Source organism: Myxocyprinus asiaticus, chromosome 30, assembly GCF_019703515.2.
Source record: "Myxocyprinus asiaticus isolate MX2 ecotype Aquarium Trade chromosome 30, UBuf_Myxa_2, whole genome shotgun sequence".
In the NCBI taxonomy this organism is placed as follows: domain Eukaryota; kingdom Metazoa; phylum Chordata; class Actinopteri; order Cypriniformes; family Catostomidae; genus Myxocyprinus; species Myxocyprinus asiaticus.
In genome coordinates, this window is record NC_059373.1 from 10929401 (window position 1) to 11046036 (window position 116636).

Sequence of the window (116636 nt, forward strand, 5' to 3'; positions counted from 1 at the left end):
GGACACTTTGCCCTTCCAGTCGCATGCTGAACCCACATCAGTCACTGAAGATCGCGCGATGTTCGCTTTCTTTATTGCAGACGTGGAATTCAGATAGACAGATGTTTGAATTTTACATAAAATAACCAGAAAACTTTGAAAGGTTTATGTGCTGCTTAATACAGTGCCTGTTGTGTGTACAAGAAGAAAGTCAAATAAAAGCCTGTATTATGTTAATACCAATTACGGAGTCAGTATTTTTTTAATCATTTTTATTTTTTCTTATGAAGAAACATGATGTTACTGTGACAAGCATAATATAGCATGATATAAACATGATGTACTGTTATAAAAACACTGGAGGTGTCAAAATAAACACCATGGTAATGACATACTACCGCATTTCTGCCATAGACTGACATAGCAGAAGTAGTTTGTGAAGCATGCAATTGCGAAACAGCCCATGAAACATGTGTATCCGTTGTCACGTTGTGAGTCTGGCCAATCGTGAATAAGCAGTGTCGTCATCAGAGCGTGTCCTCTGGAGCAACTACAGCGGCTGCGTCAGCCAGCTGCTCTCGAATCGCTCTCGCGATACTTTGATGGTATTCGTAACGGTGGTGCAGGTTCAAGGTTGTGTCTCGTTTCGAAGGATGCGTGCTAGGTAGGACGCGTCCTTTGAAGGCTGCAGTATACCGAGCGTCCTCCTTTAAACAAGCCTCGGTTAAACGAGACGGCCTTCATAGGACAAACGGAAACGGACGTAACATGGTTGCTAGAAAGCACGCCACTCTTTAACAAGCGCGTGCGCTTCGAGTGACAAGGGAAGAAAGTCCCTCTGGAAGGGAATGTATGAGGTAAATTTTAGGAGAGTTATAAAGATGTAAAGAGAAAAGAAAATAGATTTTACAGGTGTACTTTTAGTCTAATACTTTATTTTAATTATATATTAATATAATAATACATATTATATACTCTGTACCCATCTACTGAGGTACTTCAACTCTAACATTCCTTGCATTAGAACATCATATTTACGGGCAAATTGGCATTATTTTTATTTTTTTGAGACATTTCCGTTGAAGCAAAGAATTGTGGGTTGTGAGTGCCCACGAAGGATACACCTCATGCATCCTCCGAATTCCCGTGAAAGAAGGTCGCATTCGAAGGCTGCTTTCGAAGTGTCCTACTCGCTTTTATGAAACGAGACAGCCTCGTTGACATATGCGGCCGAGAAATGCGACCTCCGGAGGACGCAGCCTTCCAAATGAGACACAGCCCAAGTCTGACAAAATTTCTAACCAACATGCACTGCTTCAAGTCTAGCGCCAATCGGTCTGCGCAGCGCTGTATGAAGTTGAACACACCTAATGTTCCGACTTGCTCTGATGTCATGCTGAGGTATGCCAAAAAACTTGCTCTCCCCCGACTGCGCTGACTAAAGACACGATAGAAAACGACTTGCTGACGACATGGCTTAATGCTCATTGGCTTAAACGACTGTGATGCTTCGTTCTCTTCTAAAATGATAGATTTTTTTAGTTGTAATATCATGTTTTCTGTGTATAAATTATATGTGAATATTCCTAACACTCTAACAGTGCGATCTCTCTATGGGATATGCAATTTGTATTATATTTCTGAAATATCTAAAATACGTCTTTTTTTTCTCCCCAATTTGGAATGCCCAATTCCCAATGCGCTCTAAGTCCTCGTGGTGGCGTAGTGACTCGCCTCAATCCGGGTGGCGGAGGACTAATCTCAGTTGCCTCTGCGTCTGAGACCGTCAATCCGCGCATCTTATCAAGTGGCTTGTTGAGCACGTTACCACGGAGACCTAACGCATGTGGAGGCTTCACACTATTCTCCGCAGCATCCACGCACAACTCACCACGTGCCCCACTGAGGGCGAGAACCACATTATGGTGACCACGAGGAGGTTACCCCATGTGACTCTACCCTCCATAGCAACTGGGCCAATTGGTTGCTTAGGAAGCCTGACTGGAAAATATGCGTCTTTATTAAACTAAAAATGGATGGAAAGACACGTTTTATTGGCGAAATTAAATAGCAGGTACATTGAGTGTCTTTTTCATCATATTTATTTTAATTTTAAAGCAACAGAATTTAAATTATATCCACTTTATCAGCAAGAGCACATGAATGTGAATCCTGCTATATCTGCCTTTGATCTCGAAGGTGTCTGATCCACTGCGAGATGTGAGAATTGTCCGACATGACAGCTCTTATTTCACTCCTCCCCTGACTGCAGCCGTCTACTCTCGTCTACTTTCATGGCGTGGTGTTTGGCATCTCGAACAAGCCTGTTGTTAGAGGAGCAGGAGCGTGTCACATACATCATTAATCAAGGCCTGACAGCAGCTGAAATATCTTTGTGCCACTGAAGCACTGTATTGGAGCTTCAGTCGTTTTGGGAAAAAACGTCATCTGTGACAGCTTCATTTGTCTGAAAATCACTAAATAATTTACTCTCAGACATTATTTTTTACTTTTAAACAAAACACAGTAGCTTCTTATCTCATATATGAAGCCTTTGAGCATTCACTTGGTTATTACATATTTATTTATAAACACTTTAGTTAAAAAAAAAAGACGAAAATGACATAATAGCGTTGATAATACATTTTATTGCTAGTTGTGCTTCATTTTTTGTCCACCAATTGGCAGTAAATTGAACCATGTACAGAAGCTTTGAGTATGAACCCAATTTCAGAACGTTTGTAATGAAAGCCCTATTGCTTCAGAAAGCTTCATTTTCCCATCATCACTCCATGGATACCGGATTATGACTGAGAGATGCAGCTCAGCAGACTTGCGACTGAGATAAAATCCATCTCCTTTTTTAATTTTAGTAAGACAAACATTAAAATGCTAGTCTACATCCTCTCTCTGAGGTCAGTTTTATTCTAAGAACGTATTGTTCTTGTTAGAAAAGGCTAAGGAAGGGGCCTGGGTAGCTGACTACCACCCCTGGAGTCGTGAGTTGGAATCCAGGGTGTGCTGAGTGACTCCAGCCAGGTCTCCTAAGCAACCAAATTGGCCCGGTTGCTAGGGACGGTAGAGTCACATGGGGTAACCTCCTCATGGTCGTGATTAGTGGTTCTCGCTCTCAATGGGGTGCGTGGTAAGTTGTATGTGGATCACGGAAAGTAGCATGAGCCTCCACATGCGGAGTCTCCGCATTGTCATGCACAACGAGCCACGTGATAAGATGCGCGGATTGACTGTCTCAGAAGCGGAGGCAACTGAGACTTGTCCTCCATCACCCGGATTGAGGTGAGTAACTGCGCCACCAAGAGGACCTACTAAGTAGTGGGAATTGGGCGTTCCAATTTGGGAGAAAAGGGGATTTAAAAAAAAAAGAAAAACAAAAGGCTAAGGAAGAACTGCACTATGCTTCCATATCAAAATATGGTTTAACTGTATATTTAATTTTGTAATTTTTAACCTCAGGACAGATCAATGTAGGTCAATAAACCTAATATAAAATAAAATGTGGAAAGTTTCCTGAAAATCTCCAGAGAAACAAAAGAGGAAAATGTTTTCTGTTCGGTTCTGCTTTGACAAGTTCCCCCATGTTAATGAGTTTTTGGAAAATCCCTACAATCCAATTTATTTTCCAATGATCTCTTCCTGCCAAGACTTTCACTCAGTTCAAGAGCCAAAAATTCAACCTTTTCCAAAGTATCTGTCTAGATGGACATACGTATTTCGGTGAACATAATTAATTGATATCTAAACATAATAAAAAAATAAATTTGGTAAAATCCTTTTTTCTCTCTCTCTCTAATATTCCCTGGTCTCCCTAGCACCCTTGCAACAACCTAGGGGTCCTGGAACCCCAGTTTGAAAACCCCTGTTATATGTAATATAAGATCATGCTATAATTGGCAGAAAGTGTTTGTTGGTTGTACATCTTTTCTCACTAATTGTTTATATTAATTTGAAAGGAAAGAATGGTATGAATGTGTGAGTGTGTGCACGCACACAACAATAATGCACAGAAGGTGTTTGCATTAACAGTGCTATAAAGATTGAGACAAGACAATGTAACAAACACAATCCCTTCTCCAATCTTGTCTTTCCATGTATCTCTTTACACTTTGTTATCCAAAGCAACCCTGTACTAATCTGTTTATCCAGGTCTCAATACTGCAACAATAAGCAGGTGCAAATACGATCAATACGATTAGTTTTGAGAAAAAGCATCATTGAAACAGACTGGCCCAGGCTCTTATAAATCTGTGAACATTATATACTCAGATATTCAAAATCCACAACAGATGCTGTCCACACACAGTAAGCAAACGTGTCAGCCCATAGCTTTCTTCAGTGTTCATATACTCAGATATTTGTAATAATATTCACTGTTTGGAACATACATTGTTACAGAATGTTATCTGTGTGCATTCAGAGTAGCTTACAATAATGTGTGTAAAAACTGACTGTTTAACACACATAGATGCTTGCATGCTCTGTGACGTCAACCATGACCATTATCACTAATCTGGTGGGGTGACTTCTCAAATGTTAAGTCGGATATCATCAGCATTCAAAAGTTAAAATGTGACCTTTGATCTCTGAAAAAGCAAAATATGAGATTTGTTAAAAATAAAAAAAGCAGACAGGTGTCTTTTGTTACAATTATGTAACCACTGAAGCAATAACTAAATGTATGAATAATAAAAAAAAATGACTAATGAAATATTAGATACAAGAGTTGTTAGTACAAATATTCAATGTTTTGATGGGAGTATTTTTGGAGTAATTTGTAGGACACATTTTTATCATGATTATTTATTGTCACATACATTGCTTTGTGAAATAATTGTGCTCTGTAACATTTGTTAATGCAAGGCATATTTTAGAAAACACTATGTGTATTCATGATATAGTATAACATTAATGATATGGTTAATACAGTAATTATCATCTTAAAGTGTCCATTACTAAAGATCAGCATTAGGTTTGGTCTAAACTGTTGGGCAGTGGTGGCTCAGTGGTTAAGGCTCTGGGTTACTGATCAGATGTTCAAGCCCCAATACTGCCAAGATGCCACTGTTGGGCCCTTGAGCAAGGCCCTTGACCCTGTCTGCTCCAGGGGCACTGTATCATGGCTGACCCTGCACTCTGACCCCAGCTTAGCTGGGATATGTGGGGAAAAAAAGAATTTCACTGTATATGTGCAAATGTGTGATAAATATAATTATAAAAAAGAATTATAAACTAGTGGGATGATGTTGATATAGTCATTTGGATCTTTTGTTTTTTTTAACTACACCAATGACAAATTGTCAGAAAGTGACCTGTAATATAATATAATATAATACACACACTCATAAAAGTATTTTTAAGATTTATGCATTAAATATAATTACAAATTTCTATCAAGTAATCTTTAACAAAATATATTTTTTTAATACATATTTTAAGTTTGATTGAGATCATTTTGTTAAAAATTAAACTATTGAATATGATGAGTTTAAGAAATTGAAATAAATCCAATTTGGAATGCCCAATTCCCACTACTTAGTAGGTCCTTGTGGTGGTGTGGTTACCTCAATCCGGGTGGTGGAGAACACCACCTCTGAGATAGTCAATCCAAACATCTTATCACGTGGCTCGTTGTGCATGACACCACGGAGACTCACAGCATGTGGAAGCTCATGCTACTCTCCGCGATCCACGCACAACTTGATCGCCCCATTGAGATCAAGAACCACTAATTGCGACCACAAGGAGGTTACCCCATGTGACTCTACCCTCCCTAGCAAGCGGGCCAATTTGGTTGCTTAGGAGACCTGGCTGGACTCACTCAGCACACCTTGAATTTGAACTCGTGACTCCAGGGATGATAGTCAGCGTCAATACTCGCTGAGCTACCCAGGCCATAAAAGCATTAAGAGTTATGCTTTTAAATTTCACAGCAAATTTCTACTAAAATAAATTGAATACTCTTAAAATATAAAAAAAAATTTTTTATTTAATTTTGTTAAAGATTAAACAATTCAGTATGATGAAAATTTGTTTTAAGATTGAAATCATAAAAAATAAGCAGTTAATAAGCTAATATATTATATAATACTTCTATTCTAAAGCAAACAAAAATTCTAGTCAACATTAAATCAGTTACCTTTTAAGCTTTAACCTCATTTGTTTACATTAGCTCATAGTGCTCATCTTATCAACAGTAAAGCATTCTGTGTGATCAGTAAGAGAGAATCAGAAGAGAGTAATAAAAGAATAAAGTGAGTATAAACAGAAATGACAGTGAGGGGGTAGAGGTGAACACGAGGAGAGAGATGCAGGTATAAAACCTGCAGTTTGACTGAGCGTCAAAGAGCACACACACATCTAGAGACAGGAGAGAACAAGAGAAGAGGACAGGAGGAGGAAATAATAGAAGGGGGAAAAGGAAGATCCTTAAAAGGTAAGAAACTCATTTTTCATTTTACCAGACATTAAGCAGCACATAATGTGAAATAATATATTTTAATTTAATTTTAAATAAATTTTTTTTTTTTTTTTTTTTACATGGTTTTATCTAAATTTAATGAAAGTAAAAGATGTTGAAATAGAAATCCTAAATGCTGGAAATTATTTGATAATATCAAAGTCTTTCTAGCAAGTCAGTCCACTGGTGGCCATTGCAGCTCCTATCTACACTACCGGTCAAAAGTTTTGAAACACACTCATTCTTTATTATAATTTTTTCTTCACATTTTAGAATAATAGTAAAGTCATTAAAACTATGGAATAACATAAATGGAACTATGGGAATTATGTTGTGACTAAACAAAATCCAAAATAAATGAAAACTGTGTTATATTTTAGCATCTTCAGAGTAGTCACCCTTTGCCTAGAATTTGCAGACATGTACTCTTGACATTTTCTCAACCAGCTTCTTGAGGTATCACCCTGAGATGCTTTTTAAACAGTATTGAAGGAGTTCCCATCTATGTTGGGCACTTATTGGCTGCTTTTCTTTATTATTTGGTCAAGTATACATTTCAGTCAAGTGTTTCAAAACGTTTGACCAGTAGTGTACGTGAATGGAGAAAGGCCAAAATCTCAAAAATGATTGGTCAAGATTACGATCAAAGAACATATTTAAAATCAGCAATAAAATCTGACAATACTGGAATTATAAATTGTGATTCTTTACCTCATATTACACTAAAAAAAAAAAACTTCAATGCGCATGCAGGTTCTAGAGTTGATTGACAGGCAATGTCTGTATCTAAAAGGTGATTGGCTCTTTTAACTGTTCAGAACTGGCAGAACTTCCTTTCTATATCTGTTGACCGTTGGGCGCTTAGGGCTTCTTAGTTGAGCATTCCAGTTTCTCCCATTCATTTTAATAGAAGTGGCATGTCTCTGCTAAGTAATCTCTGATAGTACTCAATACTGCAATAATTCACATGGACAGAGGGTATGGATGCTTTTATGTCGGTTATAGCAAAAGTTGTATCATCAGAAATTCTGGTTTGCAAATGAAGCAGTGGTTCTTTGAAGAACTGTGCACACCTTTTGCACTGGTAAATATTAAGAGACAATATATACAATGCTGTTTTGAATGTATTTTCTTTCTGTGTATATTACAAATTTGTTTACATGCAATTAAGTAACTTCAATCTTAAATTTCAAAGTATTAAGAATAAATATGTAACCTCCATTTTTTTCTGCCTAGTCATGCAGACAACAAAGATGAGTTTTTTGGCTGTGTTTTGTGTGGTTAGTATCCTCCAGGCCTGCCATGGGGTTTCCAGCAGTGGAGAATGCTACTTCAATGCAAAAGGTAAACTGGATGAATCGTCGGTTTGGAAGAACACTGATCGCACCTTTAAAAGAGAATAGTAGACACCAAGGCTCAATGACAGTAAAAATCATGGTCTTTATTTAAAAAAAGAATTTGGCCATCATTACAAGATACAGACAGTAACAAAGTGATTACACATCATTGTGGGCTCTTACCAGTTAAAACTGTGTGTTCACCCCTTTAATCATTATACTATTAAGTGTTACATTTCTCTCCCATTTACTGTGTTCATAATACATATTTAGATCCGCACGGCTTTCTGAACCTTTCGAATGTGGCAGTGACTGCTTTGAACTAATGGAAAAAAAATCTCCAACCTTTCTTCCCTGGGTAGAATATGGCTCTTTAAAGAAAACAAAACAGGTCACCATTCCGAGTTAATGAAGAAACCATGACTTGGTCTCCTCTGCTCAAAGGGCGGGGGATCACACCCAAATAAAGAATACATATATTAGGGGGGTGGGATCACACCCAAATAAAGAATACATATAAAAAAAAAAAAAAAAAAAATTCAAGCAAATTCTTTTAATAATAAAAAACAAACAAAAAAAAACAATGATCCTCCCGGCATGGTTGAGCATACAGTTACAGACCACATGATGTGGATTTGGTCCCAAAACCTGTAACGCCAACAGGCAGCAAAAACTTGTGCAGAATGATAAGAGTGAAGAGGTAGAAGAGAATAGCAGGGGAAGCATCGGGCACCAACAAAAACAGCAAAATATCCTGGGTCATATCAACAGGAAACTTTGATGGTAAAAAAGCCAAGCAAGACATTTCCAAGCTGGTTTTTATGGCACAAAATTGCATGCATCAAGTTAAAAATGAGAAATAATTACTGAATAATGGTTGGGAATGTTTTGGCTGTAATAGACGTGTGCAAAATCATAAGTAAACCACAAACATAGAAGCTCTGATAATGAAAGCCATCTCAGAACTGACATACAATTTGACACTTTTGGAACACCATAATTGATTGCTGCCAAAATCACTTGGGATTTTCTGAGATGAGCAGTGAAGCTTAACAAATGCTCCAAAAAAATGATAAAAGTACTTTTGAAAACATCAAGAGGCACCGCATTTTTGCTGGTTGGCTTGGCGAGCCCTACCTCAATACAAGAGAACAGGGTTTCAGAAAATAGATGAATCGAGGGTGCAGAGGGAAAGAAACCAAATGAGATGAGGGTGTCAAGAGGGTGTTCTGGTCCAGGTCCTTAGAAACTGTTGAGCTCGCTCAAGGTCTGGTCCAAAGTGGCATGGATCTTGATGTTCTCCTCTTTAGCATCTCTCAGTTTCTCTGCAAGAAGAAAATAATTCCCAGAAGGATACCAAAATTGAAAATCTTATTGAAAATCATTTATCACTATATATGGTTCAAGGTTCTTCTATGGCACATTTGTTACATCATTTTATTTTTTTACATTTTTCAGCCTGAAGGACTGCAGGTAATTTAACAGTGCTTTGAGACTATTTGTGATATTAAATCAGTATGTAAAGCTACCACTGCAAATAAAGCATCAGCATAAGTTCAGGTTTACACTTATAAATACTACTTCTGAAACCTTCACGGCTCAGAATTTTCTTTTATTGTTGAAGACATTGTAGATACTGAATTCATCGGAAGTATTTTGGGTTTATATCCAGCAGGGTTAAAATTTTGCACAAAAGAAATTTGTTTTAGTCCAACTGAAATCAAACTGGCACATCAGATTTTGTTTTTCCCACAGCACAGAAGTAAAAAAACCAAGAGATAAACCAATTTTGGGGATTGAGAGCCTTTTATTTTGCTTATGGCATGTGGCCATCTATAAAGGGTTTGAAAAGTTGAGGATTTTTCTTTTTTTTGCAAGTAACTTTTGACAAGATCACTAGATAAGAACCATAATTAGATAACTGTTGAAAAATTAAGTGAATTCAGCGGTAAAATTTCACAACCGGGTTCTATTTGCTAACATCAGTTAACATGAACGGACAAAAAAGCAATACTTATACATCGTTTATTAATCTTGTTTAATGTTAATTTCAACAACAAAAAAAAAGAAAAAAAATTGTTAACATTAGTTAATGCACTATGAACCAACATGAACTAACAACTGTATTTTTATTAACATTAACAAAGATGTTAATATGTTTATTGTTTGTTCATGATACCTAATGCATTAACTAATGTTAACGAATGGAACCTTATGGTAAAGTATTATTGATTAAGCACAGAAACGGTCCTCACAGCTGTTCAGCCATCTTGGCCAGCCTAAATACATCAGACATGGCTTCCATTTCGAGACTGGAATTCATGCTAAACCAATCTGAATGTAATTCAGACAGTAAGAATCAATGTTTCTGGCCAAAAGTGCTGGCAGCAGCCTGGCCCCCTGCTAACTTTATTCCATAATAAACCTTATATCCCAGCCCAACCACTGTGATCAACTACATCTGCTTATCCAGCTTCCCTCAGCTTCACACAAAGGAAGACTTCCTGTCACATGAAAAGGGATTTCCCTATTCTCATTTTTCACTTAAGGAATAGACTCCAAACGACTATCAGAAAGGTTGATAGTGAAATGTGACCACCAAATACCACTATAAGTGTAACTGTGCAAGCATTTTTTAACAGCATACATCCTTTATGAATTCACTTCAATAACTAGTAAAATAGCAAGTTGGGCTGAGCTGTCTTGTATTTAGTGTTGCAATTTTATTGTTTACATTTGTGTGAATTCTTTTTAGCTGTTCAGGGTTAGTCTTAAGGAGTAGGTTACTTTCATTGAGTGTTTATATATACAAAACAAACAAATAGCTATGAAAATCAACTATCAAAATCCTAACACAAAAAAAGATTTTTTTTTTTTTTTTAAATATTTATATATATATTCTCTTTTTATTATTAATATTGGGGTTTTTAAAAAATGTTTCAGCTTTTCAAAATATGCTGACAGGACGGCGCTAAAGGTGTTTAAATGCAAAGCAAAATGGGTTTAACAGGCAAAAATCTAAGCGTGTTGATCTAGTTTTGCTTGTGTTAATGACCTTTCCTCAATAGAAAACACTGTGTTTACATGTGTAAGATGTTTATATGGCTTAAAGGGATAGTTCTATAAAAAATGAAAATTCTCTCATCCCCTCCTACATGTTTATGACTTTCTTCTACAGAACACAAATTATGATTTTTAGATGAATATTTCAGCTCTGTATGTCCATACAATGCAAGTGAATGGGTACTACAATTTTGATGCTCCCAAAAGCACAAAAAGGCATCATAAAAGTAATCCATATGACTACAGTTTTTTAATGCATATCTTCAGTAGCTATATGATAGGTGTGGGTGAGAAACAGATCAATATTTAAATCCTTTTATGCTCGAAATTCTTCTGCCTGCCCAGTAGGGGGCGATATGCATAAAGAATGTGAATAACCAAAAACACAAGAAGAATGTGAAAGTGATCTATTTCTCAACCACACCTATCATATCGCTTTTGAAGACATTGATTTAACCACTGGAGTCTTATGGATTACTTTTATGTTGACTTGTGATTTTTTGGAGCTTCAAAATTTTGGCACCCATTTACTTGCATTGTGAGGACCAAAAGTGCTGAGAAATTCTTTTTAAAATCTTCATTTGAGTTCAAAAGAAGAAAGTCATTCACATCTGGGATGGCATAAGTGTGTAAATGAGAGAATTTTCATTTTTGGGTGAACTAACACTTTAAGCAGCATAATAGGTGTAAGATTGTGCAGTTTACGTACACATTTTGTCAAAACGTTTTTTCCAAGTTGTTTTAAATGGTGGCCAAATGTAAATGTAAAACTGAAAATCAATAAATGAAAATTCTTGCAAGGAACTTGCAAAATCTATTACTTATGTCCGTGAGCTTTGATAATTGATTTGTTTTTTTTGGGGGGCATTTTTTCATTCTGAACCCAGTGTTAACTCGTTTAATTCCTTACGATAAGACTAAAAAAATTACTTGGGAGCCATTGGATCCTTAACGGAAACATTAAGGAGCCAAATGGCTGTTTTTAGTCACCAAATCATATAATTGCTCGATTTAGATTGTTGTTCAGAAACTAGATAGAAAAAAGAAGAAAAGACAGCTGATAACCCAGTAATCAGAGGTTTAATAAACAGTATATATAGTTTAGAAGACATGCAAGTTTGCATTCCCTTTTTGTCTCAATGTTCACACCCCTTTCATAATTTATACAAATACACTGTTCAGCCACAACATTAAAACCACCTGCCTAATATTGTGTAGGTCCCCCTCATGCCGCCAAAACAGCGCCAACCTGCATCTCAGAATAGCATTCTGAGAAACTATTCTTCTCATCACAATTGTACAGAGCGGTTATCTGAGTTACAGTAGACTTTGTCCGTTCGAACCAGTCTGGCCATTCTCCGTTGATCTCTCTCATCAACAAGGCATTTCCATCCACAGAACTGCTGCTCACTGGATGTTTTTTGTTTTTGGCACCATTCGGAGTAAACTCTAAAGACTGTTGTGTGTGAAAATCCCAGGAGATCAGCAGATACAGAAATACTCAAACCAGCCCATCTGGCACAAACAATCATCCATGCGATTATCTAATCAGCCAATCGTGTGGCAGCACTGCAGTGCATAAAATCATGCAGATACGGGTCAGGAGCTTCAGTTAATGTTCACATTAACCATCAGAATGGGGAAAAAAAAAGTGATCTCAGTGATTTGGACCGTGGAATGATTGTTGGTGCCAGACGGGCTGGTTTGAGTATTTCTGTAACTGCTGATCTCCTGGGATTTTCACACAAAACAGTATCTAGAATTTACTCAGAATGGTGCCAAAAACAAAAAACTTTCTGTGGATGGAAATGCCTTGTTGATGAGAGAGGTCAACAGAGAATGGCCAGACTGGTTCGAACTGACAAAGTCTACGGTAACTCAGATAACCGCTCTGTACAATTGTGGTGAGAAGAATAGTTTCTCAGAATGCTATTCTGAGATGCAGGTTGGCACTGTTTTGGTGGCACGAGGGGGACCTACACAATATTAAGCAGGTGGTTTTAATGTTGTGGCTGATTGGTGTATAAGAGACAAACATTTTGTTTTTATTTAGTACTGCCCTTCAAAGTCCATATAAGCTTATATATATATATATATATATATATATATTGTGAGCTCACTAACGGATGATTCGCTGAGAAAGAGACTGATTCAAACTGCTAACCTGAGCTCCTGAGTTCACACCCTCCATGCTTTTCGGTGATTCATGAAAAAGACCCGGTTCAAAAGAGTAATTTGGTCAAGACTCTCTCACGCTGGGTTTGTTGTTGCGTGCAGCGAACTCATCACAACAGAACAGGTGAAAAGCGGCTCGAGACACACTGGTGGTGCACACTCTAAAGATGTATTCAATTAAACACAAGATGATATCTGACGAAACCGCATATGAACGCACACAACTCGACAGTCGCCAGTGACGACTAGATTTCAAATTATTGTCGCAATCAATTATTTTTGGTCGCATTTGCGACCATTTAAGCTGTAGTCTGGAGCCCTGCAATGGCTACTTTATTTACATTTTCCTATTAAACATTAGATATTAGGAACATCTGAGATAAATTGTATGTAAATGTTTTGGCTCCCAACTATATTACGTTAGTAGAAAAAGAGACTAGCACAATTTCAAAAGAGAGCAGAGCTTTTTTTTCTTCTCTTAAATAAACATGGTACAAGGCATCAAAAATACAGCAAAGAGATGAGCAAAGAAAGGGACAAACAACAAACAATGACAATATATCTCTGAATACAGTCAAATCCAGATGAAAATAAGGATAAGGTTGAAGCTGATATTGAATTAGAACAACAATTCAGAGAAAACAGAAATAGAACATGTAGGCTAATAGAGTAACAGACAAAAAAACATGAAAAGGGAAGTGTACACAGAGGATCGGAGGAGAAATAAGCAACAAATATGGACAGAAGTTGGAGGTTGAAGTAGTATTTCTTGGTCACAGTCAGCAACAGAATAGTCCAGAAACGCTTTATCTGTGAACAGACATCAATGATAAACGCCTCATAACAATTTTCTTTTAATATTTATAATTTAATTTTTATCCCCATTTCTCCCAATTTGGAATGCCCAATTCCCACTACTTTAGTAGGTCCTGGTGGTGGCGCGGTTACTCACCTCAATCTGGGTGGCAGAGGACAAATCTCAGTTGCCTCCGCTTCTGAGACCATCAATCCCTGCATCTTATCACGTGGCTCGTTGTGCATGACACCGCGGAGACTCAAAGCATGTGGAGGCTCATGCTACTCTACGCGAGACACGCACAACTTACCACGTGCCCCATTGAGAGCGAGAACCACTAACCGTGAACACAAGGAGGTTACCCCATGTGACTCTACCCTCCCTAGCAACTGGGCCAATTTGGTTGCTTAGGAGACCTGGCTGGAGTCACTCAGCACACTCTGGACTCCAGGGGTGGTAGTCAGCGTCAATACTCGCTGAGCTACCCAGGCCCCTCGTAACATTTTCCGCCACTTCAGAATAATTTGTTAAACAACCACACAAAAAAAAAAAAAAAGAAACAAAAAAAGTTAAGATATTAATAAATGCCACAGCTCCAAAGTGAACAAGCTCCTAATAAATATTTTAGGTTAAAATCCTTAGTGTTATGTAAATTAGTCATGTGATGGTATTCGGTTATACGGTATATCACGGTAAACAACATGCACTATATTGTTATCATGGGCACTTCAAAATACCGCAAATATTTCTAGATAACCTTTAGGCCATTTTTTTTTCTTCTGATTACACAGTAGTTTTTCCCCCCATCAATGAATCAAGATTCAAAACACTGCGGTACAAATGACACATGCACACTCTGATGTTATCAAACCAGCGTGGAAGAGAAACACGGCTAAAGGAGGAATGCTGCTGACACTTTATCTGCATTCTAATAGGGTTAAGTTGGTAGAGTGGAAGTATTTTGGGTTCCATAAAAATGCAGAGGGGGATTGTTGGTTGGAGATGGTTTCAATTTGTGTAAAACATGTGGGAGAAAAGCGGCAGCGAAACTGCCGTGGACAACATGTCCGCTCATCCGGAGGACAATCGTTGCGTTCAATTCATCAAGATAAAGGCAAGTTGTGACAGTTCTGCTCGTTTTTCCAAGCGGTTTTTCCAAACTGAGAGACAACACTCTAAGAGACAACTAGCTAAGTGAGAACTAAGTGAACTGTTGTTGCCATTTGCAGATAATGAGTAGCTTGTGGCCAGAGAGTAGTTTGCTAAAACTCTGCTAGCTACACAGTAATGTTTGCATCTCGTAGTAACAACTAAAATACAATTGGAATCAGATAATACTAAGTCCTGTAATTAATAATGACAATGTGGCACAATGATGATTTCAATATTAATTTCAAGTTGGAACACCATGCAATCATACGTTACCATACAGTGAAAGTGAACTTGTGGTTATTAAAGTTGTAGCTAGCACCTAGATATATATTAGCAACTGGCTTGCTATCCAGAAAATAAAATGCATACTATTGTTGCAGCCTAGTAGTTGGCTCGATAAAATTAGTCTAGCCTTACTTTAACATTAGTGGTGTGACGATTCACTTAGCTCACGAGACGAGATGATACACGATACTGGGTTCACGAGAACGAGACAAGACGATATTTTAACACTATATACACTACCGGTCAAAAGTTTTGAAACACACTCATTCTTTATTATAATTTTTTTCTTCACATTTTAGAATAACAGTAAAGTCATCAAAACTATGGAATAACTTAAATGGAACTATGGGAATTATGTTGTGACTAAATAAAATCCAAGATAAATCAAAACTGTGTTATATTTTAGCATCTTCATAGTAGTCACCCTTTGCCTAGAATTTGCAGACATGTACTCTTGACATTTTCTCAACCAACTTCTTGAGGTATCACCCTGAGATGCTTTTTAAACAGTATTGAAGGAGTTCCCATCTATGTTGGGCACTTATTGGCTGCTTTTCTTTATTATTTGGTCCAAGTCATCCATTTCAAAAACTTTTTTTATTAAATACATTTTAGTTTTATAATGAAATAAACTAATATGGTGGCACAATTATATTTTTGTCTACAAAACTAATTTCAATCATTTAAGCATACGCCTTCAGATCAAAAGATTTTTAAGATCATGAGAAACATTTCAGTCATGTGTTTCAAAACTTTTGACCGGTAGTGTATATGACTGGAAAGTCTTTTATTCGACTGAAAGTCACAAAATGCAAAACAATGCAGTGCATTTTGAAATGTTTTAACTAATCATCTTGTAATGAATGTCACTTCAGTTCTACTTTGAGTATGAATTATCATATGCCGTTAAAGACAGAACAATATGCAAGCACTGTAAAAGGTTTTGCCACAAACTCAACTGACTGGTTGGCTTCTCTCCTGTATGATTTGAGTCTCGTCAGACTTGGTTGATTTTAGTTGAGAGCTGTGGTGGTTCTGTAGGTGTCTTTGCATAGTGCTTGTGTTAGCCAGGGTGTACGGCACTATTTTCTTACAGTGCTTACATATTGGCTGTCTCTCGTTTGGAAGGCTGCATCCTCCGGAGGTCGCATACGTCATCGAGGCCGTCTCGTTTCATTTTTTTTATTTTTTATTGGGAATGCAAAAAAGGTTAACAATTGTATAAATGTAAGTGCATATACATAAAAGGCATTGACAATAAATAAAAAAATATGAATAAGACAAAAAAAAAAAAAATGAAACGAGACGGCCTCGATGACGTATGCGACCACCATAACCATTGTTTTTAACATGCGCGTTAAGTTGAAGTTCAGTTTTGAAGACGCTGCATTGTTTTCCATTTAGCTGTGCTCTGTCTAGCTGTTTGAAACACTCGCCTGCTGTATATGCGTTGCTTCAGTGCATTGAGTCCACTGCCACAAGCCTGGTGTGTGTGTGTCTCCCCAAGTGTTCGCTCCTGTGGTGAAAGCCGCGATGCTCCGTATTGTTGTTGCTGTGGTGATTCATGAAGCGTTCAACTCAGAGTTGGAATTTCCACCTTTAAACTGGGGAAAGTGCAACGGAATGGCACTTTATGTTGGACTTCTAACTTGGAAACTCGTACGGAAATCTTCAACTCCCGTTTCGTCGAAATGCAGGTGTGTGTTACGTCACACAAACATTTCCGCACCCAGAGCAGGGAGGTTTACAGTCAGTGACAAACATTCACATATTAAATAATATCCATTAATGAGTCAAAGTTCTTATATTAAATGATAATAAAACACATTTAGCAAACGTTTTGCAGAGACAGGTGTTCAAAACACAGTTAATTACACTCTTTTGATTATCGTAACGACAGCACTGCAGCGTCGCATATCAGTTTGGCTGCTAATCAACGTAACCCTCAAAATCACAAAGTAATCAATCTCAAAATAAAAAATAAGCTCCCTCTTTGACACGTTTGTGTTTAGTTGTCAGGTAATTGTCACTGAATTTCGAATTAAGTGAAAAGTCACGTCATACTTGATCACTATCATTCATCGTTTTCATGATCGATCATTGCTGCCACGTCCGAGTACCCGAGCCCATTCCTAGTCTGTACTGATCTGTAATGATCAGTGGCCCCGTGGCAGAATGACCATTTAAATATTAAGACATCAACTTAAATGTTAAATTTGGCTATGCATCTATGGTGTTGATGGTAGTTTTTTTTAAACGTTCAGGGTTCTTTTCAAAGTTCCTTGTTATCTGTTAAAGGCCAGTTTGGTTTTGAAAATGTCATTAAACTTTTTATTAAGAGAAAAACAATAGAAGTTAGTTTATCATTCAACCCGTTTTTGAAATGTAATTCAATACCGTGATAAAATCTTCATGACAAAATTATCATGACATGAAAATTTTATACCGTCACATGCCTAATGTAGATGCAAGCCTTAAAAAGAGCATATCACTGATTTCTCTGATACGTCGTTCCAGAATTGTTCTTCAAAAGCTTCCCAGTCCACCCAGACCATTTATTGAAACTAGGCTGTAAAAATGGGTCACTCAGAACACATAACCGTCAAAACACCCAGCACATTAACAAATGACTACCCACTTTTACATAGCAACATCTTGAGTATTCAGCAGCACCTTAGCAGGGACGCTGTTCATTTCAGTAAGAGAGTGAGGGCGAAAATGGTGTCCCTCAAGTACAACATTTGGTTAAAAGTTTAAACTTTGACAAATAATGACAAATAAGCTTGACAAATAAATGCTACGTAGAATATGTCCACTTAAACATGAACCAGTTTTTTATGTTTTTAGTATAATAGTTCCTTCAATATCTTATTGTGTGTTAATATCTTAACTACAAGTTAGAATCATACTGTAGTACTAAAGTCAAGACCTGTCACCATTCATGCAAACTCTCCAAGCATTAGTGCTCCAACTGTGCTCAAGTCAACAATTAACTCTTTGCAGCATAGTAAAAGTATACGATCTGAGGTTATGGAGCTCAAGGTTAGCTAACCAACTGGGTCACGAGACTCAAAATCAAACCACTGCCGCAAGACTCAGTCACCCTAGCAACAGAAGAACCCACAGAGAGCAAAATTTCACACACATACACAGGCCTATATTTACATAGAGGTCATGTCGTTGAGGGCATGATCCAGCTCTTCACTAATGGCCTTATATTTGAGTTTCTGTGCATAAAGCTCATCTGTTCACACACAAAGACAAAGAGCAAAGAGGAAGGAAAAACAGAAGTATGAAGGAAAGATAAATGCAATTGCATGAAAATAGGAAACAAGGCACATAAGATTATGACTGTTAAAGAGGACAGGAAAAGAACAATGTGATAATGCTATAAATACAGTATGAACAGTATGAAAGAAATGAAAACAGAAGATCATATAGTAGCGAATGGAAGGAAAGGTGGCAAAGAGCCATAATCGTACCTTCCAAATCATCAATGGTTTTCTCCAGTTTGGCCACAGACCTCTCAGAAAACTCAGCACGGGTCTCAGCCTAGCAAAGGAGGGCAAATTCATATGGTCAAACTGATAGTTCAGTGCAAGCACACAGAATCTTTAACATGCTCGAATAAAAGCCATACAAAGACAAATCCAATTTGATGAAAAGACTGGTCTACATTAGCATTTTTTTTATGTGCATAGAAACTTAGGCTGTCAATGTATCCAAATTAATAATCATGGTTATTTTAGCACATCTTCAAAATGTACAATTGTCATTTCCTTGATGCAAGTAAAACAAAGTATGCAACATTTTGTCATAACCTATTGTTGCTTTTAAACTTGTTGCAATGCATGTTATGTTTTGGTCATGAGCGAATCAATGATGTGTAAAATATCGGTTTTACTGATTAATCAGTGCCAAAGTTGTTTTTTCAAACTACTGTTATCTGCAAAACTCTATGGCGAAAGCTACTGATACTTGGTTTTTTCAGCATTTTGTCATTTCAAAATAAGAGTCCCCGGTGTGTTTCGGGCTTGTTTATACTTAAAAGTCCCACATTATGCACCTGATCTTAATTAATTTTTGGTTGTTTGGGGGATTTTGGTTAAACAAATTGCATCTGAGATTTAATTCATTTAGGACTCTGTCTGTGCCTGTCATAGTAAGGAAAGAATGATTTGACGTTCTATAAATAAATGTAAAAACTATTGGCCGATTAATTCCCAGTTATCGACCTTTCCCACCACCTTAGTTATCGTATCCGAAAAATCTGTCGACCTCTTGTGTAAAGTCATCAACTCAGACCATATTTCAGAGCTATGGCAGAGAGGAAGATTTTCAGTGAAAAATGGCTTACAGTTTATGCATCAATAAAGCTATCATATAGCTTCAGAAGACCGTATGTACTACTTTTATGGTGGTTTTTTTTTTTTGCCCTTTTTGGAGCTTGACTGATGTAATCACTATACTGTTGTTTCATGGAAAAGAGCAGTGTAAAGATTCTTTAAAAGTCCTCCTTTTGTGTTCCAAAATAACAGCACACAGTTTTGGAAGTAGATAATGACAGTGAGTAAATGATGCCAGAATTTTCATTTTTCACCAAACAGTTTTAAAAGTAAATGCAAGTAAACATTAACTTTGGCATCCCTAAAAGAGACCAAATCTTCCATGTAACCTCATCTCACCTCCTTCAGCTTATCAGTGAGGATCTTGATTTCTTCCTCATACTTATCCTCCTTCTGGGAGTACTGTGGGGGAAAAAGAAGGACATTTAGTTGGTGGGGGCAGGGGTGGAGTTCTTACCAATCAACATGCACACACACACACACCCACCCACACCCCATCAGTTTGGCAGACTTCAAAGATACAACGAGTTTCATGTCACTTCAACATCTAAATTTTCAACAGCTCTTTTAGGGCGAAAAGTAGTGCAGCTGTCTATGCTTTGACATCATGTGGCATGTTTTTATTCTCCAGAAGTTTCCATGTTGGCTGGCTGAGCCCTGGCCTGCTGCTGTTGTGCAAGGTTTGTGACACGATGGCTGAGAGTGCTGATGTAAGCTGCCAGGGCTTGAAACAGATCAGGACATGTGTGCTGGAATGCAGCAGCAACATCAACAAAACAGAGGAAAAATATTCATACTTGAAAAATTCAAAAGGAAAAACTTGTTTGAGCAACAAGTATTGAGTATTGACCAATAAGTGTACATAAGGCTACACTGATCCAAGATTTCGTAATGTCTCATGTAGAAATGACTGGTTGGCACCATCAATAGTCGTCAATCCATCGTTTTGCTTGCCGTTATAGATATAGCTCTGCTGGGGGCATGCTAGATTGGTCAAAATGTTTGACTTTTATGCTGTGCACTGTGTTTGAAAACACTGCCGCTTATGCAAACCATATTATCCAGCAATCCACAGATGTCACAACTAATAGTTTTCCACTCATAGTACTCTACATAAAATTCCATAGAACTACACCACACAACATGCTGCCAAATCTCATGCAAATAAACTGCTGTTCTTCTCACCAGCTCATCTCATGCAACACAGCATTCGATAGCTTCACTTCTGCTTCATTAACCAAATGGCATCCAGGGGTTTAACTGGCTGTGCTTGATTCTATAGCGAACCAAGATGGTGCGACACATTCTCTTTCATTATGCAAAAGTCCTTCGGGCATATTGAATAACATCTAAAGTCTAGATGGATAAGTGGGAAAAAAAGGGGGGTCTGCGGCCAGTTACGGCTTTTTCCTGATTTAATGGTCTCCGTTGTAATGTGGTCCGACACGTGGCCTTTTGCTGTGCGTGATGACATATGGTACACAGATCAAAAGGCCACTTGTAAATGAGGATGCTCACGTTATGCTCGCATGACTAGTTAGATCACTGCTTTGATAATTAGGGAGTCAATACTTGATTGGTTGGTGACATTTGTGGAATTTAATCAGATATCCTTGTTCCTTTGAGGGGGGTGGGGGGTGGGGAGAAAGAAAGAAGCGAGACACTGCAACCAGTCAGAAATCGTGCAGAAAGAGACACGCACACCCTACCTTCTCAGCCTGGGCCTCCAAACTCTTAAGATTGTTGGTAACATTTTTCAGCTCCTCCTCCAGCTCGGCGCATTTGCTATATACAGAGCAACCAGTTTGATTTTGGAGGAAGCAGAATTGAAAGGAGCACAGGGCAAAGAAAAGATGTGAAGACAGGCCAGCAGCAGTGGTAGAGTAATAGAGATGATGTTAAATGCATGAATGGAAGAAAAGAGGCCTTAAAAAGGAGCTCAAAGGACAGCATCTGTATGCTGTCGATTACCACAGAAAATAAATTTCGATTCACCTCAGTCTGTAAAAACACAAAATGTGTGTAAAGAAATGCACTTACACCATAGACTTTAACTGTAAGCATGCAAGGGTGCCTAGACACTAGAGAACATTCTAAAGGAGCATTTGATGGATAGACTGGGTAAAAATATCGATTTTTATGATTCTTAAATCCCAATATCGATCTTTTACTCTTTGTGGCAACCCTCCACAAATTGAGTAAATCCCTTGCAAATGCAAACAAATTTCGCACTGTATAAGTTAAAATATCAGTGACTAGCCACTGGCTGGTAAACTTTCAGATTTTACTCACCAGTGATTTAGTAGTAAATGTTTGATTTGACTCGTTCTGTGTGTCCAGAGATGAGATCCACACAATCCATATGTCATTGAATAAAGTCTCTATTAATACCATTTCTGTTCTTTACAGTCAGTTGTTGATTAAAAACAATAAAAAAATGAAATCTTTACTTCTTATCACACATAGCACAGATGCACTAAAAAAACGTATACTCTTGCGTGCGCTCACTGGCTGTTGCCTATAGTCTTAAAGAGACAGTACAGATTTAGCATGTGTTCTACATATCAATGTAAATACTTGTAAATAACACAAATTATGCATTTAAACAAACATGTAACAAATATACTAATCCAATATGAAATTAAGACATTTGTTGATGGATACACCGAATATGAAAATGCTAAAATTTGACCAACATGAAAAACTAATGAAAATATAATTTGTAAAATTAATACGGAATAGTATCTAGAAGGGTTACCTAGAAGGTTAGAAGGTCCCTTTATAATTAACAGCATTAGCTGAGAATTTATTTCATATGAAAGCAAAATATACTGTATTTTCCAGAAATAAAGTTGCACCTGACTATAAGTCACGTTGTTGAGAGAAAAAAAACAAAAAAAACACACATAAGTCGCATGTATGTGTATAGGTCACACTGACAGAGGTTAAATACGGCAGGCATTAGGACACGGGAGCAGCCGTCCAATTTCCCTTCACCGGTTCAGATGACAATCGTGCTCCGTGAAGATTACAGTTCCTCAGAATCTACACATTATTTCATGGTGTTTTGGGGCTTATTTTAAACGGGAGATTTGCTTTAAGTAGTCGTGTGTAGTGGTCGACCGATATATTGACCACTTTTAATTATCGACGTCGGCCGATAAATTTTCCTGTTTGGCCGATTTGTTGCTTGATGGTGCTGAAAAATCGCCTGCTTGCGTGTGACTGAGACAATGTAAACAACCAGTCACGATTCGTTTAGTTGTTACGTGCCATCGTGTTACTACAATAACAGACTGGTGAGCTCATTATGTTAAAATGCTCACCTGTGTCATTCTCCCTCTCTCTCCTCAACAGTTGAACTTATAACTTTGAACTGTCTTGTCTAATGATAAAAATGCAAATAGCAATAAAACTAATATCATATATCGTCTGCAAATAAGCGTATATCTCATTTAAAGATGTAATAAACAAGCCTCACAAAACTTGAGCAGATCCAGCATCCTGTTGAGCGCTTATTTACCTCTAAAGCACGTATTCTATCAGCCTCTCCTCAGCAGTCCCCTGTAACTTTTAACTTTCTTTTCTAATGATAAAAGGCAAATATCAATAAAACGTCTATTATATACTATCTGCAAATATGCAGATATGTCATTTAAACAGATGCAATTCACAAACCTCACAAAAATCCAGCATTTCTTCCCGTCAAGCGCTCATCTAATATCTTCCTCTGAAGCGCGTATTCTATAACCCAGAATCAAAAACCTCAGGATCAGCATCAAAACTAAAATATTGTGCCTGTTGTATTCTATTCATTCATTAATGTTAGCATCTGTGGATATTAATTATCCGGTTCACTGACTGAATGTTTTTACTACGAGTGAGATGAAACATCATTTTGCAGGCATGTGAGGAGTTGCGTTTGACAGCGGTCTAGAGTTTGTTAGAACAATAATGTTATGATGGACAAAACATTTAAACTGGTGGTATACTTTGTAAAGACAAAATATTCTGAATTGGCAACAATAAAATGCTTCTACCAACTCTAACCGTTTTCATCTGTTTTGGTGCGCGTGTTTGACCAGCCGGCATAGGTTACATATAAATTATGTATACAGTATAAGTCGCTTTGGACTACAAGTCGCAGGACCTTTCAGATGATGAAAAAAAAAAAACGCGACTTACATTCTGGAAAATACGGTACCCATAAGAATAGATGTCAAATAATATCAAAATTGGTTTTGGTTTAAATTAAGAATGAATACAGCAAACTGGATTGCAACAACTGGATCAGCCTGTCCGAAATTCTCATTGGTCATCGGATGCCTTCGTTAAAGTGCGCTGCAGCAAAAATTTACATTTCCTCAATCTTTGATCACTTAGTGGAGAGTCACTTTCACAAACCCGTATGATTTTACCTCTACATCCTACATCTAGTGTGTAGGTTCTAAACGCCAATGCATTTTTTCTTTTTAACAAAGTGGGGTGGGTCACAATTTTTTATCTGCTTAAATCGACAACATATCATGAATGCTGTTGATAGAGCTCTACTTGCTTTAACATGGAATATTCCTTTAATAGATTCTGTTTGTGCTTTCATCAAAATGTACAAGTTTAATTTACAACAGTTTAATGTAGTGTATTTTTGTGTTGTTGCCGTCCCATGCCACAAATGCTTCCTGTTTAACTTATTCCTTGTGTGCAATGGGCAATATCTAGACATGAGATGGTGTTTAACAGTAACGTGTGGTGGTTTTTAATGCAAAGGAAGCAAAACTGTTTGTGATTCTGAAAGTAAAATTTGTCCTTTGCACATTTTTGTGAAACATGAACGCTGTTTGAAGCTTGATTGAAGCTTGTTACATGTGCATGCATATCATGCCATTCTCTTTTTCCATAAAATAACTTTCTATAATGCTTTCTGAAAGGTTAGCAAGTAAACTCATGCGGTTTCTGAAAGAATGATACCTGGATGTGGATAGATAGATGAGTGCAAGGAAGGCGGAAAGATGGAGGAATAAGACAGATGGGTGAAAAACCAGGTAAAACAGTAGCAGCACAGATTAAGAACAGCCAGTGCTGGAGGGAGGAGTCCTATTTTCTCATTTTTTCGTGGAGTTAAATGGACAGTTCACCTAACAAGGAAAATTCTGTCATTTACTCACCCCTATGGAGTTCCAAACCTGCATGACTTTCTTCCACAGGACACAAGAAGTGATGTTAGGCTAAATCACAGCCTCAGTCACCATTCACTTACATTGTGAAGTTATTTGGGTTTGGAACAACATAAGGGTATGTAAATGATGACAGAATTAATGAGTGAACTATCCCTTTAACTAAAATGTGTGCACACTCTTCACTCATAAAATGTAGATCCTCTTAAAAAAGCAGGTAACATTCTCAGCATTCTTTCGTGGTCCGTACACCCCACGTCTCTAACAAACACATAAGCGGTCGGGTAACCTTAAACCAGCAGATGTTTGACATGTTGGCACTGAAATCATTCATTTGGAGTATGTACCTTCTCATCTGAGGCCTGCAGAGTCTTCAATGTCTGGTCAAGAGCTCTCAACTCCTCCTCCATCTGCTTGACATGGCTGTTAGTTTGAGTGGGGGTATGTCAGGTCAAAGGTCACACATGCCCAAACACAAATGAGAAGGGGGGGGGGGGGGGACATATGAATTTAAGCTGGAGTCAAGCCAATGAAATCACTAGACTCTCTCACTCACTCACACACAAAAGGGGTTTTTGGTTTTATGGTTATGATAGAGCATTCCTAAAGTCATGCAGGATGAGGGCACAATGCATTTGAGCTTTCATAGGACAACTACAAAAAAAGTGTGCTAAAGAGGACTGTATGTGTGGTCTGTGCTCTGTAGCGTATGTGATTATGGATTCTTTATGAGCATGTCTTTGTATGTATATTTTGAATCTCAGATTAACCTCTCAGCAAGCTCTGCTCTTTCCTCTGTACGCTCCAACTCTCCCTCAACGATCACCAGCTTACGAGCCACCTGCAACACACATCAAACACAACTCAAAATGCTGAATCCATACTGTCAAGTAGTGGAAATGTGCCTTGTATGAGACCTTGGAAACATCCATAAAATTAACATGAAATCAAAACTGATCCCATTTACTTCCTTTACACACAAAGCCCACTTATTTTTATCCTAATGGATAAAAATCAATTCCCACCCTACAAAGTTTTCTGCATTGAATATCCTGTTTCACTTGGAAATATGGTTTCATGTTGACTTCCATTGCAAATTTGAGCTGTGCTAGATATACAGTGATGCTATTAATAACATCATAATAGGTATGTGAATTTATCTGGTCATTACCTCCTCATACTTGCGGTCGGCCTCCTCAGCAATGTGTTTGGCCTCCTTGAGCTGGATCTCTTGGAGCTCCATCTTCTCCTCATCCTTCAGAGCCCTGTTCTCAATCACCTTCATCCCTCTATACCAAAGAGAGAAATCAGCAATCAGAAAGTAGTGCAAATTAGGGTGAAGGAGATGAAGAAATAACATTAGTTTGAATAAATACATGTTGAGAGCAAATATGTTCAAGCACACACCTCTCGCTCTCATCGGCAGCCTTCTCAGCCTCTTCCAGCTTCTGCAGGGCTGTGGCCAGTCTCTCCTGAGCACGATCCAACTCCTCCTCAACCAGCTGGATACGCCTGTTCAGAGATGCCACCTCTGCCTCAGCCTAAAGCACAAACATTGCATAAACAACAGAAGAAATGAGACAACATGCCATTCCAGAGAACTTCAGGAGCCCCATGTTGAACATGAAGTGATGTGATGTAAAAAAAAAAAAGGATTGGGAAAGACGAGGAAGAAATGGAAGAGGAACCAAGACTTGGAAAACAAATTTGGAATGTATGAGAAAATGGAAAACCCAAATATGATGGAATTATTGACAGTTTTTTTTACTTGAGCAGAGCAGCACCACATAGTTTTTAGGCTCTGTTTGCAAAGGGCAATGTTTGTGGCGTTTCACAATTTACACACAATGACTAAAATTATTTGTAGGTATACGTGTGTCTTTAGGACTAACCAAAATTTACCACGTTATCCACAGTTTCTGCCAAAATACTACAGTTATTTCCAGGACCGTAACACTAAAATCGTAACTTTACATTTGGTGCCCTCTCCTGATGTCTTGAATATTCCGTTACATTCTTGGTGACTACACTGTTAGTAACTGTAATATATAATCTCCTTTGAAAAGTGTAAGCTGTCAGAATCTTTGTTCATTCATTTATTTTTATAGGCCAGTGATGGCTCATGGCTCATTGACAAATAAGGTTGTCCGAGGTGATAAAAATGAAAAATATTTTTTAAATCTTGTCAAATTTGTGTAAATGCATGTGTGTCCAGTTTGGTTTCATACATTTTTGAAAATATTTTCAATTCATCAATTTCTACAGAAAAAAAAAAACAAAAAAAACAATTACATATATATATATATATAAAAAATTACTTTAAAAATGTTATGTTGTGTAACCATCAAATAAAAGGTATTAAAGTACTTTTCTTAGTACTGAACCTTAAATACACGTGTACGCAACTTAATGGAAAATTTCGCAAATTTTCAAACATTAAGGTCCTTTTTTTTTTTTGTACTTTTTAAAATAAAATATTAAAACAATTGTTTTACTGCTTTTTTTTTTTTTTTTAAGAAATATTAATAAATATTATTCTGCACTACTCATACCAAAATTTCTTTTTTTCCATGAATTTCAGCTTTTAATGAGACTTTGATTTACTTTTACTTCGCCTTTTAGCCCAAGAAAAAAATACTAAGGATGTGCACATGTAATCGACTAATCATGTACTCGTTCAGCACCAACTAATCGACTATTTAAAAAAAAAAAAAATATCGCAAATTGATTTTCTTTTGCGCATTTGCCTGCTGTAGGCAACACTGAATTATACTCTCCCTCCGAATGTCTCACCAAATCTCGCAGTTACAACCGAGTCATTAATGGATTGAGAACTGTAAAGAAACTGAATTGAAAGAATTGAATAAATGCATATTGTTCATTTCATTTGGTCCAAGAGAAACACAAAGTCTGTTGAAGTTAGCTTATTTTGAAACCAATCTGGCACACGCTTCTTTTTAAATTTGACTTAAACGTACAAGTAAACGATTACTCGTTTTTCGTTGGTAAGAGTACTCAACTACAAAATGACTCTATAATGCACATCCCTATAAAAACTCAAAGACTGGAAACACGTTCATCACAAAGGAGGTGTATTCAAGATATTGTAATATCTTTTTGCACTACCTGTTTTATCTGACCCTTTCACACTAGAACTGTGTACTGGTCGGAGCTGCACTCTCTCTTACTGTACCTATTGTCCTGTTTCAGCAATTATTGCACCGTCTTGTCCTGTTTGCACACGTTTGCACACGCACTTTATGTAGAAATGTGTAGGTCTTCTAGTTGTGTAGTGTCATGTAGTTCTGTGTTTGTGTTGTTTTTATGTAGCACCATGGTCCTGGAGGAACGTTGTTTCATTTCATTGTGTACTGTACTAGCTGTATATGGTTGAAATGACAATAAAAGCCACTTGACTTGAAGTAATTGTTTTGTGTGAACTGCATTTTTTAATCATTTAATAGCTCTGGACAAGACGTCACGTCATTGACTAATGCCAAGCTACCAGCTTTATTATGTAATAATAACTGTAGTAACTATAGTATTGTGGCGGAAACTATGTTTACCATGATAATTTTTGTGAAGGTTGGGTTGTATCTGAACAAGGCTGGTCACTCAGCGACTGAAATAAGATGTATTTTGAAATAAGTTCACATTATTAGACTATTTAAGATTTACTTAGTTTATATACAGTTATATCAAGTGTATGGGACCACCGAAGAGTTTTATTCAGTGGGGCTGTAGCGCAAAAACAGGTTGCCGCGCCTCGTCAGCTGAGACACAAAAACCAATGGGCCACTTCAGCACTCGTGCACGGCTTCCGGATATGACGACACCGCTCATAAAAACTGGAGTTTCGCTCCTAATATGGACTGAGGAATCTAAAGTCTGCGGGGTGAGTTCATCTCTCGTAATGCCAATGAGACGGAAGGCATAGTTGAGTGATAAGCGGTTTCAAGGAAAAAAAATCCACCCAAAACTTGTGTCTTCTCAAATTAAAACTCTTGAAAGTTGTCAAAGGAAAAATAGACAGCTGTATTGACACGCGCGAACAACTCAAAGTGCCCAGAAGCGCACCTGGTGACCCAGATGAACGATAATGTGCCAACATCTACACGACGTTCAAAGCGTTATTTGAACATGAGGTCACACATCGATTATAGATCAAATTAAATAAAAATACAATAAAAAAACTAGCGGGGTACGAATGATTCAGCAGGAGCTTTTTTTATTACTAAAAATGTCCTCCAATAAGAAGCTATCATAGAAAGGATTTTAGATACCGTAATTTATTTGTTGTGTATCCCCCACCCCTCGTATGTTTATGTTCTATAACATGTTTTCTATGAAGCAATAAAGATAAAAAAGAAGAGCTATTTTGTTACTTCCTCTAGGCCTCGCTGCATATTTCCAGCAATGTGTGAGACATGAGGATTGGATAAAACCCTCTAAAATTAGCACACAAGTGGCATGGGCTACATAAAGCAAAATACTGATATCTCGCTGTGTTTTGCATAGCGCAAATTGCGTACGTATGATACTGTACGGCTTCAATAAAGATGACTCGTCCATACGCTCACGCGCATTAGCTTGTGCAATAACTATCTCACCGGCCCATCCTTTTCTTGGATATTAGGACACTACCAAATCATCCCGACTATTGTTTTATAGCTTTGGCATGGTCATATCTTTGTCACAAGCACTTTTAAGTGCAAACTCGACTTTTATTAGACACCAAAATGAGCTTCCCACATTCTGAAATTCCTCTCATTGCAGAAAGGGCGTTGAATCTGTGGTGTGAAACTACAACGCAATGGTGTTTCTGCACCAATGCATGTGATACACACTGGGATGCATTGTGTCTCTGCTCGGCCCGCAACAATGTAACTCCTGCCGCATGAAAGTAGAAAATAAAGCAGCGCAGAGACACACTTACCTGCTCCCTGGCACGCTTCTCCTCCTCGACCTGTCGCTGCAAAATCTCGGCTCTTTCTTCTGCCTCATCCGCTTGCTGTTGTAAAACTTTGATTTTTCTCTTCACCGCGTCGATGCTGTTGGATCCGGCCATTTTAACGAGTTAGTTTAAGAGTAGTGTGGTCGAATAAAGCGGGTTCCTCTCGAGCAGCGTAGTGGACCGAGCCGTGAGGAAGAAGAAGAAGAAGAAGAAAAAAGTCCAAGGCACCAACGCCCCGCCAACAAGTCAAACGCAGAGAGAGTGGTTGGTAGTAACGTGCGGATCAGACGTTGCACACGCTTGTCTTTTGATTGGAGCAACGGTATCTCAATCAAATTGTGTTAAATGCAAATAATAGTGTTTGGGATGGAAAAAAGAGGAACGCGATATCTACGAGAAGCTCCGAAAGTTAAGGACGTGGCAAAGTTTCCCCAATGCAAAAAGTCGTTCGGTTGTTTCTCATTCAAATGAACGACGAATGCGTTTTAATGTCATGTAGTGGACTCTTTTTCTTGCTTTCTCTTCACCCTGAACTCTTCCTTCTTTTTTTTTTCCCAGCCCACTTCCGGATTACCCCACCCAGTCCCCAACGATTTGTGGACGGAGAGTGAGGTGGAAACGCTGCTCCTGGATCAGAGGCGGCGCAGCGTGCAGTCCCAGTGGGATGGGAGGCGATCGAGATCAGAGTTGATCTCCGGTCAGCAGTTTTTGCGCGACCTGCGTAATTCTTACGGAAGAGCCACCCCTTGTTTTACACGTGTCCTGGCCAGGTAGATGACGTAGGGCAAATAAATCATTATAGCATTCCTGGCCACTCCTTGATCCAGGAATGTGCTTGAATTTAGATCCATGGGAAAGTGTAGGGCTCTGATGATCATTGGGAGATTTTAGAGGTAATTTATAATAATTTATAATAAAGTTTTGGTAGAGACAGCTCTGATCAGGAAAAAAAAAAAACTGGGCTCTGTCTTCACTAAGCTCAGTTCTGGTTAGGCTGTTAACTTTTTTGTTGTTGTATTTATTAGTCAGAGGATGTTACAGAATAATATTGCTCATTTGACAAATGTGCATCTATTGTGCTTTATCATAAAGACATACAGTATAACTATAATGAACAATTACATTAGACATTACCTAAAACGGCATTCTTTTTTAATTAAAGCAATATTCTGGGTTCAAAACAAATTAATCTCAAATTACAGCATTTGAGGCTTAATATTGATTACCACAATTTATTTCAACCCATCCCTACTTTTTATTTGTATTTTTTTTTTTTTTAAAGCAAAAATCGAGGTCACACTAAGGCACTTACAATGGAAGTGAATGGGGCCAATTTATGGAGGTTTAAATTGAGAAATGTGAAGTTGATACTTTTATAAAAGCACTTACATTAACTCATCAAATTTTTGTATTTGTCACTGGTCCTAATGGGAGCATGGGAGTCGGACGGGCTAACAAGGAGGCTAGAAAAGCCATGACCTCTAGCCTGTGTTGCATCTCTTAAGGCCTGGAGAGTGAGGTTTACACACTGCAAATCTATCACGTACCAGCTGGCTACCATTACACTCACCCCCCTAAACCTCACTCCCATTCGGGTCATGGCACCAGTGTTACCGGTCCTACTTGTCCCACCCCGAGCTGGATTCGACCCAGTGATCCCCAGGATGGGAGTCAGATGTGCTAGCAAGGAGGCTAGAAAAGCCATGGCCTCTAGCCTGTGTTGCATATCTTAAGGCCTGGAGAGTGAGGTTTACACACTGCAAATCTATCACGAGCCAGCTGGCTACCATTACACTCACCCCCCTAAACCTCACTCCTATCCGGGTCATGGCACCAGTGTTACCGGTCCTATTCGACCCACTCCGAGCTGGATTCGACCCAGTGATCCCTGGCATGGGAGTCAGACGTGCTAGCAAGGAGGCTAGAAAAGCCATGGCCTCTAGCACGTCTCTTAAGGCCTGGAGAGTGAGGTTTACACACTGCAAATCTATCACGTACCAGCTGGCTACCATTATACTCACCCCCCTAAACCTCACTCCCATCCGGGTCATGGCACCAGTGTTACCGGTCCTAATCGACCCACCCCGAGCTGGATTCGACTCAGTGATCCTCGGCATGAAGGTCAGACGTGCTAGCGAGGAGGCCAGAAAAGCCATGGCCTCTAGCCTCTGTTGCGTCTCTTAAGGCCTGGAGAGTGAGGTTTACACACTGCAAATCTATCACGTAACAGCTGGCTACCATTACACTCACCCCCTTAAGCCTCACTCCCATCCAGGTCATGGCACCAGTGTTACCGGTCCTATTCGACCCACCCCGAGCTGGATTCGACCCAGTGATCCCCAGCATGGGAGTCAGACGTGCTAGCAAGGAGGCCATGGCTCTAGCCTCAGTCGCTATTGCGTCTCTTAAAAGAATATTCTGGGTTCAATTCAAGTTAAGCTCAATCGACAGCATTTGTGGCATAATATTGATTACCACAAAAATTCATTTTGACTCATCCCTCCTTTTCTTTTAAAAAAGCAAAAATCTTGGTTCCAGTGAGGCACTTACTATAGGAGTGAATGGGCCCATTTTTGAATGTTAAAATGAGAATCAGAATGAGCTTTATTGCCAAGTTTGCTTACACATACAAGGAATTTGTCTTGGTGACAGAAGCTTCTAGTGCACAAACAATACAACAACAAGACAGAGATAATAATAATAAAAAAAAATAATAATAATAAAAATGCAAGTATATATAGAAATACACAATAAGACAAAAATATATGTATATACAGGGATATATACATGTACAAATCCAAATCTGTTATATACAGATAGTGCAAGGGAATGTAATGGCAGAAGAGGTAGAATAAATGGATAAATATAAATAGACTAAGATGTGTATTGTACATAATTATTGCTCAATAGGGCAGTTTTAACTGTTCATGAGATGGATAGCCTGATGGAAAAAACTGTTCCTGATGGTTCTGGTGCTCAGAACTCTGAAGTGTCGGCCAGAAGGCAACAGTTCAAAAAAGTAGTGGGCTGGGTGAGTGGGGTCCATAGTGATTTTTCCAGTCCTTTTCCTCGCTCTGGAAGTGTACAGTCCTTGAAGGGGGGGTAGGGGGCAACCAATAATCTGCTCAGCAGTCCGAACTGTCCTTTGTAGTCTTCTAATATCTGATTTTGTAGCTGAACCAAACCAAACAGTTACTCAAGTGCAGAGGACAGACTCAAAGACTTCTGAGTACAACTGTATCAGCAGCGCCTGTGGCAGGTTGAACTTCCTCAACTGGCGAAGGAAGTACAACCTCTGCTGGGCCTTTTTCACAATGGAGTTAATGTGGGTCTCTCACTTCAGGTCCTGTGAGATGGTAGTGCCCAGGAACCTGAATGACTCCACTACTGCCACAGTGCTGTTTAGAATGGTGAGGGGTCAGTGTTGGGGTGTTCCTCCTAAAGTCCATAATCATCTCCACTGTTGTGAGTGTGTTCAGCTCAAGGTTGTTTTAACTGCACAAGACAGACAGCTGTTTAACCTCCCTTTTGTATGCAGACTTTTCCTGGATGAGGCCAATGACAGTTGTGTCGTCTGCAAACTTCAGGAGCTTGACAGAGGGGTCCTTGGCAGTGCAGTCATTTGTGTACAGGGAGAAGAGTAGTGGGGAGAGCACACATCCCTGGGGGGCACCAGTGCTGGTCGTATAGGTGCTGGAAGTTATTTTCCCCAGTCTCACTAACTGCTGCCTATCTGTCAGAAAGCTGGTGATCCACTGACAGAGAGAGGTGGGAACAGAGAGTTGGGTTATATACTCAATGTTTCAAAAGTATAGCCAGAAGACATAAAGCATTATGCCATAAATGCTGTCGATTGTGCTTAACTTGTATTGAATCCGGAATATTCCTTTAAGGCCAGGAGATTCGGATTTACACACTGCACAGCTATCACGTACCAGCTGGCTACCGTTACATATTATTTGAGCTGTTAAGTTGTTTAAATAGTTGTTTTTGGGGCGGACTACTTTTCTAGGCGAATGAATTTCTTGTTATTTGTCATCAATGTTACATCATCATGGCAACGAAGTTGTAAAATTGGATATAACTTTACACAGAAAATGTCACGTTAACATGCATATTGTTTAGGTCTTTTGGATATACTTTTGAAACAGTGAGTATTTTAACACATATGGATTGGCCCCATTCACTTCCATTGTAAGTGCCAAGCTATTTGCCAGATTTTTGCTTTTTTATTTATTTATTTTTTAAGAAAAGGAGGGACTAGTAAAAATTAAATTTTTGTGGTAATCAGCATTATGCCACAAATGCTGTCGATTGAGCTTAACTTGTATTGAAACCTAAATATTCCTTAAGTCATGTTTGGGTTATCTAAAACTAGAGATGTGCCGCAAATCCAGTAGTTTTTGTTATGTGTATTATAATAAACTCTATAAACCCGACCATTGAAATATAATCCCAGTCTCTCTTGCATAATACAGTGAAATGATGAGACATGTTAGAACACTCGGAAGAAATCTTGGTTTTTAGTTTCAGTTGCCTCTTAATTATCAACCAAATGATGTTGTTTGTTGCCTTTCTAAAAGACATGTATTAAATCACAAGATCCGAAGTTAAACACATTTACAAATCCCATTTATGATGTCATAATTCAGGTGACAGGGCTCTTGAGTAAACAAACCCTGATTCATTTATTGTTATAGGGCGGCATGCCTCAGTGCAATCTGAATAATGGCAAAAACTACAATCTATATTTTCATGTGTCAGTTGCAGAAAGACCTTGCTGGAGCCACTACGCAAGTGATGACATTAACCAATTCATCACTGGCTTGTCTGTGTGGATCTCCCATGGAAAAGATTATCTATTTTGTCTGAGTGGTGTTACAACAGCTCATAAGAATGATTTAATTCACTTTCTACAAGGAGTACTTTATGAAGATGAGAGATTATAATACTGAGTAATTTTATCGTTTGGGTAAATGAAGTATTCAGACTGTTTTGAGATTGCTTTATAGAGTTTACCCACAGGATTACATCATACATCATGTTATAAAGAAAGAATCCAGTGAACAAGCTGAATTCACAGGCCTGGGCAAAACCAAACAAGATTATAATAGTACAGCTCCCTGTTTTTTTCTTCTGTGGTTTAGAATGCAATCTTGCTGGCATTCTTACACGGTGCTGAACACAATTAAAAGTAGGCCCAAGGGTATGGTTTTTATGTTTATTTTGTGGTTCCTATGTAATAAATTTTTATACTAAATGACCTGAAAGGGGTAGTTCACCTAAAATGAAAATTCTGTCATTATTTACTCACTCCCATGTTGTTCTGAACCCATATGACTTAAAAGATGTTAGCCTCCTTTCACTTTCATTGTATGAAAAGAAAGAAAAAAAAAACAGTGACTTAGGCTAACACTCTGCCTAAGAGCTCCATTTATGTTTCACAGAAGAAAGTCATAGGGGTTTAAAAAAAAAAAAAAAAAAACATTTGGGTGAGTAAATGACAGAATTTTCATTTTGGGTGAACTGGCCCTTTATCTGTTGTGCCCCAATAGAATATTAGAGGTACAGGAATGTTGACCAATCCTGAATCATTCTGCTGTAGATGACCACTGCAAAATCATGTATTATCATTTCCTGTCTCTCCCTTCCTGCTGCCCACCCCCCATGCAACTTTGTAGGACCCGCTTATCATATCCTACCACTATCTTACCAGGCGATGGCGCCAAAACGCCAAAAGATCTCGATGGCTCTTTCCTCACTGTCACTGCATTAGTGATAATCAGTTGTGGAGGAATTCCACTGCTAAAGTCATGTAATATACTTTGTTAGCTAAAAGGTGTTTTGTATATATATATATACTGGCTGCCAAAAGTTTGGAATAATGTACAGATTTAGCTGTTTCAGAAGGAAATTGGTACTTTAATCCACTAAAGTGTCATTCAGCTGATCACAGAGTATAGTCAGGACATTACTGATGTAAAAAACAGCACCATCACTATTTGAAAAAAGTCATTTTTGATCAAATCTGGACAGGCACCATTTCCAGCAGCCATCACTCCAACACCTTATCCTTGAGTAATCATGCTAAATTGCTCATTTGGTACTAGAAAATCACTTGCCATTATATCAAACACAGTTGAAAGATATTTGGTTCGTTAAATGAAGCATAACATTGTCTTTGTGTTTGTTTTTGAGTTGCCACAGTATGCAATAGACTGGCATGTCTTAAGGTCAATATTAGGTCAAAAATGGCAAAAAAGAAACAGCTTTCTGTTGAAACTCGTCTGTCATTCATTGTTTTGAGGAATGAAGGCTATACAATGCTTGAAATTGCCAAAAAAAAACCTGAAGATTTCATGCAAAGGTGTACACTACAGTCTTCAAAGACAAAGGACAACTGGCTCTAACAAGGACAGAAAGAGATGTGGAAGGACAGATGTACAACTCAACAAGAGGATAAGTACATCAGAGTCTCTAGTTTGAGAAATAGATGCCTCATGTGTCCTCTGCTGACAGTTTCATTGAATTCTACCCGCTCAACACCAGTTTCATGTACAACAGTAAAGAGAAGACTCAGGGATGCAGGCCTTATGGGAAGAATTGCAAAGAAAAAGCCACTTTTGAAACAGAAAAACAAAAAGAAAAGGTTAAAGTGGGCAAAGAAACACAGACATTGGACAGCAGATAATTGGAAAAGAGTGTTATGGATCTTAACCCCATTGAGCTTTTGTGGGATCAGCTAGAGTGTAAGGTGTGTAAGAAGTGCCTGACAAGACAGGAAGTGCTACAGGAAGTGTGGGGTGAAATGTCACCTGAGTATCTGGAAAAAATGACAGCTGGAATGTCAAGGATCTGCAAAGCTGTCATTGTTGCACATGGAGGATTTTTGATGAGAACTCTTTGAAGTAATTTAAGAAGTTTTGAATTTTTTTCCAAATTGTAATAGTAGTTTTTCATGTTATTAATGTCCTGACTATACATTGTGATCAGTTGAATGCCACAAAGTACCAATTTCTTTCCATAAGAGCAAAATCTGTACATTATTCCAAACTTTTGGCCGCCTGTGTGTGTGTGTGTGTGTGTGTGTGTGTATATATATATATATATATATATATATATATATATATTAGTACATACTGTATATACTTTATGTACCCTTACTGTATATCTCTTATGGATCAGCTCCCTTACTAATCTTAATGTTACTCTATTTCATTTTTTATTTAAATTAAATATTATTGTTTTATATTTTGTATTATTATTATTTAAATTTTAATGTAAATATTTTTTTGTTTTTGTTTTTTTTCTCCTATTTTATAGTCTTCCAGGGAAAAATTGTAAGTTCTATTGCCTAGCAAAGGTCTCCAACAAGCCACATGAGTTATCATATAGAGGTATCGTTCATGCCCGTGACACTACTGGACAAGTTTCACACTTGTTTAATTTGTAGGGTTAAGGGTTTGTTCAGGTCTAACTATTGAGTATAGATTTGATTATAACCAATACTGTATGGTGATCTGTCATGATTGTTACTTGACTGCAGCCCTTCAAAGACACCCAGTCATTAGTTCAATCAACACCCTTAAGTTCTTAACATTGCCTACCAAAAAAGTTGCATCAATTAACCTCTGGAATAAAATAAGACTTTTAACATAATATTGTAAACACAAACAGTGTTATTTATTAATCATTGCAATCATTTCTTAAAATATAGAGGGTTATCTGTAAAATGACAACATTTGTATGAAATTAGTCCAGTGTGAACAGGGAGCTTTTAAATTTGAGCAGCCCAAAAATCCTGCAGAGAATAAGAGGTTAATCTACTTAATTAAAACATGGCTTGTATTACACATAATACTTTGTAGATAACTAATGTTGGTATTACATTCATGCTGTATAGCCAGAGGGGAACTGGCTCCCCCAGTTGAACCTTTTTTTCTTTTTCTTCAATAACCATACATCTTATGGAGGTTTCCCTCCACTATTTAACATCTAACACTTACAGATTTTTTGTTCCTTGCCGCATTCGTCTTTGGTTTGCTCACGTGAGGAAAAGTTGGGAAAAACTGCTTTGAAAGGATGCGCTATACAAATAAAAATGATGACTTGCCCAGCTAAGGGGACTTATCAAAAGCATTAAATAAATTGGAATTTAAAGGGATAGTTCTCCCAAAAATGAAAATTCTCTCATCATTTAATCACTCTCTTGCCATCCCAGAATTGTAAGACTTTCTTTCTTCTGTGGAACAAAAATTATAATTTTTAGAAGAATATTTCAGCTCTGTAGGTCCATACAATGCAAGTGAATGGGTGCTAAAATGTTACTGCTCCAAAAAGCACATTAAGGCATCATAAAAGTAATCCATACGACTCCAGTGTTTTAATCCATATCTTCATTTAAGTCCTTTTTTGCAAGAAATTCTTCTCTCTGCCCAGTAGGGGGGCAGTATGCAAGAAGAATGTGAATCACCAAAAACATAAGAAGAATGTGAAAGTGATCCCCCACACCTATCATCTCACTTCTGAAGACATTGATTTAACCATTGGAGTCTTATGGATTACGTTTATGCTGACTAATGTGATATTTGGAATTTAAAAATATTGGCACCCATTCACTTGCATTGTGAGGACCAAAAGAGCTGAGAAATTCTTCTAAAAATCTTCATTTGAGTTCAGCAGATGAAAGAAAGTCACACATCTGGGATGGTATAAGGGTGAGTATATGATGAGAGAACTTTCATTTTTGGGTGAACTATTCCTTTAAGTGACAACCCTGCCTCAAGCTTGTCTACAATTCAGCTTTCACAAAAGGCCTTCCAGTTGCTATGTACAGCACTTACATTATGATACAAAAGTAATACTTTTACATGTCTGTGTACTAAAATATTTTTACACTTGCTGGGAACAGAGATTCTATATGTGTATGTGTTCATCTGAGGTGGTTGGAAATAGCAGCTTGTTATGCATCTAATGGCTCATTTACATTATAGGTTATAGGTGATAAGGTGCTTGGTTTGACATTTTGACCTCCAAGACGGACTCACATATACATGCTCTCACTTGGACCAACACGGAAAGACTTACCCACCCACCCACACGGCAGCTGTAGACATATTGAAACAGGCATTTAAATATTTTAGAAGGAAAGAAGCTGCAATGAACTTCAGTGGTAACTGAGGCTAACATTCTGCCTTTTTTGTGTTCCATGGAAGAAAGAAAATCATACAGGTTTTGAAAAACATGAGCGTGAGTGAATCATGACAGAATTTTCATTTTTGGGCAAACTATCCCTTTAACCGCTCACATTTACACCATAAATGTGCTGGACACCATAGCAGCACTGTTAGGCCAGTTTCTCAGAGCTCTATTTAAAGGATCCGCCCCTGCATTCAAAACAGATTGCTGCACTGGGAGGGCCTGTCTGTCAAAATTACACTGCATGATGATGAGTGGATAATTGGACTGAGCTCTAAATTATCATCAAAACCAGCCTGGTATGTTGCTAAACTCCATTTTTAAAACCTGTGCGGGGTAGCAAGGTATGTGATAGCTCGATGGTGAGGTTTTGATTCAAGGCTGGGATGGAAATAGATTTTGAAGCGACAGCTGTAATGGAGGCAACCCACTCTCACCCACTGTTCTGCTCATGCTGGCTGTCTGATTAGGGGTTGCCAGATTGAAGACAAAAGAAAATCCTCCTCAACTTACATTATACAAGTTATACAAGTCCATAGAAGTTGAAGTTATTTTACAGCTTGTCTCCCTTTGGTACTGACATGAATAATGCAAGTTTTTTTCTCTTTCTCAGGGTTTTGTAATGAACTTAAAAAAGCAGTTTTTTGGGGCCTGGGTAGCTCAGTGGTAAACACACTGGCTACCACCCCTGGAGTTCACTAGTTCAAATCCCAGGGCATGCTGAGTGACTCCAGCCAGGTCTCCTAAGCAACCAAATTGGCCCGATTACTAGGGAGGGTAGAGTCACATCGGGTAACCTCCTCGTGATCGCTATAATGTGGTTCGTTCTTGGTGGGGCGCGTGGTGAGTTGAGCGTGGTTGCCGCCATTATGTCTCCGTGGCAACACGCTCAACGAGCCACGTGATAAGATGCGCGGGTTGACGATCTCAGACGCGGAGGCAGCTGGGATTCGTCCTCCGCCACCCAGACTGAGGCGAATCACTATGTGACCACGAGGACTTCAAAAAAGCACAATGGGAATTGGACATTCCAAATTGGGAGAAAAAGCAGTTTTTTTTCTTCCAGACTATAGATACAGTACGTGGTAATGTACAGTCAGATGGTCACTACTGAAAATTAAAGCCAGACAAGGTGATCAGCACCCAGACACAAAGCGAAGGGTTCTTGTATCACCACAAATGTTTTTTGTCATATCGACCGGCTGAATGTACATTATCCTGCTCATGGGTACTTGCCAAATTCTGTGATAAATAAATGAACATTAAATTCAAAAAGATAAATGACTGCAGAGTGATGCGAGAGACATGAACTAGCACAGCTACAGTATGTAGGAAATCGGTCGCCTGGCACAACAAGCTTGTTCGAGTGTGACCAAATTGAGCTGTAGCTCAACTGACAGAGCGTTGCACTTGCGATGCAAAGAACCGGGGTACAAGTCTTAAAGAACGTAAATCGACACAGGGCCCAAAAGTGTCAAAGAAGCACCACAAAATGACATGGTTGCTTCAGCAGTTGTGCTTTTCATCTCACATTTGCTTTTATAACATTTTCAGTTAGGTTTAAATTGAAGGTTTAGGGTAGGGAGGTAGATTTTGCTGATTTAAAACTCGATAGAGCATTAACCTTAATAACCTCCTTTGTTTTTCATCGCACATACGCTTTTTCTGATACTATCTATTAGGTTTAAGGTGTAGGGTAGGGAGGTAGGCTTTGTTCATTTAAAACTCAAGAGGATTAACCTTAAAAACTCATCTGTTTGGGAGAAAATTTAACTTGCTTTTAGCGCCACTCAGTGGACATTTCACCTTGAAATTGCCATGATACATATAAGGATCCACGTAATATCCAATGTTGCCACAGCCACGTAATTTACATAAGATCAGGCTCGATAAATACAATTCAATCAGTATGAAGTCATGTATATATACTGTATATATATATATAAAAAAACACTACTGTAGCCTACTGTATGTCTCTATCCATCTATCTAGCTCTTTCCTTTCAAAGCATCTGGTATTCAGTCGAAGAGTAACATCTTATGAAGGCCAACCTTAATGACAACAGGTGTGCCTGCTACATCCGGTGCCCAGAACAATGGGACAATGTAAGACAGTTGGTGTAACAGGGTTGACCATGATCCCTTAGTTTAGCTGTCATAGAGGGTGTCAAATTACACAATGGCAATTAACAATGACTTGTCTTTGTCTTTGTTAAATTCATTGAAGTTAAATAATTACTGATGTGTTTACTCAACATAGACAAGAACTTTAGCATAGTTCCAAGCCTGTAAGTCACAAGTACTGAGTTTTTTGACTAGTCAAAAAGGAGTCGTTAAATATAGTTCGATGCGGTCAAAAATCTGAACAATAAGGGTGAGTATTCAAATACACTCCAGACATGATGTTGCTAGTGGGTTGATTGTATTTAGTTGCTATGTTCATTGTGTTCCTCTCACAAACACTGATTTACAACCATGTTGCTAAATCAGCTGTGTCATGGTAATTTTCTCCCTAATGCCAGAAGTCACAAGTATTTGCACAATATCACCTACGCTTTTCATTACTTCTGTGTGAGTTATGGGTTTGTTGTGGTAAAACACTGTTTAGAAGACCACTGGTGGACAGTGTGCTATTATTTAGGTAGGATAACCAACACCTAAAGGGGACTGAACATTTTGACAAATTTTAAGCCTAAAATGGTCCTGTACTCTCAAAATTGGACAGGCATATTAGATGACTGAAAGAATTAGATGACATTTAACGGATAGTCTCTCTGCTGGGATAATATAAGCTGGAGTCTGTCTAGTTGACATCATCGTCAAAAAAAGGATTAGTGGTAGAGTCAGCTGCGGAGGACTGAATGGAGAGAATGAGAGAAATGAAGGGGCGGAGCCAACAGGAATCCAGGGATAAAGTTTGGGATGCTGCATTTTTGAATGTGCGTTTGAGTTTGGTGCTTTGTGATTGGCTATAACTCACATCCGCAGCTTTCTTCTCGGATATCTCCAGTTTCTCCTGGGCGTCCTTCAGGGCCTCTGAGTATTTATCCAACTCATCCTCAGTTCCCTTCAGTTTCTTCTGCATTTGAATCAGCTCATCCTCATGCTAGAAGAAAGAAAGAAAGAAAGAAAGAAAGAAACATGAGAATGGAAGACAAGGGGTGGGAGGGGATAGAATAGAAGAGTGACATATTAGCACTGTGAAATCATCCACTCTAGTATGGCATCCACTTATTACTTTTGCCCCTGCCATCACTAAGCACCCCTATCCAGTGTTTTTGCCTCCTTAAATAATCTTCTCCTGGTGGTCTGCTAAAATACATGGCTTAACAAAGCTCTACTTTGACCATATGTTAGCATAAATACCCTCAGAAGTGCTACCCTAACCTTTCACACATCTTTAGCCCTGACCACATCTTCCTTCTCCATCTCCTGCTTAGACTCTTCTTATCCTTCTTGCATTCCTAAAGGGGCAGATCACAGACTTCAAACCACTCCTTAGGTTTTGGGGCATCAGTATCTAAGACTTCTCATATCATGCCCGGACAGTGGAAGTTATTTTTTCAGGGGGTCTTTGGACTGTCGTCAACTTTGTCCACGTGCATGATATTCTTTGCACATTTAATTTAGTTCAGTGACATGGGTTGTGGATTTTGCTGATCTCTCGTATCCAGATCCTGATGTCTTGTAATAACTGTAATAATTGCACATGGAAATTTAAAGCTTAATCCAATTAAGTCTAGATAGAAGATGCTTCAAATAGTGGTTCTATGCTGCCTCCAATATTGTTTCTGTCTACAGTGTGTTCTTTTTGAAATGTCCACCGAAGATAGGGCTACAGGGCCATAACCACCATTGACATTAATCGATATTCAGATTATTGGTATAACAATAAGGGTCATTTTTAAAACTCTTACACCTGATCCTCCCTCCCTTGCTATAAATATCCTATATATTCCAAAAGACCTTCAACTCTCTGTAAACATCTGCACTCAATCAAGACCTCTAATTTATACCACTTAGTCAAGATCAATTGTAACTAATCTGAAATGTGTAGTTTACGCAAAAAATGAAAATTCTGTGTTGTTCCAAACTGTCATAAATGATTTTGTTTCCTCCATGGAACACAAAAGGAGATGCAAGGGAGAGTGTTAGCCTCAGTCTCCATTCACTTTTACTGTATGGACAAAAGATGCAATGAAAGTGAATGGTGACTGAGGCGAACATTCTGCCAAATGTCTCCTTTTGCATTCCAAGGAAGAAAGAAAGTCATATTGTTTTGGAACAACATGAAGGTGAGTATATTATAACAGAATTATAATTTCAGTGTGAACTATACTTTTAAAAGTTAATCTTTGTTCTTTCTGTCTGACCTGTTTGCTTCTGTCCTCTGCTGCTTTCCTGTCGGTCTCCGCCTGCTCGGCCTGGTCCAGAGCGTTCTCCTTATCTAGCTTCAGCATCATCATCTTCTTCTTGATGGCCTCCATCTTGGTGTTGGTGGGTAGGGCTCACGGTATGAGAAATAAATGAAGAAAGTGGCTGAGTGCAGTTTGTAAAGGTGAGCAGCAGTGGTCTTGGAACAGGAGCAGGTCAAGTGAAGAACGTCGGGAGAAGAGAGAGAGAGAGAGAAGGGGTGTAAAGTGGGGACAGACCAAACTCAGCATGGGATAGTAGGAAGGCATTTATATGAGGGGACAACATGTACCATTCCTTTTCTAATAAGCCCCACCCATATATTGATTGTAGCTCAACTAATAGTCATAACCACTGTGTGGATTCTGATCTGGCAACATTGTGTTGATTTCACCGAATCGATACTCTGGCTTTCTGTGCCTTATTATGTTGTAAAATTCAGTTTAACATTTTCAAGTCAGTATAGATTCATTCCTAGGTGCTTTTGCCATTGTATTTCAACCTATCTTCTCAGTTTTGTCTGTTTATCTATTAATTTACTCTTTGTTTCTTATTACCTCTCATTACCTCAGAATGGTCCTGTGAAATCTATTGTGAAAGAATGTGCAGAAAAATAGAGTAGGAATGACAAAGGAGGCACAAAAAAGAATGGACAGCAATGGACACATTTTGGCTCTGGCTATAATAAGACAAAGCCTCTATGTTTGTGATAGGCACAGGTGTCTCTGTGTGTGTGTGTGTGTTTCGTTACATTACTAGCATCCCCAGCTGCACCGTTCCCTTTACAGCCCGTCAGTTGCCACAATGATCGCTTTACAGTTGTTGTTTTTTTGCCTAATGTGAAACACTGTGCTATCCTTAACTAAGGCATTGGGGAACCACACTCTGTGTCTGCCACCAGGCCTCTTGGTATGCTGCATCCTATACACTTTGACATCTAAAGGATTGATCTCTCAATTTATTCATAGAGCCTTTGAAAAGGGGAGGGAGGGATAAGGAAATATTGTGAGCTAGATTCAGACTCATATCACCCATATATGTAGGTTTAATACAGGGTCAGTGGATCGTCAGATGTCACCCATTTGTGATCTGTATTACCATACCACAGCTAATCTAACAATTGTGTAAAAGCAGTAACAATTACTATACTTGTGTATTCAGAGTGTAAAGAATACCTTAGTGCTGTAATTGTGTAATTGTGAGTTCCGTTCAGCGCTTGCTGATGACAACTGACAATGGTTGGTGTCAGGTTATAAGTGACCAGTCTATTTTCAGTCTAGGGGCCAGGGTAAGGTTAAAACTCATAATTTAAGAACAAAGAAAGTATATAAAATGTATTTGTCTTTAGATGTACATATCTATTATCATACATGGTATTCAGATTGGTACAAGAATGATTTACACAATACAAAAATGGAAATCTACTTTATTCATCTAATATTAATCAGCAGTAAACACTTCTAATTAAAGGTAAATGTTGTGCTTTAAATGCACTTGCATGTACTTAAGACAGTTAACCAATAGTTTCTGATAAATGGAAGATTCAAAATAATATATTAGAATGTATTACACATTTACTTTGGTAAAAGTCAGTTCACTCCTATTCACTCTCTTTGCTTTAAGACAGTGAAGTGATGGATAAGGTAGTAAATATGTGTGTGTGTGTGTGTGTCCGGCTGACATTGTCTTATGGATTAGTTGTTGGCCTGGGAGAAAGATCTGAATATCAAACAGATTTTGGATTCATAAATACATGAATGCATTTAAATGTAAAACTTTAGTAGAATTTTTATATACTGTATAATATTTATATAAATCCCACATATAAGCACAACATTTATGGTAGCTACAACCCCAATTCCAAAATAGTTGGGACAGTGAAAGCACTGCAACAACGGATTTGATGTTTTACCTTGTGAATGTATTTATTTATTTTGTAATATACACTCATTTCAAGTCAGATTATTGCAACATGATCCAAAAAGTTTGGTCAGTCAAGTGTTTACCACTTTGTGAAATCATCATTTATTCTGATAACACTTATTAAACGTTTGGGCAATGAAAAAAGTTTGTTACGCTTAGCAAACAGAATTTTCCCCCATTCATCCATTATGCAGGTCTACAGGGCCTTTGTTGCCAAATTTTGCACTTCATAATGCACCACACATTCTTACTTTGGAGACAGGTCAGAACTGCAGTGAGGCCAATCTAGCACCTGCAGTCTCTGCTTACACAGCCATGCACTTGTAAACTGGGCAGTATGGTTTATGGTTTGGCGTTGTCCTGCTGGAAAATACAGGGGCATCTCTGGACAAGACAGCGTCTGGATGGCAGCACATGTTGCTCCAAAATTTGTACATACTGTATCTTTATGCATCAATATTGCCCTCACAGATGTACAAATTACCCATGCCATGGGCACTGAAACACCTATTCCATGACAGACACTGGCTTTTAGACCTGACGCTGATAACAGCTTAGGTGATCAATTTGCTAAACTATTTGAAATGTGGACTGAAAACACTATTCCACTGTTCTACTTTCCATCTCAGACCCAGCCCAGAGAAGTCAGCGATGCTTCTGGACAGTGTTGATGTATGGCTTCTGCTTTGCATAGTAAAGCCTTAAATTGCATCTGTGGATGCAGAGGCGAGTGGTGTTGACTGACAAAGGTTTGCAGAAGTATTTCCAAGCCCATGCCTTGATGCCTATTACAGATGCATGATGGTTTTTAAGACAGTGACGTCTGAGGAATCGGAGATCAGGCGCATTCAGAAGTGGTTTTTAGCCTTGCTCTTTTATGCACTGAGGTTTTACTGGATTCTTTTAAACCTTTTAACTGTATTGTGCACTGTAGAAGGTGAAATGCCCAAAGTCCTTCCAATATGTCTTTGGGGAACATTGTTCTCAAAGTGCTGGATTATTTGCTTAAGCATCTTTTGGCAAATTGGCGAGCCCCGACTCATCCTTGCTCATGAAGGACTAGGCTTTTTTCTGGAGGCTGATTATATACTGTAACATGATTGCCACACCTGTTTAACATCTCCTGTTTCACATCACCTTGTTATTTCTACTCGTCAGAGTGTTATTAGTCCTAAATTGCCTTTTCTCAACTTTTTGGAGCCGGTTGGAATCATCTGATTTGAAATAAGTGTATATATATGTATATATATATGTATATATATATATATATATATATATATGTATATATATATATCTGTAAACAAAAAAACAAAAACAAAACAAACATTAAATCACATGTTGTAGTGTTTTCAAGATAGCACAGGGTGAATAGAATTTACAAATCACTCCTTTTTTTTTTTTTTAATTAGCATTTTCCATATTGTCCCAACTTTATTGGAATTGGGGTTGTAGTTATTTCTGACTCTGTCTCACAATTGTGACTTTATTTCTAGCAATATAAAACACATAAATATGATGCAAAAAATGAACAATTATGGGTATTAAAGTCACAACAGAATTAAAGTCAGAATTGTGAAATAAACTGTTTCTTTATCCTGTTTTCCCTTATGACATAATGCATCTAAACATTTAGCATGCAGAAAAATATTAAAGCTATTAGAATGAACTTTGAAATTTTTGACATTTTGCATGCACTTCAACTTCAAAATGTTCCTCTGATAAAAAATTTCACTTTAATTTAATCAAGTACAAATGATAGAAAAACCAGCCAAACCTGTTGTATATCAACAGTTTTAATTCTTTATCTCATAACTCATATTCTAGATTTACCTCAATATGTGAAACATTGTATAAACATTTTAACAATGTCTCTTGTCATTTTCCATACTAACATTTTGATGTGACTTAGATAAATCCTATGTTTTTTTTTTTTCTAGTTCCTTTAAAACATGAAGAATATTGTTCTACAATAATTTCTACGATGCTCCTTCCTGAAATGTTGAATTGACAAAAGTAAAAGCATATTTCTCAGCAATATTCAGCCAAGCACACTTTGGCACAAAGTCAAGTAATTGCACAAACATTCTTAAACAAAACAAAAGTATGAGCAAAATTGTAGTAAGACACATCAAAAGTTGCTGGTGGCAAATTTTGGTAATGAGATCCATTTCAAATCATCCAATATTTACAAAGTGTTCCCCATAAACGCACATTGTGGGCAGAGAAACCAAAAAACCTTCCTGGGTTTAGTAAGTTCTTTGCTATAGATGCAAATATATTTCTATATATTGCTTCAAATTGCAATATATTTCTATCATAAAAGAGCCCTCAATTCTGTGAAAAAGGTGAATGTCAAAGGCTGTTTTGACATTATTATTAAAATATTCCACAAAATAGACATTTTGTTCTAATAGAGAGCCAGCACATTTGGTCCCAGGATCAATGTAGCCTTTCAAGTTATGACTTCTTTCTAACTTGCTTTAACATGCTTGAAAGATGATAAATCTTTCCAAAATAAAGGAAAATAAATAAATGTAAAATAAAGCACAAGGAAGAGACATTTACAATGACCTCTCACAAACAAGAACATTTCACTTCCATAAAAACAAAAGCTCCTGGTTTTGCGTGCTCCAGCATGTATAATCAGTACAAAGCAAAAGTATCTCACATACAGTACATACAATATCTGAATGTTTTTCCCAGTACCCTTGCAAGCTGGATCATAAAATAGTTATGTTTGGTTTGTTTAGGTACTTCTAGAATTGTAAGAAAAACATTTTATGCCACTATCAAGTGCAAAGTCCCATTATTTGCAGCTTCATTTTGTAATGTCACGATGCCTTGGCATATCCTTATTGGTCCGTTGATGTCGAAAGCCATTTGATTGGATTTCAAGGAGAAGGCATGTTGAATATTAACATGTCATAAACGGCCACACAGAAGCTGTAAGCAAAATTACTGGATACAACTAAATACTGTATGTATATACTGAAATGAATATTTATTAACTAAATAAGACTTTTCCATGTTTTAAGAGGGGGACTTGCTCATAGAGTCCATAGTCTGTTCCATCAAAGCAGAAAACAGGCCAGTCTTGATAATGGAACAATATTAACAGTGTGAGATGTCCTGCTCCCGGGGGTCTGTAGCTGTCTCAGTCTCTTCAGGAATGTCTTGCAAATCTGAATGGTGAAAATGAATAAACAGAACAATAAACCAAATGGAGCCGACAGATGATAATTAATGAAAAGTACAACAGGATTTGGGCATTAAACACAGAGACAAGGCAGTTTAAAATCCAGTAGCCAAAAGTCCATATATATATATATATATATATATGCTCTTGAATAAAATACATAGCATATTGAATACATTTAAAGTGACCATTCTCAGAGGCATAGTAATGGAAGTAATAATAGCCAAGCTAGTAAGGTTTGGTTGTAGACTGTAAATACCTGCAAACAGAACAGTTCCATGTAGTGCATATGTACAGAAAAATTGCATACTATGCAGAATATGTATACTGCATACTAAAATCTTTTTCAATGCAGTATGAGTAGTATGGTAGCATGCTATTTCGAACACACCTGAAGAGTGAGTTTGTATTTTTCTCAAAAATATTGAAAAGCCTTCAATGTTCTAAATTCAACATGTATGTGTGTGTGAGGGAATCACATCGGTTGCATAAGCATGTGTGTAGGCTGCTATTAGTAAAACAAAGGGCCAAAGTTTACCGAGTTCCAGGTGAAGCATATCTACACAAGCTGTCTGATATATATCCAGTCTTTTCATATACAAATCAAAGAAAAATCAGAGCAGATTTTATTATGCTTTGCTGGCGAATAACTCACAAATCCTGTTAGTACATTAACTGCACTGAATTCTTATACACAATCATCTGTGATGATAGCTTGCCAACATTGATGCGAGGTGTAATTAAGATCTAATATTTCTAAATAAACATTTCATGGTATTGACTTACTGTAAATACTGTATTATTTGTGGTGCTTTGCTTAGGCAAGCATCATTATTACTTATGTTTATGCTTGAGGTTTGTGATTTTTTTTAAACCTAAGTATTAAAGTTTAGCTTGTACTTATTTCCGCACCGCTTGTGCAACGGACATGAATGATTCCTAAAATCATGTGGCTTGTTGAGGAGAGATGGGATATTCATTTTATAAGCAATCAGATTTATGATTTTCACTTGACGGATGATAAAACAGGTGAAAAAATCCCACAGACTTGCATTAATGAAAGGACCCGAGCCATACCTAGGCACCAGAATGTCTTAGAGACTTAGGGGTGGGACCTTTTGTCTTTGGCCAATTAGCAACCTCCCAGAACACCCAAGTAATCGCCTAGCAATGTACCAATAACAACTCAGAACAGATTAGCAACAGCATAGCAGTTATTATGCAAAACACAAATGCTTTTGAAAACTCTGAACTGTTTGATGTTTCCTCCCATCCTGAATGTATCTGTAATAATAATGCCACTTTGTATCACTGTGTATATCTACTGACCTCTGGGGCTTTCTGAGCGTGGAGACAACCTCGAATCCACCTCGTCATCTTCATCATCTTCATCATCAGAAATCACATCCACTTCCACGTCACTGCTTTCCTGCAAGCCATCCGATTGGTCCATTGATTCCTGGCTGGCCAATGGAGTGTCAGTGTTGGGGTCGGTCTCACTTTCTCTATGAGCTGGTGGGGCCTTGAAGAAAGAAAAGTTTTTAAAAGTTTAACTGGTTTTAAGTAGCATGAACAAGTGGATTTGAGAACTACTGCAGAGGGGAAGATTTTCAGTGAATAACAACCTAAGTTTTGCCCTGTTCCTCGCATAAAGCTTTCGTATGGTTTCAGAAGACTTGGGAATATACTTTTATGATATTTTTTGGTCATTTATTTTTTTTATTTTTTAGTTTAACTGTCCCCATTCACTTTCAGTGTATGGAAAAGAGCAGCATGAACATCTCCTTTTAAAGGAATAGTTCACCCTAAAAGGAAAATTCTCTCATAATTTATTCACCCTCATGCCATCCCAGATGTGTATGACTGTCTTTCTTCAGCAGAACACAAATGAAGATTTTTAGAAGAATATCTCAGCTCTGTAGGTCCATACAATGCAAGTGAATGGGTGCCAACATTCTGAAGCTCCAAAAAGTACATTAAGTCATCATAAAAATAATTCATACAATTCCAGTGGTCTAATTAATGTCTTCTGAAGTTAAATGCTAGGTGCGTGTACGAAATAGGTCAATATTTAAAACTTTTTTTTTACTAAAATTGTTCACTTCCGGCCAGCTTGAGGATTGTATGTTGACGAGGGAGGAGTTCAAACTACCTCTCGCATGACATTAGCATGTAAGCCTCTTCTGCATAGATTTTCATCCATAGATACCTTATTAGCAGCTGTTTCTATGGACCGCAATACTGTTTCCACACAAAAGCAGCTAATGCAGCGGTCTGAGCAAGGAGCTCAGTCTGAGGCATCTCCTCCACTCACACACTTGCATTCAAACCGATTCAAACAGCTATCCTTGTTCACCGTTCCAAGATGGTGCCGCAGCTGATGTATCAAAACCAGCTGAATGAGGCATCTATGTATGATTTTCTATGCTCCTCCATTGTACACAACACTGCGCTTCTGTTTTTCATTTTTATATTTCATGTGCCGGTTCTCACGTGAACTTGCCAATGCTCTTGACCTTGACCATCTTGAATTTTTAGAAAAAAAGTTTTAAATATTTATCTATTTCTTACACCTAGCATTTAGCTTCAGAAGACATTACTTAGACCACTGGAATCATATGTATTATTTTTTTATAATGACTGTATGTATTTTTTGGAGCTTCAAAAAGTTGGCACCCATTCACTTACATTGTATGGACCTACAGAGCTGAGATATTCTTCTAAAAAATCTTCATTTGTGTTCTGCTGAAGAAAGACAGTCACACACATCTGGGATGCCAGGAGGGTGAGTAAATTATGAGAGAATTTTCATTTTTGGGTGAACTATTCCTTTAAGTTCATTGGAAGAAATTTGGAACGACATGAGGGTGAGTAAATAATGACAGAATTTGTATTTTTTGGTTGGCATATTTTATTTAATTTTCAATTGAATGCACAATAAGAAAACAATGTTTTCTAGTTGTGACTTTATTTAAAGGGATAGTTCACCCAAAAATGAAAATTCTCTCATAATTTACAAAAAAAATCTTTGAGCCGAGTCTCCTCAAGCCCCCCATGGAGAACAGCTGCTCACTCAGGCCATAACTGAGGGTAAAACAAACAGAAAGTTACATTTATAACTTAAGCAGGGTGTTCCTTGTTTTCCAGGACAAATATCTAAACATCCTTAAAACAAAATTAATTCACTTTAGAAGAAAAATTGCATAAGATAACTATATAGGTATAGTGCTTGCTGCGGCAAAACTCTTCACCAAGGGCCTCAGTACACTGCCCCAAGTGAAAAAATCATGAGAGTCTAAAAATGCTTCTGTTTTGCATTTTTCTCTAATTTCAGAAGAGCATCTTGTGTGCTTCAACAAAAAGGAAGTTTGACCTTTTGTGAAAAGAAGTTAACATGGTCAATGTCACAAATGTGCTTATTTGATTAGTTTCCTAAACATTGTGCAGAAATGAATAGATTTCTTGTATTATGTCACAATGTTTTCTATGTTTTCAATTTGTAAAAATCTTAAAACCTCACTATATTCATACATATCTATAAATACAATTTTTTTTAAAATGATCATCCAAAACATGTCATCATACATCTACTATTTAGAGTCAAAGCTTACTGAACTACTAAAAAAAATGAACTCACCTGTGAGCCTGGAGTTCCGGTACCATCCCCTAGAGTGGCGCTATTGGTCTTTAGATCCCTGAGCTGTTTCTCCAGCTGGGCTCTGACTCTCTCACTGTCCCTGAGTTTGCCCTCAGCTCCCCTGAGACGCCCAAGCTCCTCCTGCAAAAGACTGTGCTGCCGTTGCAGCAAGGCCAGCTCGCCCAGCGAGCCCATGTCACTTGCACCATCCCGGGACAGGGAGCGAACCGTACGAGCCCCCGCTGTGGCTGGGGACACAGGGTTTTCCCGTCGACAGAGCTCTAAGATGGAGTCCTGTCGAATCACCACACCCTAGAAGAGTACATGTTTTATAATTAGTTTTAATTTATTTACATGATTCGAACTTGCGTGATCTACATGAGCACCACACCTCAATGTGTTGGGGCACAAGAAATAACCACTATGCCACTGCTTCAAAAGAGAGGAGAGGGCTTCATTAAATTGCCTTTAGTTTAAATACCCCCCCCCCCCCCCCCACCAACACCCAAATGCATGTTTTGAACCATAATGATTTGCAACTTGCTATTGCTCGTTTGTGGCGGGTGTAATGGGGGTCTAGAGAGGATTTGATTGGACAAAAAATTTGTATATGCTCCTGCACAGCAGATCAATCATCAACATCATCATCAAGACTGTACATTTTAAATGCATACATCCGCTAAAAGTTAATTTGATCTCCTATATATGGCCTCAAAGCTAACAGACATGGATAAAAAGCCACAAAACATAGATATGGATTTCATGGAGTCTTTAATTCCACTAGTCTGCTCGAATGGATTCTGTCAAATCTAAAATATTGAGCAGTTTGGTAAACCAATAATCTAGCTGATTTGTTTATCAGTGTTTTCAGACAGATTTGGCAAATGTATTATACAATATACATACCTGTAGAGCGTGAAGCTGAGCACTGAGATTCACCAGCCTCTGTGACACCTCCTGAAATACAAACCAATATCGCAGCTTTCTGAATATAGCATATAGATACACAGTTGTAGTATATGGCAGCCTAGATATATGGGCATCTTTAATAGTTTTATTGGGTATTTTGCTGTCATAAGTTAATTGTGGTCTTGAATGTCAATACCTCACTTGGTGTCTTGTCCTCCATTTGATTCCCATTACCATCCTGTAACAAAACAATTTATTTCAGAGTTATTCACACACAACCATAATTCTAAACCAGCCAGTTCAAAAAGCTTTCTTTTGTTAGTACAAACACAGTCTTGCTATGTTTCTATGAAAAGAGACATGAGGCACAGCTTTCAAGCAACAGTGGCGATTCTTGATGCTGAGTTTTTGGTAGATTCAGGTTGCTATGGAAACCTGCGAGTTTCAGACAGGCTTGAAAAAATGACAAATTTTTCTTTTCTTTTTTTCAGGATTACATAAAAGCTCAGCAATAAGACCATCTTGCTATTTACATCCTCATTAAATTTTAAGAAAGTATGAGAACTATTTGAGGCTAGTGGATGTGGCTGAGAGAGAAGCAGAATACATCATAATGAACAGCTCACTAACATTTACAGTATTTAACATTAAGCTATTAATCTTTTCTCTGTGTGGCCATGTAGATCTTATCCACCATCTTTGATTTTTAACGGGCATGAAAACGAGGCTGTGAGGGACAGACTCACTGTACCATATCTTCAATGGCATGAATGGTATAAAGCTGTATAAAGCCCCTAGATCCCATCTGATTTTTCACAACTCATGTTGTCTGGAGTTTTTTTTATCTACTGAATGTCTTTAGAAAGATATTTTTCAATGTTTTATCTGCAGAACGATCTAAAAACATTTGAAACTGCAGCACAGCCCATTGAAGAGACTGTACATCTATCCTTTACAGCCTCTTTGTCATTCCCGTCAAAAATCAAAGATGGCGCTGCTGTGAATAACCATCTTTTTGCTTTGCGTATACAGTTCTTATCTACAGTAAAATTAGTACATAAGACTAGATTAAGAAAATGTGAGTGGTGCTAGTCCATGCAAAACTCGCCACCACGATGCAAGGGTTTGTCGATGGATGCCAGGACAGTTACTATAGGGTGTTCTGCTAAGCAAGCACCACTAAAATGTAATTGTTGATTAAAGTAGAAAGACTCTTTCGTTTACCTGAGCAGCTTGGTTCTCCTGAGAGCCATTGACTAACACCTCTTGGCCATCTGGAAGGAAGGAGAAAGCACATTAAACAGATTTAGCTATAGGGATATTATTTAGCTAATCAGAGACAGTAAAGTCTAATTCATTTACATATTCAAGCACATAATGCTTTTTTTGACACTCACTGATTACTAGTGCTCCAGTGTTGTTGTGGTGGCTGTTGGAACTGCAGTTGAGAGGAATCTCGAAATTGGATCCTAATAGCAGCTCTGTCAATCTGTCCACTGCAGAGGAAGAGAAGAGTACATCATGACATTTTACAAGATATTATTACAAATCTGAGCATGAGCTCAGCAGGTTTAGCTAAAAATGGGCAGTACATTTTCAGAGAAAACAAAAAAGGGAATGTTCATAAACAACAGGCAAAGAATAAAGCCCCATTGGCATTTTCAGCACAAAAATCATGTACGAACAAGAATCAGATTTCATTTAGAAATAATGCATTTGTATCAACTTTTTAACACCAAAATGAAACACCATTTCCAAAATGTTGTCTATGATGATTTGTCATTTAATTTGGAGGCTGGGTCCATTTTTAAATTGTTCGGATGCCACAATAAACCTTGATTATTTCATTCACAATAATAATAAAAAATAATATCAAAAATCAGCACTGGTATGAACAGTTTCTGGGTGAAAAATTATTTTCATTAGTCAATTTATCGTTGTCATATCAGATTTCATAAAAAAAGGCCTTAATACTACAAATTTGAAACGTCCTTAAAACAAGATCAATGTGTCTTAATAGAAAAATTGCATACGTTGAAAAGACTTTTCAGAGGGCATTTCCTGAATTAACTTTATTTTCCGTACCCCATTAGCAAAAATGTATTTTTCTTATTTTAAGCATAAATTGGACAAAATTTGCCAATGGGGTAAGAAAACATTTAATTTAAGATATTCTTATGAATTAAGAAATATCTTATAAGTGGTGCTTGCTTTAGCAATTATTATCACTATTATTATCTCACATACTTATTCTTCGTAACTCGTCTCGCACCGTTTGTTGTACACCCATGAATGAGCTGTCAAATCGACCGGCTTATTGAGGAAAAATGTGCGCTGACTTTTATAAGCGATTGGGCAACGATGTTCGCCTGGCAAACGAAAAATCAGGGAAAAACATCCCAAAGACTTTACATTGACTTTAAATTTGTGTGATCATATCTCCGTATCAGAATGTCATAGAGACAAGAGGGTGGGCTCTTTTGTCTTGGGTTAGCAAGCAGTCTTTAAGTATCTCTATGAAAACTGCCTAGCCATGCCCTAGCAACCATCCAGAGCACCCTAGCAACCAACCCCATTGACTTCCATGCAAAATTGCTATTCAGATATCTTTGGATCACAATGTTATACAGACTTCAGGGTTGGCTCTTTTGACTCAGTCTAGCAAGAAGCCTTTTAAGAATCACACTGACAACTGCCTAGCAACCAGATGGGGTAACTCTAGCAACCATAAATTAAAACACACATCTCTGACCCAGAACACGTAGAGACATGGGGGTGGGTTCTTTTGACTCGGGCTGTCAAGCAGCCTTTGTAGTATCACCCTGGTAAATGCCTAGAAACCAGATGGAACAGCCTAGCAACCAAACTTGAACACGCATATCTCTGCACCACAGCGTCGTAGAGCCAAGGGGCTTGGCTTTTTTGACTAACCCTAACCCTGCATTGAAAGCAGACTTTTTATTATTACCCTGGCAACTGCCTAGCAACCAGATAGAACACCCTAGCAACCGTAGAACAACACTAATATCTCTGCACCAGAATATCTTACAGACATGGGTGTAGGGTCTTTTCACTTGGGGCAGTGTACTGAGGCCCTTGGTGAAGAGTTTTGCCACGGCAAGCACTACTCACATTTTCTTCAGAAAATGTACCTATATAATTATCTTATGCAATTTTTCTTCTAAAGTGAATTGATTTTGTTTTAAGGATGTTTAGATATTTGTCCTGGAAAACAAGGAACACCCTGCTTAAGTTATAAATGTAACTTTCTGTTTGTTTTACCCTCAGTTATGGACTGAGTGAGCAGCTGTTCTCCACGGGGGGCTTGAGGAGACTCGGCTCTGAAGAGGTTTCTGGAACACTGCGGCAGTATGACTTCGTAACCTCCCATGACCTCAGCCAAGTCAGAGAACAGGGTCACCCGCTCCTGAAGCAGCTCTAAAACTTCCCTGTCCTTCTGCTGGATATCAGCTGAAAGAATGAGAATGACACAGAGAGAACATGAAGATCAAATTTGGTATAATGTGTTATTTAAAGATAATTACGGGGGCTTTAAGAGGCACTGAGATAAATATAATTGAAGAGAAAAATCTTGTTTTCTGTAGACTGGGCAGAATCAATAAGGTTAAAAGTTTAATCTTCAAACTTAAAGCTTCAACTTTCAAATCTTTTAAGATGAACCCTTTGTAGTAATTCATAATTTTCTAAGTGTTTGTTCCAGTGTCAACAATTTATATAGAATTTTAATATGACTTTGAGTGTGAATATACAGCATGTAAGTGTAAAGGAATCGTTCACACAAAAACGAAAAATTCTGTCATTCACTATCCTCACATTTTTTCATCCATGGAACACATTAGGAGATAATAAGCAGAATGTTAGCATGAATGTGAGTGATTTTTTAGAGGGTGAACTATCCATTTAAGTATACGTGTTGCAAGTAAACCTTTGAGTGTTCGCAAAAGGGCCTTGTCCTCTGTTTCTATTAGTGGGAATTCTTCTCTTGAGGGACAGCTGTGCAACAAAATGATAAAGGAGAATGGCCATTAGAATACAATGTATTAATAAAATTACTGTAGGATTATATGCATGCGAGCATGTATGTGCATGTACCTGCTGATGGTTTGCTGAACGATTCGTATCCAGGTGTTTCTGTCATCTTTAGAGGCAGCGTACAGCTCGTACATCTCAGGTGGGCTGGATTCACTGCTGATGAGGAACAACCCTCGCTCCTGATTGGCTATGTCCCTCACCAACAGACTCTGCAGTGACACCACAGCGGATTTATCCTACAGAGACAATGAGAAGGAAAGAAAATACATATTTGTGTCATAACTGTGCAACTTCTGAAAAAACCTAAAAAAGCAACAACAACTTATATATAAGAAACACACTGGTGCTTGTCCATGCAAAACTCACTGCCACAATGCTAGGTAATTGCAATGTGGGTGCTAGAATGCACTGGGTGGTTGTTAGGTGTTTTCTTACGAGCCAAAGTCAAAAGCGCCCACTCTAAGTCTAGATGATTCTCTGGTCTCTAAATATACCTCCTTCAATGTAAGTCTATGTTTTTTTTTTTCACCCCAGGGTTTGTTCAAATCCCTAATCCTAAATATATAAGAAATAGTCACAGTAATGCTAATCTTGAGGTTATATTTCATGAATAAGGCCCATCATCTTAAAGGAATAGTTCACCCACAAATTAAAATTCTCTCATCCTTTACTCACCCTTATGCCATCCCAGATGTATGACTGCCTTTTTTCTGCTAAAAAAAAAAAAAGATTTTTGACAAATATCTCAGCTCAGTTGGTCCATTCAATCTAAAAGTGATCCATATGACTCTAGTGGTTAAATCCATGCCTTCAGAAGTGATATGATAGGTGTGGGTGAGAAACAGATCAATATTTAAGACCTTTTTTACTATAAATTCTCCTCCCTGCCCAGTGGGTAGTGATATGCACGAAGAATGTGATTCGCCAAAAACAAAATAAGAAGAATGTGTAAGTAAAAGTGAAAATGGACATTTACTGTAAAAAAAGGACATAAAGAATGATCTGTTTCTCACCCATACCTATAATATCGCTTCTGAAGACGTGGATTTAACCACTGGAGTCTTATGGATTACTTTTATGCTGCCTTAATATGCTTTTTGGACTTTCAAAGTTCTGGCCATGATTCACTTGCATTAAATGGACCAACAGAGCTGAAATATTAATCTAAAAAAATATTTGATTGTGTTCAGCTGAAGAAAGAAAGTCATACACAACTGGGATGCCATGAAGGTGAGTAAATGATTGGAGAAATTACATTTTTGAGTGAACTATTCCTTTAAAGAAGGAAATCTTTAAACGAAATTGAATTAACTTACCAAACTGGCAAAGATGAACCTCTGATCTTTCTCTTGCAAGAATACTAGAATGTCAGTCATCAACAGAACCTGAACATCTAGAAAACACAGAGAAAAAAAAAACAACAACAAGGAAATATGGTGTATTAAAACACACACAAACAAAATCTAATGCAATAGCTCATCTGTCTCTCTCCCTCTCTCGCAGACAAATCATATCACACATCATACTTCCTTTTCTCAGTCCGTGTACCCACATTCTTTCCCTGTGCTCCAGCACATACTTGTATACCTTTGAGTCTAGAGCTGGGTGTTTTCCAGAGCAGCGTGCCCTCGTGAATCAGCTGTCTGCGCAGCAGTTCAGCCGGTCTGAACAGAGCTCCGGAGCGGAGTTTGGCCTCGGCCCGCGGGTCAACCCTGGAGCGGATCTCCTGCAGTCGTTGTGTCCTTTCCAGTTCTAATACTTGCTGATCCACTGAACAGAGCAACTCACGTATATGAGACAGAGCCTGAGACAGACCTGTGGCTTCCTCTGGATTATCTGTGTTGTCACATACACAAATCAAAGCACTTAACTCCAGTGCTTTTAAAGGTAAAATGTGTAATTTCTGCACCATATCACCAAACAGAATTGCAAAAACAATTACTGCTTTCAAACAAGTTTCCCAAACACTCCCCTGTCTTCCATTGGTTGGACAATAAACTTGCCTTACCCCAAACTCACACCATTGGTTGAACCAATGTTGCTATGTCGGGAGGGATGGATGCTCAAACAAATGGAGAAATGTGGAGAAACAGCACCACAGAGCCACAGTATTTACAATTTTCAAATGAATCAACCTGCAAATGGCTTGTTTAAACTATAGCTGTCTAAATTGGGATAGGAGAAAAATTTTCAATATAAAAAAATTCTAACTGGATTTTGCTTATTAGCACAAAAAAGCAATACAATCTGCAGATTCCACTGGGCTTACTCATAAGTTATTTTTTGGCATGCCCACTTGGCACACATAATCTAAAAAGTCAATAACCATGGGCCTTTTATAGCTGTCGCCTTCCTAGAAAATGTTATCTCACTGTTATGGTGCTTGAACTGCTGTCAAAGGGCATTTTACATCCAGTTCATACAGTACATCATATAAGAAGAATGTGGAGAAAGTTTATAGCTGAGGGAGTTGGAGGGGAGTGGCTGTTTGAATAGTACTGAAATAGGTAACTTTTTACAACCTTCTTTTGTCTCACCTTTGGTGTTGTCATGGATACGTTGCACCAGAACAGGATATTTAGTGATGCGCTGAGTAACAAGCAGAATGCACTCCTGAAACCCGTGACGACGCATTAGTGGGCCACGACTCGCCCTCTGAGAAAAGACAGAAGGACAAAGACAATAATAAATGGATGTTTAACTATTTATTCACTGAAGATTTCTGCCTTTGTGTCTAAAGGATGTCGAAAGTACTGCTACTACTAAAGTAAGTTAATACTAAAGTCAAAACGTAAGTAAACACCACTCTTTCAATAGTATCTGAACACTGCAAAAAAAAAAAAACTTGACCCTATAAAGCTTGACATTAAATAATAGTCAGAAAAATTGAGTTTTTAAATGGAGCTGTTTTTGAACGTATAAAACAAAATCTTTAAAAAAAAAAATTGATACATCAGGCTTTAAAGGTCACTATAGTAAGATGACATCATTATAGCTTGTAATGTAAAGCAGTGAGATCTTTATAATCACAGAGCAAGCTGCATATTTAAAAATACATATAAATATCAGTTCACATTTTAAACATATCTTTTAAAAATTAGACATCAGTATTTTCAAAGCTCTGTGTTTTTTATTGTGGTGGACATGAATGAAATGTCATGATGATTGAGAGATTTGCTTTAAAAGCCTGTTGATAAACATCATATCTGATACAAACATTTTTTACATTATTTTTCTATACTATAATGTAAATTTGTTTAACCAAGCACAAGTTGCTTCAATTCAGTAAATACTCATTTTGAAATATCAGTAAATATTTATTTTTTTTAAATACCTAAAAATCCAAGATTTGAGAAGCAAAATTGCATAAGATATTAAGACTTGATTTCAGAGAATGTATATTTAAGTGTATTTTAGCTTTCTGCACTATACTACATTGATATCGTTTTAAGGATTTTAGACATTTTAACTACAAAACAAGTGGAAAAACACTAATTAAAAACTCATTAAGAACTAATTTTTTACAGTATAGTACCGTGTGCCGACTCAATTTGGTACTGACTGCTTTCACCGCAGTCTGAACATGCACTGCTAATCCAGCTGCAAAGACAATAATCTTTGCACATCCATTACAGAAATTACTTTATCTCTGTTAAAGGGATAATTCACCCCATAATTAAAATTCTCTCATCATGTACTCACCCTCATGCTATCCCAGGTGTGTATGACTTTCTTTCTTCAGCAGAACACATTTAAAGAAAACTAGAAAAATATCTTAGCTCAGTAGGTCCTTAAAATGCAAGTGGATGGTGATCAGACTTTTGAAGCTCCAAAAAGAATAGACAGCCTGAATAAACATCATTCATACGACTCCAGTGGTTAAATTAATATCTTCTAAAGCAATATGATCACTTCTGCTGTGAAAAAGATCAATATTTAAATACTTTTAAACTATAAATCATTGCTTCCGGTCAGCAGCGTTATGCACGTGTGACATAATTGTGTTGGCATATTCACGCGAGAAATGACGCAAGTGCGACACAGCCGGAAGTGCAGCGCTGTCTGCAACTAAGTAGGTAATGCTGTACAGAAGCTTTGTTGGTTTTGGTTTAGATCTGTATTTGTATCTGATTCTTTTCTGACAATGGTGTGTTTGTGTGCTTATCCTGGATGTCTCAACTGAGAGAAGAATGCGAGATTACGTCCGTAACATGCAAATGCGAATTCGTCACACGAGAGACCACGTGAACTCAGCACTCTTATGAATGCGTATACTGCTACTGACTGGAAGCGATAGTTTAAATATTGTTCTTTTTCGCACAAAATGTGAGAGTATTGCTTTAGAAGACATTCATTTAACCGCTGGAGTCGTATGGATGACGTTTATGCAGACTGTCTGTGATTGTTTGGATCTTCAAAGGTCTGATCACCATCCACTTGCATTTTAAGGACCTACTGAGCTGAGATATCTTTCTTCAAATGTGTTCTGCTGAAGAAAGAAAGTCAAACACACCTGGGATATTATGAGGGTGAGTAAATGATGAGAGAATTTTCATTTTTGGGTGAACTATGAAAATTTTGGTATTGCTCTGTGTAAAAGTATTACTAGCTAAAGAAAAAAAAAAGAGTTGTGAACACAATCAGGACACCTAGAAATCTCATGATTCATACAGTACATCTACGAAGGTTTGCGGGCAGTAAAGCACACACCCACCATTTTGTTTCACTCAATATCACTCTGTCCTCCCACTTTGTGTCAGATGTAGTCTCCGCCATGTCACAGAACTGCCCAGGTTATTCAAACATGCACACAGACCTTGTCGTCATTGTCACTGAATTGTAATTTTTGGGTGAACCATGTCGTTAAAATGGTCCATCAGCAAGACAGACACGAAAGGAAATTTCATGTTGACCTAAGCTGGTCATTTCAGCAGCTGTTCTTACCCGTATAAAGTGCTGGAGTCTCTTGTCTCTGGCCAACAGCTCTTTGTAAAGTTTGACAGCCTTCATATGACGACTGCAGAACTCGGCGTAGGCCTTCAGCATCTCTTCAGCACGCTGACCTGAGAACTGAAGTGCACACACAGTACAGACACAATGAGCGTTTCTTTTCTTGAAACCTGAAAGCTTTTAACCTCCCACTCTCATACACTCGGAGAGAATGACACAGTGTTTCTCTTTCAATCTTTCATTTTGACTTTCCACTGACATTCACTCTGAGACATGACACCACATCTTTCACCTCCTAAAATTGTGCGTTTATGTGACATTTTAAACTGGCATTCAAAACAAATATGTTCATCCAAAATCACATACGGCAGGCCAGTTGCAACCACATGCATTTACAAATCCGACATACAAGCACTGAAACCCTGTTCCACCCACACATACACATCTACCTGTTTTATGAGCACATCACTGATCTGGGTGATGGTGAAATTGTTTGGGCTGTCAGGTTGCAGGCTATGAGCTCGGCGTGTGAGGAGCTGTGTGAGGAAGTTTGTGTGTAGCGTCAGCAGCCGCTCCAGGCAGGGGAACAGCGCATGCACCACCCCTGGCTCCAGTTGCACCTCCTCCAGCATACCCCGCCTGAACACCCCCTCCATGATCCGCAGGGTCCGCACGTGATGGATCTCAGTCTGGATCAGCTCTAAACAGCATTGGGAATAACATCGGAGAGATATCTTGCTATTATCAGGATTCCAACAGTCATGGAAAACCTGAAAATACCAGAGAATTTAAAAAATGTGTTTTCCAGGTCTGAAACATTCATGGAAATTGGTAAAATGTCAGAAATTATGGAAATATCCATAATATATATAATTTTTTCAAATTTTTCCTCAGCTCTCAAATATTTTATGAGCTTGGCATTGCTCTTGTAGAATAAAACTGGCTAGCAAGCCATAATGATGTTGCAGTAGTGAGTGATTCATTGTTTTGAGTCAGTTCTTTTCAATCAATTAGTTAAAGCGGTTCACAAATAGGTCTGATTCATTTGCCAATTGGCCTAAATCAAAATTATTTAAAAAAATCTATATCCCCAACCCTAACCTTAACCCTAACCTTAACTTCATGTAGTACATATTAAGTACACCAGCATTACCAGCTTACAACAGCATGGATTTCCAGCATAGAGTGCTGGCTGAATGCTTGTCTAGCTGGTGGATCAGCATAGCAATGCTATTCACCAGCAAAACTTTATTGGTGAAGCTGGTTGACAAAGGAAGTATTGCTGGTTTAGCGAACTAAGAAGCCTGCTGGACAAACCAGCACAGCAAAAAATATTTTTTTCAATTAGTATTTTTGTCTTATTTTCCAGTAAAAAATAAACAAACATCCTTCAAACAAGATACATTCATTCAAAAACAAAAATTTGTGAACATAAGAAAAACCTTTTTGCCAATGGAATGAGTACGCCATTTCCAAAACAAGGACCTGCACTTTAAAATCTCAGATTGATGATGATCCAAAACATTAATGTTTACAGCAGTGAGATAAGTAGTATTTTAAACCAGGTCACAAAGATCTACGTTAATGGCCCATCTACATTCATAAACATGCTTTGATCCTGGACATAAGCACTGTGACGCAGGCCTTTTTCTAACCATAGATGACGTCCTGTCTCTTGATGATGTCTTTACGGTGGGTCTGCAAGTAGGCTGTGTCTACGGCCATGCTCCAGGAATCTGCCTCAAAGTCCTGGCCCTCAAACTCCAACTCCTCAAGAAAAGAGGTGAAGTACTCCTCTCCTAAATGCAAAAAAGAATAAGAATAATCATTCCTATTTTATACCTTCAGATTTTGCAGACTAAAAACCAAAATAAAATGTAGCTCTAATTTTCATAAGAAATACACTTAATAATGTAATGTTTACCAAAGAAACAAAAAAAAAAAACACTATTATACATCTATGTTTAAGGAGTCTTTGTATGTGTCTATGTGTATATACTGTATATACATACATACATACACAGTATATATACACCGATCAGCCACAACATTAAAACCACCTGCCTAATATTGTGTAGGTCCCCCTTGTGCAGCTCAAACCAGCCTGTCTGGCACCAACAATCATCCATGCGATTACCTAATCAGCCAATCGTGTGGCAGCACTGCAGTGCATAAAATCACGCAGATAAGTGTCAGGAGATTCAGTTAATGTTCACATCAACCATCAGAATGGGGAAAATGTGATCTCAGTGATTTGGACCATGGCATGATTGTTGGTGTCAGACGGGCTGGTTAGAGTATTTCTGTAACTGCTGATCTCCAGGGTTGGCACTGTTATGGCGGCATGAGTGGGACCTACACAATATTAGGCAGGTGGTTTTAATGTTGTGGCTGATCGGTGTATGTATATATATATATATCAGCTGCAAATTTATTAAAAAGAAAAAACTGAAATATAACACTGACATAAGTATTCAGACCCTTCACTCAGTACTTAGTTGAAGCACCTTTGGTAGCAATTACAGCCTCGAGTCTTTTTGGGTATGATGCGACAAGCATTGCACACCTGGATTTGGGGATTTTCTGCCATTCTCTCTGCAGATCCTCTCAAGCCCTGTCAGGCTGGATGGTGACCGTTGGTGGACAGCCATTTTCGGGTCTCTCCAGAGATGTTCGATTGGGTTCAAGTCTGGGCTCTGGCTGGGCCACTCTTGTGTTGTCTTGGCTTTGTGCTTAGGGTCATTTTCCTGTTGGAAGGTGGTCCTGAGCGCTCTGGACCAGGTTTTCATTAAGGATATCTCTGTATTTTGCTGCTTTCACCTTTCCTTCAACCCTGACCAGTCCCCCAGTCCCTGCCGCTGAAAAACACCCCCACAGCATGATGCAACTACCACCATGCTTCACCGTTGAGATGGGATTGTGCAGGTGATGAGTGGTGCCTGGTTTCCTCCAGACATGACACTTGGAATTGATGCCAAACAGTTCAGTCTTCGTTTCATCATACCAGAGAATCTTGTTTCTCACAGTCTGAGAGTCCTTTAGGTGCTTTTTTGCAAATTCCAAGCAGGCATTCATGTGTCTTACACTGAGGAGAGGCTTCCGTCTGGCCACTCTGCCATAAAGCCCATATGGGTGGCGTGTTGCAGTAATGGTTGTCCTTCTGCAAATTTCTTCCATCTCCACACATGATCTCTGGAGCACAACCAGAGTGACCATAGGGTTCTTGGTCACCTCTCTTACCAAGGCCCTTCTCCCCAGACTGCTCAGTTTGGCCGGGAAGCCAGCTCTAGGAAGAGTCCTGATTGTTCCAAACTTCTTCCATTTAAGAATTATGGAGGCCACTGTGATCTTGGGAACCTTCAATGCAGCAGAAAATTTTGTTTGTAGCCTTCCCCAGATCTGTGCCTCAACACAGTCTGTGTCTCTGAGCTCTGCAGGCAGTTCCTTTGACTTAATGGCTTGGTTTTTGCTCTGATATGCATTTTCAGCTGTGAAACCTTATATAGACAGGTGTGTGCCTTTCCAAATCATGTCCAATCTATTGAATTTGCCACAGGTGGACTCCAATTAACATGTAGAAACATCTCAAAGATGATCCAAAGAAATGGGATGCACCTGAGCTAAATTTCAAGTGTCATAGCAAAGGGTCTGAATACTTATGTCCATGTGATATTTCAGTTTTTTCTTTTTAATAAATGTGCAAAGTTATCAAAAATCTGTTTTTTGCTTTGTCATTATGGGTTATGGAGTGTAGAATGATGTGAAAAATAATAATTTAAAGCATTTTAGCATAAGGCTGCAACATAACAAATGTGAAAAAAATGAAGGGGTCTGAATACTTTATGAATGCACTGTATATATACAGTATATATATATATATATATATATATATATACAGTGCATTCATAAAGTATTCAGACCGCTTCATTTTTTTCACATTTAAGTTGCAGCCTTATACACAGTACATACTATATACAGTATATATACACACACACACACACACACACATTTTTTAACCACTCCACAGATTTCATATTAGCAAACTATAGTTTTGGCAAGTCGTTTAGGACATGTACTTTGTGCATGACACAAGTAATTTTTTCCAACAATTGTTTACAGACAGATAGTTTCACTTTTAATTGACTACATCACAATTCCAGTGGGTCAGAAGTTTATATTCACTAAGTTAACCTTGCCTTTAAGCAGCTTGGAATATTCTAGAAAATTATGTCAAGCCTTTAAGCAAGCCTATCAGAAGCTAATTGGCTAATCAATTGGAGGTGTACCTGTGGATGTATTTTAAGGCCTACATTGAAACTTAGTGCCTCTTTGCTTGACAAAATGGAAAAATCCCAAGACCTCAGAAAAAAATTTGTGGATATCCACAAGTATGGTTTATCCTTGGGAGCAATTTCCAAATGCCTTAAGGTACCACATTCATCTGTACAAACAATAGTAAGCAAGTATAAACACCATGGGACCATGCAGCCATCATACCGCTCAGGAAGGAGATGCATTCTGTCTCCTAGAGATGAATGTAGTTTGGTGCAAAAAGTGCAAATCAATCCCAGAACAACAGCAAAGGACCTTGTGAAGATGCTGGAGGAAACAGGTAGACAAGTATCTATATCCACAGTAAAACGAGTCCTATATCATCATAACCTGAAAGGCTGCTCAGCAAGGAAGAAGCCAATGCTCCAAAACCGCCATAAAAAAGGCCAGACAACATTTGCAAGTGCACATGGGGACAAAGACCTTACTTTTTGGAGAAATTTCCTCTGGTCTGATGAAACAAAAATTGAACTTTTAGCCATAATGACCATCATTATGTTTGGAGGAAAAAGGGTGAGGCTTGCAAGCCGAAGAACACCATCCCAACTGTGAAGCATGGGTGTGGCAGCATCATGTTTTGGGGGTGCTTTGCTGCAGGAGGGACTGGTGCACTTTACAAAATAGATGGCATCATGAGGAAGGAAAATTAAGTGGATATGTAGAAGCAACATCTGAAGACATCAGCCATGAATTTAAAGCTCGGGGTCTTCCAAATGGACAATGACCCCAAGCATACCTCCAAAGTTGTGGCAAAATGCCTTACGGACAACAAAGTCAAGGTATTGGAGTGGCCATCACAAAGCCCTGATCTCAATCCAATAGAAAATTTGTGGGCAGAACTGAAAAAGCCTGTATAAGCAAGGAGGCCTACAAACCTGACTCAGTTAAACCAGTTCTGTTTGGAGGAATGGGGCAAAATTCCAGCAACTTATTGTGAGAAGCCTGTGGAAGGCTACACAAAACATTTGATCCAAGTTAAACAATTTAAAGGCAATGCTACCAAATACTAACAAAGTGTACGTAAACTTCTGAACCACTGGGAATGTGATGAAAGAAACAAAACCAGAAATAAATAATTCTCTCTACTATTATTCTGACTTTTCACATTCTGAAAATAAAGTAGTGATCCTAACTGACCTAAGACAGGGAATGTTTTCTATGATCAAATGTCAGGAATTGTGAAAAACTGAGTTTAAATGTATTTGGCTAAGGTGTATGTAAACTTCTGACTTCAACTGTATATATATATAGAGAGAGAGAGAGAGAGAGAGAGAGAGAGAGAAATCTGTGGTATGTCCCCATTCAGACAACTATGTGTGTGTCTCACCCTCATCATTGAGTGAATCCATGGACATGGTTCTGCTCTTGAAGTTGAGGGAGTCTGTGGATTGAGACAAGATCCTGCGCAGCCCCAGAGGAGAGTCATCATTCAGAGTCCTACACACATGCGCATGCATACAAACAGATACAAACATACATACACGCATGCACCCCAACAATCCCATGCAACAGACACAAGTCAAACACGCACACACACACACACAAAACAAAAACCCATAACAAATAAAATGAGTGGCAGGCATTACAATCACCACGGAAACATATAAAAAAGTATATATAAAAAAAAAATATATATATATATATATATATATACACACACACACACACACACAGTATATATAAAAAATATATATATTATAAAAGTATCAAATAAATACAAAATAATGAATAAAAATAAATAAATAAATAATGAATAATGATAAAGCGAACACACAGACTAATAAATAACATTAAAAGAAAATGCTTACATTAAACTAAAACAGCCCCAAACACACACACACACACACACACACACACACACACACACACACACACACACACACACACACACACACACATGTTAGTGCAGCTATCATTATGAGGACTCTCCATAGACATAATGATTTTGATACTGTACGAACTATATATTCTATTCCATAACCTAACCCTCACAAAAAACTTTCTGCATTTGTACATTTTCAATAAAAACATTTTTAGTTTGTTTTTTAAGTGATTTGAATTATGGGGACACTAGAAATGTACTCATAAACCACATTTATAGCATAATACCCTTGTAATTACCAGTTTGTAACCTAAAAAAATGTCCTCGTAAACCACCCAAACCTGCCACCCCCCCCACCCCAAAAAAACATAAAAATACGGTAAAAATTACACCATGATGAAAACTGGTTCATGAACACTTTTCACAGACTTATGATTTTCTTTGTCGCTTTGAACACAAAAGTGGATGTTAGACAGAATGTTAGCCTCAGTCGCCATTCACTTTCTTTACATATTTTTTCCAAAATGAAAGTGAATGGTGACTGAGGCTAACATTCTGTCTAACATCCACTTTTGTGTTTCACAAAAGTTAGTCATACAGATTTGGATCAACATGAGTTTGAGTAAAGGCCGAAACATACTTCATGCAAGTACGCAAATGCAGATGCGAGTGCTTGGCCAACGCATGGCCAACGCATGGTCCCGTTGTACATACATTACGTTTGCTCTTGTGTTGTTCTGGCGGTTACAAACCTCAGACCACAAAAGGGCAATAGATTTTTTAGGCGTGACCAAGAAACCGGTGCTGCATCCGAAACCAGTATTTTATAGATCCATGTCCGATACCAGGAAAATGCAGGATGAAAATAAGGTGCTTTTCATACTGTTCGAAGACCAGTTTCCTTAAAAGTTCCATTCATTTAAAACAGCTGTCAGTTAAGCCATTAACTGATTAGGCAGCAAGTCAACTGCCTACATTTTCGGTGCAGCCCGGATGTGGTACATGAGTCGATAGTTGAGGAGTGGGGAGAGACACGGAGCAAAAACAAGATCTTTTAAATGGATTGGGGACAAAAAGTCATATACATTTTTAGAAAAGGTTAAACTCAAATTGCTGCCCAAGTCCGCCATGACAGTTGTTGATTGAAAGAAGAAAATCCGCTCTAGCGCCCCTTGCGGCAACGCTGAGAATGCAGCACGTACTTGCGTTGGGTTATGAATTGAGCGTTGACACATTTCTCACATTCATGATGCGTGAAATCGAGCTTGCGTAGCAAGGTGCGTCTGCGTTCACGTACTTGCGTAGAGTATGTTTGGGCCTTAAATGTTGAGATTTTTATTTTATTTTGATGTATCCCTTTTAGAGGGATGTCTATCTGTCATTCATGTCACTCACCCTGCAATGTTGTTGGTGGACACACTCTTGGACAATAAGAGAGAAGAGCGTCCACGACGAGAGCCGAGTAGTGATTGACGAAGACTGTCTGATGGGTAGATGGCTGAGCTCGGCCTTTCTTTTAAATGAGCTTCAGAGACACAGAAAAGAGATTAAATGATTAAATATCACGTTTGGACCCTTTTGGAAAAGTAAACCTCATTTCCATTCCATTCTCACCTTTATTCCTCAGCGTCACATTCTGATAGGCTGAATTGTTTCTGATCAACGCCAGTTTCTGCTGCTATTATGACAGATACAAACAAATCAACACAATGACATTTATACCAGATCGCATCATTTGCAGAAACCACATCAAGGGCACTGACCCAATTTAGAAACATTTCGACTTCTACATCACACATTTATTCAAAGTTAGTAGTAATTCATGTCAGTATTAATTCCTGTAACCCATGTGACACATGTGTGCACTAATAGCTGGACATCCCACCCACCTTTTGTTTCATTTTGACACAGTTTGGTAATGTGTCCCTGCAGCGGTTGTGGATGGTGACATTACATGCTGAAAATTAAAGGACAAAAAGAAAGCAAACCGTTATTTCATCCCTAATTCTTTATCTGGAGTTTGTCCACTTCAATCACATAGCATTATCTTCACACAATCACATATGCATGGAAATGTGATAAATGTGATCTCCTCACGATCATGTTCATAAAATTCACAAGAAGTTAAATTTAATTTCAAAGAAAATGAATTTGAATCACTCTTTTTCAAAGTCATTATCTCATTCTTTCGTTTATGGTCGATACAGTTCCAAAATAACTATTAGATACCGCTGATACCTCTTTTTCTTTCTACAGTGTAATGGTAAATATTAAATTAATAAATATAAGATATACAATACCAATATGTCGCATCTCTTTCTCTCCTTCTTGACCTCTGTCCATGTCTGCGTTAAAATGTGTGCTTCTAGTTCCTTTTAACAGCATGCTACTATTCGCTTAAAGTTTTCTCTGGTTACAGGGTTTTGCTTTTGTCTCTAGACCCCTATTGTTTCAGAATGCCTTCGCTTCCTGTTTTGAGGGTGGTTGGGAAGGAAGAGGGACGGGGGCTCCGGCGGGGTTTCCCTGGCCTGATCCCCCCACAACACACACCTACACAAAACTCAATAATCATTCAAAGAGCAGCAGTGCCACAACCTTCAGTAAGTATGTGTGCAGAATGCGAAACACTCCAGAGGAGACTTTAATTATTGTCAGTTATGTTTCTTTATCAACATCTTTCTCCTGTCATTCCTTATGAGAAATAAAAATGGGAACAAATGAGATTTATTGACGTACAATGAGAGCTATAATACTAATATGGATTGCATAGCCCAGATAATTTGGTCTTGGATGAATTTCATGAGAAATATTTGAGTTCATATTGAAATCTCTGATGTTTGATTGCAGACTTGGTATCTTGGCAAATCTGAGCACAGTTTGAGAATGTTGAGATCTCTTTTGAAACTCTAAATGAGAGCCATGAGATTGCTGGAGTCTCTTTGGCCTATTTACGCCCATTTAAGATGTGTTTTGGGTGATCTGATCCGTTTTCCATTTGTCCACAAAACGCATGTGGCTCATAGTGTTAACGTTCATCATTCAAAATGCAGCGAAGCACTGCCTTCTTACCTGTAAATCAACAAGTTATCAGTTATGTGCAGTTTTGAAAGAAAATAACCACCTGATCAGAATTTATACATGTACAAGAGTTCGCAGAACTTCTTTAGTGTGCCTGATGTCAACATGCAGTGACACAGATGACAAACACACACATCTGCAGCTCAGTTAATACAGGTACTCTGTTAAAATAAAATATATAAAAGTGGGAGAAACAGTGCGGCATTATTTTTTAACGGTTTTTCTTCTTTTATTTTTTGCACTTTATTATCATGCAGTAATACACTAATGTTGTGATTGATGAATGTCGTTATGAATCTGAGATCCTCTCCTCGAAATCTGAACAAGTGGTCAAAAGAGACGCGTATTCTGACCAAAACGGTGATGTGCCTTTCTACTTGTGATCGGCTCGCCCAAAACACATCTTAACTCTAGGGTCTTTCTCAGGCAATAAATCAGAGAAACAGGAAACTTTAGCCAAACTGTCCATTTGCACAGCAATGAGATTACATTTAATCTCATTGCTGTAATTTTAATGGTAAAAGACTGTAAAAATGCTACAGTAAAAACATAAACTGGTTAATGAGTAGTTACTGTAAAATTTACGTTAAAATGTTTTAATATATTTAAAAGTACATGTAGTTTTAATGTAAAAGTATGATTTTCCCATATAATTAGCGGTTAACATATATATTATGTTTAACAAGAGAGTACATGTACTTTGTAAGGTAAATTATTGTTAAAATTATGATCCATTACATTTCATTATATTTTATGGGAATAGTTATGTTTCTTCTTATTTTTAATATCAGTTACGTACACTGGGGTGTTCTGTTTTATATTTGATGTAGTTTAGTTAATGTTTATTACATTATTTTAATTTCACATGTGTTACCCTGATGGTGTTTAGTGTTTGTGTGAGTGACACTGAGCACTGACTCTACATGTTTATTGGTCATTGCTCCACGAATGGCCTATATTGATGAACTTCTTGTCATCATGTGCCCTTTTGTAATTACTACGGTGATTAACAATACATTATAAAGTAAAAAGCAGATTTTTACAGTTTCAGAAGGTTAATATATAAAATGTATCATTTAATAATATAAACGACGGTACTGCACCGTAAAATGTACCATAAAAACAACAGTTTACAGGTTGTTCTGTAAAGTTGTTTACATTTTTACTGTATTTTTTACATAATTATTCTGGCAACCACAGCTGCCAGTTTTTTTTTTTTTTTTTTAAACAATGGGATTTGTTTTACAGTGTAGGAGAAATAATTGAGATGGTAAAGTCTTTTCAGATGCAGAGCAAGTTATTTGATTTTAATGAAAGATTACAAAGAAAACCTTTTTTTTTTTTTTTTTTTGGAATAATGTACAATGGTGAATCATGTAAAGTAAGACCATGAATGTGCATTATGATAGTAAATATGGTTTAATTTGTGATTTTTCTTTCTTTCAGTACATGACAGCTTTAAGAATAGGATTTCAATACAAATTATAATAATAATAATAATAATAATAACAATATAAAAGATTAGGATTCATGATTTAATAAGGAAACAACATCTTAAAGGAATACTCTGGGTTCAATACAAGTTAAGCTCAACTGACAGCATTTGTGGCATAATACTGGTTACCACATAAATGAATTTTTTAATTTATTTTAAATTTTTCTTTAAAAGAAGCTAAAATCCGGGTTCCATTAAGGCACTTATAATGGAAGCGAATGGGGCCAATTTTTTGTTATGTTAAAATACTTGCTTTTTTAAAAGTATAGCCACAAGACATAAACAATATGCGTGTTAACATGATTTTAGTGTGATAAAATCACTTACTAACCTTTTCTGTGTCAAGTTAAAGGCAATTTTACAACTTCGTTGCAATGACGATGTAATGTCAACAAACCCTGACACCCTAAATTGACTGTAAAAATTACAATATAAACAACTTTAAATCTCAAACAATACATGAGTTTTCACAGAAGAATTAATGTAAGTGCTTTTACAAAATTATTAGCTTCACATTTCTGTGTTTAAACACTCAACAAATTGACCCTATTGACTTCCATTCAAAGTAACCATAATTTTTGCTTTTTTTTTTAAGAAAAGGAGGGATGACTCAAAATTAATTTTTCTGGTAATCATGAAAATGATCAAATCAAATTATGCCACAAATGCTGTCCATTCAGTTTAACCTGTATTGAACCCAGAATATTCCTTCAACTTTATCTATACAATCTTATTCATCAGGCTACAAAACCTTGTATAGATGTAAATCCTTCTATAGATAGCATCTTTACACATAGGCCTATACATTTTATACATACAGTATATGAACCCTGGCTTGACTGATTCTAAGCCACCATGAGATCTAGTGAAAAACTGATCTAAAATCAGTCCTCCCACTTAAATGTGTTTTGTTAACATGGCCTTTGCTCTCCATGCTGCTGGGTATCGCAACAGGAACGCCCACGCAAGTTCTCTGTGACTACAGCAGTCGAACACAGAGCTTAAGAGTGACAGGCCTTATCAGTGAGTGGCTCATGCAGTCTAGTTGTTGAAATCTGATCTTGATGACAAAATAAAGAAGTTTCAAACAATAGTAAAACAGAGAACAAGAAATGAAAGACGAGCTGAGTTTACAGCAAAACAGGAAAGGGTGTGCCTGAGTGTGCAAGTGTATGTAAATGTTCATTTTTTCCCCAAAAAATGAAGATTTTATCATTATTTACTCACCTACATGTTGTTACTCTGTATAATTTTGTCTTCCATAAAACACAAAAGGAGATGTTAGGCAGAATGTCCACACAACGAAAGTAGATTTTGCTATCTACTGCAAAGCTCCAAAAAGCACAAGAAAGCAGAATAAAGTATCCCGTACGATTTGTGCGCTATAATACAAGTCTTCTGAAGCGATATGATAGCTTTATGGAAAGAACAGATCAAAAGATTAACCGTTATTCTTTGATAATCGCCCCCTCCGCCAGAGCTCACAAAACGTTTACTTAAAAAATTGGCACCTTTTGGACATGTTGTGGCAGGTTTCACATCATTGACACCAAAGGCCATATGTTCTTGCATGTTACTTGACTGATCCTGAATAGATATGCTCAATATAAGCGATAGGAAATAAGATTTGAGAGCCAAGGCGAGGGGAAGATTATTAGTAAATAATGACATACAGTAAATGTCAGTCTATTCCTCACACCAAGCTATTGTATGGTTTCAGAAAACTTAGAACATAAGAGTCGTATGAACTACAGTACTTCTATAATATTTTTTGGAGCAAACATTTACATTTTTAGGTAAATTATTCCTTTAAAAGTGAGCTTTATCATGCACTGTATATTTATGTGTTTGCTATGCATACATTGAATATGTGTGTGCTGTTCAGGATTATCTGTGTGTGAAAATGCTCTTGGCATTACAGCGCTGTCTCTGCAGGAAGAAAACAGTCCAGGTCTCCAACTTATCTTGGAAGGCTGCTGTAGACCAGCCACTAAAAATATTCTAAATACTCACCATCTACTCTCCACCTCACCACACTTTCTGTAATTTCCCCTAATAAGACTTGGCCCTCAAAACAGCACTTTAGGGCTTCAAAACATTCATGTAATGTGTAAAATGTGATGTAGGAAAGGGTAGATAAACACGAGGTTCACTTTGAGCTATAAGTTCTCCTTCTGGAGACAATCATGGAAAGAAAGCGGAGGAGTTAGGATGGGGGGAAGAAAGACGGAAAAATCATCGGAAGGAGTGAAGTAAGTTGCTGTTTTTATAGCCTCTGCATTGTGATTGGGAGGATTAGACAAACACGTTCCTCCCAGGCTTTCATCAGGAATATTTATTCTAGAGGTTTTCGTCAACAGAGGACGTAAGCAAATAATAATAAAAAATGATAGCACTTTTGCAGTTGATAGTCAGTCGTGCTTGCCACTATTGCTCATAATTACAGTACAATTAAGGATTTGCAAAATCCCGTTAAATATTAAACTTTAGCACATCCCACACTATTTGTGCTCCATAAAAAAATCTCAAATCAAGCAGTTTGCTGAGGACAGATGTGCTATAACTTTAACTGTGCTATAAAGCGTTCAGACTTATTACAGACAATTTTTGCTTGGTGGATGATAAAACAGGTGAAAAAAAAAAAATTGCTAGACAACAAATGAAAAGAACCCTGAGCCATACCTAGGAAGGGTTAGGAAACGAGAACCGGTTCTAATTCAGAACCGGTTCCATTTAAAAATAAAATAAAAATTATACCGTAACCAAATGATTTTCATAACTTTCAGTTCTGCTATCTTATCTCGTACATGCATTTCTCCATAGATGCGGATGGAGCACTGTACTAAGATACACTGACAGTGTGCCCTGTGCTATCATTCAGCGGCACCATTCCCAAACTAATGACTATCATGAGTTGGTTATTTGAATCTACATCGAGAAACATTCAGGGCAACCAGAGTAGTCTGATTCCTGAACAAATAACTTTTATGAACTGGTTCTTTTGAATCTACAGCGAGACACATACAGCATGACCAGTGGAGCCTGATTCCCAACTGAATGACTCTTATTAGTCGGTTCTTTTGAATCTACAGCGAGAAACATATAGCGCAACCAGAGTAGTCTGATTCCCGAACAAATGACTTTTAGGAATCGGTTCTTTTGAATCAACAGCTAGAAACATACAGCATGACCAGTGGAGCCTGATTCCTAACTGAATGACTCTTATGAGTCGGTGCTTTTGAATCTATAGCGAGAAACATACAGCATGACCAGAGAAGCCTGATTCCCAACTGAATGACTCTTATGAGTCGGTTCTTTTGAATCTACAGCGAGAAACATACAGCGTGACCAGAGTAGTCTGATTCCTCAGCGAATGACTCTTATGAGTCAGTTCTTTTGAATCTACACCACAAGACATATAGCACAAATCAGTGGAGCTTGATTCCCAACAAATGACTCTTGATTCTTTTGACTCTACACCGCAAAACATACAGCGCTACCTCCTGAACGAATTACTCTTATCAGCCAGCTCTTTTCAGAGAATCAGAACTTACTGACCTGCAAGTCATTCATTTGATCATGTCCGAATCGAAATGAACAAAGAACTGTTCAGAACTGTGTTCTGTGTACTTTAGACTTGTGAGACTTAAATCAGCATAGTTAAAGATACACATTATAAGTTTTCTTGTTATTAATGTTTTTTTTAAGTCAATGTAAACACAGCTTTTGCAAGAATCTGCTCTGTTAAAATATGAAATCCAATAAAAATTGCATTTCTTATTTCCAAATATTTCTTCCTCAAAGTACTAAAAGAATCGTTAATGGAACCGGAATTTTTAAGAGGAATTGTAAATGGAATCGTCAAATTCCCTACGATTCCCATCCCCATATGTAGGCACCAGAATGTCATAAAGACTTAAGAGTTGGGCTTTTTTAACTTAGGGAAGTAAGCAAACACCCAAAACATCCTAGCAATTGCACAGTAACATGTTACAAACCACACAAAATACCTTAGCAACCACAAAGCGATGCCCTTACAACCACCCGCAACATCCTAGCATTGTTGCAGCGAGTTTTGCACAGGCAAGCACCAATTACATTAACTTCAGAAATTGTAAAAAACCTTTACACACTGCAAACATTTTTTAAATGGCCATTTGCTATTAACAAACATAAAATCAAATAACTTGGACAGTCAACAATAAACAGCACAACTGGATTTATGACTGTGGATTGTGGATTAATTCTACATAGAATGAGAGTGTGATATAGAGAGACATGTGTGACTCACTAGGGCAGCTGAGGGCCTCCTTAGCTGTGATGCTCTTGTTGCAGGCCGAGCAGAGCGTGGTTCCAGACACGGTGAGAGAGTTGAAGAGGTGACCATTGCTGTAGCGTGCCTCTCTCTCCCTTGCTTCTCTCTCTCTCTCCCTCATGCGCTCCTTCTCCTTATTCTGATAAAAAACACAGAATAATGCATATTAATCACACGTCATCAAGGTTATGATAAATCATGTGCAAATCATCTCCACCAGACTGAGATCATTACCAATAGTAAACAATAGTTTATGTTAAGCAGACTTGGAGCTGGTCAAGGAACAATCGACAAAACACACCCTTATATATTCACACACACAAACAGACAAAGATGACACTATTGCAGCCCAGTTTTTGTTGTGTAACTGATTCATCCGCCGCGCTGGTACAGACCGAGTTTAGGAACAGGGAAACAACCGACTTAAAAGAGAAGCAACTTGTAACAATGCTTTGGAAGAAAACATAAGCCTAACAATGGCCACACTGAATACCAAGAATATCTGTATTCATTGGTTAAAGATGCCATAATAAAAAATAAAAAAACAGATCCTAAACATTCATGCTTGTAAACAGGTTTTCATAAGAACTAATTCTTTGCTTATCTTTGCTTATCAGCTCTTAGAGGAAAGACAAATGATCAATGAACCCAATTAACACACTACTTTAAAACCTTGAGTCACTCACGTGCTTTATCTGCAAAACAGTGGCTCTCATTTCTTTAACTTATTTGTGTGTAGTCAGATAAGGCAAGATGTTCCGTAATAATACAAATTTGTTAAAGGTAATGATTTTTATTATTTCAGTGTTAAAATACTTTCTCCTTTCCACATTCAATCTATAAGTAAGCCATTCATAGGTTTATTTCCCAAGTGGTGTAAACACTGTGGCACTTTGGGACGGGGCTATCTGTTTGTCAGAACAATGGACGGTTGGAGGAATGGAATGGGAAACAGTCATAAGTGATGCTTGCAAAGGGAAGTATCACAATTACATTAGTTGATCCTTATGTAAAGGGATTAGAACAAACCCCTTTACTAGGGCTGGACAATTAATCAAATAAATAATCAAGATTACAATTACATCTGCCACAATTAACTAATTGTAAAAAAGGTCAGTTATAGCAGTCCATGTACAGTAGGTCTACTTATTTTATGTCTAAATTTAATATATATTTAAATTTAAATATATATATATATATATATATAGTGCATTGTAAACAATCCCAGACATGTCTGTTGCTCGCTTTGTGTGTATAATTGATGCTTTTTTATGCTTCTGAGAGGTCAATGTGAAGTTGACCGTTTAGGCAACTTGTCTTGATTTACTGATGTTTAAAACAGCAATAAAGTAATTCAGGAACAAACTTCTCAGCCTGTTTTGGATATGTAGCCGACATAATAAGGCATGCAGTTGATCCACCCAAAGTAAGTTGTTTAATGTAAATTATATGTATAAAAATGTATCGCAATTAAAGAAATCAAGGAACATAATCATCAGCAATGATTTTTGTCATAATCGTGCAGTCCTACTCCTAACCCTTAGGAATGATACCACAAATTGTGTGGTTTGTTGTGTAGAGGGGTGCTATTAGTTTTTTAAACGATTGATTTATGATTCAAACATTTTTATAAAAGCACAGTTGGAAAATTCCCATAGATATTGAAGGAGGGACCCAAGCCATATCTATGGGCTAGAATCTCAAAAAGACCTGGGGGTGAACTTTTTTAACCAACCACAGAGCAAAGCCATCACAACCACCCAGACAACCCAAACAAAGGCATAGCAACACACTAAAAACCACTCAGTACACTGTACCAACTGCATAGCAACACTCTGGCAATGACTTACAACATCCTAACATCATGGCAGTGACTCAAATTTTCTTCATAAAATGCTTTTATAAAAATCAAACAGAGTTATAATTGCAATTTTGTTGCAATTCTACACACAGCTTTAAATGAGATAAATCAAATTAGTTCTGGCATTCATTTCTCTCAATGAAACAGTGTAAACTCAGTTGTTGGTTTCTGTCATGTTTTTTGTGAAGAACCTTTTTCCCATTAAGGGCCATTTGAGTATTTACGAAATTATGCATGGGCCATACAATTGCTTGCAATTTCTGATTGTGGGGTGAAATTAACGTACACATTTCACTACGTGCTCACGCACCAAGAAAAAACACTAAAAAGTCTGTCTATTTTACAATATTTTGCATTGTTATCAATCAAAATTAATTTAAATCATTATTTTAATTGTATTTTTTTTTTTTTACAGTTAATTGAATCAAGGGCATTTTTTGGCTTTTCAAATTATTTCTCAACTGGCCTCACAGGCCTTATACGGCACAGAGACCTGACGTTCCCCACCACTGTTCTAGATAACACACTCTAACGGTGAAATCGTCAGGATTCGTTCGACTTTTCTAAATTTGGCTAACTTGTATGATATCGTGCGACTGCACTCGTTTGAATTCCTACGACTTTCACTACAGCCAATGACGTTGCTGGACATCGTTTCCATCTAATACGCGACAATTACTTGCTTCTGTCACACACAACAACTTCCTATCATGTTTACACACTCTACTGATTGGTTAAGTTTAGATAAGGGGTTTGGGTATAATATTAATAAGTATGTCCTTAATGCCTCATGCACTGAACCCGCGCTTACTTCTGCATTAGACATCCGAGAATTTGCAAGTGATGAAGTCGTACGAGTTTATGCGAACAACATCGTGCGAGACCATACGAAATAGCCAACTCGTAAATTATGTACGACTTTTCATGAGATCATTTTGGTTCTAGATTATAAAAGCTTCCATGTTAACTCAGTAACATTTTTGATTCTGTGAACCAAGCAGCTGGTGTTGGTTAACATGCTATTCAGCATTTTCATGTTAAGCTGTTCTCTACCCTGGCTACCCATCTTCCTCTTTTATACATGAAGAGTCATTTTTATGAAATAACTCCTTATAGGACAGTGGACCTGCAAGATAAATGTCTAGACAAACAGGAATGCAGGATCAAACAGCAACTCTAAAAATGAATTTGAAATGTCAATTAAATTCTTCATAAGATAAGATGTCTATCCAATTCTTTTGTCTAGGACCTGTTTTGGGATTGCTTATTCTGAATATCTGCAACTCTGTTGATATGCAGTGCAGGAACTAATGAGAGAGTACTTCCTCTTTCTAATCTGCACAAGCAATGTGTAACGGTTTCCATAGGAACACTGACATGTGTTGTAAGTAAGCAACCAAAGATGTATTATAAAAATGGTTAGTGTGTTAGTGTAAGTGTAGGTTAGGAAAAGCCATAGAAGAGAAAAATCACAAATGAGATCTCTTTAATACCTCAATTGCTTCTCCTTGACAGCAATGTGTTTAAATTGAGAGAAAACTGAGACTTTTGATTCAATGTCATATTTCTCAGATTTGTCTCCTTAGAAAAAGTCCCCAGCAATCTTACAAATGTCTCCTCTAGAGTTTCAGAAGAGATCTCAACAATGTCTCAAACTGCCTGCAATCAAAAGTCAGAAAACATTTTTCATCAACTTATTCAGACTAAAACATCTAAGATGTAATATCCATTTTAAAGCTCTATATTCTTACTGTATTTCAACAATTGTCTCTTTTGTGTCTATTTTTATTTTACCTAGGAATTTTAGGAGAAACATCTGAGAAAAAGTTGATGCATGTAAATGAAACATGACTGAGAACTCCATTAAAGGGATAGTTCACCCAAAAATGAAAATTCTCTCATTATTTACTCACCCTCATGCTATTCCAGATGTGTATGACTTTATTTCGTCAGCAGAACACAACGTTTTTTAGAAAAAAATCTCAGCTCTGTAGGTCCAAACAATGCAAGTGAATGGTGATCAGACCTTTTGTAGCTACAAAAATCACTGAAAGGAAACATAAAAGAAATCCATATTACGCCAGTGTTTAAATCAATTTCTTCAGAAGCGATATAACAGGTGTGGGTGAGAAACAGAACAATATTTAAGTCCTTTTTTACTCTAAATCACCACTTTAACTTTACCTTTCAGATGTGAAGGTGAAACTAAACAGGCACCACATGTGACTTTCAGATGTAAAAGTGAAAGTGAAAGTGTATATTTAGAGTAAAAAGGGACTTCAATTTTGACCTGTTTCTCACCCACACCTATTACTGTATATCGGTTCTGAAGATATGGATTTAACCACTGGAGACTTATGGATTACTTCTATGTTTCCTTTATGTGATTTTTGGAGCTATGAAGGTCTGATCACCATTCACTTGCATTGTATGGACCTACAGAGCTGAGATATTCTACTAAAAATCTTCATTTTGTTCTGCTGAAGAAAGAAAGTCATACACATCTGGGATGGCATGAGGGTGAGTAAATGATGAAAATTTTCATTTTTGGGTGAACTACCCCTTTAAGTCTCCTGAGTTATGAAAGAGCAAACTCTGCGCTATAACATTTTCCTCTGGGTCTCCAAACTTGCAGGATATCATGCAATCAAATAAACAGATCTAAATTGACCTACTTTGCTCAAAACAAGACCTTTCTCCAGAATGTATTGTTAGGTATGTGCAGGGGTGGGTAGAGTTGCCAAAAACTGTACTCAAGTAAAAGTACAATTACTTTAAAAAATAATTACTCAAGTAGAAGTAAAAGTACTAACATAAATAATTACTTGAGTAAGAGTAAGAAAGTATCCAATTAAAAGAGTACTCAAGTAGTGAGCAACTTGTTACTTTCACAAATGACATAATGGCGTTAACTCCCTACATTCCATTACATAATACATTATTATTATTATTATTATTATTATTATTATTATTATTCTTCTTAATGGAAATTCTGTCATCATTCACCATCATGTTGTTCCAAACCCATATGACTTTCTTTCTTCCATGCAACACAATAAGGAAATATTAGACAGAATGTTAGCCTTGGTAACTATGCATTTACTTTCAGTGAATGATTTTTTTTTTTCTATCTATTTTGAAAGTGAATGGTGTTCTAAAAATCTTCATTTGAGTTCAGCAGATGAAAGAGAGTTGTACACATCTGTGATGGCATGAGGGTGAGTAAATGATGAGAGAATTTTCATTTTTGGGTGAACTATCCCTTTAAGGGATCTTGTCAGATCTGAATGAATTTGTCAATAAGAAGAGAGGTTTTGAAACTTTCTAGTAATTATTACAGTGAAAACGTGAACAATGTCCCACAGGAACATTATATTTCATGCTGAAATATAAAGTAAGATCATGTTTTATTAATGCCTACTTTCGCTGTTTCATAGCTTTTAGTTGTTAGTTCAGTGTAGTTATTAAGTGTAGTACAGAATTTAGATCATTACTTCTGTACAGCAGTACCGCTGCTCCCTAAACGCAGAGTATGCAGCCTGCGTAGGGCACCATGCGCAGAAATACTGTCTGTTTAAACTTCAGTTGTCAATTAGAGGTCGACCGATATATCGGTTTTTGCCAATTAATCGGCACCAATAACAGGTTTCTGGAAATATCGGATATCTGCAAAAACCCACACAGTTAGTACACTACAGTACACATTGTCATATCATTATAAAGTAATTCATTTGTTGACTAGGTGCTGCATTAGTAGAGAACAGCAGTATATTTGCCAACAAGGCTGAGAGGACGCTAACATCAAAGCTAACCTCAAGCGATTAGAACAATGTGACAAAAATACACGCAAGTCCTACCCAAATGTTTAAATGTCACAATTGTTACCATCTATTTGCAATAGTTTATATCCAGCTGGTCAAATTATGCATTCATTAGCCAGCTAACTGATGTCACAAGAGCCCATATTTACAGAATCACCCTGAAAATGACCATTATCATGACACAGAAAAGCCCGCATTATCATTAGAGCCACAACTCACCTCAGAGTGCTGCCATAAATTGGAGCTGCAATTTTAATCTTAAAATATCGGCTTGACTTGGTGTAAAATGGTGTTGCATGATGAAACTATTCCTTTTTCACTGTTTGGAGTGAAGAAAGTGTTTCACGTAGTTAGAAGAGTGTAGAGCCGAGGAGGGTGGGGCCGGGCTGGAATGAGACACACCCGGTCCCCAATCAGCCTGATGGGGCGCACGAGGGATAAAGGCGGCCGGGGACGACAGTTCAAGAGAGAGAGAATTGCAGGCAGCTGTACTGTGTGATTTTAGTTGTGTGTTTTGGTTGTGTGTTTTGGTTAATAAATTATTATTTAAGTTGTCAAGCCGGTTCTCGCCTCCTCCTTTCCACTGAACCCCCTTACAAAGAGCATGATGTTGCAGCAGTGATGGACTCGGCTTGAGTGACTGTGACAGCGCGCGCAGCTGTGTGAACTTCAGCTGTCGTAAAAGTTCCATTCAATAATCTCTCAATAAATTACGCATTAATTAAAACCAGTTATGTAACGACAGGAATGCCGCCCATTGTAAAGGAGTAAAAGTACATTTTTTTCATTAGAAATTTACTTGAGTGAGAGTAAAAAGTACCCACTTTTAAACCTCCTCTAAATGTTTTTTTTTTTTTGTTTGTTTGTTTTTTAAAGTTACTCAAGTAAATGTAATGGAGTAAATGTAGCGCATTACTACCCACCTCTAGGTATGTGTGTATGTGATCATCTTCACAAATTTGGGAAGTCGGAATAGTTCTAGGCTATCCTTAGAACAAACTGTGTGACTGGGGTGGGGTTTGTGTAGGTAAGTCTAGTTGTTAAAAACTGTCACTTTAAGCACAAACTATCAGGATCTAGATTACAAACAACAAGGGCACTTACAGTAACTTGCATCAGCAAATATTTCCAAGCTATCATTTATAAAAATAATGTCAGGCTAATAAAAATACGTTTACATGAAAGTTGACATTGAAGCCAACAATCTCCACAGAGGCATGAATGCTATGTGCCTCGAGCACATTGTTGTTGGTTTAAGCAGGTTTTTTTTTTTTAAGGTTTGGTGTTTCCTCCTGTCTGAGACTGGTAGGTCTTAACGTCCGTGCTCCAGTTAAAAAGTTCCAGCTCCAGATTTAGTTCGGCCTGCTGTGGCCGGGTGGCCTGGATACGATTGGCTTATGGGGAGCCACGTCTACTTAAAAGAATTACACCACTAATACAGAGGCCATGAAGTGAAGGATGATGATGATGATGATGACAATGACATTGATTTGGGCAATTTTTGCAATTACCATGAGTGATGCAATCTGTTGCACCACTGACATTCACATTCTAAGCACTTTCTTACCAAGGCCTGAAACCTTAATCTTTGCTTTTTTTTACAGAAAAGGAGGAACAGGTTGAAATGATTTTTTTCTGGTAATCAACAGTACACTACAAATTCTGTTGATTGAGCTTAACTTGTATTGAACCCAGAATATTCCTTAAATATCCAGCAATATCTAGATTAAATATGTTTGCTGAGTATGACAAAAAATATTTATTTTCACTATAAACATGTCCATGAATTTTACACGACTTTAAAGATTGTTTTACTGTTATTTCCATGACTTTTCCAGGCTGGGAAATCACAATGTTAAAATTCCCTGATATTCCCTGGTTTTCCATGACCGTGGAAAATATTTTACACTAAAATATTTGAAATCATTGCACATTGTGCATTAACCATTGACTAAGCTGTTGGTAGATTTTGGAACTAACACAAGAGAGAGCTAACAACTTATGTTCAGTTATTGTCTTTTGCCAATCAAATCAAAATGCTGAAATATTGGCAGATTTATCGCCTGGTAAATATACATTGGTCTTTCACTATAGGACAGGGCACATAACAGGACATGCAGCTGAAAATACGCTTTCTAAGTTAGGCCTTAGCCAGCAAAAAAAATAAAACAAAAGAGCTCTTAATAACAGAATAAACTCTTGAAGTTTTGACATCAATTTGACCCTGGACAACGTGACTATTTAGTAGGAGAAGAGGCGATGAGATGATGATGAGGCATGTGTGTGTGTGTGTGTGTGTGTGTGAGAGAGAGAGAGAGAGAGAGAGAGAGAGAGTGCCTCTCTGTGTAAAAATCTTGCCTTCTGACCTGAACCTGGAACTGATGCTTACACAGAGTGCTATTTCTATGGCAACCTCTCTTTTGGCTCTCTTTCTCTTGACTCTATCTTTCTCTATGCACACAGACAGATACACACACACACACACACACACACACACAGTCTGTTGTTCAACATTCCCACTCAGTAACACCCACACAATTCAAACTCATACTGAAGCTGATAATTGGACAAAAAGTGCACATATAGTGCTAGAAACAACCATACAACCACTCACTCACACAGCCTAAAAGCCATATACTAATAAACAATAGCATTATTCACATTAGTAAATATAACAGTACAAATTACCGGCAGCATTAACATTTTAGTTGGTCTGACCCTTTGACCCCTATTCCATAATGGTGAGGAAGAGAACAGCAGTAATTTAACACCGTAAATTACTGTATTGCCTTACCTGTCATAATAAACTGTAGGCTAATAATTCATGTATTTTTACTGACACAAAACACATTCACTTTGTTACAGTCATCGTAAGCAATATACGAGCTGACATCCGTTATGCGCCTCTGGCAACAGCAGCGCACCTTTGAGGAACAAATACTAAGGTGAAGAACATTCTAATAGAACGTCAATCGTTCTTTTTCAGTTTTAGCAGTAATCTGGTAAAACAAACACGAGATCGCGTCTTTGTTGCACTTACCCGCTGGTTGATCTCTCTCATTCTTTCCTGGCGAAGTTTCGACAGATCCGCTACTCGAGACATTGCGATATTTTAAGCGAATTCAGTACAACATAAAAACGATTCTTCTTAAGTCAAACACCGTATAGGTGCCATGAATTCTGATACAAGTTCCCGTTATTTCCGTGTTATATGACTTTACAATGGACGCGTTTAAAAAAGAGGATGAGACATTTGCAGTGCAGCGCGGTGAGGTAACTTTCAGAGAAATGCGCTGTTTCTCTGTCTTTCTCTCCTCCCCTTCAGTGAGACAGTTTTGCTTCGTCCAGGAAGCATAAAGATGACTGCATGTATCCTAAACCGCGCCTACTTTTATTGAAACACTTTCATATTAATTCTGTGCTGCTTAGATGAGCATATAACAACTTTATGTGTCCTTATTAAGTCGCCTCTCTATTTAAAATGGTAACCCATTAATCCGTTCAGTTTTTCGCCAGAATACTACATACATTTATTGTTACTTCAGCCACCTATGTCATCAAAATAATAAAGAAGCCTAAACAAATTAACGGAAGGATTCTGAAAGTTTATTACACTAAGGAAATCAAGTTTTTTTTTAATTAAAATTGGTCAAACAATACACACTCTAAAAAATATATGAGCCTATTTTTAAGATTTACACATTTAAATTTCATAACAAAATTAAAGCAAATTAAATTACGTAATGTTTAAACCGATAAAACTTAAAATATGTAGTTTTTTTTTTTTAGTTTTTTTATTTCATTAAAGATTTTATTTGTCATTTTATTATTAATTTTAAAGATTTAATTTTATTGAATTTTGTTACGGAACTCTTAAAATTATTATTATATATATATATAAAGATATATTTTTAGTGCACAATTCAATTTGATGGAATTTTGTTATGAGATTCAAATCTTAAAACTAGGCTAAAATAGTTTTTTGAGTGTAACATCACGATTTTAGGTTGAAATGTATACGAATGTATAGGGGAAAATGTATATATTAGGTCCTGTAACTAGTCAGCCGTTTCTTTTAAGTTTTTCATCATTTGCAAACAACTTTTCTTTTCTTTTTAAATGGTCTTGCAATGTGTCAAATACATTTTTAAATGTACAAACACTCCATGTAGTCTCTTAGTTAGTTTGAGGGCATAAAACTGCATGTATAATACAACAGGGTATTTTTTTTTTTTTTCAAAATGCAGTAGTTTTAGAGAATGACACACAACAGGAGAGGACATGTAAACTTTCCAAAAGTACACTGCAAAAAATAAAAATAAAAAGAATAACTAAACATCCTTAAAACAAGAAAAAGTTACTTGAGAAGCAAAATGACGTAAGATAAAGGTTTTAAGTCAGAATTTGTGGTTTTATGCTTAAAATAGAAAAAAAAAACAAAAAAAAAACCTGTGAGGTAAGAAATACAATTTTCCCTTTGAATCAAGTTTTTTTTTTTTTTTACTCATTGGCAAATTGTTTTTTCTTACTAAATTTTGTTAGATTTATCTGGAAAAAAAGACAAAATTTCTATGCAATTTTGCTTCTCAAGTAAATTGCTCTTGTTTAAAGAATGTTCAGATATTTTTACTGGAAAATAAGACAAAAATACTAAAATTTTTGCACCGTATTGCATGTCAACTACCTAGTACCTTTGGTATTTTGGTAGAAACTTCAGTTACCATGGTAAATTTTTGTTCAGATTACATCAGCCAGTTAAAGTCTCAAACTACTGAAACTGCTGCATGGCACATCTTAGGCTTGTCACATTTTCTTTCACAGTCTACTATTTGGTCGGAAAGGGTTTAAGTACAAGAATAAGATGCCAACATCAGCCATGATGTAATGATGGTACTGGCAAAACAACAGTGTATTTGTTCAAGCAAACCCTATGGCTGAACCCTTTCCCCAGTGACGTCAGCTTTAACCATTAACACCTGTTCTGCATTTCCCAGACAAACTGTATTCTCTAGAAGGAACTAAGTCTAATATTAAGAAATCATGTGGTCTGTATAAGTAAGCAAAAAGCAATCTGAATAAAATCAGACCAGTTATCACTCGCCAGTGTTTAAAAAAAATAAACAACAGATAATTTTTGAGTCAGGATCATAGTTTGTTAATTGTGCAAATCCATAAATAATACTAAAGACTTTTAATTATGGCATATGACTTCCTCTTGGATCAGTAAATATACGTCCACCTATAGTGCTGCAGTATTTTAGAGGCTCTGCATTAAAGAGGTGCTGCACTGGCATATGCAGCTCTTCATGCACCTCTGCAGCCATACCTCTGTCTACTGAGAAGGAAAGGCAGAAAATGGTGGACGTTTTTTTATTTTGGGAGAAGAGTTGAGAGGAAAGGAGGCACGATTCTTTTCTCGCCTTGGCCACATCTGTCACCCTGACAACAGTGCATAGACTTGGACTGGGTTATGATGGGAGCTGGGGAAGTTTGAAGTGGGCAGCAAGGTTTTTGGTTTATATGGGCACATTCATGCATGTAAACGATTGGTGGACTGCTCTTTATGCATTTATTTTTCTGTCTATTTTAAATACGTGGCATGGTTTAATGCAAGTCAAATCATTCAGCAGATTACACCAAGATTATAGCAAGTCAAATCACTCAGCAGATTAAACCAAGATTAAAGCAAGTCAGATCTCACAACAGATTTAGTGTCCCAGCTAGACATTCTGTACATTTGTCTAACAATACTTAAACTAGCCCAAACTACATCATCTGGTCTCTCTGAGAAGCAGTGGCAGTTACATTTGCGATCTACCTCACATAATTTAAGGTTTTGATTTGATTGAGGAACAAATAGAACACAAGAGTTAGATGAGCATAGATTGTGAGTAAATTGTTTGTGGGTGGCTGTTGGGGGGGGGGGGTCTTTGTGTTTACCGTCGGTCTGGGGGTACCTACGAAAGATCAGGGGCTTGACAGAATAGGTCAGGGGCTTAAGCCCCCCATGCCTCCCTCTCGCGACGCCAATGTTTGTGGTGTATTTCAATAACTTCTGACCATTACATCAAAGCCAGCTAATGATGGCAAATAAAACTGTAAATTAATGGTTAGATTTGAGTACTTACGTAAAATCAATTCTCAAAACTAGGAATAAGACTCGTAAACAAAGACCACAACTGGTTACATTTGGTTGCAGGTTATTTAGTAAAGCAGTCAGTTACGTCATCATTCAGCTCTCAACTCATGTGAAAAATTCACAGATCTCCCTACTGAGCACTGGCACCGGCACATTTTCAGTTAAAAAGGGGTATATGATAGCTCTTTCATTGAAATCCACTAGCTCTTCAACTTAAAACAGTGAAACACCTCTCTTTCTCTTTCTCTCTCTCTCTCTTTCATTCTCTCTATCTCTGAGGAAGGACAGATTGCACTGTGGGCGGACTTCCACACAAGTGTTTCAACACTTGTTCTCTCTCCCTCTTACTCACAATTTCTTTAATTTCATGCACAAAATCTTTCTTCCTCATGTTGGTAATAAAAATGTTGTCACATGGGACCAGCTCCACTGTTTATTACCGGTTAGATTTCAGCCCCTGCAGCACTCCTCACCCAATCAATAAAAATGAATACTTTTTCTTTGGCTCAGTATTCTGCCTCTCTGCTCAGGCACTGCCGATGTTACTGTAGCAGTTTGTTGCGAGCTATGCCAACAAGTGATGATCAGAGAGCGAGATGTCACTTCATAATCAGTGCCGCATGAGCAAGTGCCGACTTGCAGCAATTCTAATAGGGTGATGATCTTGTTATTCAGAATTGATTCAAAATTAATCACAGTGCTTGCAAGGCAGCACTGTATTAATATTCTTCAACCATTCTGTAATTAATTTGGCCTGAACTGATTAACATTTTGTTGATAATTCCTTGCTGTGCTATTTATTACTTCTACTTTTTAAGATATTTAAGATTAAAGTTTGAAAATCTCCTTTTGACTTGCATTGATATAGTGTTTAGCATTCAAAATGTAACCGATGCATGCTGAGTGTCATGACAGCAGCAAAGTGATCCTGATGCAGCATTTTATTTCCACTGAAATAACGTCTAAAACCTTGGGTAAAAGCTTGCCTAAAGCTTTAACACAATTCTTTTCATGCAAGCACAGGTTTTCCTTTAGGAAATGTAAATCTGGTTAAATAGCCTACAATAGAACAAATAAATGGTGTACTTTACTGATCAAGAAACCATTGGTTGTAAACTGGTGGGTCACGACCCCAATTTGGACATTACACATAATTAGTATACCAAAATTAGTAGGCTTATCCACTTTATCCACTTAAAAGGGAGGGAAAAATCATATCTTCCTACTTCTTTTGTTGCTGATGTTAAATTCCTTATGTATAATCAAACTTTTTGTATATTATTTTGGTGAATATACAATACAATATACAATATTTGGTCCAGTGCTTTATCTGGTAAATCATACTTCTGATGTTTATGCATTTACAAAGTTGTCAGTTTTCCTGTTCAGCGTATCTCTAATATATTAAACTTTGTACGATAAACATTTCACCCCACACTTCCTGTAGCACTTGCCATAGATGCGTCTGTCTCTTCAAGCACTTTTCACGCACCTTACAGTCTAGCTGATCCCACAAAAGCTCAATGGGTTTAAGATCCATAACACTCTTTTCCAATTATCTGTTGTCCAATGTCTGTGTTTCTTTGCCCACTCTAACCTTTTCTTTTTGTTTTTCTGTTTCAAAAGTGGCTTATTTCTTCCCATAAGGCCTGCACCCCTGAGTCTTCTCTTTACTGTTGTACATGAAACTGGTGTTGAGAGGGTAGAATTCAATGAAGCTGTCAGCTGAGGACATGTGAGGCGTCTATTTCTCAAACTAGAGACTCTGATGTACTTATCCTCTTGTTCAGTTGTACATCTGGGCCTTCCACATCTCTTTCTGTCCTTGTTAGAGCCAGTTGTCCTTTGTCTTTGAAGACTGTAGTGTACACCTTTGTATGAAATCTTCAGTTTTTTGGCAATTTCAAGCATTGTATAGCCTTCATTCCTCAAAACAATGATTGACTGATGAGTTTCAAGAAAAAGCTGTTTTTTTTTTGTTGCCATTTTTGACCTAATATTGACCTTAAGACATGCCAGTCTATTGCATACTTTGGCAACTAAAAAACAAACACAATGTTAAGCTTCATTTATCAAACCAAATAGCTTTCAACTGTGTTTGATATAATGGCAAGTGATTTTCTAGTACCAAATGAGCAATTTAGCATGATTACTCAAGGATTAGGTGTTGGAGTGATGGCTGCTGGAAATGGGGTCTGTCTAGATTTGATCAAAAATTACATTTTTCAAATAGTGATGGTGCTGTTTTTTACATCAGTAATGTCCTGACTATACTTTGTGATCAGCTGAATGCCACTTTGGTGACTTAAAGTACCAATTTCCTTCCAAAACAGCAAAATCTGTACATTATTCCAAACTTTTGGCCACCAGTGTCAGTGTAATAAATTTAACTCAAATCTTGAACAACAATCAGGGTAAACAGGTCATAGCTAAAGCTTTAGTTAACTAAATTAAAGAATCCCACCTTTCTGTGCAGTCTAAGAAATTTATATAATTTATGTAATGTAAACTGATGTAGAGCCCTTCAGTCAATGTGTCATTATGTGAATTATGTATCACAATTTTCATTTTACAGAAGTTGGTAGATACAACGATAGTGGGTGTTAGCTGTGGCCGTGACTCTACTTTGAAATAGATAGATAGAGAGAGAGAGAGAGAGAGAGAGAGAGACAGAGAGAGCGTTGCTGTGGGTTACCACTCCATAGAGGAGGCACTCTTCAGCAGTCTTTTTGCAGCAGACAGAAACATTTTGTGTGTGTGTGTGTGTGTGTGTGTGTTTACTATTGTAGGAGTGTGAGTGGTGATGGTGTATCAGTGAGTGTGTGTGTGTTTCTGCAGAGATAATGACCAGGTTCTGGAGGCTGAAGCCCACCGGTCCTGTCATTCAGCGCAGCACAGATCGTGTCACAAAACAATGCGAGCCTTAAGGTGAATATAAGTGTGTGCAAATTTGTATTCATGAGTCGATTTCTAATTTTGACAAAGAGAGATGTTGCATCAATCATTGAAGTTCGGGAGAGAAAGTTAAATAAAAAATCCCAAAATTTGTTTTGCTTTCTGTCTCTCACAAACCTACGCATAGAACTGGATGAATATTCACAATGTATTCACAATAATTTTGCTGGCATGAATAAATTAAGCAATATCAACAAATACTGTAATGACGTTATTGATTTTAATAGTTTTAATAGATTCTTCCCAGTCTTGCTTTTTGTGAGCATTAACACAGAAATGTTTTAATAGCATCTTTGATTTAAACATCAATAGCAAAAATGGCATTAGAGTTGGTAGGTTCTATTCATGTCTGTGAACAGTCTGTTTCAATGAAACAAGTTAAACTCTAATGCAATGATTGAAAATGTTCACATAAAGAACAGTTTAATAAAAAATACATGTGGGTACAGATTGTTGTTTATTACAATGTCTTCATATCGTTACTGAGTTCATTTAGTCGGAAAAAAAGTTTGGAAAACATACCTAGATTATTTCTAACTTGATATTTAATAGGTTACTTTCTTATACAGTATATTGAATCTACATGGCAACAATGCTTTGGCACTGGCCTTGGTTTGGCTGAAATGATGGTTCCTCTGACAGAAAAAAATATCATGCTTTTAATCCATCTCAGAGCAAATACATAAATATCTAAATGAAAAATATCAAGGTACACATTTTCAGGTATGTCACCCAGTCCTACTTATACTGTATAAGTGCACACACAGATGAACCCTTATTTTTATCTCTCGTTCATTTTTCCACCCCAAAATAACCCTGTTCTAAACCCCAGTCCGACAGCGGAGGTATGACAGGGGCACACTGACACATGTTTCACAGATGTTTGTTTTTGTGGTGTGATTTTCTGTTCAATGAAGTGGCTCTATAACCTCAGAAAAGGCCCTGCACTCCACCCTGTGGGCCCCTGCATGACTTTATGAGTCTCCCTAAAGCTCAGAGCAAGCAGGCGGCAAATGGCTGATGGTGGAGAGAGGTACACATGGAGGACTTGGTGAAAGATTTCAGAGTTTGAATGTTTTTAACGTTTCAAACTCAGCATAGGTGTGTATGAGTGTTACGCATTACAATACACATACTAAACTCTACACTACCAGTCAAAAGTTTCGACACACTTTATTTTGTCACAGAATTTATGTTTCTCATTATCTTACAAACATTTTGATCTAAAGGCTTATGCTTATGATGCTTGAAATTTGTTCTAATTGTGCCTATGTATGAATTTCATTACAAACCTAAAATCTTTTTTTCTTCTTCTTTTAATTTAACTGGAAAATGAAGGAAAAACAGCCAACACGTGGCCAGAATACATGATAATTCCATCAGTACTGTTTAAACAGCATTTCGGGTGGATACCATGAGGTTAGTTGAGAGAATGCCCAGAGTGTGCAGAGCTGTAATCTAGGTAAAGTGTGGCTACTTTGAAAAAGCAAAACTTTCAGTGTGTTTTGGTCATTTTTACTCTAGGTCACTACATAAATACTGTACTTCCATTTGAGTTAATTCAGGTTTGAATATATTATTATTCTAAATAAAATAGTGAGTATGTGTGTCTAAATGTTTGACCGCTAGCATCTGTTTCGTGGACAAACTCATTCATGTTTCATGCACACTAAACAAAGCACTCACCACGCTCTCCCAGCTAATTAGGTGCTAAGACATATGTATCAATATGAAAAGGCAAAAAGGTCTGCACTCTAAAAATATTTGTATTAGGTTCAAGCAGGAGATAGAAAAAGTACAAACGTTTCGGCTATCTGCCTTCGTCAGTGTAACAATTCACTGCACACTCAAATAATCTTTCAAATATTAACAAAGACACTTGTATACAAAACAGACCAATAATAACCTATAGAATTGGTCCTTCAACAATCATCAGAAAACTGATTTATGTAAAAAGAGCAGAAGAAAGCAAGATCTCCTCTGAGTAACAACAGAAATACTTAAAAGCTCTAAGCTTGAAGGGATATTCCAGGTTCAATATAAGTTAAGATCAATCCATAGCTTTTGTGGCACAATGTTGATTACCACAAAAAATTATTTTTGAATCATCCCTCCTTTTATAAAAAAAAAAAAAAAAAGCAAAAATTACAGTGAGGTTGAGGCATTTTCAATGAAAGTAAATGGGTCCAATTTTTGTAGGGTTTAAAGACAGAAATGTGAAGCTTATAATTTTATAAAAGAACTTGCATTAATTCTTCTGTTAAAACTCATGCATTATTTGAGCTGTAAAGTTGTTTACAATCGTCATTTTTATAGTCGTTTTAGGGTTTGTTGACATTACTTCATCATGACAACTAAGTTGTAAAACTGGCTATAGCTTTACACAGAAAAAGTTATTAAGAGATTTTATAACAGTAAAATCATGTTAACATACATATTGTTTGCATCTTGTGGCTATACTTTTGAAACATTGAGTATTTTAACGTTTACGGACTGGCCCCTATTCACTTAAATTGTAAGTGCCTTACTGGAACCCAGATATTTACTTTTTTTAAAGAGCACCTATTATGGTTTTTAAACGTGCCTAATTTTGTTTTAAAGGTCTCATACAATAGATTTACATGCATCCAAGGTCAAAAAACACTTTAATTTGCTCATAATTTAAATTGCAGCATTACCTTTTTTCCCCAGTGTCAAAAACAACTCATTCAATGATCCGTTCTAAAGGATTCATTCTAAACTCCTCCTTTCAGAGAGCCTACTCTGCTCTGATTGGTCAGATGTCCCAGTCTGTTGTGATTGGTCTACTGCTTAGTGTAGTGTTTGAGGGCGGGTCAAAGCTGTTTGCGAGCAGCCAATGAAGACCAGAGGCGGGTTTTTTGTTACCAAATTACATAGGTTAGTACAGGAAGTAAGTCTGGAATTACTAACAACTCGTTTCAGGTGTTCTTTCTTTTGGGAGTCAATAACTCCATTTGTCGTGCACTTTGATTTTTGAAACTTTGCAGATTTTTACATTCACAAACAGCTATAGAACACACTACATGAAAGGTAATATTTGAAAAATCATAATAGGTGCTCTTTAAAGAAAAGGAAAATAAATTTTTGTGGAAACAAATATTATGCCACAAATGCTGTTGACTGAGTTTAACTTCTATTGAACCCAAAATATACCTTTAAGGGAAGGAATCGCACAATATGTCAACTAAATCAAGTAATAAAAGACTGCATTCTACAGACCTAAATGTTTATTTTTTTTCAATCCCGTGAACAACAGCCAAATAGTCTCACTGGGACTGACAGTTGATTCGTTAAATGTAAATTCTGTCATTTTAAGTCAATTTAATTGAATCACTTTGATCTTAATTCCTTGTACTGTTTAGGAGCTTCCTCTTGAAGGCCTAACTTAGCATTAGTGATGTAATCTTAGGGTATTTCCCACTTGTTTCAATTTATTTGACATCACTTTGGTAAAAAAACATGTTTGCCTGCTAAGAACATAAATGTAAAAGGGCATAGGAAAGGGCAAGTTTAAGAGCTTTAAGCAGGGAGAGAGAGAATAAGCAACCGAAGGATGAAAGGAGGAAAGAGGGGATGTCTGAGAGTGGACAATAGCAGCAGGAGGAAACAGGCCAGACGAAGAGATGACTCTGCCAGACTGTTTACTTAGCAGCTAATGATCATCTACAGCATACACACAAACACATGAATAAGTACTGTGGGATACCATGGTTCAGTGATGGTCCCAGATGGTAATATCACTGTACTTTGCTCTATCATGGCACAGTTTACTGCGCTATGGTTCAGGAGTGCAGTACAATGCCGAAAGTTTTAGCTGGGATGAGAGCAAAACGAGAGAAAATATATTCTTTTTCTAAAATATATTTATATTTTTCATATACTATCTTTCTATTGTGTTATCCTCGCTAAGAGCATGCAATAACAAATGTACAAATATACAATAGTCTTTGAAACCTCTGTCTAAATTGTTTCCAATCACTGGTAAAGAATTACGCGTAAATCAATGTCCCAAAGGAGTTTCTGTAACAACAAACACAGTCATGCAGCTATGAGATTGTGCCTGTGGTCTATCCTTTCACAAGCTTCCCTTGTGTGTTTGGAGTCAGATCAGGCTCTAAACAGCTGACTGGACCCATGTGTGTTTGTGTGTATGTGTGTGTAAGCGTCTGGAACTAAGATAGAGAAGCAGAACACACTTCCAAGAAAGTCTAGTCACATGAACATCCTTCCTAGATGATCATATGGCTATACCATATCAAAGGATGAAAAATATGTAACTATATAATGCAGAAGAACTGATGTTTATAAAAGTTAAGTGTATAATTTTTCAATATTAAAATACTTTTTCCTATCCCAGTGTAATATCCTGAGACAACTGTTAGTAATTCACTAGTAGGGCGATTTCCACAAGAAGAGTGTAAACATTGTGGCTCTGTGGCACATTTAAAACAATGCTCTGTTTGTTTGGTGATCCCAACTAGACTGACAAAACAGCACTGGCTCGACCAATGGCATCAGTTTGGGGCAGGACTATCTGTTTGTCTGACCAATAGAGGATGGTGAAGTATTCAGTAAACCTGTTTGATAACAATCATTATTTTTACAATTCTGTTTGGTGTCGCTAGAGACTAGACACTAGATAAATTACACACTTCACCTTTAAAGCTGTTCTATGTAAAAAAAAAAAATACCATTAACAAAATGTTATTATTTAGTGAGTACATAAAAAGTCCATGTTCACAACCCCTTCCTTGTCTTACCCCGATTCCCTACGAACAGCCTACAATAATTATTTTTATTTAGAGCTGTCGGGTCAGATTTGGTGCGTAATCGCAGTCATTCGTCCTTGCGTGTTTACGTCATGTCCGTAAGCTCAGAAAGAAGGTTCGGCTGTGTTGCGTGAAGCAGGAAGCGAGTGCGACAGCTATTCAGTCAGTCACAGTTTCAGGAGTCAGGACAGCTGCGGCGTGAAATCTGTTTTTAACTGTTTGCTGAAGTTGTTTACCTGCTATAATGCTTGGATACATTTTCTGGTAGGGTTGATGAAGCTTATTGGTTGTCATGCTTTAATCAATTGAACATTACTCATGTGTACCTATCGCGATGTGTTTATAAGTTTCGCTTTTTTTTTTTTTACGGTGAAGTTACTGTAACATCCTTACAAATATTCATTACTTCTGAGTATTTTAAAACCTTTCTGCAGTTAGGGTTGGGGTTAGGTTAGGGTTGGGGTTGCGGCTGCCCATGTTGCCGATGCCTAAATCCGCCGCTCCCACAAACCATTAGATTCATCCACCAGAACAGCAGTGCGGAATCACAACTCACGTAAAGTGTTCTTCCGTAAGTAACTTGCAGTTTATAGTTTTTAAAAGTTACATAGTGTAGATTTAACAAAAACTCTGAATTTTTCTCACTGTCACTAAAATAAAAGGTTAATTTTGTAACAGTTTAAAAAAGACAAGACTATTTAAGTGAATACATCAGACAGCTTCTAAGAGAGTGTCTGTTTTATAAAACTCCTCCCTTCCTTGCTGGACTGTTTTTGTTGGAGTCTGGCACAAAAATCACATTCCCTAAAGTGGACGAGTAATCAGAGTGCCAATTCTGTCGACACTCCCTTGAGATGTACACAGAAAGTGTGTGTGTGTGTGATTTCAATGGTATGATCTCATGGAAAGGTTCATAACTGAGGCAGACCTTTGGCTGTAATAATAAGAGTATTTGTATAAATGATAATAATGTGAGTAACTGTGTCTCGACCCTGTAACTTTATATTGGTTTGAACTGGCAAATGGGAAGATTTGACAGTCTAACAACATGACTAACATTAATCTGAGTAAACGAGGGCTAAGCTTCAAAAGCACCACAGTACTGACTCTATAGGTGTCATTCTCAGCCCTGTCATCACTCAACCATGAAATCCTACTTCCTCATGTGTCATTGTGGTAAACTGGGTCAAAGATAATATTCAGACTTAAGTTCAAATCTAAGGCAACCTTCGATGATGTTTTGTTCATTCTATCATATACAGTGAATAGGCCCATATGGAATCTGCACACTTTTCAAAATTTTTGTATACTGGTTTTCCTTTAACTTTGCGCACTTATAGCACAGTGAACTTCTAGAAAGAAAAGACTCATTAAATAATTTTCCACTCTCACTAGTTAATTTAATTTGTCTACTAACAATTTCCAACAACATAAGTCACATAACTCATAGTTCATCTCAAGCATGTTCTTCACTGACACTTTTGTTGACTTGGTTAACAAGTACACCAACCCTCTATAGACACGTTGGAGAATGAATCGCCATTGACTTGTAAATTTTAGTTTTTACTCACAAGACTTTTGATAGCATGTAAGTGTAATGCAACTGAAAACTAAGAAAGATATTAAGAAAACCGAGAAGGGGGCATCATCATATAAAATATATATATAATCATATATAATATTTGTATATATTAGTTTAATATAGTATGCAAGATTGTGCATTTTATTTTCATATTTTGCCTTTGTTCATTTTAATCCAATTTTATCTTGTGTACAAATTTCATACAAACTGAAAGGTTGGAAAAAAGGTTGGAACCTAATGAAATTGAATTAATAATCATATTCTAAAAATAATACTTTAAGTGCTACTATATAAAACTATGCAAAAAATAAAATTTGTTAAAGATTTCTGTTTGTTGAATTCTTTCATATTTAAAATGTTATCTGAAGTTAAAATATTTAACAATGTATGATTGTGCCTTTAAATATTCATGTATTTACACATTTATTACACTTACTACATTACTACATTTTGTTGAATGTTTTTGTATGCACTTGTGCAATTTACATTGAGTTTACATTGATATGTACTGTATGACAAGCACTAAATTGGTACTGTCTCTTTAAGAGAATGGCTGCTCCATGAGCAAGTGTTTGAGGTTGAATAAGTGCAGCGCACATTAACGAGAAAGAAGTTGCATGGTTGTTTTTCCCTCATCCGTGCAATGCATGATTAGAAATAATGTTTCTTTGTATCTTTTTGATCATCAACTGACTGTAAATAACAGAAAGGATATTAAAAGAGACATGAAATGAAAATGGGGTGCCTCAACTCGATCTAATGAAAAGTCATACATATCTTACGAGTTGGCTATTTCGTATGATTTCGTATGATTTTGTTCGTACGAATTAGTACAATTTGTTCACGTGCAAATGCCTGGATGTGTAATGTGGAAGTAAGCACGAGTTCCGTGTGCGAGACGTCAAGGACATGCTTATTAATATTATGCCCTTACCCAAACCCCTTATCTAAACCTAACCGATCATTAGAGTGTGTAAACATGATAGGAAGCTACTGTATGTGACAGAAGTCATTTTGCTTATTAGATGTTGAGCAATGTCACTGGCTGTAGTGAAAGTTGTACAAATTAATACGAGTGAAGTTGTACTATAAAATATGAATTAGCCAAATTTAGAAAAGTCATTAGAATCCTTACGATTTCACTATGACAGTGTGTCGGGTGCCTGGGTTTCGTCTTTGGATACAAAATAAATGGAACGAAGCAAAAGGAGGCTTTTACTTGTATAATGTGTATGACTTACTGGTACAGATATTTATAATACACATTCTCAAATTCAAATGTACAAGCTCTTGAGTTTTGCAACACTTTTACATTCTAAAAGATGTCCAACAGGCACGTTACTGGTCTGTAGCCATGCTTTGAAACTGAGAATGTTGTGAAAACGTTAAATGCAATGTCAGTGACATTTCAAGACTTAACTAAAGTGATGAAGACAGCGCGATCACGACACCTCAGGACCCACTGCAGCCAAATAAGGTCAATTTCCTTCAGGGTGCGCACTCACGGGACACAACACGCTGTAAAACACGAGGCTGAATCAAGCTTCCTAATCACCTCCTTGTTCAGTAAAAGGAATGCGGCGCTCAAGTTCTTCTACGCCAATACACAGCTCAATCTCTAGCAAGTAATATCTGAAATTTTACTCGCCAATGGCTAATAAAATTCATATTTTAGTTGCATAGCACAAAATTTGGTCGCATATGCGGGTGATTTATTTGCTATGTAGAGGGCTGGTTACTCTAAATTTTGAAGAATTTTTTTTTTATTGGGGGCAAAATTGTTTGGTGTCGTGACGCCACAATTGTGGGACAATCGCAATATTTGAAAAAACTATAGAAATCATTTTCGGACAATAAATATTAAAATGGTTTATTTCACTCTTTGTTTAGATTTTCATAGTTTTAAACGTGTAGTAATAAGTATTTTTATTATGGATTTTAATAGTTAATCATATAAGAAAAAGAAAAAAGTTGAAATCTGTTAGATTTAATACAAATCAACCCCTGGGACATGAAACTGCCCAAAGTAAAAAAAAAATAAAATACAAAAAAACACCCTTAAATCTGCATAATTATACGGAACATATTTATATGGTTAAGCGAAGCTGAGAATACTGCCTTCTAATTAGTAGCTGAAAGAATTTTAAAATTTTCCAAAATATTTATACAATTTTATTATAGGGATTATATTTTCTAATGAAAGGATGCTACTTAATGAGTTTGCTTAATAAAAAAATAAAAAAAGCCCTGTTGCGTGGCTTGTCTAACAAAGCTCTTTATTCATGTCTATTTTCACAGTATAGCATAGCCTCTGGTACCCTATACACAAACACAGAAGGGGCAGGGATATTTTGAACTGAATGAAGGGTGTTTAGATTCTGCAGAGAATTCTGTGGAATTCTGAGGCTGCAGTTTCTGTGCAGGCCTAGCCATGAGCAACACATTTGATTGCTAAGTTAGCAACAGTGAGTCAGCGTTTGTCAGGTTCCAATGATTCATAGTTGTTTGGTTTTGAGCACAAACAGAACTGTGGAATTTATATTAAGGCTGGGAACTAATGAAAGAATATTGTGCATATTATTAGCTCAGGAAGTAATAATAAAAGTAGAAATGGGTTAGATTGTTAGAGAAAACAATTGGAAGAGGGAGAGAGAGACAGGCACAGAGTTTCCCCTTAAAGTGACAGTTCACCCAGAAATGAAAATTCTGTCATTATTTACTCACCCTCATATGTTTTGTGTTTTTTGTCTGTGCAAATTAAAAGGAGATGATTTTCAGAACGTTAGCCTCATTTAACAATCACTTTCATTGCATCTTTTATCAATAATATGAAAGTGAATTGTAAATGAGGCTAAATGAGGTAACACTCCATCTACATTTACATTTGGCAGACATTCCTAACCCAAGTCACTTACAGTGCATTCAGTGTCAGTTTGTGTGCTCCCTTAACTTCGTCTTTTGACACATTAAAGACAGGAGTAAAAAAACAGGAAGCTAGTCTCTTACCTTGTTTTTAGCAGTCATCTTGCGCAGGAAGCTAAGCGTTCGTTCCAGCCGATTTCCTGACGTATCCTCTTTGTTCTCATTCCTGTCGGCCTTTATTTGCCCTCTGTCGATATCCCAACCCAGAGCAGCCAGCTCGCTGTCTATACTGTGAACGAGAGAGAAAGTGAAAGAGAGTTAGGACAAACCTATATAAATGTATAATATATATGTATTATAGACACCTCTGATTGTAATGAGCCAGGAATAAGACGTACCTGTGAGACGATCCTCCAAGGTGGTAGTTCGAAACACTATCTAGATTACACCAAACAAGACACGAATAAAATTGTCACTGATTTAGGGAAATAGAATTTGCATTTTGACAAGTACATGACGTAATGCTGTCTACCCAATCTTAGTTTCAGTTATACAAACAAAGCAAGGGAAATTTTATACAAATAATGTGTCAAAAACACAGACATAAGCTAAAATAAATAAAAATACAATGAGTTTTGCAGTGATTGATAGGGTGGAGTAAAGAGAGAGTGAGATAGAAAATGAGAGCAACATATAAACAGAGTCTGAGAAGTATATATATTAGCTGAAATAAACCAATGTACTGTATATTATAACAATATTATATCCATATATATCGATCTATCTGTCTATCTATCGATCTAGCTATCTATCTATCTGTCTGTCTGTCTATCTATGTTTATAAACACACACACACACACACAAACACACACACACACACACACACACACACACACACACACACACACACATATATATATATATATAAATATAATTTAAAATAATATATTATTAAAGGTAATTTATTTATAATATAAATAAATATTACAACTATTTATAATTATTTCAGTTTATTGACATGCACTGTGAAGTATAAACAGTATAAACATATAAGAAAATGTAAATACTGTATAACAGTTACTCAAACCACTGACCATGACAGTATGAGCGTGGGCGAGGGCCGGAGCTCATTGGCCTTGGATTCATCATACACAGGCTAGGGGCGGAGACACTGCAGCCATGCATTTGACTGGACTGCTCCTGAGGTGGTGGAAAGAAATGAAACAATAAGGAATGATTTGGAGCCAAAAATGTAATCTTTATTGAAAAACTCTATTTATAAATAATGAGTAAGGAAAATACTATAAGGAATACTTCACCCAAAAATGAAAATGGTCTCATCATTTACTTAGCCTCAAGCTATCCCAAATGTGTATGACTTTCTTTGTTCTGCAGAAGTCAAACAAAGATTTTTAGAAGAATATCTCTGCTCTGTAAACTTTGAAGCTCCAATAAGCTCATAAAGGCAGCATAAAAGTAATCCATAAAACTCCATTGGTTTAATCCATGTCTTCTGGAGCGATCTAATAATTTTTCGGTGAGAACCGACCAAAATTTAACACATTTTCACTGTACTGTACAAGCTCGATTACACTTCCTAGTGCTTGATGCATGCACAGAGCATTAGATTGCGCTTTAGGCGCTTTCACCAAAAATGATTAGATGGCATAAGAAGACATGCATTAAACCAATTGAGTCGTTCCTTTTATGCTGCCTTTATGTGCTTTTTAGAGCCTCAAAATGTTGGCCTCCATTCACTTGTATTGTATGGACCTACAGAGCTGTAGAGCTTTAGAAGAAGAGATTCTTCTAAATATCTTCATTTGTGTTCTGCAGAAAAAAAAAAGTCATACATATCTGGGATGGCATGAGAGTGAGTAAATGATGACAGCATTTTCATTTTTGGGTGAACTATACCTTTAAGGGCTCATCTGGTTTCAAAGATATCAAGTGACAGGCCTAGTACAAACTCTGGCTCCCTTCCAAACCCCAGTGAGCTGATTATCTAGACAGCATTTTTAGGCATCATATGGCAATGGGAGCCCCGTATATAGTCCCTTCTGATAAAAAGATAACTATTTCACCTTATATTTTTGTGAACTATATGTTTTTTTATATTTATTAAAAAGCTAAGGGTAGTCGACTCCTTAGTTTAACAGCATGCTAATGACATTGGATACATTTCATGTGAGGAGCTCTATATTATAGCACATGTGACTACTGTCTTGTACAGCCTTTCAGTTTAGCCACTTATGAGGTTAAAATGCTGCCTTAGAAGCTAGCTACCTACCTACGAGGCAGCTCAATAGGATTTGAAATAGAGCCACTGTGCATGTGCTAACCTCCAACGCTGAACGATGATGTTCTTGATGCTCCGCTCCAACTTCCTCCTCAGTAAGTGATGTCAGAGAAGATTGAGTGACAGACCTGCAGACTTCACGAGCTCTCTTTGATCTCAATGCACCATTCAGCACCAAGGCCATCTCCTCTAGGTCCAGATCTTCCAGACTCACACTGAGAGAGAGGGAATCTAGCATTAACATTATAAAATAATAAAACAACATTCTCAAGATATCATATACATTCCGCTGCATATGTCATGAATCAAAATATTGCGATGCATCAGAATATAATAATTAGATTGTGATTTTAACTGCCCAAAACATGCAAGAGCGAACCAAACAATCCACATACATTGTTACTGCATGACATACACATAACAGCAATTATTACTAATTATAGGTCAAACTGGTTTTTGTCATGTCCATCTGATGTCTGACATTACAGAGCACCACAAATTATAAGTTCTATTGCACATCTGCAATTACAGATAAACAAACAATCCTACACAAATGTAAACATAGACAAACATGCACACAATATACATGTACACTCAAGCATAACATTAAAGTTTTAAAAACTTCAGTCTCACTGTTTCCTCTTACTTTGGCAATTCTTAAAGTTGATATTGTTAACTTTAACCCGAATATGACCCACACTGCAGTGTAATGTTAGTAACTTACTGCACAGACCTGTATGTGTCTGTGTGCATATGTTCGTATTTGTGTGTGAGTGTCCTCCTTGAATACATTGGCACTGGCTGGTAGTGATTTCACAATAATAGTCCACAGAGTAACACAGTGAAGGCCTTATGTCAGCACAGTCGTTGATGAATGTGTGTGTGAGTGTTTGTAAATGCAAGAATAATAGCAATAGCAATAAAAATAACTGAGCATACCAGAAAGTCTGTATATAAGCAAAAAGTACCATGGTACAACTATGTTTTTGGACATGGTTCCATTGAAATCCCAAGTTTTTTGGGCATGTACACTGGTAAAACCATGGTTCTCTTTGAAATATCTAAGAATCCCATATAAATATCATAATGCATAGTTATGGAAATCATTCAGTACCATGGTACATCAAAGTACCATGGTGATTCCATCTATTACCATCATTGTACCATGGTATTGCTATAGTATTATTGTAAGGTTTAACCCTCATAAATTTGTTGGATTTTAGTATTTTTCCTTAAGTACTGTTTCTATATTTATGGTATAACCTAAAAAGTCAGTACAGATTAAGCCAAATATGTAGACAGACAAAATCAGATTATTTTTTTTTTGATTATTATTATTTTTGGGATAAACTATAGTGTCATAGAGGTAAAGGACATGACATGTGTTTGTGTTTTACCTGCGTATGTCATTGGGAGAATATCCCTGTGCCACGGCACCGGGCTCCCAGCTGTGTCTCCTCCAGGGGTCGATCTGAGTCAGGTGACGAGTGCCAGGAGAGCGCAAGATCACAACCGGAGGGCCCGGGGACATTGGAGGTGAGTAAGGAGAAGGTGAGATTGGGAAGCATGAATGACAGGGGGACATAGGAGGAGTGCTTGCCATCTGGGTGAATTAAGAGAGAAAAGCAACTAAAAACTATGAATAAAATACATGAAATTTGCGATTCTCTAATGAGTACGGCAGAGAGAATAATTTAATTAATAATGCTAAATTATAAGCACATAGTACACACTTTTTTATCTGACACTCACACTCAAACACATACACACATATTTATACCGTATCCATAAGGTCAGTCAGCTCCTCGGGGCCCATACTCAGATTATGGCTTCACTGCTCCCCCTACAGATCAAAAAGTGTCGTTACTTTCCTCTATAAATGCACTTGTGATAGAAAAGTTAAATGACTAAACCAAAATGAAACAGTCCCTATTTTACTAGTCCCATGAACCTGCTCCAAAGAAAATCATATCTTAAAACACAGGCAGATCACCATAAAGAGATCTGGTTGCCTTGAATCTAGAAAAATTATAGTTTATGGCACTTCTTCTGACATAGTCTTAAAGGGATAGTTCACCAAAAATTGATGACTGTTCACTTTCATTGCGTTTGTTTCCATACAATGAAAGTGAACAGTGAATAAGGCTAACATTCGGCCTAACATCTCCCGTGTTCTACAGAAGAAAGTAAGATCAAATGGGTTTGGAACAACATGAGGGTGAGTAAATGATGACAGCTCATAATTTTGAGGAGAACTGTACCTTTAATTTCTTTCCAGCAAGAAGTATTCCAAATTCAGAACTGAACTTCAGATCTGAAGGGTTTATCGATGTTGTCTGCATTTACTATTGCAGACCTCCAAAAAACTCACCCCCCAAAAATATTTTGACGATACAAGCCTGGATTTATAATTGCAATATAAAGCTTTTATAAAGATTTTATGTTATCAGATCAACAGTCTGCATTAATGCTATTGAAATAGTGTGCTTTTTGTGTGCCTTGCTTTATGGCATAAATCATCTATGACACAAAATGACAGTATATTGCAGAAATGATGTCAGTGAATCTAAATGAGCTTCTATAAATCAACTGATATCATATCACAGTACAGTTTATAACTGCTGTATAATTTCAACACATACAAGAATATCCTTTCATTGAATGAAAAGATGCAATCAGAGTGGTTACTGAGGCTTTACATTCTGTCTTACATCTCCGTTTGTGTTCCAAGGAAGAAAGTAAGGCAAACGTGTTTGGATGTAAATGATGAAAGAATTTTAATTTGGGATATACTGGTTTTAATATCTTAAGTAGTTTATCAAATACATTTATTTTGTTTTAAGAATGTTTAGATAATTTCACTGAAAAACAAGACAAAGTCATGCGATTTTTGCGGTGCATGCAAAGTGATTGCGGTGGGAAGTTTTGGTCCATGTTACAGTAACATGTTTTTAATCCAACAGTCTGTTTATCTCTCGTTTTCCCTCTCTGCCTCTCCCTCTTCCTTTTTCCAACTCTGTCTCTATGGTTATCAAATATTACATAACACTGTTTTGAAATAGCCAGGAGTATTTCTCTTGCAACCTTTTCTTTTCCCCTTTAATAGGGGTTCATTGTGAAGCACACATAAAGTACATAAAAGTACATAAAACTATTTCCTGTCAAGTCTCTGTAGTATCCCCCTACTACCAACACGCATTAAAAGCAACTTGTGCTCTTCAAATAATTTTTCTATGAATGTAAACGTGTTCATGGACGCTTACAAAGACTGCCCCATGCAGGGGCGTAGATTCCAGGGGGGATGGGGGATGGTACCCCCCCCCCCGTAATCAAAACAAGCAAGTACAGCCTCCCCAATATTTATACCATGATCAATGGAATCATGTAAATGCTTCACGTTGCAACCCCCCCAAAGTTCAAGCCAAATCTACGCCCTTGGACCCATGTAATCATACGGCCAGCCAACGGGCTAAGATAAGCCTGTTATTACCTCTGTTCCACACCTTTTTAAACAGGCATGCAAACACACATACTGAGAGAGAATGAGTTGACTGTGGAAAAAAAAGGTTGTGACAGAGATTGAGGAGGTCAAAGTTTATTATATCATTATTTTGTTTACTAGTAACAAAACTGTGACACCATTATTTATAAAGCTCTATTAAACAATCAAATCTAGGCTATTTTTGCTCTTCATTATCTTATCACTAAAAATATGTTTGTTGATGTTCATCAAGGCTTAAAAATGAACACTTGCCAAGTGGCAAATGAATGTTAAAATTGGCTTTGGGGAGTAAATAAAACTGAGCTAGTTGGCAGCATGGTTGGGCTGTAACGGAAAACATGTACAAATAATATACATCGAAATACATAACTTTTTCCTCACTGGAAAATGTGTAAATATTATAAAAAGTAATGAACAAACCCGAAAAAGGGTTTTCAATGACCAATGCCGATACAAATATCTATACTGCGCAGCCTGGTCTCATGAAAATTATGTGACCGTGGCAGCATTTTTAAGTAAAATTATTGCACGTTTAGCTGCAGTTTCCCAGTGAAATGTCCAGCTGGGGGCGCCAAAAGCGAGTGAAATGGTGTCATCGGATGAGGTTTTAAAGGCGAATATTAGATGGAGGTTTTAATGAGTAAAACGTACCTCCCTAACCTAAAACTTTAACCTGAACCTAACCAATAGTGTTCTAAAATCAAATGAGAGTTCGACACAAAAGCACGTCATCTTGTGTCGTTTCTATGACACTTTCATCTCACGTGTCAGATTGCGTGCTTGACTTGTCTCAAACTGCATACTTCCGAGCAAGGGTGTAGTCAGGAAATCACTTTTGGGTGGGCCTCAATAAAAATAGATGGGCCAAGTTTTTGCCCCAATTATTTTTAACCAAGATTTCCTTAACAACAGAGAAGCGGCATATTCAAAAAGTTCTTTCAAACCCTCAGAAATCAGAATTTATGCATTTTTATACTAACAATTATTTTATAAATACACTGTATATTTGAAGTCAAAGAATAATCTCTAATATTCTGGGTGGGCCTGGGTCTAATTTGCCTATGTCACTGCTTCCGAGTCCAAAGTCACTCTATGAGGTGAGTCACCGGAAGGTTATCACATTGGAATAAGTGTGTGAATATAGGTGAGTATGTAATACAAGCATTAAAATGGAACACTTTTCAAATGATGTGTTATAGTGAAAGTGTTTCGATGCTTTATAACATAGCAGTGTTTAAGTAATAGTGTGAAAAATAAGTGTTTATAAAGTCATAATCAGTCAGTATAGTCATGATTTGTGTGAAAGTGAATAAAACGCTCAGTTGTTGTAGCACCTCTAGTGTTAATTTCTCTAGGAAACTCCGGTGAAACATAATTCGGCACGTAAAAGTCAGTTTGCAAAAATGTAGTTATAGTAACGTTCATTCTATGAGGCTAGTTTGCAGCTGCGAGATGGCCAATGACTGATATAATGACGATGTAAAAATAATACAATGTGATCAAGCAAATTAGACTTACACAAAATTAAACTTACACTTGCATTTACACTTACACAAAATTAACACTTATTTCACAAAATATGTATCAAATATTCACACACACACACACACAAATCTGAAATTGTTTTTACCATTGATGAAGCTCTTGGTAGATTTTGGGGACAACTAACACATCTGTTGGAAGATGCAGAAAATGTCAAAATGTCAAAATATTGGCTGATTAATTGGCTGGCCAATATCGAATGATCACAATTCATGAGTTTATCCAAGATGTTTTTTCATTTCCAGAATTCATGGGCAAAACATATGTGGACTATACACCTACACTGGCCTGAAAACAGCTGTCTGTCTATCATTTGCAAGGAAAAAACTGCTAAATAATCCCATTTTCATAGGGACAAAATATATATTTATTTTAATAAATAAAGATATATAAATATATATATATATGGCAAAATTAATTCGCCATTGGCAGATATGGCATAAAGTTCATTTTGGACTTGTGACATCTGCTTGACAAAGATGTCTAAGCATTTTCATCACATTTAAAATTCCAGAGTGAACTATCACAAGATTACTGATAACACCATAATAATCTTATCTCACTATGAAAGCAGCCAGCTCTATGTTTTTCCCTTCAAAAAACACCAGAACAGCACCTTTTTTGTCTTTCATACACCCTCTTACCCCTCCTTTTTTATCTTTCACTCCTCCGTCACTCCTGGGCCTCTCCACCACCCTTCTAGGTGAAACATTTATTAGTTCTTCTTACATTTTCCTCATTGCCCCCCTCCTTCTTTCTACTCGATATCCACCCTAACTTTCAGTTTAGCTTCAAACAATAAACAGATCAAATTTCCACCCGTTTCCTTGCTCAATAGAGGCATGTTGGTGGACAGTCGATTTTTATCAAATGTTTTTGATGTTATTGAAGTTAAAGTATAACCAAAAAAGAAAACATGTACATAAATTCACAGAGCTTTGATTGTTCATTACTCTGTATAAATCACATGCCTTTGTGGGTTGATATAGTTTTTGCTCAGAGGCAACAACTCATTTAAGGTGAAGTGTGTAATTTCTGTACTATTAGTGTCACCGAACAGAACTGAAAAATAATGACTGTTTTCAAACAGGTTTCCCAAACACTGTGACTGTCTGCCTTAAGTTGAACAAACAGTTATCCCCGCCCCAAACTCACACCACTGGTTGTTCAAATGTTGCTGCGTTGGGCTAGTCAAGAGTGTTTACACTTTTTGGGAAAATCAACCTACAAATAACCTTATAGTTATCTGTTATGCATATGAAACTGGTATAGAAGAAAGTATTTGAACATAAAAAATGACCCACTTCACATTTAAATGCTACTCTAAGTTTGTCACACAGCTTCCCCCGCACGTTCGCCTCTTTGTTTTGCGATTCCTTATAGTCTATGTTTTTATTCCCCACCCTTCTTTCATAACACACTGATGTCATGTTCACACTTGGGCACTCTCCCACAGAGCAAACATGCCAGACAATGGGAAAAAGGATATCTGTATTAAGTTAAGGTGAAGTATAGGTCGCCAGCTGTGTATTTGTGTGAGTGTGAACGCATGCATGTGCCGTATCAGGGCTGATTGCATGTGCATCACTGTCACAGTCAGCTCAGTTCATGACTCGCCCTAACGTTGGTCACTGTTAGCAACTGAATTAACATCCAAAACAGAGCCTTTGAGTTACACTGCGAAATGTTCCATACAACAAAAGCATAAAGTAGCCAGTGGCTGTCAAGTTCCCGAAAGATACCATAAAAGTATCATAAAAGTATCATAAAGTAGTCCATGCAACTAGTGTGCTATTTTCCAAATATTCTGAAAGCATCTATAGCTTTGTGTGAGGACCTGCCTTATACGTAAGAAATCGCACCAGTTGGCTCATCCAAAAAACATTCAACTTTTATTTCAATAGACAAACAATGTTATTACAAATTTCCCCAAATTTAACCCTTTACTCAAACCTAACCATAAGTCTAACCCCTAACCCAAACCTAAACGTTTTGGATAGGAGGCTAGCTAAAATTCAATGTCTGTATTGTATCGATTTGTAATTCTGTTTGTTGATTGGTTGTACTCCATGGGAATGAAAGTTGTACTTTTTTGTACGAGCCAAGTCGTCCAATATCTTACGATTTCGCCATCTTGTACGAATTTTTACGAGTTGCCATGGCACTGTTGTGTAGCTCTCTAAACTCATTTGCACTTATGCGTATTCAAACTTGCCGCGTGGAAATGCAGTGCGGCAATTTTGATGTCAATAATGCCAAAGGCCTTTGTTTCTTGTGTGTCTCCTTTAAGATCAGTTGTATGGAAAATAGCAGCTCAGCTTAGACATTCTTCAAAGCATCTCATCTCACATAGGGTTTTTTTTGGAACAACATGAGGGTGAGTGAATAATGATGGAATCATTTATATAGAATTTTGGATATGGTGGCACAACTTTACAGACTTATATGGTTATTAAATGATAAGAAAACTGGAGTTTAAGACTACATCTCTCCTTGTTTTCCTTCATCTTCCCTGTATGTGCCATTTTCCTCCCATCACACATGGGGTGTCCACCCCCATCGCCACCTTGTGTGCTGTCAGTCACCCAGAGTGACTATAAACATGCCCTCTACCCCTTCCTTTTGTGTCACCCCCATTCTAATTCTCTGCTCTTCCTTTTCTCATTTGCTGTGAAGAAGGGTGCATGTAGTCTCAGAGGGGATTCTTCTGAGTAATACAGAACTTTTAAGCATGCTGAACAGCTCTTACTAATGACTAGATCTCTGTTTGCCGAGGTTAAAAGTTTCCTGTAAGGTCAAACTCAAGAACCCATGAAACACACAAACTCTCAAAATACATAAATACATCATGTAATATCAAAACCAGCTCTATGATAATTATAAGGTCACAAGAGTAAGGAACATTGAAAGGTCAAAAGATCAAAGACACTGACACTTTTATCAAAGGGAAGGAACTCATTTCAGTCAGATATCTGACGGCAATCATCACCAAATCATCACACACATTGTGAATGATCAGATTGATGGTTCCTGAGAAACAAAGCTTATTACGTTAGTAAGATTTAAAAGAATATTCCTGGTTCAATACAAGTTAAGCTCAATCAACAGCATTTGTGGCATAATGTTGATTACCACAAATAATGATTTCGATTCGTCCCTCTTTTTCTTTAAAAACAGCAGAAATCGAGGTTATAGTAAGGCACTTACAATGGAAGTGGGAAGCTTTTAATTTTACAAAAGCACTTACATTAATTCTGTTAAAACCTGTGTATCATTTGAGCTGTAAAGTTGTTTACAATCATTGTTTTTTAGATTTTTGTGTATGATTTAGATTTTGTGGTAATCAACATTATGCCACAAATGCTGTTGATTGACCTTAACTTGTATTGAGCCTGGAATATTGCTTTAATGGAACCCTGTGCCTTTAAATCCATTTAATATTGCAGTTTGTAATCCATGTTAACAACAACACACTATCACCCACTTAATGACGACAACTGCAATCTAAACACACTTTTTGAGACACATGCCACCTACAATTTCCAGGTTCACTGACCTAACTTTTGTCCATCATTCCCACATTTTCGTTCTTTTTTTGGGGGGGGCTTTTTTTTATTTTCTACTTTTTTCTCCCCAGTTTGGAATTCCCAATGCGCTCTAAGTCCTCGTGGTGGCGTAGTGACTCGCCTCAATCTGGGTGGCGGAGGACGAATCTCAGTTGCCTCCGTGTCTGAGACGTCAATCCACGCATCTTATCACGTGGCTTGTTGAGCATGTTACCACGGAGATGTAGCGCGTGTGGAGGTCCACGCTATTCTCCGCGACATCCACGCACAACTCACCACGCGCCCCACCGAGAGTGAGAACCACACATTATAGTGACCACGAGGAGGTTACCCCATGTGACTCTACCCTCCCTAGCAACCGGGCCAATTTGGTTGCTTAGGAGACCTGGCTGGAGTCACTCAGCACGCCCTATTCCCACATTTTCAATATTTCATAGCCTATTACTTTCCATTCATGTCATTGCCATTTTCTTGTCCCTTTTTCATTCAGCTTTTTTTGCTCAAGAATAACAATGCTAATGACATGTTCTTGCTTTCTCCCTTGTAGTTTACCCCAACAATCAAGGCAGGAATCAAAATACATAATACTAATTCAAATGAATGAATGAATTACATTTAAGTTCAAAGAAATACGTACAGTATATGAGGTTATTACACATACAGAAATATGATTTGGTTATTAGGCTATGCGTTCTTTAAAACTAGGGAGGGACCTTATCTCTGTCTGTTTTACAAGTTACATCTACTGTATCTCACTTGCATCTCCACTGCAAGAATGGTTTGATCCTGACTTGATGTAAATTACTTGATCTTTTCTGGCCTTTATCACCCCTCGCCTAGCTTTCCATGGTTCAATCCTCTTTGCTCATTCTCTCACCCTCTCCTTTCTCTCTCTCCATGAAGTCATGTTTTTAAACAGCACTCCATGTGCAAGAAAACCAGCAGGCCCTCACAAAGGTCTCAGGTAGCACAGGGGCCCCTGGAGATTTACAGATATAAGCACAGCCACAAAGTGATTTCTCTCTCTCTCTCTCTCTCACACACACACACACACACACACACACACTCAATTACACATTCTCAACATCCAAACAGCATTTCCTTCTAATCCCCTTTCTTCACTCTGTCATTGTTTCGCCTTGTCTGTCCGAAAGAATATAGAAAGGGTGCGCGCGCACACATGCACGCGCGCGATTAAGTATCTTATAGCACTTTAAGAGTAATGTGAATAAATCGTATGTGTGATGAAACACGGCGCGTTGTGTTTGTTATCTGCGCGCGACTGGATTTTACAAGTGCGAAAAGTTACGCAAGTTGCGCAGGACAGTAAAACATAACGAATTAAATTATTTGTTTCTCTGAATTAAAAAAATAATAAATAAAATAAAAATAAATATCGGTTACGTAGTGGTGTAGATGGTTGAGTAGCCACTTCTTAAAATGGTCAAAGAACCAACCGGCGTCCAACTGTTCCTGGTTTCAGAACTATTAAATACATCACCTTTCCGTTTCTTTTTCAAGAAAACACAATCGTTAAGTGCTCCCACTTAATAAAAAAAATAAATAAAAATAAAAAACGGCTCGGCACAACTTTGAAGCTTACCTGTCCGTTGTGATGTCCGGCTTGTAATCGATCCACACTTATTTTCGTCAGTTATTCACCAAGACAGACTCTCTTCGAGCTTCTTGAAGTTTCATTTATCTTTACAAACTAACTACCTAACTAAATAAATCCCCTTGCTGTGTTCGCGTCAGCCGGGCGGCGTGGAAACGTTTTTAGTCATGACATTCCCGGACAAACTCTTGTAAAGTACATTTCATTTTGCGCTCGTTTGCCGGGAATTACTGTGCGCGCTCTCGTGGCCCCTGCTCTGACCAGCGCAGACGCCACGCCCACATGAATGACGACACTGTAGGTCCAGATGTGCTGCGCTAGACTGCGGATAGATGATCATATCAACACTCCAAATCTATCTATCTATCTATCTATCTATCTATCTATCTATCTATCTATCTATATATCTGGCTGGCTGTCTGTGTATTGGTCAGAAATGAAACATAATAAAACAAAATTGATCAGAAGGCATTACATTAACGAACAAAATGCTTTTAATTTGCACCACACAATGTCAAACAACACCCCCCCCCAAAAAAAAAGTTTTGTTTTTTTAACAAAACTAAAACGTTGGTATCAAATGATATAAACACACACACACACACAAACTCGTTTTTTATATCATTGTGGGGACTCTCCATAGACTTCCATGCATTTTATGGATTTTATACAGATCTAATGATCATTTCTATCCCCTAACCCTACCCTTAATCCTAAACCTCACAGAAAACTTTATGTATTTTTTCATTTTCAAAAAAAAAAAACAAAAAAAAAAAAAACAAAACAAACAAAAAAAACCTTTCATTTAGTATGTTTAATAAGCCATTTCCCACGTGGGAACTTCTGGCTGGGCCCTAGGTGATCTCAGGTTTTACTATCCTTGTGGGAACATTTGGTCCCCACAGTCTAGTATAAACATAGTACAAACACACACACACACACATGTTGGTATTTGTAGTTTACGAGGACTCTCCATAGACATAAACCACCTTTATTGCATAATATCCTTGTAACTACTACAAGTGTATAACCTTAACAAATGTCCTCTTAAAGCACCAAAACCACCCCCCCATACACACACACACAAACAGACAGACAAATAGAGGGTGAAGAGGGTGTCCCCTCATTCTGATGCAATCACACATACTAATTTGACATGCTCCATTTAAAAACATAAATAAGGCAATTAAAAACTAAATGTATTAATTCAAACTGTGATCTATTGAATAAATTGATAAATTGAATTGTAATGTTAGATAATATTACAGCAAAGCCTGTTTTAACGTAAATGTCATTTGTTATCTAACAGAAGACACACGTTAACATTCTTTTGAGTCAGGTATAGTATGCAAAATGTATGATAGAACAATATACAACCCCAATTCCGAAAAAGTTGGGACAGTATGAAAAATGATAATACAGTTTTTCTCAATCACTTTGGCTCATTTTTTTTTTTTTTAAACAGTCTTATTATTCTCTAAACTGTCAGTGCAATTGTCACAACTGTTTTATGGAACATCACAACTCTATTGCATGTCTGCAAAATGTAGTAACTCACCCAAAACATTTAATTCATGCTTCAAAACCTAGATATTGTGTCAGTAAATTGGCCAATGCCACCAAAATGAAAAGTTTTTTTTGTCATTGTGTGAGCCGTACTGGTCAAAATGTTTAGATGTTTTTTCACCATGGCAGTCAACCCTGGGAATGTTTGTTATATACAAATTAAATTTTTGTTCTACATTTTTGTTGACACTGACTGCTTACTGTACTATACAAGAATGTCAGTTTTGTCTAGCTGAATGCTACTGTGTATCACACTGAGCTTTTTAGATACCGGTTTCAATAGTAGGTAAAAGTTTACTGGGAAAAGTCAATACTGTACAATACTGTAGTACACAGAAAAAGGATATGCACATTTGTATGTATATAGTAAATGTATTTTTGTAGCAATGTGTTACATGTAAACAGAAGATTCACATTTGCATGTCCATTTTTACACATTTCCATGTAAAGTCATACATACATACACAAGTCATATAGTGAACAGGAAATTGACACAAAATGACATCCATGCAAAAAAAAAAAAAAAAAACAGCAACAATGAAAAAACCTGCGGTAATTCTGTAAAAAAACAATAAATTGTACCTCCTCACAGTACGTAACACTACAAGTTCCCATCTTCTTGGTGGACATCCTGTCACTTTTGTTGGTCTGGCCAGAGACAGATTTTGATAATTGAATGGAAAATTTTGCATGTTATGGTAACACGATGAAAGAATGTTTAGAAGTTGTGAAGAGTATGACAATTTCACTGAGAATCAACTCATCAGTTTTGATCAGCAAGCCATGTGCATTTAGTTATTGTGCAAATTGTAGACAATTGTACTTACTCTTTTGCACACCTGTGCCAAAACATGTGCAGTTGCCTTAAATGAATAAGAAATTCAAATCTGGTGTGAACAAGAAACTAACTGTTCAGAGATTTGAACTTATTGTTTTGAAAAAAATAATTCTCATTCAAGAATTGAGCCAAAGCGATTGAGAAAAACTGTAAAAACAAAAAGGAGTGATTTGTAAATTATATTCACCCTTTGCTATATTGAAAGCACTACAACTACACATTATATGATGTTTTACCTTGTGAATTTCATGTTTTTTTTTTTTTTTGAAAATGTACAGTAATTTCAAATCAGATGATTGCAACACACTCCAAAAAAGTTGGGACAGTCGAGTGTTTACCACTGTAAAACATCACCATTTCTTCTAATAATACTTAAGCATTTGGGCACTGAAGACACACGATTGTAAGGTTTAAAAAAGTGGAATTTTCCCCCATTTATCTGTTATATGCCGCTCTTCAGCTGCACAATTGTACGGGATCTTCGTTGCCATATTGTGCGCTTCATAATGCGCCACACAGTCTCAACTGGAGACAGATCAGGACTGCAGGCAGGCCAATCTAGCACCCAAACTCTCTGCTTATTTGGCCAGTATGTGGTTTGAAGTTGTCCTGCTGAAAATGCAGGGACATCCCAGGAAAAGA

At 37.3% G+C, this 116636-nt stretch overlaps 2 protein-coding genes across 9 annotated transcripts; both read right to left on the reverse strand.

Moving 5' to 3' along the window:
* Positions 1-7874: 7874 nt before the first annotated feature.
* On the reverse strand, positions 7875-43439 carry LOC127420939 (tropomyosin alpha-3 chain-like). Of its 5 annotated transcripts, XM_051663587.1 has the most exons (10): positions 43307-43439; positions 41914-42039; positions 26190-26323; positions 25954-26071; positions 25553-25623; positions 25130-25205; positions 19948-20010; positions 18745-18814; positions 18428-18506; positions 13821-13839 (listed from the first exon to the last, which is right to left on the reverse strand). In XM_051663587.1, exons 1-10 carry the CDS (start codon positions 43418-43420, stop codon positions 13836-13838), a joined length of 855 nt encoding a protein of 284 aa, XP_051519547.1. In that variant the 5' UTR covers positions 43421-43439; the 3' UTR covers positions 13821-13835. The 5 variants fall into 5 exon arrangements, with proteins under 5 accessions (XP_051519548.1, XP_051519546.1, XP_051519550.1 ...); XM_051663588.1 differs by lacking the exons at positions 13821-13839; positions 18428-18506; positions 25130-25205 and adding exons at positions 7875-9116; positions 21318-21393; XM_051663586.1 differs by lacking the exons at positions 13821-13839; positions 18428-18506 and adding an exon at positions 7875-9116.
* Positions 43440-47046: 3607 nt separating this feature from the next.
* On the reverse strand, positions 47047-113783 carry arhgef1a (Rho guanine nucleotide exchange factor (GEF) 1a). Of its 4 annotated transcripts, none has more exons than XM_051663984.1 (28): positions 113579-113783; positions 105146-105208; positions 104763-104968; positions 103409-103580; positions 102161-102266; positions 101465-101504; positions 101211-101355; positions 77033-77195; positions 70058-70125; positions 69783-69843; positions 69564-69693; positions 67674-67783; positions 63670-63813; positions 62464-62714; positions 62009-62134; positions 59602-59719; positions 58652-58900; positions 58381-58457; positions 57125-57300; positions 56958-57025; positions 56294-56482; positions 54409-54507; positions 54236-54285; positions 53208-53249; positions 53009-53059; positions 52103-52414; positions 49795-49987; positions 47047-48451 (listed from the first exon to the last, which is right to left on the reverse strand). In XM_051663984.1, exons 2-28 carry the CDS (start codon positions 105179-105181, stop codon positions 48381-48383), a joined length of 3453 nt encoding a protein of 1150 aa, XP_051519944.1. In that variant the 5' UTR covers positions 105182-105208; positions 113579-113783; the 3' UTR covers positions 47047-48380. The 4 variants fall into 4 exon arrangements, with proteins under 4 accessions (XP_051519944.1, XP_051519943.1, XP_051519945.1 ...); XM_051663983.1 differs by having other exon boundaries at positions 69783-69846; XM_051663985.1 differs by lacking the exon at positions 113579-113783 and having other exon boundaries at positions 69783-69846; positions 105132-105152.
* Positions 113784-116636: the final 2853 nt, after the last annotated feature.

Excerpts from the sequence above, each read along its gene's own strand:
- LOC127420939 (XM_051663588.1), bottom strand. The coding sequence starts at position 43,420 with ATGGAGGCCATCAAGAAGAAGATGATGATGCTGAAGCTAGATAAGGAG. Across the intron at positions 21,394-25,552 it reads AGAGCAGAGCTTGCTGAGAG|CAAATGCGCCGAGCTGGAGG; the intron begins GTTAATCTGAGA and ends CTCTGTATATAG. Across the intron at positions 20,011-21,317 it reads TGGAGGCCCAGGCTGAGAAG|TACTCCCAGAAGGAGGATAA; the intron begins GTAGGGTGTGCG and ends TTTCCCCCACAG.
- arhgef1a (XM_051663983.1), bottom strand. The coding sequence starts at position 105,181 with ATGGGCCCCGAGGAGCTGACTGACCTTATGGATACG. Across the intron at positions 102,267-103,408 it reads ATCATCGTTCAGCGTTGGAG|GAGCAGTCCAGTCAAATGCA; the intron begins GTTAGCACATGC and ends CCACCACCTCAG. Across the intron at positions 70,126-77,032 it reads GGAGGCCCTCAGCTGCCCTA|CATGTAATGTCACCATCCAC; the intron begins GTGAGTCACACA and ends TTTAATTTTCAG.